This window comes from Streptopelia decaocto, assembly GCF_964273445.1.
Source record: "Streptopelia decaocto genome assembly, chromosome: Z".
Classification (NCBI taxonomy): Eukaryota; Metazoa; Chordata; class Aves; order Columbiformes; family Columbidae; genus Streptopelia; species Streptopelia decaocto.
The window spans coordinates 12,078,582-12,222,760 of record NC_138657.1 but is presented as its reverse complement, the minus strand read 5'-3'; the positions used below and the strand labels follow the sequence as shown (position 1 = coordinate 12,222,760).

Here is a 144,179-nt window from a genome sequence, read left to right as displayed (position 1 = left end):
AGACAGAAATAAACAAACCAGTTCCTGCATTTTCAGTTAGAAGATTCTCATTCTTTTCTGCCACAGGTGTAGCTATAACTTAAGTAAGCAGATCAGCTACAGTGGCAATGGTAAACAGAAGTCACTTCAAGTGCCAGGAGATAGAGCAGAAAGCCTAAGCAATGTCATCTTGGCAGCAAGCCAAGGACAAATTTTATAACTTATTAATATTCACTTTCCAGAGTCCAGAATGAAGGCATGTTTTCAACAAAATCCACACTGGACAATGAAGTCTTTTTTTTTTTTTTTTTTTTTTTTAATGCTGTTAATAAAATAAAACACTGGAGTATTTATTGAACCAATAGATAGCAAGTTAGATCTAAAAATAAATTCACACACATGAACTGAAATGAAAAATATTAGCCATTATCCTAGAGGATATTATGAGAAGAATGTAGCAAATAGATTATATTCTGATGATATTTGCATTGGCTGATTAATATCTGAGGGCATGACATTTACCTAGCAGCTAATGAGAAACTAATTGTTCTTTATTTGTCAGATGTTACGTAAATAAGGTTGACCTAAAAACACAGATTGTGAGAGCATAAAATCTGAAACAGTGAAGACTTATATCCAAACAAGAGATATAGTATAATTAGAAGAAGTTTGTGTTTGAAATGTCTCATAATCTGACATTGTAATGCTAAATAACTGAAATCTTACACCCATATTTCACTCATGATCAGCTACCTGCAGTCAGGTACAAAAGTCACCAGAACAGCAAATAAACAAGAAAAAACTCTAAAAAGAACAAAAAAGCTCTCAGTCTGAAAGTTAAGTGATCCATGGTGATCAGCACAGTGGTATATCGTCTACTCAATTTTTATTCTCAGACACATTTCTCAGTACATCTGTAGGCTAATCAAAGAGAAATATTTACCTTTTACTCTAACATTCTACATTCTTTTTTTTTTTTTTTCTCATTCATTACGTTTTGCAGGGACATGAACCTCATTAGTGTAAAGGACGCCTTTTTTCAAAGATATGATCATCCTGTTCTCCACAAATTCCAGACAATATTGAGGAAATCCACTAATTTTCAAAATTTTTACGTAACCTAAAACTGGGTTAACATAGAAAGCAGGATAAAAATACACAGAAGGCTCTAAAAGCAGACTAAAGAAAATAAGATATATTCAATTCAACACCTATTGCAGGGTATAGTAATCTCTTCTTTGACTTCAATAGCTAACAGGATATGCCATCAATGAAGCAGAGTGCTTGCAAAAGCTGAAGAGGGATTAAAGACATTACGAAATATGCAGAGAAAGACATTGTTTCAAAAAATCGCTTGTCCTTGCAACTACTACAGGACTCTTGACTAGGCAGTCTTTTAGAGCAAAAATATCTAATAAATACTTTCTAAATAGGAAAATAAAAAAAGGAAGTAGTGTTCAATATAATGTCCATTTTTTTCTTACTTTTATAATTTCTTCCATCACAAACTATTCTTTTCTTTCCCACACACCTGTACAAACACTGAACACAACAACTTTGTAACCACCAAATGCTCAGAGATGTTGTTGAGGGCTTTGTTCTTCCTAAAATTTAGCAAACTATCATCCGTTGTCATGGTGCACTGAGTTCCAAAAGGAGCCTCCGTGCATGAGCAGAGCAACATTTCCATGTGGGCTATGGGTGGAATGAGCCCTTGTCCAAATACAAACCTTCACCTCACTGTCCACAGATATGGGTTCCTGCAGAGACTAACGTGATGACTTACCAGAAAAACATTTCAATTAGCTCTCGTTTCCCAGTTTCTCTGACACAACTGGGGTCCAAAACCCAGGTTTCTCAGACATGGTCATCACACAGTCAGCCTATCACATATATTTTTGTGCATGAGAATAGTACTATTTTTAAGTATGCATTTTGTGTATATCATTTTTTGAAACAAAGTATTTGAGGTTTTTTGTGTATTCTGTTCTTTAGCTCAGGCGTGGAGAAATGCAGCTAATATACACAGACTGTCCTTCAATATTTTTCAGTAGGTACAAGCATGTCAGCAATGTTAATAACAACATATTCATGGTTCTTATCATGGGTGGGGAAAAAAAAAAAAAAAAAAGAGAACATAAGCTGGGGCAAATAAAGGACTTTCAAGAATTTTAAAAATTTAAGACTTAAGTATTCCAGGATATGCCTTTGCAGCACAGCAACTGTATGTCTTTGCAGCACAAAACCCAGAGTATGTCCCTAAATAGCACATAGGGAAACATGTTTTGGTAGAGTAATTAAGAAATTAACATTGAACTGTTTTAATCTTATGTGGAAGAACCTCCAAAAATAATCCTAAGATTAGAGACCAAACATGGCTTTTTTCCCGCCTGCCACCAAAGGTATAGTTATGGTCTCTTCTTTCTCAACTTTTTACCCATTAAATCTTTAAGCCCTTAAAACACACTGGCACAGTTTCAACAAAAAGGTAAGCAGCTCCTACTCCCAGAATTTTTTCTAACCATGGTGGGAATTGGGAGATGTACCTCTGAGCAAGTTCTTCTTGGGTTTCAAGATGAAAAATTAATTCCCAAATTCCTGCCATTGCCCACCCAAGTTCTCTGACTGGTGCAGCATCATGTATCAGATGGGCAGCATCAGCAGCATCAGTACCAGCACCACAGCTGCCTGTTGTGAAGGATGAGGTCAAGAAGAGGTTGGATAAAAGCAAGGAGCAAGGTTACAGAGTTGTCTGTTCTCTGCATCAGGACAGATTAAAATGAGTCTCTGGAGTGGCTGAAGCACCTCCACCCTGAGAAGCTGTATGCTGACAGTTTCACACAGCATTTGGACAGCTCAGAAAATGAAATTATCACCTAGGAGGTCTCCACTTCAGACAAGAAGGTGAACCTCCTGGTCACTACAGAGAAAAACAGGTTTTAAATCTCCACAGTTCAGGCATTTATAGTCACTATCCTTTTCACACCTGCTTTTGATTTGATTCATCCAAAGTGGCTCATACAAACTCACACTACAAAGCCAAGGAATGAAGTGCACCCTTGTGCCAGCACAGGAATTGACCATTGGAGAGAAGCTCAGGTCTTCAGTGGTTAGCACAGGAGCATGAAGGCAAGTTGCTGTGTGAAGGAGGAGGCAGCCCAATATTTTCCACCCAAAGATGTCTATGGTCATGGACTCTGCAGCTCCATGGTGTATGAGCTAACAAACTGGTTTTAACAGGAAGGTGATGACAATCTCTGGGAAAAGAAGGAAAAATAGTGTGGTGTGGTGAGTGCCAGAGCAGTACAGTTTGCAGACAGGAGAGTTTTTGAGTGGATGTGTATGTTGACTGCCAGTACTTCATATGGCATTTGACAACATGAAACCCCTGCTTCCCAACATGCACAAGCAGTGTCTTCCTGGAGAAACATTTTGGACAAGATTCACTGAACTGATGGTGCTACACCTCCCACGTCCAGCTGCAGGGGCTGAGGTGGAGGAACAGCACTAGGCAAAGGCAAGAGTGCCAGGAGGGTAATACAGGCTGTCCAGGCTAGGGGAAGCCAGTCCTGCTGGGGCAGCGGTGTGGGAAGCAGTGCCACTAGTTATGCAGTTGCACCAAATCAGCTGTATGAAGGAAAATGAGGAGAGGTGGGGAATATCTCGAGAGGAGCTTGAAATAACCGAGGATGTTCCGATCTGGCGAGGTGAGCCCCAGACCGCCGGCGGGCTGCAGGAGGGCAAGTCCAGCTCAAGCTCACTCTGCATATCGGCAGGTTTTGCGCCTTTTCTTTTTTTTTTAATTATTTTTAAAGCGGGCGTTTCCTACAGTCGGATGAGAGTGTGGACCCCTCCCCTCTACCCACGCCTCTCCACCCACCTCCCTTGCTTTTCCTGAGTGATCTGGAGGGGCGGGGGGGAGTGTTTAGTCCAGGCTGCTCAGCTCGCCTTCTTTTTGTGCGGTGATTTCTAGCTGTGCTTTGCAGCGCCGGCAATTCTTCCCCCGCTTCCCTCTTTGACCCTAGCACTATCGTTTTGAAAACGCATAAATACGTGTGTGTGTGTGTGTGCGTGTGTGTGTGCGTGTGTGTCTGTGTTTTTATCCTAAGCCAATGACAAAGCAGTGTGAGGTCAGAATGGTAAGTATACATATATATATATATTTATTTCTTTATATATTATGGTAATTTCTTTTTGAATCGGGTTTAAAAAAAAAAAAAAGGAAAAGAAATAAAAAGCAGCAAGCACCGTTGGTGGGGGCAAGTGAAGGAGAAAATCCTTGCACATAAACCTCACGTCTACCCCAGGTGCAAGGCGGGGCAGAGCGTGCTTTGATGCACGGAGGAAGCGCCACCACTGCCCGTCGCGCCGGGCCGGGCCGGGCACCCCCGCAGCGGGGGCGGCCCCGTGGGCGGCCCTGGGACGACGAGGCTGCGGGGAGGGGAGGAGGCGGCGGGACGTGTCCGTGACTGCGGGTGGCAGCGGGTCACAGCTCTCTCCGCGCCTTGAGGCTGCCACTAAATACCGGGAGGGCTCCCCGGTTCCCGAGGGCACGTCGGGGTCCGCTCCGCCGCCCTCCCGCCACACCCGCGGTTTTGCAGAGCAGGTCGGGGCTGATGCAGTTTGCAAGCGTCCTTCACACCGGTCGTCTGTCCTTTACAGACCGCTGCCGCGGTGGGTGGGTTTAAAAATAGCGCCTTTGCACACTGAAACATGTATTTGTACAGCAAAGAACCCCATCTCGCTCCTCGGGAGCACTAGTTTGCAAAACAAGATAAGCAGTGAAATTTGCTGTTTTATTTTATTTTATTTTATTTTATTCTATTTTATTTAACTTTATTTTATTATATCTTTTTGATATTTTATTATTATTTTTTAAATTATGGATACTTACAGCAGATTGAGCCAAGTAAAGTTTCCTCAATTCATTATAAGCTGAGATAACTTTCCAAGTCTTGTAACATTTAGCAATAAGTTAGATTTTATGTCGTGTGGTAGACAGTAAAAATTAACTTCCACTAACTTCTTCCTCTGGAGTCCTTTCTATATCAGAATCATTTCTACAGAAAGTAGCTGCGAGTCCGTTTTATTTAACTTCACCATTACTTAAAGCAATACGGATAATTGTCAGCAGTGGTAAATCTAGTCATTGTTCTGATAACTCTTTTAGGTTATTGTCTGTTATTGAAAGTGACCAGAACTTGCACATAGTCTAAAGTGTATAAATGGGGTGGGGAGAAAAAAAAAATAAAAGGGAAAAAATAATTGGAGTCTGCAATGTGTAAGAAGAAGTTACAGAATTCTAGCTGTAAATACAGACAAGATTTTTTTTTTTTTCCTGCAACCATTTCATCTTTAATAAACAGGTTTTTGGTCCTTTTTTTCTTTAATACTGTCTATCCAGAGCCAGTAACGTTTAGTTAACCTTTCTCACAAACACAGCTAGATGAGCATGTAGGTATTCCAGCATTAGCTTGCCTCGAACTGTCTTATTTTCTTCTCAAAAATATTATTCTTCCTCTGATGAGGTCAGCGATCCATGAAATATAAGTATGTGAGTACATTCAGTTTAATATTCGTTAAGGAGAGTAAGCAGAGTTTGAACCTGTGCTGTCTGCCGTTCGCTGAACCATTCTAATAGGCTGCAGGTGGTAAATTGTACACATATTTCAGTAGCCAGTTTCTTTTTTTTTCTTTCAGAAAGGCTTTTCTCCAATGAAACTGGATCCACCACACATATTAATATTTTCCTTTTGTTGCAACCACACAGAATACAATGTTAATTGTATTTATAATTGTGAAGTCTCTTTCACTAATGGCTCACCCTTTATTTAAATGATATTTTAAGCAGTATGCAGAAGATAAGCAGTGAGCAAAACATGTTGAATTTGTCAGGAAATTCCCCTAACTAGAAGTGAACTAATTTTTCCTGCAGATACTGTCCACAGATGCCATGAACTTCACAGGTAGGGAATATAAAGATTTGCCTGTGCCCATTAGCCTGTTTTCTCACAACCCTCAAACAGATGCACTCAGCCTCAGTGGCAGCATCCACCCACCAAATTCACAGCCCTTTCATGGTCTGCACGCAAAGCCCAACTGTTCTGCTGCTGTGTGATGGTGCAGGGGGTACCTTGATTTACCCTCACCTGCATCCGGGGATATCACAGGTTGTGCAATAGTGACACTGGACATTTAAAAAAAAGCAAACAAAAAAACTACTAAGAATGCAATAAATAAAATTTAACCCAAACTGCTGATGAGAGGCTTTCAAAACTAAGAAAACTGGAACATTTGGGATTGCAAGACTTTATATAATTATTTTGCTTGATAGTGGTTAGATAGTTGATAATTTGCTAGTCTGGGTAGACGATAGTAGAGGAAAGGATTTGTGTTTCTCTATGATAAGAAATACATAGAAAAATGTCTGTGTGCTCATGAAAACACATTTGGTATGTTACCTTCCCAAAGAATATATGGATGGATGGATGTTCTGATGGAAGTATTACTGAAAATCTGAGCATTGACTGTGAGCAAAATACACAGAGAGAGGGGTGGGGTGGATTGGGAAAACAGACAAGTAGAAAATAAGTTGAAATTTTTCCCATCCATGTGAATATAACATTTTCTTATTTCAAAGTCCAGCCTTAGTGTGAAAAATGAGAATTCAGATTGAAGGGCAACAGCAAAAGTACCAGAACCCCATCAAAGAGTAAAGAATTTCTTGAAAATTTAAAGTAAAGTCAAACGCTATTGTCTGAGCTTCCTGGGAACATTTTTCTGCTTACTCATGAATTTTGGAAAGATGGTTTGAGATTATTTCCCTATAAAACCACCTAAAAGGTGAGAAAGTCCCTGTCAGTTGCTAGATACCAAGTGTTAAAAATGTACAGAAGGCATGGGATATTTATTGTTAGAAGAAAGAAGTTAATTAAATCGATAGCTTCGTACTTGAGACACAGAACAAGGTAACAACTACCACTTGTTTTACCAAGCTAATGTAATTGCTCATTTGTTTTATCTTGGAGGATTTTGACTGTGAAACGATTATATAGAAAGATATATAAATCAAATAAGCAAAATTCAAATGTTTTCCTATCTGTCAAAGTATTCATATGACATTATTAGGTTTTGATTTTTGATAATTTTCAAGTTTATGTTTTGCAGACTCATATATAATCAAAGTATGATTTAATCTTGAACTATTTAATGGTTCAACTAGTAATTTTCTGTAATGATTCTTCTCCTCAGAAAGAGTTTAAAATGTTTGGAATCAAAATTCTAAACTATAATCTTTTGCTTATTTTTACAGAACAGATTGGAAGTCATGGGAAAATAGGACTGGAGTTGTTACAGGGTTTTCATCTTCAAATAGTGCAGAAGATGTGTATTACTCAGAAGTGTGAGAAACATTTAAGAATTCATCTCAGCCTAATTCAGGAAACCACTGCAGCACCTTGTAAACTTTAAGCTTAGTTAATTGCATGCTTAAGTCTTACACCTTCTAAGATTTTTTCATGCAGAAAAATAAAAGACAAAAAAATAACAATGCTCTGTTTTAGAAGCTATCTGGGTCTTTTTGCACAAGTACTATTAAAGCCGCTTAACTTTCCTAACTTGAATGTTTGGTAATACATGTAAGGAAAGATGTTGACTCAAATCTTGCAAGTAATTCTGCATACCTGTAAAGTCAACAACACTTCAGAAGTGCTCTTAGAGAAATGCATAAATCTTTGATGTTCCAAACAATACTGTTAGTTTTCCCAAATCTGCTTCCATTCTATACTTAGAGCAGTGGCAGGTATACCTGCATGGATATACATCCCTCATATTTATTACAGAGTATAAAATGTTTGTAATTTTACTTCGTCCTGGGAGTTAAATTTCTTTAAGCATCATAGAACTGCAAAACGCATTAGAAGCTACACTTCAGGAACTATACTTTAAGTCACTAAATCCTTTAAAACCTCTATGCTTGAAAGAAACTTCTGCTTTTTATGTATTGGTGATAGTAGGATCGGTACTTCAGTTTTCAACCATTCAGAGACCTCTAGCATTAGAAGAAAATGTACATAAGTATCTGCAAAGAAGAATCTGTATTGAAACTGAACCATTTAGGCAGCAGAGAGTGCCATTCATCAAAACCGCATTTTCCTTGAAATTTGGCTTTACGAGTTGTTTTTCTTGCCCTGGGTGTCGCTCGGTGACCCAGTGACAAAAATGCCAGACTTAGCAGGAATAGAACTATAGTTGTTAGAAATTACTGGTATAAAAAATAGGGTAGACATGACCAAAGTGTTATTCTACTGATCAGCCAGCGAGTCATTTTTATGACCAAACAAGTTGTTTCTGTGCAATGCACAAGGTACTGCTCAGGTTTTTTGGTAGTGTTGTGATGCTGGTGACCCCTATGCTCTTCTGAGGGTTATGAGGAGAAGACTCCCTTCCCCCATGCACCTGAGGCTTATGTTATATCTGGGAGTTAAGATTTATTTCTCTTCCAGGAATGAAATCTACACAGTCATTGTCTATGCTCAAGAAATGAAAAATTGACACATTTCTGATAACTTTTTTTTTAAGTATGAGGTCTAAATACTTAATATCATTAACAATCTCAGGATGTATGGCTATATACAGCCCCTGCATAGGGACAAATCTATGAATACTCCCATTTCAAACACTTTTTTTTCCTCCAGCAGCAAAATGTTTCTGGCTTCAGTGACTACTTTTTCTACATTGTGTGTTAGCTACCTGGATCAGCATGGTCTGAAATAAAGCTGATTATTCCCTATAGGCATAATTTCACACTTTTTTTGTACCTATAGCCCCTCCAACCATTCAGACAACTTGAAGAACTGATAATTTATAAACAGAAGTGGGCATTGAGGCCCAGGGGGTATAGGATGCTTAGTTTTAACCAATATTTACCAGTAAATCAAGGTTTCAATTCTTCCGAGCTATATGAAGATCTTAATGCCTCTTGAGTTCATTTTGTCTCTCTAGTTATGAAGTGTTCATTATAGCAGTCTGGGATACTAAATCCAGATGCTCTAAAGTGTGTTAATATATGTATAGAAATATAACATTTAGCAAAATGGATATAAACCAAGACAAAATATTAAATAACAAATTAAAAAAATTAGAAGGCTGATTTTTTTGGGGGGGAGGGGCACGGGTGGGCGAGGAGAAACAAGAACAAAGCTAATTCCCTGGCTCATGGCCCACTTTTAGTTATGATTTCTCTAAAAAGGAGTGACCATTGAATTCCTCATTAAACTGAATGTGCTGTGATGGATTTTTACATCCCATGGTACACTCTGTTGTTCAAAGCATGCAGAATATGAAACAGATGGCTTGGGAAGACTGTCAAAAAGACCTGCTGGGCCTTCTCTGGTTTTACCTTAAAACAAGAGAGAGGATGAGTAAGTGTGCTGTAATTTTTGGCCTTAACACAGCATTCAGGAAGTTCAGGCTTCTGAAGGAATGCTTACTTAATCACAGTAAGATATATAAAAACAAGCATCTATTTGAGGATAATAGAACAGTAAAAACTATTTCAAATTCTGACTGATAACGAAAAAAATGGAAAATTGCAACAGAGGAGGGTGGAAAGGCAGGCATTTTCTTGAAGAGGCCTTTCATAGGCACTGAACAATACAGAAGAATAAATTTATTCTGGAATTTCACAGGCCATCTTTAAATGTTTTTATGTACAATGGATTAGAAGCTAAATCCTGCAATCTTTAATTTTGATTTTTAAAATTATGATTTCAGAGGTGTCCTTACAGAAATAACAGCTGTGCCTTCAGGACCTGCTTGGCTTTGTTACCAAAAACTCTAAACACACAGTATCTTCTAAACAAAGCCAAACAATGTTTTATACTAGAAAATTTTAGGCATGAAAATCAGACCCTGCAGTATAAACTCGAGTTTTCAAGACAGTGTATTTTTAGGAAGTATTTAATATACTGAGATTATATTTCTGTGCTTTGCTGATGTTATAAACAGTAAGCAATCCAAATACCTCATTGTCTTGTCCACAAAATTTTTTTAAAATAAGACTTTTTTTTGACATCTCATTTCTGGAGCTCCATACTGTCATATTTAACCTTAACTGAGAATAAGTAGACTTAATATTTCAAGTCAAAATTAGTAAAAGCACTACTTACTTAGTAGAATTAACAAAGTTAATCCATCTTTGAGTTCACAGCTTACTGAAATGAAAATTTATTTCCAGAAGCTCAAATTAACAGTTCAAAATGTTGACTCTGTATCATAAGCAAAACAATTTTCTTTACTCATTGCTGAATTTGTGTTAATTATACAAGTCACCATCTAAAATAATCACTGAAAGCTTCAATTTTTTAATGCTACATAGCTAGTGTAGTTGTTTGTAGCTTATTTTATTGTCTTATTAGTTTCCTTTAGGTATTATCACTGTTCTGTTGTCTGATAGAGCTGAAATATGTACCTATCTGTCTCAGCAATATTTTTATTTTTCAGCCTTGGAGTACAGCACATGGCTTTCCAATGCAGTTATCTCAGAGCTTTGTGAGATTAATACCTGCTAAAAATGGTGTTACAATACCTAAGTTTATCTGTTATTTTGAAAATAGACCTTCAGCCAGTTTTTTGCTTAGTCTCCTTGGCATTGGATTTTCATTTCCATGTTGTGGGAAAATCCTATAAATGTTGTTATGTTACTACTTTGTAAAGAAAAAGAAAGGAAAAAACATGTAAAATACTCTTGAACTCATTTTGCTTGTGATTTTGAATAGCTTTCAAATTAGAATGATTTTCCCAGATTTTTATAGGCTTGCCCAATCCAGCTGTATATTTTATATGCTAATCTAAGTTCTATTTTTGTTCCCCTTGGGATTTTAAGTGATTATAATTGTTGCTCTTCAAAAGCCAAACAGATGATGATTGCTGCTTCAGGAATATACCAAAAGAAACTGGCTTTCATTAGACCTGTTCATCCACTTCATAATTATCTCTATTTTATCTCACTAAGAAGCAGTAAAATGGCAACTACAGTTCACTGAAGCCAGTTCAGTTATTTAAACATCACTTTACTGAGACAACAGGAGGTGTTAAGGCAGGGAGGCTTTCTCCTTTCAAACACTAAAATGTAGCCAGTACTATAATATCTTGCCAACTAAGAGACTAGACCCTTCATGCCAGCTTGAAATACAATGCTAGAAGCCAGAGATCGCAAAAGATACTGTAATCTCTAGTGTGGTTTGGGCCAGTACTGGAGGACAAAACATCAAGTAGATTGGCAGCTATTTTGGAAGGCATCTGACGGTTTGTCCTCTCTGCAATAAATGAGAAATTGGAGAAAGCAGAAACATGGGAAAGGAGGAAAGGAGGTTAAAGCAGGCACGAGTGTAGAGACTAAAGAAGATAATAAATAGGCAAATAATGCAAGCTTTTATCATAGGTTCATGCTTCATATCTATCAGACATATTGATGTTTGCAATGAGCTGGACTAGACCAGAAGTTATCTCCAGAATTTGTTTCAGTGATAATTGTCAGTGTAATTACATTTTTAGAACATGAATGGAGAAATTTTGCAGTAAAGCTCGGTGTCAGAGAGGAAGAGGTCCCTCTGAATTGCAGCAAGACGCTGCAATATCAGGCAGCCCATGAAGACTGGCACAAGCGGTAGTAAAAAGGCACAGAGGTTTCTCAAGACCTACAAATATGTAACCAGTTCTTTAGTTCACATAATTGGTTAAAAGTTTCACATGTTCAAATTTTTGCACACATCTTGTAATTTTTTTTTATCTTACAAATGTAAATATTTTTTTCTACCTGTTCTCTGAAGAGAGGCTCCTGCATTTTACAGGAAGAAGTCTGACCATACGTGTTGCCATTTGTCCTCTGCTGCTTTCTTTATGCTAGCAATCAGTGCAGTGTTTTTGTACAAATCACAGCCTACCACTCAAGGGGACCTGTAAAAAAACAGTACCATCAACAGTTTCTTCTTCAAAGACAGACTGAAGCAGCTGTCTGAAAAGCTGTTTCTTTGATCAAAGAAATCAAGAATCTTTCACAGCTTTAGTTTCCTACATAACACATTTTTGCCAAGGAGATGACCATGAAAAGGTACAAATTTATGAAGGGATAAATGTGGATTTTTGTTTCTTGAATTTAAACACCTATATGAGAGCAGAGGCTAAACTTGACCAACCATCAGAAATTCCCCTCCATTAATAAGAGAAGCAAAACTCCTGTCAACTTGGGTCTTTCTAGCTTGTCCAGAATGTCACTGAGTTTTGGCTATAGCAAATTCATACAGACTGGAGGGAAAAAAAAAATAAAATAAAATAAAAGTCTGTTTCAAATAGAGAGAACGGAGCTGAAACTTCCACTGATCGCAGTTTTGTCAGTACAGCATTAAGAGTCAGGCGATTACTCTTGCAAATTAACAAGGTCTTGCAAGCACTATGCTCAACACCTCCTTGAGACCAAAAGGCAGAGAGTGCAAATCCCAAAGCACAGGTAGCAGCCTGCCAGGAACACCACTTGGTCAGTTCCCAAGCAGCCATATAGCCAGAGTGTCCCTCAGTACCAGGCCAAGTCTCTGTAAAAATGCAGAAGCCACAGCAGCAAGATCTTCCCCTGGGAGGAAAGAATTGTGCCCCTATCACATGCAGACCTAAAGGTCTGACTGTAGCAGTATGGCTGAGCGATAGCAGGGTGCTTTTCCTTTAGAAAGCTGATTTCAGATAAAAACAACATTTACTTCCTCCAAAGGTCTGATTCTGCATCTGCATTCTTCTCCATTTCCCTTGTTTCAGCACAAATTCCTCACTTTTGTCCAAACCCAGCCATGTTTTCCTCCCTGCCTCGCCCCACTGGGGCAGGAGGATTCCAGAGGCTGCAGCAGTGCCCTTCCTCAAGCAGTTGCTCAGGAAAATGAAATTGCTTACCAAAAGAAAAATAGCGACACTGAGATCAGTCCTATCCATAGTAAAGAACAGGTGATTGATGATAAAAGCAGCTAATGTAAGAGTTTATCAGAGCTATCACCTACTTTTCATTCACTATCAAAAAACAACTGATCATGCCACTACTGCCTAAAAATCAGAGCTCAACCCAAAGCAACAGAGATCAGGAAATCCTGATCTGTGAATCCTGTCTCAAAGTTTTACTTTTTTGTTTTGCTTTCCATCCTCTCTCATCGAATATGAATTCATAATAAATCAAACTCTAACTATATTTAGGATTCAGTTTTCCAATTGCTGGGATTGCGAATTTGTATTTGCAAAATGTCATGCACTTAACAAGGAAGGGAGCGGGAGGTAGCTTTATGAAAGCAGACCATAGAAAGAGAATTTTGTATTAATTCTTTTTACAAATGGTTTATTAAATGAATCACTATACCTAAGTTTTAAATTTATTACCTTTTCTAAGACACCTTATTGGATATCTGCTTCCTAAACTATTCAAGATGTGTTTCTACACTAATGAGTTTATAGCATAAGGATGTGCATTCTGCCATATCACCCTCAGACCAAACCCTTTGTAGACAGTGCATTTTCAGAGTGGCAAATGGTACTTCACAGTGTTCACTACAAACTAGCCACACTACAAACTTTCAGCAGCAAAGTGTTTTTAGATTCTACAGCTGGAGAAGTATTTATGCCGCTTCTGTAATTACTTGCTTACATATACTTCTTGTTACATTATCATTCAGATTAAGTGCTTGAGCCAAATTGACATGAAAGGTATTGAAAACATACGCAAAATAAGTATTGAAAAAAAAAACTGTGCAAAAGTAAAATATTTCATAATGAATTGCAAAATGTAATTTTCCACTTTAGGACTACCTCATTGAAATGGAAAGCAACTGTGGCTTTTATTTGGCTGTGATTCTGTGATTCTTTTTATTAGCTTTCGGGTTTTGCTTTATTCATGGAAGACGCCTGATCTTAACTCTACATCGTCTGCTTTTGGTGTGATTGCCTTGTTTAATTTAGAACTGAAACTTCCAGAATTAGAAAATTTTTGTACAGAACCAGTAAACTCTAATCAATTAGCTGTGGTGTTATAAAGAAATTGATGAAGATGGTGCCTCAGTATTTATAGCTATGAATATAAATTTACTAGACACTTTGTTCAGGAGGGTTTGTTTTAAAAATACAGTATCTTTATTCTCAAGGTTTTTTTCTTGTTTTTTTTTTTTTTTGTAGAGTTCTATGGATTGTTTTTTTTAAAAAAAAAAAGTGGCACAGATTATTGAAATCTAGTGTAGATAATGGTAACAAAACAAAAGCAAGAAAAAAGAAAAGGCTTAACTGGAAATTACCAGCACAATCGGAGTTAAACAGTGTAAGACTTGAAAGGATTTTCTTTCCTCTGAAACCTAAGGGAAGCATAGTAAGAATAAAAACAGATGTTTCACAGTACCTATGTCAGAATAATTCATTAATATCTCTGTTCCTACTCAAACATTTTTTAAAAGTCTTTATTAAAATTTACATTGAGGCTTTTGACTTTTGATTACTAAACCCATTCCTAAAGCAACTATATTTTTTTTTTCTCGTATTAAACTGCAAATGAGGGAGGTGTTGCTTTTGGTGTGCACTGATATTCCATTTGAGAACAGCTCCTACATACAGTACAAAAATTATGTGTAGTGTTAAGTAATACAAGCTCTTGGTAGCTAAACCGATGAGAAGTGTTTTGCACATTTGACTTCACACACTACAAATATCTCTATTTATCTCAGTAATATTACCATAAAAGAAGGGCAAAGTGTTCTTTGAAGTTTCTACAGTTTTAATGACTCTCTAACACCACTCCAAAACCTTAACCAAATACAAATGACAAAAGTCATTTTCCACAAATGCAGCAAAACTTGTAAGCATGGAAGGAAACATTCTATCCACTCATTGGGACTACTTTTTAAGGAAACTAAAAAAAAAAAAAAAAAAAAAGCATAAAATCCTGCGGTTATCTCTTCTTTCTGTCCAAAGCATTTTGTCACCCAGGACAATACTAGGATATGGATGACTCAGCACTTTACAGTGCAGAGCTGGGGGTGGAAAAGTCAGAGCAGAAATTCTAAAAAGAGTAACCCCAGTTTTGTTACTTCAAACTTCCCTGTTTCTCCTTCTCTCAACATCATAAAGAACCAGGAAAGCCATTGCCCCACGGACTGACAGGAGATGTTCGAAGATATCTGCAAACAGCAGAACCTGATCAATCATTCTCATGTGGTCTGGAGATGCAAGAAAAGCTGAGCCTCCTCTCCCTCTCTTATTAGCTTGAGGATGAAGTTCCAGTGGAAAATTTGAGTTCTGGAGAATGAAAAATATGTATTCTGAATTCAATCTACACTTCTTCCCCTCCCCAGTGTAAATCTCTCCTGTTCCAAGCTTAACCAGGATAACAGCTCTCTTTTTTTCAATTCGCTATGTGTTCCTTACATACCCACGGTCCCTGCTGCTTGCTGATTTCTCTCTTGCCTGTAAATGAGGCAGTCTCTCCCAACTCAAATACTTACAGCCTAAAGTACTTTCTTTGCTCATTTATTTTCCTGTTCTTGAATGCCTCAGTTTTCTCTCTGTAGAGAAGAATTGCATGCTCACAGTTGATATATCCAGTTGGTGATGTTTCTTGTTTTCTACCCACACCTTCCAGACATCGTCTGATGCAGCATTGCCACAAGTTAGCACCAAGTTATGGCAGACTAGGTGCTGATGCTGTATAACAGGCTGTAATGAGAAACTCTTTTGCTTGTGACTTTAATAGCCTTTTTATCCCATGTTGTGGAAATGCACAGCATGTTAATAAACCATCTTGATCAAACTATGCATTTAAACATCAATTCTTTTAAGATGTGCACTATATTGAAACTATGGTGACTTCACAGGAACTATTTGTGAATAGTTCACCTATGTCTTATTCTTCCAACAAAAACACAATTATTCCTAACAGAAAATGCCACAGAATAAGTGACTGCCTGTACATCATATTAGACAATGCATTTGCATGACACAAAATGCTCATTTGCATATTGAGTAGTAAGATTTTCAGACCTGAACCACCCAGTCAAAATAGAAAAATACAAGAAAGTGTTAGACTGTTTCAACACACTAAATCTGAATACATAAAAGAAAAACTGGGAGAACAAACAAGATCGCATTTGAAGGCAAATAGCACACATCTGAGTGGTATAAAGTGAGAAGATAGATGTAAATTTCATAGTTCAATTATTATGCTCTTGTTCTGAATACTCAATGACAGTAACAGGGATGTTTTACAAGCACTAAGGAGGAACTGTAGCCAACAAGTATTAAATAATTATTTGAAGTGTAACCTGATATTTACCTTTTGTCTTACTGTAGCAGCTAGGAGCACTGATTAAGTGCTAGCTAGAATACATACATCCGGTACAAATCTTGACAATTTCAAGATGTGTCATGTGGAGAAAAAGAGGAAAAGATCTGTGGATGCAAGGATTAAGTAAGCCTTTTTACAAGATTCTAAACAATTGTGGCCTAATTATTTTTGTTGCTTTCATCGTTTCTCACAGACATTGAAAATGTAGAACTTATGTCTTTGGGAAAGAACAATATGTTTTCAGAATCTAAAAGACAACATACAATCATCCTATAATGCTAATTCTCTCCTTTTTTTTTTTTTAATCCTTTTTAACATATTAAAAAAAAAAAAAGAAAAAAGGTTTTCTATGGTTAAAGGTGACTTGAAAGAAGAAGGTAGGTCTTAGGTTCAGAACACAAATTTGAGTAGCAAGAAAACATATTACAGCTTCTTGCAACATTATGTGACTTCACTTTCTGTGTTGTGTTAAATATTACATGACTTAAATCAGATCTAAGTCTCATAATGTGTCTTCCATTTCCTGTAAAGCATGAAGAAAATAACCAAAGTGTGATTGTGGAAACGTTTGGAAAGAAAATTTAGTAGAATTTTTCATTATCAATATATTACTGTGAAAAACCAATTCCCATCATTAGAGACCTGTTTCTAGACCATGAAAATTGAATCCTGGCCCTTAATCACATATATTTCAGGGTTTTGTTATTTGAAGGTTAAAAGGATATTTCTCATCGCAGTTTCACTTTCTACAGATTACAGATTATAGGTGAATCCCTAGTATTGTTGATCATATCTGATAATGATTTTTTCCTTCTCATTGAGGTGGAATTTGTTAAGTTTGTGCATTTATGCTGCTGATCCAGTGGTTTTTATCCCAAAGTGAGTTAATACGTCACCATTTTTAAGTGCCCAAATGGGAATTATGAAAGGATGCATGATTTTTCAGAATGTAGGTAGTCTGCAGCTAGCTTAATTCTGGATTCCCATGTCTCAAGTGGACAAAAAAAAAGGCAAATTAAAAATCAACAGCAAAACACTGAAAGGCACTTTGAAGATAGAGGTCTAGGAGATCAAAAAAAACAATCAGTCTTTGAATTCATCTGGAAAAAAAGCTAGAATGCAAATAGCTTTGTTCATTGGACTCATATTTGCTTGGTTTCAATGCCTATTGACAAAAGAGGAAAAAAGTGTAGAGAACTTGTTTAGCACTTTATGGCTTTTTTTTTCCATAGTCTATCAGATTTTTTTTTTTTTTCCTCAGACTTTCAGTTGATTATAAAAGACAAAAAGGGAAAAGCACTATTTAGGACTTTAGTCATTTTGGCGGTGGGAAATAATATCAATCAGAAGTGTAAAATCCCTAAGGAGCTTGAAGAGATCAAATAATCTGTCCTAATTCTCTGAGGAAAAATAAAGTATATATCTAACTTTGAACCTTAGTAACTTTCTTTAGTAATGTGGTCCAGTACTTTAACTACTTCTAAATAATGTTTTCTACTTATTAATCTAGATTTTATGTGTTATGAATTAAGCCATCTTCTTTTTTTTTTTCTAAACTTACAGTGCACTTGAAGGCTCTTTGATCATAATCTTCCAATAATGATTACTTCTATAAGTTATTTCATATATCTTTTGTAACTGTTCCTACTTCTAAACTACTTCTCTCTTAAAATGTATTAATAGGTCATGTTTTCTAAAATTTGTACTTTTAAACATCCTTTTATGAGCTTTCCTCATTTTCTTGAACATGGAAAGGCTCGATCATCAGTGTCAAATAAGAAGTGCATTCATGTATGTCTTTTCAAATCATGCCCTTGTTTATACATCTCAGGTGAAATATTTCTTTCTTGTGACATCATATTCCCATGCCTCTTTTAGTACAATACTGTAGCATCCTACAACTTCTTCTTCTGTACTGCTGCTATTTTCTGTTTTTTGTTGGCTCATTTGATTATGATCTTACTTTTCTAAAAATAATAATCACTTGTCACTTATCCTTATTAAGCTTTATCTTGCTGGTAAGTCTCTGTTCTGAAAAGATAATCTTGTATTCAGCACTTAACCATCAAAAGTTTGTAACCATTCTGCTTGTTGCAGTCCACAGTTTTCATAAGCATTCACTATATTCTATCCCAAAACATGAACAGAAATACGATCTTGACCTTAAAATATATAGTCCAGTAGGTCCTTATTTGATACAGACATTCATTTGGCAATGAACTATCACTAAGTACTCTCCAGATACATTTTTGTACACCATTTTTACAGTAATGTTATTAACGCTATGCTTCCTTTTTATCCCATGAGAATGCAATGCAGGTTGGCAACTTGTAAAAATCAACATATACTACTTCTCTGCCATATGCAACATGCTGTGATTGTAGAAGGAACCAGGATTTGCTCAACAATTTGTTCTTGGAAGATATATGTTTCTTAGTGCTGTAATTATGGGACCTTATTTTGAATTAACAATCGGAACTACGACTGAGTAGTCTCTCTTTTCCTGAATCTATGTTTAAATAAAAGGAAATAATATAATATGTTTAAAACCATTCTGCAATGTATATATATAATACCTAATGACCAGATGTACAGGAGAACTTCCAGCAATTAGTAAATTTTCATGACATTATCTGAATAGTTTGCTGTAATTTTATCACATATTTTATTCCAAAAAACCATATTACAGTTCAGTATGTTATTGTTAGTTTGAATAGCCTTTTAGATATTTGCAGAAACATGATCATTTATGGTCTGGGTTTTGCTGATGACTCATCTTGAGCAGAATCAAAGTAGTACAGAGCTGTGCATAATACTTCTGATGCAAAAAAAAAAAAAAAAAATTAGTTGTATAAGCAGAAGAAACAAAACCTCCAGCATTTAAAGACAAGAAAACCAGGCCAGTATCAGTGAAAAACCATGAAATCACCCACAAGTAAGTAATTTTGACATTAAAAAGAAGAAAATGTAGTTATTTAGACAATTTTTAGCCTGATCCTCCAACATAAAATCTTGATGATCAGTGTAAGTAAGATAAGGGAAGGAGTTTTGGGAACTGATATTTGATCTTCATAATTGCAAGGAGTAATAAGCAAAGTCTAATTCTACTGCCTTTGAATATTGAGCCACTTCCTTATAAATGAATTTTAACATATGTAACATACAAAACTAAAAGTGTGAAGAATGGGGTGAAGTTATGTGACAAGCATGAAGGGGGACATATGGAAAAAGGAGATAACTACTTTTAATGTAATGCTTAGAAAAAGCATTTTTAATATGCCTTCTCATCCACTCCCCATCACTGAGCAATTAGAGTAGGTGCATGTTAAAAAAGATTACCTGTATCTGGAGGAGAAGGAAAATATACTGCTTTCATACACTGTCTAAACTCCTACCCTTATATGTTAGAGAAAACACCATGTGTACCTGTACTGAATCACAATTGCCAGCTGGATTATCTGAATTGAATAAAACAAAATGTTCAAGTCGATGCTTAAAATTATGTGGAATGTATTTAAATAATTACTTTACAAGGTCAAAAGAAATTCCACCTACAACACACATGATCTAATTATTTGAAAATTATCTAATTACATATTATATAAACAGTCTGGAATTTGTAAGGACTTTTTCAATAAAATAATAGTAGCAACAGCCACTATTTTACTCTGCTATGCTGTCAGCGGGAAATATACTGCCACACTAAAAAGCTATCTTTGTGTAATATGTGCTTTACCTTCCACAAATGAAAATAAATACATGCTTTTGAAAAAGTAAAATCCATCTTTTAAGTCAATATTCTTCTAGCTTTAGTACCAGGTGAGGATATACTAATTACAGTAAGTTTATAACCATACATCTCTTTCCTGAAGAAACTCATTGTTACTGAATTGACAGTATTTGGGATGATTCACTGGAGAACTTAAAAGGACTTGTTATTTTTGGGTAACAAAGAACATTAAAAATATTGATTACGTTTTTGCTTTGGATTGTCTCTTTTACATAAAGTTATTTTTCCTCACATCTGCACAGTGCTCCACTGGGAAGGGTGTTGATCACTTCAGGCTCTGGTTACATATTCCCCACAAGGACAAATTGTTAGAGTTGAGTTCTCCAGTTTGTGACCTTCATAAAACTACCTACCTACTTGTGAACTTCTGGCATGCATCTTGAACACCAGTGTTTTTCTGCTTTTGGAATAGCCACTTGGCAATACTTCACGTGGGTTTAAAACTGCACAGTCCACCCAAGTCGCTGAACAAGTTTGATCTTATCCACATCTGTCTTCTGCACTCTCATGGCCACCGTGTGGTTTTAGTCTCTGCCACACCATTAGAAACACCCCCAAACTTCAGGGACAAGAAAAGAGGTATTTCCAACAAAGTGCATATGCCAAGGACGCCTCCCTTCCCACCCCACCTGATTCTGCCTTTCCTCTTGACTCTGAGAAAACTTACTGTCTATGAACATGAAATAAATTACTCATCTTCTGGGTCCTTATTACTTCTCTTCCTCTTCTTCCTTGCTACCTTCAACTGTCAGATATGTTTAAGTGACAGGTCAAGGCCAAATACATGTAGTTAGATTATCAGAAGGATAGAACTGGTCTCACCTCTCTGCCCTTCATTTGATAAGTCTGAGTGGTAAGTCTTTATGTTTCTGTTCATGTTTCAAGTTCCTCTTGGCATAAAGATGCTGCAACTTGCCTTTTTATAAGAAATAAAGTTAACCTTGTCTTAAATTATTATCCAGAGAAGATGGAAAGTTAGCCTTAATGGCGAAAATTAGATAACATAATGGCTTGCAAAACCATGGAGTTACTCTGGCTCTTCAAGAATCAATCACAAGGAGTTAAGTGAATGTAGCCATCCTTTCTTTACAAAATAATGCTCTGTGACCTCGGGTTACATGCTCTATCTACATTCCTTTTAATTGCATTTTCCACAAAGCTTTCTTCAAAAAAAAACCCAGATCAAAGGTAAATTGAACTGAGTCTAAACTAAGTATAAAGTTGGACCTACAGTATTCTAATTTGATGCCATTAGTCAATCAAAGAACACAGGTTGAAACAGCATTTTCTGTTCCTATAAAATGTCTTAGCATGTACTATGGCTTATATTTTGTCAAGTGAATAATTCTAAAGGTCATTATACATCCTTTCACATCAGCATTTTTTTTATCTGTGCTTACAAACACATGCTTCTATTGTCTGCTACAGAATTGAGTTTGTGTGCTTTAATGTGAGCTTGACTGTTGTTTATTAAAAATCACAGTGCAGTTTCTTCTCCTGCAGAGGAAATGGGAAATTAAAAATAAGCTACTGCAGTTTAAAAGTGGAAGTGTTTTGTCCTTTGTAAGCAACTTGTCAATCAAATGGACAGATTTTTCTGTGACCTAAAGACATGTCACAACAGGGAGGGAACACCACTCTAGTTCGGGTACTGCTGAGATAGTGATTTGGGATGGAGATGTTAAAGGGTTTTTATTAAAGCAGCAACAAATAAAAGAAATCTATTTCTCTTTGCTAAAAACAACCTAATGACAGTTTACTTCACTGGTTTATCAGCAGCATGCTGGCTGTGCTACCTGAATTTCAATTTCTTAATTTATGGCACAGATAAAGTAGAATGGAGCTGAATCTCTGCTGCTCTCTACACTGGGCTGGTCTTATCAAGCGTGAAGTTTGGCGCATTGCAAACCTATTCAAGTCATTATCTGTGGAGGACCTCTTGAGCCATCTCCATCTCTGCAATGTGCTGATAAGACAGCTGTTTCTGTAGCTGCACTGTCTCTCTGGGCCCTGGTGCAAACTACAGCTTTGTCACTGTGCCCTGGTGCTGTCACTTTCTCTGTTGTGCAAGCATTTGATCCAAACACAAAAGAGGCTGATGGCTGCAATTGACTGGCGGGTGACACAGTCTTATTATTTTTCAATTAAACATGTATTACACAGCACTGGAAATATAAATTGTCAATAAAAGAGGCTACCTAAACTGTAGTGTGGCAGAAATCTGCCTTTCCCTGGTCACAGTAGGAAACAAGGAAAGATACAATAATCTGAATAAACAGACAGTTTCTTTCAGGTATTGTATTTATCTGGATTAAGGTTCCACAGATGTCTGTAGAAAATTTGAGCAGTTGTGGCTACCTTGTGTGGAACTGAGTTTTAAGGTGCCTTTTTTGAAAAGGGTGAAACACCCCCCTTTCCTCTCCCCATCCAAATGCTAACATCTTTCAGAAAAAAAACAGTTTTAATTAATATGTAGACATTGCTGGGTAATAGAATACAGAAGAATATAGCAGCCCCTGTTGTAGTCTTACTACTACTGTAACTTTATACAGTATGCATATCTTATGACCACAGACAGGCTCAGAGAAGGAAGAGGTAAAACAATGACGCACCTACACTGAAGTGCAGAGTACACACAGGTATGTTTTGTACTTGTTCTGAAGCTTTCATGCCTATGACTTTATTTATCAAAGTAACAGGAACAAACACAACCTTGCACGCAAAAAATGACCCGTGGAGTCTCCCGGGGTGCAGTAACACACACGCACCCGTGTGAGCACACAGTTCCATACACCAACACCAGCAGGCAGGAACCGTTTATCTGAAGTGCCTTCGGGAGAGATCCAAAGCCCGCCGCCATACCACGTAGACCTTACCGGGGTTCTCCTGGTGGCAGGGAGGAGGCGGGAATTCCCGTTTGGTGCCATGCTCTCGGTCGCTGCAGAGGCAGCGGGCCCGGGGCAGTCCCGGCCCCGCGGTAACACCCGCCGCCGCCGGCAGCCGCGGGCCGGGCCGCGCCGTCGGGCCGCGTCGCTGTCCGTGGTGCTGACGGGCCGCGCCGTCGGGCCGCGCCGCTGTCCGTGGTGCTGACGCGGCGGCCGCGCGGTTCGCTGCCGGCTCGGCCCTCCCCGCAGGGAACCGCGGCAGGCAGCGTGCGGCGGAGCGCTGCTCTGATCTGCTTCCCTGCTTGCTTGATTTATCCTTTTTTTTTTTTTTTTTTTTTTTTTTTCCCCTTTATGCTAGTTGTTAAACCTCTTTCCGCCAGCGTGTTGCGATTGCCGCTGTCACTGCTGTTCCCTGACCTCCCAGACCCGGTCAGAGGGTTCATCACACCTAAAGAAGCGGTGCCCTTCCCTCCTCCCATAGCTTTCCCACGTCCAAAGACGATTTAATAAGCCATGCATGTTTTAGCTTAAGGCTATGTCCAGAGAGCCAGCTACCGCTAATCACAAAGACTCCTTTCCAGACATATTACCTAAGCAAAGGGGAACTTCGCAGAAAAACATATTGTTTTGTTTTTGTTTTTTCTGGGAAAGGAGAGAATTAAGGTTTGCTTCTTCTGCCATTGCTGGCACCAAGGGCCTCTGAAAATGCACCGGAGATGGGAAGGGCTGATGACAAGGCAATTCACTTTAACAGCTATTTTCTGCCTAATTTCACTTTAGCATCGTGTATTGACAAACATGACAGATGTGAGCGCATTATTGGTAGAGATATCAAGCTTCTAAAGAAAATGCATAAAGTTTGGCTTTTGTTGCTAAAAGCTGATCACTAATTACAGATGGAGGATGCGGGGATATGAAACCAGAATCCTGAGTACCAGACCTGACAGGGAAGCTGCTGAGATCAGAGCCCTTTAATTTCCTGAAAGTTCAGAAGGACATACTTCTGGTTTCTAATAACATAGATTTTGGCTTCTTCTTTAAGCCAAGTTTCTTTAGTTATGAGAACAACTGTGTAATCATATGATTTTTTAAAAACAATTGGGGAGGTCAATGCATTGACCTGCTTAGATTTTTCAGACAGCTTATTTATTTTATTCCTTTTTTCCTTTTCTTTTTTTTTTTTTTTTTTTTTTTCCCTCATCTTATACATGGCTGACATTCTCTCAAGGAACATTGTTACTTGCTGAAACACATTCAATACAAACTGGATGTGGTGAGAAAGTAGACAGCAACTAAATCTAATAATTGCAATTATGGCAACAGAGTGCACAGGTCTTATGGATGTTTCCTACTTAGTCTCTGCTCTAACTCATGCTTTAAAATTCAGCCCAGAAAAAAATAATCTTTTTTTCTTTTTTTCCCCAAAGATGCACACAAAAGTCCTTGATATTGCACCCACAGCCTTAGGAACATGAGTAAGTTTTTTGTTAATTGTGGTATCATCAGAATTCTTTGAAAAGCAGTTTTTCTACATCAAAGGGTAAAAATGTTAACAATAAGACAAGAGTGAGCATCAGACATAAGATGAACAACAGCATAACTCGGAGAACCTTCTTGAATACTAACAGGCACTGCTGAGAGCAAAATTTACATGTGCAATTCCACAAACTGCATGTGAATAGACATCACTTCATGTAGGGGTTTTGTATAAGCAACTTTGAGGGAGTAGCCACCCCCACTTCATTCTTATTCAGTCCCTAGAGTGGCTAGCTTGGCATTTGTTCACTAGAGAGTTATTCCCTTTTTCAGAGTGCTGCTGATTCAAAACTTTGATGATAACATTGTAAATAATCAGCTAAAGACTGTGTGTTCTAGAAAAAACATCAGATGAATTTAGCATATAACTAATTACATAGAATGTAAAATCAGGCCCTGTGTAATATTTGGTTATTGTTACAGTGCTAGGACAGCGGAGATTATAAAAAACAGATGATACATAAACAAGCACGTTTCCTCTTTCATTGTATTAATCATTTATAAACACTCAAGGTCACTCTCAAGGAACACTGCTTTACGTGTCTATTTGAAATTGCACACCTCTTTATTTTTGCACTTTGCTATATGCAAATAACCAGAATATTCTAAATAAGCATTTCCTTTCTCCAGGGTGTAAGTGCTTTGCTATTGGAAATACATTATATACACTTGTGTGTTCTGTGTCAGAAAAGACACAAAAGCAAAGCCATGTCTCAGAAGGACTTGGGCTTCTGGAAAGAAATTACGATCATGTGCAATGAAGGACAAGCAGTATAAGGAATAAAAGACGTGTTTCTGAATACCATGCCATTTTTTTTCTTCCATACACTTTTTCTCTGTGAACGCTTATCTGTGTAAGACATAGGAATCCATCGCATAATGAATAAAAGCTTCCTTCCTTCCTTCCTTCCTTCCTCCCTTCCTCCCTCCCTTCCTCCCTTCCTTCCTCCCTTCCTCCCTCCCTTCCTCCCTCCTTCCCTCCCTTCCTCCCTCCCTCCCTTCCTTCCTCCCTCCCTTCCTTCCTCCCTTCCTCCCTCCCTCCTTCCTTCTTCCCTTCCTTCCTTCCTTCCTTCCTTCCTTCCTTCCTTCCTTCCTTCCTTCCTTCCTTCCTTCCTTCCTTCCTTCCTTCCTTCCTTCCTTCCTTCCTTCCTTCCTTCCTTCCTTCCTTCCTTCCTTCCTTCCTTCCTTCCTTCCTTCCTTCCTTCCTTCTTCCCTCCCTCCCTCCCTTCCTCCCTTCCTCCCTCCCTTCCCTCCTTTCCTTCCCTTCCTTCCCTTCCTTCCCTCCCCTCCCCTCCCTCCTTCCCTTCCTTCCTTCCCTTCCTTCCCTCCTTCCCTTCCTTCCCTCCTTCCTTCCCTCCTTCCTCCCTCCCTTTCATCCCCCTCACAATGTTTACTACAAGAAATAGCACTCATTAATACGTCCACTCTCCGAAGGGCAAATCACATGAGCAGTCCCTGGGCAGCCATATAAACTTCACACGCACAGTGCCGACACAGGTATGGCCAGATTTGTGTGAAGCCGAGAATAAAAGGAAGGGAAAAAAAAGGGGTGGGAGGGGCGGGGGAGGGAAAAAAAAAAAAAAAAAGAAAAAAAAAGAAAAAAAGGAATGAAAAATAAGCTGCTTTCCTGGCAGCTCTTCCTGCAGGGAGCGGTGCACCGGCAGCCGCCCGGGCCGTGCCGTGATGCACCGCCCTGCTCCCACGTGGCTGACCGGGAAGACACGAGTCGCCGTTTCCCCACGCAGCTGTCCGCGCTGCCAAGGCGGCGCCCCGCCCGCGGCGCGGCGTCTGCAGGGAGACGCGGGGCGGCCGCGCTGTGCTGCAGAGACACGCGTGCCCGCCGGCCCCGCCCGGCCGCGGGACCCCCGCGGGGCCCACCCGCAACCGCGGAGGCGGCCCTGCGCGCCGCAACGCAGCCTGGAACGCGGCGCCACGGGGCTTGCCAGAGTGGCGGCGAGCGCGGCCAATGGGCGAGCAGCGTCTCGCCGGGGGCGGGGCGAGTGGGCGGCGGCCGGGCCAATGGGGGCGCGCGCGGCGCGGCCAGCACGCTCCGTTGCGCTGGGTTGCGGAGACGCTGCCGCGCGTGGCGCTGGGGTAGGCGCTGGGCGGCCGCCGGGCGGGGAGTGGGGGGCGCAGCCTCCCGCCGACACACACCCCCCGCGCGCACCCCCACGGCCGCGCCGCCGGGCGCGACACGCAGACGCACGCACCCCGGCGCGGCGGCAGGCAGGGAGCCGGGCGGCAGGGCTGCTATAAATCTGCGGAGCGGTCCGCCTCCCTGCACGGCACGGCGCGGCAGTGCACCGCACGGCGTCCTCCCCCCCCGCGGCCTTGCGCGCACTCCGCGATGCAGCAGCTGGCTCCGGCGGCGAGCCGCTAGGAAGGAACCGGCAGGCAGGCAGGGAGGGAGAGAGAGAGACTGTCTTTTAAATCGCCCTTCCATCCCTCTTCCCTTTGTTCCTTTATTTCTTCCTCTCTCCCCTCTTTTTGTTCGATTGGGTTGCGAAAGGAGGGTAGTCCTGTCACTCTCTCTCTGAGTTCTCCCCTTTTAAAATTTTTAATTTTCCTTTTATTTTTATTTTTTTCCCCAGTGTTGGAGTGTTAGGGAAGGGGGGAGAGGATTTTTTTTTTTTTTTTTTTTGGGGGGGGGTGTGTCTTGTGTTTGGTTTTGAGGTTTTTTAGTGTGGTTTTTTTTTTTTTTCCCTTTCCTTTTACAACCGTCCCCAATTTAGCTCCTGTGTGTTGTCTTGAGAGAACTACCCATCTGCCTCTTACTCCTCTTTATTGGGAGAACTGCACTCTTTTTTTTTTTTTTTTTTTTTTTTTTTTTTAGCCGAGGAGCGGAAGGTAAGTTGTGGCTTGATTCTTTTCCGTGATTGTACGTGTGCGATGGGGCCCACGCAAACGCCTGAGGTGCATGCCGTGTAGAATTGCGTTGATTTACCTATGTTTGCTCCGTACTAACAACGTTCGTGCCGACGGCGCTGAGTAAGGCAGTTCGTGCATATCGCAGTGTGCCTGCGGAGTTGAGTTGCTGGAAATCTTCGCAGCGTGGGGAGGACAGCTGCTGAAGCTGGGGGACTACACCGCGCCCACGCAGGAGGCCGTGCGCATCCCCACCTGTCCTGGTTGCAAAGTTCCCAACACCCCGCCGCACGTCGAGCTCCAGATACGTCCCCTTGCGTGGAGCGTCCGAAGGGACGGATCTGCCCCGGGCGGGTGAAGGGAGGCGTATCGCTTTGAGGAGATAAACCTGCATTTTCAGATTAGCCGAGATAAGACTCCCCGCGCCTAATTGCATTAGCCGCACAGCGTTTTGTGTTTTCCTCTGGGGCTGGAAGGCGGTTCCGTGTCGCGGCGCACAAAGACGTGGCCGGCCGAAGCAAGGGCGCGTATTGTCAGCGGGTGCGGAGAGCGGGCAGTGGGCTGCGAAGAGACGGTGGGTTCTCCCTAGGAGAGGTTGGTTACCGTCCGGGGTGTCCGTGTCTTTTCGTGGAGATGATTAACCCGCCGCGGGAGGGGGCGCGTCCCTTTGTTTAGGGCGTCGGGGCGCTGCTCGGTGCTGCGCGGGCGGGGTAGGCATGGCGGTGTGCGCGGTGTTTGTGCGGCGGCGGCCCCGATCTCTGTCCGTGGTCCTACCGGAGCGGCGGGTGGAGGGGGAAGGGGCGGGGAGCGGTCCGCGGAGTGCTCGGGGGAAGTTTGCATCCGGCCGCCGCGGCGGGGATGCGAGCGGGGCTCCGGGCAAAGGGACGCACGGAGTGTCGTCCTGTCCTCGGGCGCGTCTCTCCTCCTCTCGCCCCCCGTCCCCGCGGTGGTGGGTGGGTCCGGGCAGGAGGAGGAGGCGATCTAGACACTGTCGCTGCGGAGTTTGCTCCCGGCAAGGACCGGTCTAGGGCACTGCCATTATTGTTTAATTTATGCCCAGCACGTTGCTCCATACCCACCTATATCACATACGAAAATAACACATGTGAGAGCTATACAAGCGGGGCAAATTGATAGTCGAACGTGTTCCGTCAACTCGTTTCCCAGCACCGGCGTTGACTCGTCCTTGCGCCTTGCAGCGCTGAGAAGGCCGAGGGCGAACGAAGCCATGCGCCCCCCCTGGGGGCGGTACCCCCTTTGCCAGAGACACCGTTCGGGCACTTGTTCGGGCGCTCCCCGCGGAACGGGCAGCGGCGGGCCCGATGGAGCAGAAAGCTTCGTGGGGCTGCCGCGGCGCTCGGCAGCCGCGCTTTCCCGGCGGCTGAGGGCGGGGGTGGCGGGAGGTGTCCCCGAGCAGTCGGGCACCGTTGGGAAGCAGGACGGTGCTGTCGCAGCGGCTGGTGCCCGCCGCGGGGGCTCCGAGCCATCGGACGGGTGACTTTGGGGGTTCGACCGCCCCGCCGGGCCGCTTCCGGAGAGGAGGCAGCGCGGGACCTCTAGGGCTCGGTGTTTAGCAAGGAAAGGTGGCAAGCCGGGGAACGCCAGGGCGACAAATAAGCACTGTGGGGGCCATGCGCGTGACCCCACCTGGGACCCGACGCCTGAATACGCACGGGCACGGGAAGGGCAATCTCCCGCCCCATCCCGCTCAGCACAGCCCACTGCCGCGTTCTCCCTGCCGCCCGCAGGTGCTCGGGGGCGCTTAGCGCTGCGGCCGTGTCCGCTGGGCCCGGGGGCGCGGCCCCGCCAGAGCGGGGCTTCTTGAGTGGCCGCCGGAGGCGTCACTCAGGCGGTGGCCGCGGGGGCGGGCGGTGGGCGCCTTTTATCAGCCCGCCACCGCCTAGCTCCCCCTGCTTTGAGGCGGGGCGGTTCCGGCGTTCTGGGGTAGCGGCCACACCGGCGGCACCGGCACTTCAGATCAAGCGGGTGAGGCGAGAGCGGGGCGCCGCGCAGCCCCCTCGGGGCACCGCCCCCACCCCCGGGCGGCGGCAGCCACGTTCCACTGGGGCGGCGGGCAGGGGCAGCGCGGGGTCCCGGGTTACTAAAAGGAGGGTGGGGGGTGGCTGGAAAGGGGCGCTGGGGAGGTTGTGAGGAGCTATCGGTGCGGCCTCGGGGGGGGGAAGCGGTGGAACGTTGGGACTCCCCACGGGGTACGCGGGAAGGAGAAGCAGATCCGGAGCGGGGCCGCAGCCCGCGCGGGGGCTTCGGTGGGAAGAGGGGCGGCCAGGGTGGGGGGAGGCTGGGTCGGGGGCTGCTGGTGCCTCACCCGGCCCTCCCTGGAAAAAGGGTTCAAAACCCGATGTGTGCAGAGACCTTCATTGTCCCCTGTTGTAGGTGACCCGCGGCTTTCAGCTGGTATCGGCTTGTTCCACGCCTAGTTGCAAACTCTAAGGTATTTGCAGCGTTACATCAAGGGGGGATTTTTGTTGCTGTCAGCGATTTTTCTTACTCCGAACGGCTTTTCTCTCTTCCCCTTGTTTCTCGTGCTAGCTTGCCGCTTTTTGTTTTACCCTCTAGGATTTTCTCAATGTCTTTTCCCCCCTCCCCCATTTCGCATGTGGTGCTAATTGGGCGAGTTTAGCACCTGTTCTTCAGACAAAACAGTGGTCAAAACCGCTTTTGTTTTGTCTGCAACATCCCTCTGAATGACTTTCTCCCCCACCTATTTCCTTAGCGTGGCCCTACAGCTTGAGAGTAGCTCCCATTCTTCGTGCAAGCTGCACCTCTCTCTCCCTCTTGTTTAGGACTGACCTTGCTCTAACCGGATTGCTTATGTCTACAATAGTGCATCTGCCGTTTTCTGCTCGCGCCGTCTTGTCTGGCGGTGGAGCTGCCGCCGCCTGAGCCCCGGGGCAGCAGTCGGGCGCGGGTAAAACGGGGTGGGGGTTGTCGCTTGCTGCAAGGAAGCTGCGAAGGGGTGCTGCGCTGCAGCCGCAGGGGTGTTGCGGCTGCCCGCGGTTCCCGGCGCACCTGTGCGGCTGCAGAGCGCCGGGGGGGGCAGAGCCGCACGGCGTGTGGGGGCCTGTCGGCGGAGCAGCGCACGCAGGTGGGGCAGGCGGCCGGGGGCCTCTGTGGCGTGGGGCTCCGTGGCCGGTGCCAGGACTCCGAGGGAGGAAGGCGCGGAAGCCTCGGGCCGGTGAGCGGGTCCCGGCGGGGAGAGAAGGTGCTGCTGCTGGGGCGGCGACTCGACGCGCTGGAGGAGGGAGCCCGGGGCGGTGAGGGTCTCACGTGTAGGTGCACGGCTCTGTTGCCATTTGGTTTATTTTATTTCGGGGCTTGTTTCTTGCTTAAGGTGCAGGGCTTTCCACCGACTGTGGCACGGCCGCCCTCCTTTAGGCTGAGGCCTCTCCCGGTTACCTCCCCTCTGCAGGGGCTTTAGCCCACGTTGTGTGTATTGCCCGCCTTTTCGGTTTGACCTGCCCTGGAAGAATTAAATTACTCGTTCTTGCGTTGTGTACGGGGTGGGGGGGAAGAGTGAGGTGGCGTTGTTTCTTGTGCATAGCGGTAATGGTAACTAGTCTGAGCAGCGAGTCATCTTGGTATCCCGTTCACCTCTATAATTATATGCATCAGTTTAAATATAGGTATTATTTGTTAGAGCAGTGAAACTGATCTTTATTTTAAAAAAAAATCCCACACACTACCCAATAAAAAATTAATTAAAGTAGTCTTATTGTAGTTGATTTAATTGAAGTTATTAGGCTAAAATGTGTTGCTGTATTTATGGAGTTTGGAAGACAACTTTGGTAATATGGTTTAGTAGCTACATAGGACCCTCGGTGTCTGGTTTTCTTACAAGTGATACTTGTTGAAGTAGTAATGCATTATGAAGTCAGTGTTTCACAATATGGGTGTATTTTCTTGAAAGTTAGAAGTTCCTGGGGGTTACTTCTGTACTACAAAAACTCCATGGCATTTGACTTTGTTATTTATGTCAAGGCCTTGATGGCCAGTGTTAAATTAAACTGAGGGAGTTCAGGAAATATTCCAGGAAATGGGACCCTGTTCTGCTGAGGAAACAGGCACCAGGGTATTAGCTAGCACTTAAGTTATGTATTTTTCCTTTTCATCCTCTGGATGTGGAATCCTGAAATCTCATTGTTTTCCTTCTCCCTTGCTTACCTGTCCTTCTGGAAATGTTCTTTTGGGGGGTGATAGTTTTGAGAGTGGCTTTTGAATCAGTTTTATAGTTGTTATTCATAAACGTTTGCAAATGTAGAATTGGTTATTCTACATATTATTTAAAATGAGGCATTCCTCAGAAATGTAGATATTTGAAGTTTTTGCTGTGATATATTGAGAGCATTTGCAACTACAGAGACTTACAAATGACCTTGAAACTGTGAAGGAATTTTATCACACTTATTGAAATTTGACAAAGCACATCTTTCAAATGTCTTATGACTGTATTTGCACTGATATTTCCGCTCAGCAATAGCTGTCTTAATTTGTATGTATTTATTCTGGTATAGTGATTGATCCTTACTGTATGCAGTAAAGATTTCTAATTACTTTAGTCTTTGCAAAGGATCTATCTTCAATAGATTCATATTTGCATAAATCTCTTCCTATTACTTGCTTAATCATACTAGTGTAATATTTCAGCAAGTACATTTTTGCAACTTTCCCATACTAATGTGAATATCAGTTTTCAGTCTTCTCCCTGGATTTTTTTTTTAAAGGCTGTTTTTCAGTGAGAGGAGAAGATCTTTTTATCTGCGTGGTTTTTGTTGTTATTGATTTGTTTATTGCCTCTTCAAAAATAGTGGACTACCACATTTCAGATTAAATTGTGTGATTCAGGTGTAGTGAGTTAAAATTTTTCTGAACAGCTGCTAGATCTGGAGTATCTACTTTAAAGAAAAAAAAGCTTTCAAATTATTTCCCAGCTTTCTGGCTGGCCGTGTTCAAGCTATAGTGAAGCCCCAGGCTGAATTCTGTTAAAGCACCTGTAATGCTAAACTAGATTTTTTTTTTTTGAGGGGGTGGGGGACACAAAGCTAAGCTTGCTTTATTTGGGGACTAAGTAGGAAATGTATGACATGTGATCTAGTGTTCTAAAAGCCCAAGGAATACTTCAGCTTTCCTGTGCTTCCTAAAATAAGTCAATGCCATTGCAGAAGTGGACTTTGCAGGTAAAAATAGTACAAGGATGCAAGCACAAGCTCCTTCCTAGTAACAGTGAAGCTGAAATACTGTTTTTTTAGGTAAAACTCTGTCTTACAATGTAATGGCTTTTGATTATATTTGTTGATGTTCTTCATAGCAGTAGAACTGATTGTTAGCTAATGCATAAACTCAATTTGTGACAAATACACGTTTCAGTCTTCATTTAAAGCCATCTTGGCTTTTTTTGGTAAGGTTTTTCTAATGAATGCTAGCATGGGCAGAGGGCAGTGAGTGTTACCAGGTCTTGCTAAGACTTTAGAAGTGAAAGGATGCTGCCTTCATGCTCAGTTTTCTTTCCTGACAGCTCTCAAATCAATTGAAAAATGACAATACTATCCAGGAGGATTAGCTGATGGAGCTGTGGGTTTTGACATCTCTAGTACTAATTCTGAAGGCAGCCACTACATATTTTTTGATCTGTTGCCTGTATAAATCTACCTAATTTGACTTACTTGGAAGGATTAGTTCTGGAGAAGCTGGTATAACAGAGTTAGAATTCATAGCTTTTAGCTACTACAACTGTTGAGCCAGATCAAGATGTTTTGTTGCCTAATCCTTGTTGTTGAAATGTAAAATGTCATCCTGAGTTTCTGGTGGCAAAATAACACAAAGAGGCAGGCTCCTTGATTGATTCCCACTGAAGCTTGGAGAAGCTGCCAATATTGAGCAAGCTGCTTTTGCCCGGTAGGCATTGCTGTTGGATTTGTAGGAACTCCTAGCATCTAATGTTTTGCCACTGAGCAACTACTTATCATGCTAAGTCTGACAGAAGCTGTGGTTAAGAGAACAATTGTTGGTCTTCCCTGTATTTGGTAGTGCTTGGTGTTTTACATAGACTTTCTGGCATATAGCTCTGCAGAAATACACCTTGGAAAAATGGCCTCAGTGAAACACTTGGCTTTAGTGGTCAGTGTTTTCGTAGGGAGTGCAGTTTTTCAGATTTAAAACTAAATGAAATAGTTAAAAATCACCCCATGGCAGAAATCTTAAGAAAAGCTTGCTTTCTCAGAAACTTATTTAAAAATTCTAAGCCCACATTAAGTTTTTGAAATGACTCGCAGTCTAAATCTGTCTCCATTGGCAAAATATCTGGAATTTCAGGAGCAGTAATTATATGAAAACAAAAATTGTAATATGAAGATCTTACATGCATTTGAAAAATGCAAATTGGGAACAAGATAAAGTTTTCCAGATGGAGCTTAAACTAGTGTCACACTGTTTTCTATTCTGTTTGAGCCACTGTGTCTTATGGTACTTCAGTACTTAAGCAACAGGGGTTCTCATTTGTTTTGATAGACCTAGTAAGCCTGGACATGATGTGGTCTTTGAAAAGGATGTAGTTTTCTAATAGAAAGCCGAGATGAGTGTTAAGTGTTTAAATGTCTTAGCAGCGCTTCACTATTGTGGGTACACCAGCCAAGGATCAGAATGGGAATCATTTTAGGCAGTTCTAGGCTTCTGTTCATAAAACATTTATGTACTAATTCTCCATTCCCTCATATGGTCCAGACATTGCTGGTGACTCAAATGCTGCTGCTGCTGACCAGAAACTGTGCAAACAAGATGCTTAGAGTAGATAAGGCTGTAAGATGTTGCAAAAATGAGTGTCTTTCTTTGCTGTGTTTAGAGAAAAAAAAACAGATATATCCCAGTAAACCTACAGTGACCTGAAAGCTAGAAAACACCAAACTATTGAGGACACTGCAGAATGGTCCTGAGAACTCCAGACACTTTCTTTGGCCTTCAGCTAAGTGAGGAGTGGACTTAGAAAATGTTATCAGTTACCAAATTGCTAGAATATAATGTAAAGCGTGTGTATGCCGTTCCTTGAATACTTTATATCTGAGTACTGGTAAAATAGGGGAAAATGTAAACATTCAAATGCTTTGTAAAAGAATCTACAGAGAGGTAAGAAAGGCTGTTCAAAGTGTCCTGGAATGTTCACTGTCATGTATTGAGCAGCCTTTCTGTGGGTCTGTGCTATAGCTGCATTTGCTTTTGAATTCCTCAGCGTGAGTTGATTTAACCATGTACTGTATCAAATTTAACTGAATAAGCTTTATGTATTTTTGTGGAATGAAATGGAGTACTGATGGTCTTCTTTACTTCAAATCTTAATAACAGAAAAAAGTTATTAGGATTTGTTGTACAGAGTGGATGAACAAAGCTGATTTCTGGGAAACCAAAATAAATACTTGTAGACAGTTGTCTTAGTCACTTTAAGTTATAAAGGTTGAGAGGAGGAGATTTGGTATGGAAAGGGAAAAGTAATGTAAATTCAACTTCTCTACTGCTAGTGTCCTTGCTTTCTATGCTGATGATAATATTTTTTATACTGTTCTTGTGTATTTTTTCAGATGTAGAGTTATGATCAGAAGGGGTACATGGAACCAGCTTCCCTGTGGCTTTTCTTTAGTTGCCTGTTGTTGCTTATTAAGTCGATTTGCTGAAGATTTCTGCCATATTACTTGGAGTGAGGTAGGGGAGGAGACAGGACAGAATAAAACAGTCGGGTACTCTTTATGCCATTTACACCTGAATGAATTGCCAGGATGAGGTAGTGGTTCCCATGGGTTTTGCAGATGTTCACACTGTACCCACATGCTATGGGGCATGAACATTTGGAAGGGGGACCCTTAGACTGGCCTTGCCTTTAATTTCAAGGTGAATAGTGGATACATTCCAAGCAATAGCATTCATGGTATCTAAATTGAGCTTGGTAGGGAAAAATGTGTCGTTTTGAATCTGTAGCTGTGTCTCGCCATATACAGACTTTTACAGTCAACCTGTATGTGCAGGGGGCTGCAGGGTTTTTTTTTAATGTAATAATATGGGAAGCTTATGGTTGATATACCTTAATGTAGATAAAATCAGCTAAGAATTCAATAGTTATGTCTGTTAATAATGGAACTGTAAAGTTCCTTCAAGAAATGGAGCTACCCGTTTTAGTCTGTCCACAATAGATTTCAAAAGTAAGAAATTAAATATCCAAGCACCAGAAAGAGGGCAAGGTTTTGTCTGCCTGGTGAGCTGCCCGGCCTTGTGAGCTTGGCATTTTCTGTTTTCTAAATGTTTGCAGCATGTGATTTTACCTTCAATGCCAAAGTGGGTCACTCTTGCACTTCTTAGGTGTCATGAACTTCAATATTTTCAGGGTATCGCTGAATGCATTCTTGAAATTGTTGTCTTTTCCCTTATGTGCTGCAGAAACAGCTGTGCCTGGACTTAAACAGAGCCTTTGGAGAAGAGTGTGCTGAATGTCCAAATAGCTTTTGATAGCTCATGAAGCCAGCGGGGCACAAACACTCTTGTTTAGCTACAGAAATAGTTAAGGTTCCTACAACACTGCTCCAGCTGACCCTGTGAGAAGTGCATGCAAGGTGGGGAGGAGGAGGCAAGTCTCTTGGAGCTCTCGCCTTGTAGAGGGGTGTTTCTGATGAGGAAGGAGGGAGCAGGTATTGTGACCATCATTGCAGAGGAAAAGATTGTTAAGGAGAGGGTATTTAGGCTTCTGAAGTTGTTTTGAGCATATACATGCATAGCTGTTTCACTGAAATGGATAATATATCACAAGAATGCTGGCAGCAAGCATGCCTTCATTATGTTCCCATTTTATTTTTGTAATGGTGTCCTTGTTTTTGATGTCATCCATTTTGTTCGTCCTCTTGTTCGTCTTTCTTGAAATACCAGAAAACTTAAGTAGTGAGCTTTTTTTTTTTTTTTCAGCCATTAGCATTAAATTTCATATGGATCAACCTAGTTTAAAGGCAGAACACGATCTTAGGATTTATTTACTTTTTCTGTATCTAATTTAGTCTCCAGTCTTGATCCAGCAAACATAACTAGTTAAAGGTAAGAGTTGTGCAGTATTGCTTCTGTATCACAGTCGATTTAAGAAGGGTTTTTAAGTCTTCTAAATTTAAATTTTAAAATCTTAATACCTGATATAATTGTAATTAGGGTATTATTTTTATCTCTAGTAACATGCTTAGAAATCTCAGACTTCCTGCTGTGGCTCCTTTCTACCCAAATATGCATTAGAAGCTGCTTTCAGTTTCCAAAAGAGGGACAACTAAAGTCATAACTCTAAAACACCATATGCTTCTTGTAACAAACTATGCATGTACTGCATATGTACAGTTAGTGAAGAAATTGGTTTACTATTGAGTTTAAATTTTCATTTTTATGTGCTTATACCTTGAGCTATAACCTGAAATTGAGTTCCTGACCTAAAACTGCTGTTGCTAATCTGTCCAGAGCACCCATTCAGAAGGGGACTGGAAAATTGCTGACGAAGTGAACTGCATGAAGTGAGGAAGACTTTAGAAGCTGCTTTTGCATTCAGATAGCTAAACTGTGAAACTTGGCATAGCAATAGCACTTGCCTTGGACTGCATCCATGTTTGAGATGTTGGTAGGCAAGATAAGAGTTACAGCCTCATTAACCAACTGAGTAGCTGATGTTTTTTTTCTATAATAATTGAACAAACTGAAAGAAAACTAAATGGAGTCAGGGTTGTCTTTTGATAAAGGCTATTTTTATATGGCGATTAGTTCTTGTAGTGAAATTCCTCTGAGCCACTGTAGCTGAAGGATATATAACTAGCCATCCTGCTGGAGACTTTTTTTTGCATATAGTTCTGATAATCAAGAATATCTTATCTGCTGAACTTAACTGGGCTGTAGGGTTACTTTTGTGTGGAAGGTTTCTTGCACAGCTCAGTGTTTGAGGTGGTGACTGCTTCCACATTGAGTAGTGGAACAGAGACAACGTATGCAAAGGTTTGAGTAACCTAATACTAGTGGAAGATGTCCCTGCCATGATGGCAGGAGCACTGGAACTAAATGATGCTTAAAGGTCACTTCAAACCCAAACTTTGGGTTTGGACTTTCTGTCCAAATTGGGTAACATTAGGGAAAATGTAGACTCCATTATTAATTTTCAGGTTTGATAATAAAATTTTTCAGAAGTATTTTTTACAAAAGGAATAGATACTGTAGACTTTCGCTGTGGCAATGTACAGCCTGTTTTTTGTGGATATGTCCTTTCATCTTTACAAATACTGCATGTGTGTGATGAGGTGGGGTAAGGATTACCAGTTCTGAAATACATGTAGGTGTTGTGAAACAATGAATGTCCATGTTCCTGAAGAAATGCTAAGTCATATTGCTGGTCTTTGGTGTGAATTGCATAGAATGATGAAATGTGCCAAGTTTCCTGTTCAAAGCAATGCATGAGAACAGAAAATGATTTGGTAGTTTCTATAAGAACATTTTCCTCTTTTGACTAAACTGTGCAATATCAGGTTTAACTTACACTTTTGCATATCAGTCTCACATAATCTTGGTTTGTGCTGTCAGAATACCCAAGACTGGGGATCTGATTTTAGTGGTGGTTGGTAGTACTTGCTTAGATATTCTGGTACTGAAAATTAATGACCATGTAACTATAAATGGTCATTGTAAAGTGGATTGACTTGCCCTTTTAAAAAAAGTTGATTTATAGATCTTCTAATGACTTGCTTACCTAAGAAGGTTGTACTGCTTTTATCTGTATACTTCTGAAAAATCTGGTTATTAGGCTATTAGGAAGAGCTGTAGGCATGTGACTTTAATCACGTTTAGTCCAAATTAAGATAACTATTATATGAGTAAATTCCCATGAAACGCAGTATATATATGCAGGAGTTTCCACTGACCTACATGAATGGATATGAAGTGATACACTGAGGTACGTACATGCTGTAGACAACATTTAAAACTACCTGGGCAGCTTTGAACACATGAATTTGGGTAGTAGGTGTTTTTCATGTGTATGGACTAAAGGGTTATTTAATTCTCAGTGGAAAAATATAGAAGTTTTACAACAAGATTAAATGGGAACAGGAACATCAATTTCTTGAAACATAAAAGTATTTGCAGTATTATGGATATAGCAAAGAGGTAAAGGTGCCTTTCAGATTCAAGTGCAAGTTGAGTAGTTTTGAGCCGTGTCTATTACGCAAATTTCTGAACTTGCAAAGTGCATCAGTGTCTTGGGACATTTGTTGAGGTATGCCTGACTCCATGTCATGCTCTTTGAAAACTCAGCAGACAGTTTGTATAGCTCATGTGTCATCAGCTCCCAGATGTGCTCTTCCCTCTGGCTTGCGTCAATACTGTGTTTTCTTTCCTTACATGAGGAAGATGAGCTTACCTGCACACTTAAAACACTACAGACAGAGTCAGTGACAACCTCCAAATCAAAACTTTGGTGGCATCATCATGCTGTCATGTTAAACATCTTTAAAAGCTTGCTTGAAGGCTTCTGCTACTTGATGCTTTACTTACTATAGAAGTTCTGCCCTGCTTTGACTTAGAGATGAATGGGAAAACATTGAAGACTTTTTTTCTTAGTTGTTGATGTTACTCTCTTCCTAGGTCTTAGGTTTGGCCAGGGAAGCTAAGCACTAAATCTGCTAACATGAAGAGTCATTTTCCACACCTCCTTGAACTAAAAAAAAAAAAGTTGGACCAGGCTTTTAGCTGCTGGGTCAAGAAAAATGCTCCTTTAGGAGTGATTTACCACTGGTGGCTCCTCTGTACTAGGTGACCTTAATTGAGAGCCTAAACCTTTCTTACTGCTGTTCAAAAATGAATGTTTTGTGTGTAGCACAAAACTAGATGTGACTAAATAGTGAGAAGCTTTTAGCATAGCAGAGATGATTTGTGAAGCAGGCTGCTTTCTTGCTTATTCTTCTGTGGGGATTTCTAAAAGTAGCTTTTTCCTCCCCGTACTCTTCACTGACTCCAGTGAAACAAGTCCCTCATGTTCTCACCTGGAGCTTGGGAGGTGGAGTTGATTTAGGTCATTGTGGATATGCTCTTCACCAGCTGGTGTTGGTTCCCATAGAGACCATCTGGTGAGGCTGGTGTTTTGCAGGAGTGGAGGCAGATGCAGGTGCCTCAGAACCTGCTGTGATAGCTTGGGGGATGAAGTGACAGGGCTACCAGCAGGAAGCTCACTGGGCTTGTCTAGGCTTGAGGAGGAAACCCTGTAGCAAGGGTGAATTATCTCATTTCCCTGAGGGGATGAGGGCAAAATGACCTATTTTAGTCTCTGTTATTGGGAGTTTGTAACTTGGAGCCAAACTTGGGGAAAATGAGTGTTTTCCAGTAGGTTCTCCTGCTGCATGTCAGTGGAAGATTTCACATGTTGGTCAGCACCCAGCTGGGGTGCTTCTCCCCAGGAAAATACTTCAGTTACAACTTACGTAGCTCTGTGCTGGCTGAGGAATAGGAGCTTCATCTGAAGTCTCAGCACTTTTCATAAATTGCTGCGGTTCTCCTGAACTCCACACATTTCGCCAGGAAAGCAGTGACCAAGGGAACTTGAAGGAAGACTTTGAGGAGGGCTGTGTCCTCTTTTTCCACCTAGGAACTTTGTAGTTGGGTAATGCTGATCTTTGTCTGGACTTGGGCAAGAGCTGGCTGCCTAACTTGCCCTCTGCAGAGTGTTAGCTTGGGTGTCCAAGGCAGGGTATTGTGGCAGGCCCAGTTCACTGGGAAGAGGTATGAGGCTACCTGTACCAGACACAGCTGGATCCGCAGTGGCCTCATGGCTGTGGGGCCCGGCCATGGCTGTCAGGGAAGTCTGTGGTGCCTCTGTGAAAACCTGCTTGAGAAAGGACAAAATAAGGCACAGATGGAGAAGAATGTGGGGGAAGAAGCACAAGGAAGCTGTCCTGCAAGCATGGAGGCTGGAGAAGGTGAGGAGGTAGTGCTGCTGGCTGGGGCAGGCATGGCCCTGCAGTATGGAGATGACCGTGCTGGAGCAGATACACGCGTGGCAGCCTGCAGAGGACCTGGTGCCATGGCAGGTGGATGTTTTCTGAAGGAGCTGCTGGCTGTGGAGGGCCCTTGCTGGAGCAGGGGAAGAGTGTGTCTGTAAACCCCCATCCTTCTTAAACTGCTGTGGGTGATAGGGAGGAGACAGAGGAGTTGGGAATGAAAGACTAAAATTGAGCCAGAGAAATGGGTGTGCAGGTGAGGGGAAGGTGGCTTAGTTTGGTTTTGTTTCTCACTAGCTAAATCCAATTGGCAGTACATTAAATTTATTCTCCTCAAATCTAGTCCACTTAGCCCATGACAGTAACTGGCAAGTGATTCCATGTCTCTTTTTGCCTTCTCATCCTGTTTTCTCCTGTCCTTTTGAAGGCTGTGTGGGAGTCTGGCAAGCCTACCATGCAGATCCCTGTTCAGTGGCTTAGTCTGTGTCATAGGGTGGTGAATCTCTGAAAAATGGGCAGTGTACTGCTGGCCAGACATAGTTGGCTAAGCAGAATTGTGTGTAAGGGGGAAGATGGCTGTGTTGTTTGTTTAAAAGCTGCTGAGTTTAGGTATGTCCTTGTGCCTGTGATATGTCTTCTCCAAACTCTGTCACCTAGTTAATAAGGAACAACCAGGCTTTAAAGTGGCCCAGAAATGTGCATCCAGTATGTTAGTAGTGAAAGGCTTTGTATTTTTTTCTGTGCTTCAGGTTGTGCTTGCAGGAAGAGGTGCTTGCAGTGTGTTAAGTATTGTAGATCCCCAGGCAGGATAGCTGCTAGATGCATTTCTGTGTGAAAACCTGACAATGGATTTTTATCTTCATTCATACTGGAATTTGATGCAGTTTTTAAGAGTGTGGAACAAGTATTCCTGTCAGAACAGGTATTCCTGCCAACCACAGATTCTGTTCTTCCTAAGGAGGAGTTGGAAGTGGGAGGTTTTCTTAATTTTTAGGTAGGGAATAGTTTCATGGCATATGACTTGCTCCATTCTTTTGTTTTTGCTGAACAAAGAAATCAGCTGTTGAAGTTGGTCCTGTGGCCTGTCTGTGGTCTACATGACTGTTGTTAATGTCTTGTGTTCACTACCATGATTAAAGATATGCAGTCTTTCTTCCCCAGCAGTAAGACCTTAAGTTTTCTCTCTCTGCTAGGTCTTTGTTCCTTCTTTTGAGTACTGAAATAGTTAGGGTATTTGTGTTGGTAGTAGGTGGTATACTCAGATGCCTAGTAACTGCAACTTGAGTTTGCAGTCCCCCATAATAGGTGACTGGGTGTTAAAACATGCCTACTCAATTGTCTTTGGTTTTTAACCAGGAATAAACTGATGGTCAGTCTCTATTGCTATTGTGTCCTGTTTTTCAGTATCCATAGAAGTGAATGAACAATGATCTGAATCTACAGTGTCGGTGCAGAGCCATAATAACTATGAGTGTGTAGAAGTAGGGGCTCATGGTAATGGTCAGAGATTGACTTGACTGAGGTGCAGGGGCATCTGCCCTACAGACGTGCCTTTGGGAAGGTCGTTGGTGTCACATCTGTGATTCAGGATGCTCTAGTGAGCTTGGTGAAGTTTGTCCAGCTTCGGAACAATTAGCCACTATTTGCAGCCTATCCCTGTGGGCAAGTGGCAGCCAAGGGAATACAGAAGTAAATCAAGTGACCCACAGAGCTCTGGCAGTGCAAGCAAAGCACATGGGAGCTCTGGAGGAGGTCTTTTCAATCCTGCAGCCAAAGGGCAAGAGTTGGTAGAAGCAAACAGTTCTACAGTTAATCTTTGTGGCTAGTGTTGCGTATAGTATTTTGCCTCTTATGACACCGTGTCCCTCTTTAAAGAACGAGGAACCCTAAAGGAACTCCTGAAAGGAACTCATGAAATGGAGGAGAACTGGGAGAGACTTAATGAGCCAGAAAACCTAACTCTTATTAAGTAGAAAGCATGATGGTGATGGTATGGAATATTCTTATTGATCAATTTGGATGTCAGTTAAGGTGTGCCCTACCCATGTCCCCCTTTCCTTGCTGCCTCATACCTGGAGATAAAAAGCCCAGCAAGACCTTGACTCCCAGAGAACAGCTAAAATAACAGTAAGTTCTTACACTATTTACATTCCAAATCAAAAACATTGGAAAGTTACTTGAAGAAAAACATCAATTTTGTCCTCAGGTGCTATCTTAAACCACATCTAAACAATGACTGCTCTAGCTACAAAAAAGAAGTTTCTAACTGCATGGATAAAGTTGACTCTATCTCGGTCAAACCAGCAGTCATCTTTCAAGTCATTTGTGTGCAAATTAAAATGAAGTTGATTGAAAGTAAGCAGCACTGATTTACCAAGGGTGAATTGTGGTGGAAGAGACTATCTTTGAAATAGGTCTGTGAGTGAGAAGAGTGATAGACTTGATCTACATAGAGTTGAGCATGACTCTTTATATGGCTTCCCACAATCTCTGTAACAGCTGTGGGATATGAAGGTTTAGGTGGGTGGACAAATAGATGAAAAACTTGTGGTATTCTGGAGCTTGAGGTTCAGTGATTAAAACTTTGTTATTTTCCGGAGAGTTGTTACAAGTGTGGGGGTCTTGGTGACTCTGTGCCACCTGTTGTATTTACTGTTTTCTTTGGTGACCTGGGGAAAGGGGGAAATTTGACCCTCATCAAGTCTGCAGACAGCAACTGATGGGTGTAGCTGATGGTTTCAAGGGCAGAGCTGCTGCCCAGAGGGACCCAGGACCAGTGAGAGACAAGGACCTTGCAGGGACCTTGTGCAGTTCAGGCTGGTCCTGGGTGGGCAGAGACCTGGCAGTGATACCATCAGGACTAGGGCAAGAAGCCTGCAGGCCCTGATGGCAATGAACTGAGTAGGTCCAGAGAGGCTGGAGGTAAGGGAAAGCTTTTCTCCCACAAGAACATCTGGGCCTAGGGCCCATGGTGCTGCTGCTGTCCTTGGGGAGCTTCTAGCCCACACAGGATAAATGCCTGACCATCCTGGTCTGAGCACTTGGCTGAGCCTGTTTGTGTGGGGAGTCACAGTGGAGACTGCCTGAAGTTCCTGCTGGCCTGAATGACTCTCGTCTAGCCACCTCTTTTTGCCTACAAAATGCTTTTATTGGACAGAGAACTGAGGCATAGCCAGATCCTTTGGTTTGAGTCTTACAGAAAGAAGAAGCAAAGTCAACTCTGGTAATCAAAGCCCTTTTTTCATAGTGTGATGGAAAGATATTTTTTATGGTCATAGTTTTGATTTGCTCTCTCTGACCTAAAAAAACTAGAATTCTATTGAAGGATCAGGCCAGTAGAGGTAGAATGTCAAGATCAAGGTTCTGCTTTTGTTATCTGTCCTCTCTAAGAGGTCACTGATTTGGAAGATGTGCTGTAGCTTTCCGTTTCAGGTGGCGTAAGCTTTATATAAAGGAGCTGACAAACCCAAGCTGAAATATTTTTAATTACCGGAAATGCCAGCACAGTGTGACACTACTAGCTGTTATTATATAAGTACCTTTCAAAGTGAAATTCAGTCCTTTGCATTATTCAGCAGTTTTAATATTACTTTGACACTCTCTCCCTGTCGTTTCCTCAGGTTGTAAGTATTTGGGATAGCAATTGCACATCTAGTATTGTTACTCGCTATGTGGGCAGCTGCCCTTATGAGTCTACTTTACACTTAACGTGTATCATCTTTTAACTGTTTTTCCCCAAGCTTTTTCATAAATAGTAGTAGAGCCAAATGTTTACTGATTCTGTGGGGCTGTATGATATCATCCTTTTGAGAAGAGAATTAAGTTGTCTATTCCTCTGTGTTAGGTGACCTGTTCAAACAGTAGTGATCAGCCTGAACTTACTTGCTTGTTAGGGACCAGTCTAGAGGCAAACAGGCTCTGTATTTTTAAGTAGTCTTTGGAGCTTTCTTGGAGCTAGAAGGATACACCTGTACATGAATGACTCTTGAAAGCAGTGGCCTTGTGACAGAAGGCTTTTCTGGAAAACCTGGAGGGCAGTTCTGGGCCAAATGAGGACCCTTTGACAGCTGTGATGTTCAGTGTGAGGATGTTAGTGATGCTTTCTCTGGATAAGAGGTGAGCTATGAGAGTGCTAATAGGCCAACATGGACCCAATCAGTCTGCCAAGTAGAAGCCATTTGGAGTTGTTGCTTGTGTATCAGTTGAAGTGTGGAGTTGGGTTTTTGGAGAATATTAATACTGGTTCAGATGGAAAATGTGGTCTTGGGTGCACTTCTAGGAGAACATGTCTGTGGTTAGGCCAGGCTTAGGCTTTTTCAGAGGCTGGTTGTCCAGTGTCCTGTGGATCAGGGTAAGTTGGCATGGACAATGTCCATCTTTGTTAGTTGGTACAATAAGAGAGGAAAGTAAGAATGGAATGATGTGGCTAGTGAGCCTGAAGACTGAACATGACTGTAGTGATCAGAGTAAACCTGTTTATGGAGCAACATAATCTAAGTTGGGTCTATTTTATGATGTGTTAGACTTGGATATCTCTGTTCTTCCAGAGGTAACTTCTGCTTTTCTGCTGTCCTGACTTGTGAGAGAGACACGGGCATCGTGTAGTTAAGTGGTAATTTAAATAGGAGAGGCAAAGGGCTATCTACTCTTCTGTGCTTTTATGTAATAGGGTAACTTATGTATAGCAAATAAAAAATGTAGAAGTTTGTAGCCACTTACTTTTGACAATAATGCCTCTGGCATGTACTGCTTCCAGTTGTGAGCTGGTAGTGTTTCAGAAGAGGCATGTGTAAAAGGTGTGCCTCTCCTGTGGTTAACAGTGTGTGGCCAACTGGTCACTTGTTTGTATTAACAGTACCCTACTTGCTGTCCATTTTTCTGAGTTATGTGATACTGGGTGATATCAAGAGATGCAGAGATACCGTGAAGAACTTCACTGAGCATGAAAGCCAGGGTGGCAGTGAGGGAGAGATCATAAGTAGTTGAGATACTGCCTCTGTCTCAGATAAATTAACAACAGCTAGCTGTCCTTGTTCTGTGTTTACTTAACTTTGCTGCAAAAAGTATTTAACTTGCAACATAGTGTGGACAATTTTTTTAGGGCTTCAAGGTATGAAGGAACAGGATACATGTATACACAGCCTTTCCTGGTATCTTGTGTAGGACAAACAGTAGTTATGAAAACCAGGTAACTACCTGGATGATTATGGAGAATTGGAAAACATTACCCATTCTCTTTACAAGACTCATGGTTGTGCTTAAGCTTCTTTGCATTGGTAGTGATATGTTCTTCACTGCCTGCAGTCCTCCTGTGAGTGGCTTCTAAAGGCACTTAAAAATAAGGAGCCTAAACTACACTTCTAGTGCATTCCAGCTCATGGCCATTCATTCTAATTAACAGATCAAAGCCAAAATTATTTGTCTTCTACAGTTGTGTTACATCTTCAAACCCAAAAAATAGCTCTTAAAAGATGAGCAATAAATTGTTCTTCTTAAATTGAAGAGATAAGTAGATCTAAAACTGCTCATGTGGGACTGCTGGTAACTAGCCATTGTGGTGTTGAAATATAGTACTTATTGTCTTGGGCTTTATAGAACTAGGACATTAACCAAAGTTAATGTTTCAGTCTAATAAAATAGTGATAAAGTCTTGTTCTGTTTTCCTGATTCCCACTTTTTTCAGGAGAAGTGTGTTGCTTAGGATTTAATCCTGAAAATAGTTTTGATGCATTGTAGTTGTCTGAGGTAGACTTAACAGATTGTGGTGGGGCTAGCAAAGGTCTAGCCACACAACCAAAATGTCAGTGATTATGTGGGGAAGCTTGCTCTGTCTGAACTGCTGAATCCAATCATGTAAATGTGTACAAGGGAAGCTTGAGAAGCCTGGAAGTAGACTGATATCATAGGGAGGGAGAAAACCTCCAGAGCTCCAGGCAGATGAAACTCTTGGATATCCTTATTTAGTTGTTGTTGTATGACTATAGATGTTCATAGGTTGTTCTGCCACTATAGCTGCTCTTAATATCTAGGCAAGGCCTTCAAATGCATGCTTTCCAAGTGATGTCAAAAAGGAATAATATAAAAGGAATGCTTGATCACCCTCTTCTTTAGAAACCTTCCTGAATTTTCATACCTCTTTTCAGTCCAATGAATTGTAACAACCTTTCAACTTAATGATAAAAAAAATCACCTTTCCTCAAGGTCAGGTTCTGGTGTGAACCAAGGTGATGTCATCAGCTTATTAAGGAGAGTGGCATTTGGAATGTTCTTTTAACAGTGAGCAGCTGGCAATCTCTGTGGCTCTTTCTCTAAATGCACACTTCAACAGTTGTGTGCAATATAGTTTCCTTGAACTGCTTTGCTGTTCCTTGATTAGGAAGTGCTTATGACTTATTGTGGTTTGTGGGTGTAGCCAGAGCACAGCTTCTTGCTGGCTAATCAACATTTTCCTGCTTTTTATTTCATTATGAAACTAATCTTGCTCAAGCTAAATATAGCCACCCTTAAAACGTGCAGCACTGCCAGTGTATATCAGTAAAACATCCTTGGAAATGGTATAAGAACACAGAACTGTGCTTGTCTTCTTCTCTCCATCTTCCACCCCACAAATATTTGGGTAAGGAAAGGATTGTATTTACATATGGTTTGTAAGTGGCCTGGGGCTTACTTATTTTCCAGTCTTTCATGAGAAGCAAGGTGTAATACTGTATGAAGTTGTCTGCTTTGCATGTAATATTGTCTGATTTGGAGAAGCTGAATGGAACCTGTGAGGACTTCATGTAGCCATGTTTGTTGTGGGATCTCCTGCCAGTGAGCATACAGTTCCTACTGTAGTTGTGTAACTTTCAGTCCAGTAGCAATAACCTGTTGTTCCTATTAATGTATTAGCTATTTTCTGCTTTTTTTCATGCAAGTCTTATGCTAAGTTTACTTAAGTTAAGCCAAGAAGTGAAATATGCAGCTGTGCTGGGGTTCTTACCTGTCTTACCTTATAATGAGCCAAGATATTTAGTAAGACTAAGAAAGCCAGGACCACTGATTGTGACACCAGGATTGTTCATCAGTTTGTTTCTACTCTGCTCTTAATGGCTCCATGTGCATAATGTGCATAGAGTTTGAAAACCCTATTCTATGTGAAAAAAGTGAGTATAATGAATAACAAGCAGAGTTAAGAATAGTGTGTGGTTTTTGTTTGACTTCAGTTAATTGTTTCTAGTTTTGATTCTGTTGAATAGGAAGAGTCTTGGGGTAGGTATCTGGTGAAAGTCTGGTAGACTGTAGATGTTAAGCTAGAAGTAATGAGGAAGTGGCTGACTTGAGTGGTATCACTGAACTGTTGTCCAGTCACCTTGTACTTCAACAGTTTGAAACAGTGTCATAATGTCTCACCATGGCATCTATCAGGATAGATAGTGATGGGTGGGAAGCAAAACCACTGTCATCAGTTAACTAAAGGTGGAGGTGCTTGGTAGCTACTGCAAGCAAACCGGATTGTAACAGGAGAACACAGGTGTAGTTGATAATCTAACAAGTACTTCAGGCAAGAAAAGATCAAACAGATGGGGAAGGCAGAATTATTTCAGTATAACACAGCGGTAAAACTTAGTGTTTTCAGGAGATGTCAGTGGAGAGTCTGCTTGGTGAAGAATTCCATAGACAAGATTTGATATGTGGAAGGAAGAAAAAAATCCCCAAAAAACAGAACAGTGATGATGAACTTGCACAATAGATTAAGCAACAGTTGCTGTTCAAGGCAGTTTCCTTCTGCTTCAATTCATTCCCAAGTGTGTTTTTTTTTTCTTTTTATAGCTTACATACCACTGTTCCTTAACATTGAAGAATTCAGCTCTGAAGTGTCTGTAAAGGCATGACACATCTTGTCTGTTTCCAGCTGATAAGGAAGCTGTCACAAACAGCCTTGAGGAGGTAGACTGTGCAGTGGAAATGTCAGAACAGAATTGTGGAGATACATAAATTCGATATATCAGAAGTATCTATCAAAATTTGAAGCATAAAGCTTTATTTCTCAAACTTTTTCTTGAATCTTTTAATTCATTGAGTGCATTGACTTGTGTAGAAGGTAAGGGTAGTGTTGGCAGGACTCTTGAAAGAAACAGTCTTGACACAGGTGTTGTTCTTACTTACCTACTCATGCTGTGACAGTGGCAGGGCTGTAAGCTTAGCTAAGACAAATTAGGCTATTCTCCTGAGCATAGGTGGAATGCTTTAATGTACTCTTCAGAGCACTGTCCTAGGCCATGTTCTAGAATGTGCATTATCTGATAAACTGGAGAATGGGATTATATGGTAAGTGGAGGACTGCATAAAGAGTTGTAGTCTAATGAGTGTGTAAAAACAGTATTGAGCTGGTATTTTAGAAGCTGAATGGTACTTGCTCAACAATTTTTCTGGAGTGCCATGTGTTGAATTCTTTCTCCATTTATGCTGGTTGAGTAACACAAGTATATCCTTTGCTTTACTGTTGGTACTTTCCATAATTAAAGATAACAGCCTATACACCATAATTTTTCCCCAACTTTTGTGTGTATTATAACACAGTAATAGTTTGATACTTTAGTAATATCATGACCTTTGGCTGAGAATTTAGGTCTTGGGTACTCCATAAATCTCTTCCCTCTTTCTCATTGCCTTATCTTACCTGTTAAGTGTTGTTGCTGTTGACATAGTTGTGGAAGGTAGAAGTTGATCTGAAGAATTATTGTAGTGTATTGCTTACTTGAAAGTACATTTGAATGTTATGAAATATAGTGTGAATGAACTCTATTTGCCATTGCAGATAGAATAATAGGATGACAGCATGATGGATCCATAAGTTTCCATCACTGAAGGTTCATGGAAATTTCTCAGTAACTGTTTCCAGTTGTGGGAAACAAGCAAGACACAGACCTAATGTATTCTGTTTGGTTCAGTGCTGTTTTAATCACTAGAACTGGTGTTAGGGGTTAATAGCCTTTTTGTGCATTCATTACCTTTTCTTCTCCAAAAAAACTATCAAAAGTATATTAATGAATTTGTTACATTAATGACAAGTAATTTAGAGTTGCAGAGGTTGGCAGGTACCTCAGGAAATTTTATGGTTCAACCCTCAGTTTAAAGCAGGGTCAACCTAGAGCAGGTTGCCCAGGACAATGTTCAGTTAGGTTTTGGATGTCTCCTGCTCTGCCCAGAGAAAATCTGCATCCTCTCTGAGCTGTTTGATGCTTATCCATGTTTACTGTGGGAAAAAGCTGTTGTATATTTAAACATAATATACTGTCCTGATACTGGATACCTCTGAAAAAGTTTGGCTTAGTCTTCTTTACTCCCCTCCAGCTGGTATTTGTACTCGTCTTTGCCTTCTTCACCTTGATCTTTACTGGAGAGACTGTCCCAGTCTCTGCTGTGTGCATTGTTACCAGGTTCTGTGCCCCATTCAGCAGCACACCCACATTATCTGTGGTCTTCCTTCTGCCTTTTTTACATGTCTGTCTCTAGCAGTGCTGGTAATTAACTTCCACAGCTTTAAAGTACACATTGTGTAATCAGCCAGCTTGCTAGCACTTTACAAAAAATGCTCAGAATGCTTTTTCCTCCCTCCATATTAAGATACAAGTGTTTGATTTTTAAGAGATTGTTTTCACTGTCTGTTTTTAGTTCTGCTTTTAATACTTCTTACCATCATTAACAAAAAGAGCTATGAAGTGAAGATCTGCAAACTAAATTTTTCTGACTTAACAGAGAAGTTACCATGCAGTTACCATACAGTTAATATCACAGTATCACAGTATGTTTGGGATTAGAAGTGGCCTCAAAAGATCATCTAGTCCAATCCCCCTGCTGGAGCATGAACGCCTAGGTGAGGTCGCACAGGAACATGTCCAGGCGGGTTTTGAATGTCTCCAGCGAAGGAGACTCCACAACCCCCCTGGGCAGCCTGTTCCAGTGTCTATCACCCTCACTGAGAAGAAGTTTCTTCTCAAATTTAAGTGGAACCTCTTGTGTTCCAGCTTGATCCCATTACCCCTTGTGCTATCATTGTTTGCCACCGAGAAGAGCCTGGCTCCATCCTTGTGGCACTCACCCTTTATATATTTATAAACATTAATAAGGTCACCCCTCAGTCTCCTCTTCTCCGAGCTAAAGAGACCCAGCTCCCTCAGCCTTTCTTCATAAGGGAGATGCTCCACTCCCTTAATTATCTTTGTTGCCTGATGCTGCACCCTCTCCAGCAGTTCCCTGTCCTTCTGGAACTGAGGGGCCCAGAACTGGACACAAAATCTCTGAATGCAATCCAGCTATCTTGGGCCCCTTTTCCTTCAAGCAGTCTTGCCCATGGGATTTCCCCCAGCAATTGCTTGAAAAGGCCAAAGTTCGCCCTGCTAAAGTTCAGGGTTGAAATTCTACTTGCTATTCTGTCCCTGCCACGCAAGATGCTGAACTCCACCATTTCATGGTCACTGCAACCCAGGCAGCCCTCAACCTTTACTGCTTTGACCAGACCCTCCTTGTTAGTGAGGATGAGATCCAGCAGTGCACCTCTCCTAGTCGGCTCCTCCACCATCTGCATGAGGAAGTTATCATCAATGCACTGGAGGTATAGAGTGCATGATTGTCTTTTTTTGAAATAACTGTTTTGTGATTGCATGAGAACGAAGCAGTAAGTTACTGGACATCTGGTTTTGGGAAAGCTCTAAATGTGCAATACCAGTCCTTGTTCTGAGAACTTGCCTAAAATATGTCCAGTAGGAGGTCAAGATAAAGGTCTTTATGACCTAGTCAAAATGCCAGGAACAATCACGCATGTCTGGAGTTGGCTTTTTGTCTGTAACACTTAGGGGAGGAAGCTTCCACTGTCTGAACAATAGCTTACATTAATGTTACATGGGGAAAACATATGAACTCTGGTGTTGCAGGAAAGGAGTAAAGAGTTTAGCAGCAGCGGCATCTATTGAAACAGTGAACACTGAAAATGATGGCTGAGTAAGTGTGTACTAAGCTTGTTGCCTTTGAGTCTATAAAAGCTATTGCAAAATCCTAAGAGAGAACTTTGGCAAAGCTCAACATAATTTCTGCAACCTTGTACTGAAAATGTTTTGGGTGTAGGACATCTTTAATCTGCATGGTCTTTTACAGACTTGTTAGAGGAACTTGTTTCCTCTGTGCTTGGGCTTTACTCCTAAGAATAATCCCCTAGTTCTAGTCTGCATACAGGATGACTTGGATTCTAGTGTAACCTGAAATTATTGTAGACACTTCTTATTTAGAAAGATATCTGCTTTTGGTGTGTGTCTTACTTGAGAGCAATTGAAAAAATTCTCATTTGTAATGTTCTTTGAAAACTTCCTTTGCATATTGGCATTTAGTTTTTCTGTTTGGTGTTTGCTCTTCTTTGTGTAATGCATCAAGGGTGCTACATGATGACTTTCTGTCTTTAAACTGATGTACCAACAAAAATCACGCATGATACTAAAGGTAAAAATAATGTTCTTGTTATAGAAATAGCTAAATATCTCTTACTTTTCTAAGCCAGTCCTCTAGCATCACTATTTTTTGACAGACTCAAGCATTTCCTCATCTTAATTTGAATGATGTCTAAATAAAGGACAAAAATACTAATGATGGAACTGGAAATAAACTATCATATGTCTTTGAGCTCAGCAGTAAGGTTTTGTAGTACTTTTCAATGTCATTTCTGTAAAAAGGCTCCATTTTTACACATTTAGCTATCTGCAAGATATGTAGGAATAAATGTTACAGCATACCAAAGGCATGATGGCTAGAAGTCTCTTTGTATCTCTGAGAAGACTTTAAAGGGTGTTTCAAAAGGATGGCCCTAATTGAAATCACTGTCTTTGAAATTTGGTCCATCTTTTTGAAACACTGTGTATAGAAAATACCATAGATTCTGGACCACTTCCATGTGAGAAAAATCCCAAGAGTTAAAAGCCCTTTCAATTATCTTTGTCCTTAGTGAACCAAAGTTTGAACTGGAGTGACTGTTTGTTTGCTTTGAGCAAAACTGAAGTACCTTGGACAGAAACTCCTGTGTTGTCTGGCTTGATGGATGTCAGCCAGCTTAGCTTTGGTAGCACAAGTAGGAACTCCTGTGCTTTAACAGGTTTTGACTCACATTGTTTCTTTTAAATAGAAGAAACAGCAGATGTCCAGCATTTATTTATGTAGTAGAAGGTGGTGATGAAAAGGTAAGTGGGCAGAACCTGTGTAGGGTAGTCTTTCTGAGTAGCTTCAGAGCAGAAACTGCAGTTGTCAGGTTCAATAAGTTCCCTGACTTATCAGAAAATCAGGCCTAGTGAGCACATGCGGGCTTGCATGGCTGTTTCTCTTAAGCCTTAAACTCACAGGAGAACTGGCCATCTGTTTTAGGTTGTGTATAACTGTCAGTGTTTAAATAACTTCGTTCTGTGCCAAAACTTTGTCCTGTGTGCCAGTTGAGCTGAGCTGGTGCAAAGAATAGAAAATTGAATTAAAAGCACTTGGGCAATCTGTACAAAAATAGTGCGTTATGAGCTAAGGAAAAGTTACTATTTTGTGTCTCCTGCCCATTAACACTTCCAGTAAGCTTGAATCATTCATTATGTGATATTTCCGTATTGTGAGACAGTGTTATCCCTGTATGACAGATTGTGCTGAGGAGGAAGGTAAGGATTCAATTCACTGAGTTAATGGATTGAAAGAAATTCAGTATAAACAAATTTGAATGGCAGTGGAACACTTGATGCATAAAATTTACTCTAAAAACTGATAGGAGATTGGGTAGTGTGGTAATTTGGGAAAAGTGAAATTGATGTAGCATGTTGACACAGCCTTGCAGTGTTTCTTTTTTTTCTGAGGTCAAGTTTCTCTTCAGAGGCCAGGTGGTATGGTGTACAGTGTGCTGGCTAAGTATCAGGTGTGTCAAAACTTCACATGGAATGCACACAACTTGTGAAGAGAAACAGTCTGAAAATACTTGTTTTAAAAGCTAGAATGAAGATGGGGCTGGACTCATTTTTGAACTCCATTTGTCTCCTGTTGAAAGCAACTGTTTATAAAGTCAGTGTGGTTTGTGTGTTGTGGTTGTTTGTGTTTTTTTTTTCCCCACAGAATATAAAGGGATACTTTTATAAGCCTCTTACCTGACAATTTGTCTGCTAGAATTGGGTGAGATCATTGGTACTGGTATATGGAAGATTAAGGGAAACCTACCTCCAAAAACAGCTTGTCTGTTGCATCATTTCTTGTGCCACAGGTTTATTGGAGCACTGCCAAGAATAAATGGTTTGCCTTAGATTTGAGGAATAAGCTGACGATGCTAGTAATTATCATTAACTTTTGATGCCTATAAATGGCTACTGCTTATCACTGTCAAATTTGGGTTTCCCCGCTTTTGTGCAAACACTACATGGTGTGGGCTTAAGGAAACTTCAGGTGTCAAGAAAGTTGCCTTCTGAGTGTGTTTAGAGTTGCAAGTGGAACTTCAGGGGTTATTGGTATGAAAAAGCAGAAAAGAGGACTGCAGGTTGGTTGGGTGTTTCACCTGATAGTACCAAGGGCAATTAACCATAGGTTTATGGGTTTTTTCTGTATTCCTGTTTTGTATCTTTTTGTGTATGTGTACTGTTTGTCAAGATGCAAGGGGTCATTGCCAAGCTCTGAGACTTAACACAGTGCCCTAGGTACAGATGGATCTCTTGAGTGCCATCAGTGAAAGAAGTACTTTCACAGCATCCCAGAATTGGGAGAAATGGGATTTTTGGATGAATGCCTTGCCAGATTTGAACATAACCTCCTGGGTCAAGGTGTCCAGAGTTTGCATCATTAACAACTGAAGTTGGATGTGTCTGTATTCTGCCCATCTTTTAAGGAAACCCTTTGCAGATATGTGATGTGGACTGCTGTTTCCTTGATTTGGGTCTCCTGAATTTTTGCTTCCTTGTCAAGTCACTGAAATGCAAAATACTTTAGTCTGTGAACAAAAGTCATTTGAAGCATCTCCCTGTCATGACAACTAAAGTTAGAAAATTACTTACTTAACTTCAGGAGACTGTCCCTGTTTTTAATAATTCTTCAGAACTTGACCAAAATGCTCTGATCATGAAATTGCTGAGGAGTTGTAGTGAAAGATTGAGTCTGCATCACATTCCTGCAATGGCGTAGATTTTACTGAAGTACTAAGCAGGCAGTGGTAGGAATTCACATCCATTTATACTTTAAACTATTTTTGCTTTTGTTCAAATTCTTGAGGTAGGTTTAGAAATGAAACAAATCTAGCTTACTATTTAACAAAGCCTCTGCCTGGCTTATGCCTAGAGGTGGACACTGGATAGAGTCCAGTAAAGGATGATTAAGACAATGAAGGGACTGGAGCATGTGTCCTATGAGGAAAAGCTGAGAGACCAGGGGCTGTTTAGCCTAGAGAAGAGAAGGCTAACGGGGGTCTCAATGTACATAAGTATCTTCAGGGTGGATGTCTAGAGGATGGAGCCAGGCTCTTTCTGGTGGTGCCCAGTGATGGGACCAGAGGCAGTGGGTACAAACGGAAATGCAGGAGGCTCTGTCTGAAATCAGAAAACACTCTTCATTGTGAGGGTGACCAGGCATGGACACAGGTTCCCCAGAGAGATGGAGTATCCCACCTTGGAGATGCTCAAAAGCTGTCAGTACATGGTCCTGAGCAACTGGCTGTAGGTAGCCCTGCTTGGGCAGGGGAGTTGGACCAGGTGACCTCCAGAAGTCACTTCCAGCCTCAAACACTGTGATTTAGTTGGTCAAGTATATTAAGAACAGTGTACATGGTGCTTCATTGAGCTGAATTTCAACTTTGGAAACCTTTAGGAAAGAGATGTTACTGTCAGAACAGCTGTGGGAATTAAAATGTGGCAGGGTCTGTGAAGTCAGGCTTGCAAGTGGAAGGTCTCTTGTCTGTGTTCTGTGTGTAGATTATGAAATCTGCTCTAATAATTCAAACACTGTTAATAAGTTTGTGGGTTTTTTGTTGAATTCTGCTTTTTGCAGGTGGCTCTACATGTAATAGACACTGGGGTTAAGCATTAATATCCCTTATTAGGATTTTAGTCTTTTTTCAATTAGTAACAAAACAAAGTTGATGTGTTAAGTTTAGAAAGTCCCCCTCAAGCTCTCTAGCTAGAGAAGATGTATGATGTGGATGGTTTAGGTTCCTAGACAGGGTGGAGTCAGGCTCTTTCTATGAGCAATGATTTGACTGACCACTCAATACCACTGACAGTCTTGATCTTCAGCATATGTCTGAAAGCCACTTCCTAAAGGGTGTTGAGACACATGAGTTTAGAGTTGCCACTATAGTGGGCTGTAAGGATTGATAACAGGTAGCTTTTTGAAGGGGTCATGAAACATTCAAATCTGCAAGGTTTGAAAATAAGATTCTATGTGATGGAGGGATCACAGCATCTTAGAACTCACTTGATGAAGATTCTCTTTATTTCTCATTGTCGTCACACTTCTTGCACTGATATGGTTTAACACCCTGTGTCAGTTTTGACTTGGGATATCCTCCTCTTCTTGAAGCTTCTTGTAAATATTAAAAGTAAAATGCTGCGGTGGTGAGTCTTCAGTTAATATTTTCAAAGCTTTAAGAAGCACTTGTTTTTACATAGGAAAACCTGGGTAATGCTTTTTTTGTTTTGCAGTCTTGTGTAGCATCTGTGTTTGAAGGACGCAGCTTTTTGGGGTGAAGGAGTTTGTTCATGGAGGTGGCAGTAAGAGCGTTTCCATCCATGATGGACTCCCTAGATCCCATGGTTACGTGCTGTTGCATCTCCGAATCACAAACACTTTGCTGGAAGCCAGAAAGAACAAGCAGTCCCAGGAGCAGATTGCTCCCTGAGGTGAACAGATTCTGCTGGGTCAATTTACACTGGTGCAGTTTATTCTGGGTCAGGTAATCCAATTGTGATAGGCTTGCAAAACAATTGGTGCCACTTTTTTCCACTTGCTTGTCAAGTGGGTGCTCTCAGCCAGCTGAATCACTTCCACCACTTACTCCTTTCTGAGGTCTGTTGAAAGATTCCTGCTGCTTCTTTTCTGCCACCTGTCTCAATAAATGTAAAAATCCACCCCCGGAGTTATACCTCTTAGTGCTTCAGAGAAGAGTCTTGCTAATAATGTTACTCTGTGTAGCTAATCCACTTACTTTAGTGGTTTCTGTAAAGAAATATAACAATCTGTACTTTGCATAAGCAAATTAGAATGTAACAGACTGGTGTGACAGTTGGAAGACTGCACCACTTACTGTTTTTTTGCAAATATTGGAACTAAGGATAGTTTTGAGGTTTTGTTTTTCTCTACCATTTTATTAGTTTCTGGTTTACTGTTTAAAGACTGTTTCTCATCCAACACTGTTTCTGTGGGTTTTGGGGGCCTTTGGGGCATGGTAGAAGGAGAAATTCTTGCTACCTGTGTAAGTTGACTATGAGGAAGCACATCACTGAACAGATAGTGCTCACAGATTATTTATTGAAATTGTGGAGCACAAAAGGTTTTTGGTGCTGTGTGAAAAATCAAAAGAGAAGAGACATACAAGAGCAATTCTGTGGGAGTCAATTTTAGGCTGTAGTACTTGAGCTTATTAACCTACTTCTGAAATACCTGTTAGTGTCTCTTCAGCTGGAAGACTGTTTAAAGGCACTGATGCTCATCTTGGTGTGTGGTTGATCTACATTTCTTCCTTGAGGTTTGCCTGATGTCCTTCCAAAGGGTTTATTTAAGAATGCTGACTTAATTGTGTATTTTCTTTGACTAGTGAAGTCAAAAGCTCAAAGCTTTTCATAGCATGAACAAGAAAAAAGTAGTTTATTGTTAAACATCCTGGACAGAATACTTCTTGTCCCTCCCTCATTCTGTGTCTCCCAGTGAATTTGTGAATCTCTCCATGTGTTCAATAGAACTGTGAAATGAGGAGTAGAGCTTCAAGAGTAAATAGGTGAAGTTTTTTTATTTGGTGGGTTACTTTATTGTTACTGGAGATGGAAGGGAAACCATTGAATCTTACTGATTTTTCCATATAGACAGTGCTTTTTGAAGCACCTGGTGTGAATCAGTGTTTGTCAAAGCAGAAAACACTTCAGGAGCTTCTGAAGTTTCTCCTGCACAACATCTGTCCTTTTGCTCTCCCCCGTATGACACAGAAGATGAAGTGAATACATTGAATTCAATCTCAAATGCTGTGGATTGCTTAGTATGTTTAGATTCATGTATTTTGTGTACTATTCTGTTTGGGACTGGATAACTTGTAGTCAAATGACTGAAGTCAAGAGACACTTGGGAGGTCAGAAGTGTTTTGTAATACTGGAAAAATGCTTGTAAAATTTTGGAGGAGGACATGGAGAACTTCTGATGCAAACCTGGTCCTAGACAATAACCATAAAAACATTAATATATCAAAGGCCAGTTGTTGACTCCCAGTTGTTACCAGTAAACTACTCAAGCTCAAGTTTGCAAGTCCCTGGTGGAGAGAACTGACAATATTCCAGAGTCTTGAGTTTAAATTTAGTAATCTGTCCAGTGCACCTTAAGTCTCAAAGACATTTCTGTCTATTTTAAATAAAACTAACATAGTTCTGTGTGGGAATCCCTAAGTAATTTTTTCATTGTTTGGAACTAATTAATGAGTCTGTTTTTAAACAATATTTGTCCAAGTTGCATCAAGACATCTGATAGTTTTAGGTCATATGTAGTCATGGGCTTGAAAGATGAGTTTAAAAATCCCGCAGGCAGCTTGGGTTGTTTACCTTATCTCAGTGTGGCTGATCACAAGTTCTTATGGTGAAGTCTGTGTATGGGTTATCTTTACAGGAAGGACTTCTGTTGTTCAGTGTTCAAAAGCAGGTGAGTATTTCGGGCACTGAGAAATGCAGACATTTTCTGCCAGCAACTATCTAAACATAACAGGTAGCATATGGTTCTGATTCCCCCTTGATAAGAGATAATAAATAGGGCTGGGGGGTGTTTCTTTTGGGTTTGCATGCCTTGGTACAGTACGGAGATCACACAGTAGCTGGTGCTGAGTACAACCAGCTGAAGGATGCTGGAGATTTGAAGAGTGTTCAGCCACTGAGCTTTGAACTGTGTCACTTCCATTGTAGTAATAATAAGCTTTTGTGGCTCGTTAGATGCAGCTGCAGTGAATTAGAACCAGCTTAAATATAACTTGGCTGATCTACTTTGAATGCTCTAGGTACTCTGTCAGAAGTTAAGGCTAGCTTTTCCTTACTAGAAAGAGTGTTTAGTTGTGGAAGCTAAATGTGCTTTAGGGACACAGTTCTTGAGTTTCAGCTATGTTGGTTCTAAAAGTTATTGCAACTTGCCTTTTCTTTATGCAAAGGGGAAAAAAATCAGCTGAGGAATCCATAGCTTGGAGATACCCATGTGATTTCTCTAACCTATGATACTCAACAGTCTAAAAATAGTTACCATATGGGACATTTTTTTTTTTATGAGGACAGCCTCTGCTACTTGAGAACCTTTCTGTGTTTAAGCACTTTCTGTGCCTAAACATTTTTAGCTATTTCTTCAACTAGATGAAGTTGTCATATGGCTTTGAATGAGAGCTGCTGTCATTGTCCACAGATCTAGGAGGAAAGGGAGTTATTTTCTCTGAATTTAATAGAGGTGGATACAGCACCGTTCTGTGTTCGATCTTTTTTTCTACTGGGTGTGTTTTTGTTCTCATTTAAAAGAAAAATGTAGAAAATGTAGATCTTACTTACACCAGTGAAAAATACAACAAATTTTAATCTTAACACCTGACTTGAATCTTTTTCAAGCCTATCTGTTACAGTTTAACCTTCTAGGAACCTACTGAGAATTCATAGCTTCTGTGGAGGTTATTCAGAGATGTGCCTGCCTTCAGCTGTTTTTCTTGCTGCTGTGGGGAGCTCACAAACTGCTGAGAGAAGTAAGAGAACATTTGATGCTTGCCAGTGCTCAGTCCTTTTTCCACTAAACTTTTGTATACAAACAAAATAATTCTTCCAAGAGCAGTTGCATGTCCTTTAAAGATGCACATTTAAGAAAGAAAAATCTAAACTTGCACACACTTGTGTGGCACATGTTATAATTAGCATATGTGATCTATCCAGTACTTTTCTGATGGCATCTTGTCGTAGGTTTGGGAGATAAGTTACCAGTCTACTTTTTGCGAGTTGGAAATAATTACTGTACTACAAGCTCTTATCAGTTAATTGATGCTTGATGGCAGGGTCTCAGTGTCAGGGTGCTACTCTTCATTTTACTTGTGTGGTGTCCTGATTTCACCTTTCTTTTGTCCCTGTCTTTCCTGATGGCCATGGACTTTATCTAAAGTGACTTGCAGGTTAATGACCTTAGTTTTATGACATAACTTTTCCAGCCTTCTCATGCCCTGGCTTTTAAAAAGTCTCTGCAACATCAGGCTCTAGCTTTGATATGGTTAAATGAACTTCTGTAGTCATAAGTCTCCTGCCAATGTTCTTTTAATAGTTTTTTTTCCAGTACATTGGTAAGCTTACTGCAGATGCAGCAACTGATAGCCTTGGGCAAATACTCCTGTTGTGCTCTCTCTGCCTGAGTAAAAGAGCTGTAAAGCTTTTGGTTTAACCATTATGCATAGGCTGAGGACTCAGCTGCAAGAACTATTATCATGCAAAACTGACTCACAGGTAACTTGTAATGACCCTGCATTTTGTACAGTAGTTATGCACGATTTGCAGTAAGAAAGGTTTAAATTATTTTTTCTTGCTGCTGCTGCTAAGAAGGATACTTGAATGTATTTTTCTAATACTTTCCCCAAAAAACTTTACAGATCAATGAATTAACTTCCAAAGGCTAAAAGTTGATCATTGGCTGAAAGGTCCATGTAATGTAGAAGGGTATAATATTCCTACAGAGTGAAATAAATAGTTAACCATCCCTTTTGACTTGAGTTGGTTTTAAAATAACCTAACAAAGTTATTATTGTTCTTCACTGTTCTTTATACAACGGGGCAATTAAATAGTTTTGATCTTTGAGGCAGAGATGTGTGAGTCATTGATATCAGGGCTTCAGGATTTAGGGGTGCTGGTCTGTGTATTAGGAAATAGGTGGAAGATATAGTTCAAATATATTTTGACTTTTTGGTAGCAGGAGAGGAGGTGGAATGATGGCACTAAATGCAGGAAAATGTAATGTCTTTAACTAGTTACCTACAGTGCAAAAAATGAAAAATACCTTTTTTGACTGTGAGACTGTGTAGCACTTTGTATAAACAAATGCCTTTCAAATTCTGGCCATGCTGACTATGAGTTCATTTCCAGAGCTAAATGATTGTTTGATTGTTATGCCTATGTCCTTATGTTCTTAGTTATGCTGTTCTTTTAAATGCCTACTTATAAAATGTGGGCAGCAGAGCTTAAATGAACACCCTGTCCAAATAAGTAGTGTGGAGTAAATAGCTTTCTTCCTGGTTGGCTTTATTTTTTTTTTTAAGCTAGACTGTGCTGACATGTAATGAAACAACTTTTTTGAACTCATAGCTGCTTCTGTTATTTGTTAAAGAATCTGTTCTGATGTAAGCTGGGTGGCACTTTGAAAATTGTATCTATGGAAATTAATCTCCTACAAACTGTAAGTAATGTAGCTTCTACCTTTTTGACTGTTTGGGAGTACTGTGTATGTTTATTAGGAATGTATGGTCATATAGGACAGTGAGAATCCATATCTGATACCAGCAAGGTCTCTAATACTGATAATAGCAGTTTGTTCAGACTTCTCTCTAGCATTGATGCCTTCTGACCTGTTGTCAGCATGTGTCCAATGCTTGTTTGTTTTATTTTCCCCCATGCTGTAGTGAAGACATTCTTAACTTGACACTGGTAAAGTGTGTTTGTAAGTACCCTGCACTTTGGGAGATCCAGTATAAATCACTGTCATCTTTTTTGCAAGAAAGAAGTGCCAGGAGGAAAGATGCATATTGTTTCTGAGCAGCCGTTATTAATTTACTGATGCCTTTGCTTTGTAAGTTATCCCTTTCCTTCCCCAAGCATAGAGTTGGCTCCATGAAAGTGGACTTCTTGCTGTTTTGGAAGTAATTAATTATGAAACAAAGACAAAAGTTTCCAAACTCTGATTCTTTGCTCCATGTCAGATGGGTGTCAAAGCATAAAATCTACCATCTGTTTTATTTTGAGGTATTCTTCTGCACTTGAAGTCAGCCTTTGAGTACCATGGCAAATAATGTGATTTGTCAGGTCTGCTATAAAGGGTACTAGAGATAAGCAAAGTCTTAACTTCCTGATCTCAAACTTGAGTGCTGGGTAAAAGCAGTTGCTATTCTCCTGTGCCTCAGAGTTGGTCCATTGGTGTAGTAAAATGGGAACAAAAATATGCAGTTAACCATATAGCAAATAAGGGCATCTTAAGTCATAGATAGTGTGAGCATCATATTTTCCGTATTTCCCAAAGTCAAGTCTGGTTGCTCCTGCACGTCTGATTTCTCTGTCCGGGGTCTTTTTTTGTCCTGTAGTGTGTGTTACAGAGGTTTTTGGGGCCTAGGGGACTTCGTTGTGCTTGATGTGCATTGCTACAGGCAGGAAAGTGTAAGTTAATTCAGAGGTATGTGCTGTTGGACTGACTTCATTCTCTCTATCGTGATACTTGAGACTTCTCACCAACCTTTTTGGAAAAGTCTTTTTTTTTTTCTTTTGATAGTGAAGTTTGAAGATGTGCACAGGAGAATAAAATAAATTAGGAAAGAGGTGATTCTGAGTATTTGGGAGCTCTTGCAGTAGTGTACTTCTGTGACTACTGTTTCTCTTGCTATTGAATTAGGCATGTATTTGGTTTCAGCATGAAATGAGGTATTATTTCAGTTTTTCAATACAATGATAAACCTCCTAGTGCAGTGAAGTCAGCTTTCCAAAATTAATTTGAAAGAAAATTACCTAATCTAGAACTTGTTGTTACAAGGTCTAGATTTGAGTAATATGTATATACAATGTTTAGTGAGTTAGACATAGAATCATAGGATAGTTTGGGTGGAAATGACCTTCAAATGTCATGGTGTGCATTTCCTTCTTGCCCTTCAGTTCGACCAGCAGGTCTTGACTCAGCTGTATCAGTCTCTTGCTCTCCTTACCCAGTTTCTTACACCTGGGGATCATGAGCTCTTGAGCTCTGTGGAAAGCCTCCTTACAGATCTGCCAGCTCTGCTCTGCTCCCAGGTTCTCAGGGGTCCCATTGACTAATTCCCTGAAGAGCTGGAAGGTGGCTTTCCTAAAATCCAAGGTCCTGACTTTACTCTTTGCTGTCCCACGGCCCTCAGGACTGCAAACTCCATATGCGTGTGATCACTGCAGCCCAAGCTGCCTCCAATCTTGACATCACTGATTAGCTCACTTGCATTGGTGACCATCAGGTCCAGTGTTGCATCCCCCTGCTATGGCTGTCCATTACCTGGCTGGGGAAGTTATCCTCAATGCACTCCAGGAGTCTCTTGCATTGCTTACAGGTCTCTGTGGTACTTTTCCAGTGGATGTCAGGGTGGATGAAGTCCCTGAGCAGGACAAGAGCCTGCGAATGCAATGCCTCCTGTAGCTGGAGTAAGCAGCTTCATCAATAGTTTCCTGCTGATTGGGCAGCCTGTAGTAGACACCTACCGCAAGGTTTCTTTTGTTACCTTGGTCTCTGATTTTTACCCATATTCTTTTAACCTGTCTGTTCTTCAGAAATGTCTCTTCAGTCTGTCTCCTGATGTAGGGGTAACCCCTCCACCCTTCCTTCCTTCCTTACCTGTCACTCCTGAACAGCCTGTAGTCATCAGTCACTGCACTCAGGTCCTGGGATCTGTCCCACCAAGTTTCAGTAATGGCCACTGGGTCATAGCTTTCTAGCAGCATGGTGACTTCCTCCTGTTTGCCCATGCTGTGTGCATTGGTGTAGAGGCAATTCAGCTGGGCTCTTGACTGCGTCACCTTCTTAGAAGAACACCCCTTCATTTGTTTGAAGCATTTCACTGGTGTTTTTCTGTTGGCCTCTTACCTCAGGAGTCCCTGGCTCATCTCCATAAGACTTCAAGTGGGCTCCAGTGAGGCCAGCATGTCTGAGGGCTGAGGGTTCTTGCTAGCACCCTACCCCTCTATTCTTGCTGTCTCATCCCACAGCTTGTCACGTGTGAGCCTGATACCATCCCCCTTCCCCATCATGTCTAGTTTAAAGTTCTGTCAATGAGCCCTGGTGGCTTACATCCGAAGATCCTCTTCCCCCTTTGAGATGGGTGTGAATTCCATCTGACACCAGTGAACCTGGTGCCATGTAGCTCATCACATTATCAAAAACCTCTGACACCATCCACAGAGCCATGTAATAATAGACTATGTCTTTCTGTTTCTTCTAATGTCACTGCCCACAACTGGAAGGAGAGCCTTCTTCCTTTTCCTGGCTATTGGTAAAACTTCAGCTTTTGAATTGCCAGTGAGGTGGAAGGATGTAGAAGAAAAAGTTTTATGCAGCCCAACTGGAATAGTGAGGTAAATGCTGAAAAAGTTGAAGTAGGCATCCTGGTCAGTTCAAGTGGAGCAGGCACTATATGTCTAAAAGTGGATGTTGACTTGGAAACTGTTCAAGCTATCAAGATGCTGTATTTGAAGAGTCCTCAAGTTGTATCATTTCACCCTGTTGTATCTGTTTTCTTCTGTTATTGTATGCTCAAGAGGACTGTAGATGTGTAATGCTGAAGGGAAATGTCTGCACTGTTACTTGCAGGATACATCTGCATTTTGACAGAATTGTATTGCCTTGGAGAGCACTTTGCTAGAAGGCTGGGAGCTAGCACATGAGACTGGGACAGCATGCACAAGTGTTAGAGTGAATTAGAGCAAAAACAATAGGTGGCAGGATTTTGTGCATAGAAGGATGCAGATGAAAAGTTTGAGCATATCCTTTCCTTTAAACAACAGTTGCACTTAAAGTATTGATCAAGTCTGGAATTGCTCACAACTTGTTCGAGGCTCTTTGTTTGAGGCCTGAATGGCTGGCTGTGTTATCAGTGGAGGCTTTGGTGGAACTCTTGCTGAACATCAGCAATATTATCTGGCTCAGTCTCAACTTGACATTTAGTTAGGGTTTCAAATATAGAAAAAGTAATTATTTCCCCTCAGCTGGTTTTAAACATTTTTAAATGCAAGAGGGCAACAAAAAGGAAGAATGTAATTTTGTGTTGAGTTCTTTAATCTTGTGAATAAGCTAACTGATGCTGTATGTTGATGCTGTCTTGCTCAGGGAATAAGTTATGTTGGTAGAAGTGATGTGTCTAAGTTGACCTGAATAATTAGGAACATAAAAAATGGTTTTGCTTTATTGGAGTCTCACTTGAACTGATCACTTAAAGGGATGCAGGTGTCTGTTTTCTTTACAGGACTATTATAGTTAATATTTCTAATATGGTTTCTAAGATAACTTAAATTACCCTGTATATTTCCCTCTGTTTACCCCAGCCTACAAGGTAGTTAGTAATTGCAGTCAGGCAGAAGAGCTCCTGCATGTTCTGTGTGTTACTCCTTTGTCAAGCAATTTCCTCACCTTGTTGTTTGTGCATTATTTTTTCAGAACTGCTTGCAAGTCTTTATGCTGGCTTCTTTCCTAATACATTAGTATCATTAATGCAGCATTATTTAGAGCATCTCATATGTTCTTAGGTGTTTTGCAGGAATGCCAAGAGTTTCCAAAAGCATTGTGAACTGTGTGGAGACATTTTCTTAATCTGTGTATACACTCTTAGTGTTCCCTATGAATTTTTACATTGTGTAGATAACTTTCCCTTTCTTCCTTCTGTCCTTTTAGTGCAGTCACCAGGACTATCAAGCTCTTTTCCTGGTAGCAGAATTCATGCCTGTATTGTTGGCTTTCTTGTTCAGCTGTCTGCAGCTGTCTACTTGTGTTCTCATTGCCTACCTGGAATGGACAAGTCTGTCTAGCTGCCTCTTCACCCTTGCTGAAAGCTTCTGCAGATCAGCTTTTGCAGCACCAATCAAAATGATGAATTAAAATCCTTTTACTTCTGTCTCGTATGACTTTTTTTTCATATCAGTCTTCCATCTCTCGAATCACTTTCCACCATGCCTTTGAGGCCAAGGTGTAGAAGTGTTAAGTGGTATTACTTGTTTAGTGATTTGTACAAGAGTCAGTGTGAAAGAGTTTCCCTTCTAACCTGTCACCTTAAAGAGGCTATGTAGTTGGGTTTGATTATTGCATAGGGTTCCTCTGCTTTTCGGTCATACAGTTGCCTGTGTTCTTTACATCTGTAACTTTATAAGTTACTTTGAAAATTTTGAGACCACCTTGTTATCAGAAGTTAATTCTAAGTTTTCTGTGACTGTGTGGTGATGTGGTTTTTTTAATTGATGTTGTAACTTTGCATGGGATACTCTATTGGTTGGATCTCTTGGGCTGAGAGAGTTCTCTCTTGGATCAGTACCCTGATCTGGTTTGTGCTACAGATTTTATTCAATAATGTAGTGAAGGGAATCACACAAGTGAATGAGCATCCAAGTGGGGAGGGCTGATGATGGAGTAATACTTGTTTATGCTGTTTTAAAATAACAGTGAAAACAGACTTAAGAAATTAGCATGGTTTAGCCTGTTTGTATACATCAAGCAGTATGTGCTGTTAATGCGTGGACATCAGAATAACTGTCAAGTCAAGTTCTCATTGACAACTCTCCTTCCTACAGAGAAACTGAAAGAATGAGTAGTGTTTTGTTCTGACAAACAGGCTGTTGACTGAAAAAAATGCCCTCTGGTCTGTATGTCCCTTTAACCATAAAGAAGCTTGGTATGTTCTAGGAGCCTATGTAATAGTTTTTATATATGCTGTATTTAACAGCCTCCATTATCTCTTATTGTACAGCCTTTTTTGAGTATACTTGAATTAATACTGTGCTTTCATGCAGGCTCTTAAGATATTTGACTTCTTGAAGATAATAAATGAGCTCTTCAAAGTTAACAATCCAGTAAAGATAGAAATCAGTAAAGAGGAAGCATTAAGAATTGCAGCTATTCACAGTACAAATAACTGCACTTAAATATAGTTTTTAGATGTGTTAAACTTTTTTGCTGAGCACTGTTTTTGAAAGCAAAATTCAGCATCTAAGCAGCATTTGAGGCATATTTAGGATCTCTTAGGATTTTATCAAGAGAGTTTTATCAACTGTGACCCTTGAGACTAGAAGCATCTCATGATACATCTTCAGTTGCCTCTGAACAGTGGTCATCTGTTGGAGGAGGTATATTAGTTTACTGTCTGGTGTCTGGCCACTTAGCTTCAGGGTACTGATTTTTCTGTAACCACCTTTATGTAACAATGCTGTTTAGAAGTATATAGCATAACTAGGGCAGGCATCTGTGTGATTTTAGTGTGTTGTCTGTAGATAGAAGTAAATTCTATATATAAAAGCTATGTGAAATAACTTTTTGTCAGTACACAGGTACAAATTAAAACAAGTTGTAGAAAGGCTTTGGGCAGAAGTGTGATGCACTAAAGGTTTTTTCACTAGCATGTATGCACCTGAGATGGTTTAAGGCTCTTCTGCTTTCTCACCTTAGTTCTGTCTCAGTGCTGCCAGGATACAGCCCCAGCTTTTCTTTTCACCTGAACACAAGCAGTTGAGTGTGTTACATACCAAAATACATGGTTTGCAGAGAAAATTAGTAGACCACTGTGACTTGTTTTGCCACTCTTCATCTTGCTAGCTCTGCTTTGTTTTCTAAAGCTCTTATATAAAAATGTACTGTTGATATAATTGGAACTGTTCTATGGCAACCAGAACTAGCTGCATAAACCATATGGCTTTTTAACTCTTGGTGTCTTTCGTCTTAAAAAGCCTTGTTGCTTCTCTGCTAGGCAAACCTTACTCATAACTTACTTTAACTGCAGCTAATTAGAAAGTGGGATTCAGTTAATGCCACAAGCAGTGTTTAAGAGTGTTTGGATTTAAAGTCTTAACTGTGCTTAGTTAATTAAAAGTAAGTTTATTGAAAGCTGGATGACTCCTGCGCACTATATGTTAACAAAGGGAACCACTCAGAGTTTGCTGAACTGAACAACTTTGTCTTCAGTTCTCCTTTCTTTCAGGACTGTATAGAAAGAGCAGGTTTACCTTTCCAGCTTCACTTAATTGGTCTCTTAATCTTGAATGTGTTTGAAGATGAACTTATTTCTTTAATAGACATAGAGCCCTGTTTCCTGACCTTACTGATTTGTTAGATTTTGAATGCAGTAATTGCTGAGCTGTTTTAGTAATCCAAAGTGTAATACAGTATCTGAGGCTAGTAGTCAAACTGTATTAGCTTTTGTAATGCTACTAGTGATCCCTCAGTAGTTCCATTTTAAAACTTTTTGGAGACTATTCACAGGTTGAATTCTGTGTAAATGTGCCATTTCAATCTCAAAGTACAATGTTTAGGCTGGAAACTTTTTTTAATTACAAGTTTTTTTTGGGTGCAATTAGCTAGATCTTCTATTTTCAGTCAAGTAGAAATATAAATAAAAGGGTGAGAACTTTAGTTTTTCAAACTACATGTAAAAGAGCATTCTGTGCAGCTTTGAGAATAGTAACAAAAAATGGTCAAAGAATTGGTAGAGCAAAGCTCAGCTTTGAGGCATAATGGTGTCATAGTTAGAGAACTGACTGACTAGTACATTGACAGGAGTACCCTGTGGAACAATTCAGTGAAGATAAATGTGTTAAGCAAACTGAAAGTACTTCAGGTAGGAGGTGCTCTTTAGAGAACTGTTGTGATGCTGAAGGACACAGTGCAGTCTGTGTAGCGGATATGCCAAAGTCCTGTGCATACAAGTAATCTGTCCTCTTGGATTTTTCCATCTGCAGCCTAGGGCTCACAGGAAGCTAATAATAAATAATAATAAATCCATCAGGTCACACTGCTTTGCTGAGGGCCATAGAGATACAAATATATTGTGCACATCACCACAGTTTCTGTAGGACAGAAGTTTGTAGACTGCTACTTTAATGCAGTCTCTTTAATAAAGCTTGTCTGGACTTAAAAGATGTCATTTGAGACTTTCAGTTTTTCTTCATGTAATAAGCAGTTCATCAGACATACTTGCCCTGTATACAATGGAGAGCTTCAGAAGTGCAGTTGTTGGCATTGCTGAGACCAGAGGGAATGGCTTGCAAACTTGAGATCAATATCAAATCCTCAATATTTTTCATAAAAGAAGATTATTAAAGGTCTTTATCAACATAATTTAGAAGTAAAGACCAGACATGAAGTCAGCTAACCATATGGTATTCAGTAGCAAACTGAAATGAAGAGTAATTTATACTGTTTTAAACCAGGATAAGTTGTTAGGTAGTATATGTTTATAAACTCTGGATGCAGCCATCTTCCACAATCACAGGATGTTAGGGACTAGAAGGGACCTCAAAAGATCATCTAGTCTGATCCCCCTGCCAGAGCAGGAACACCCAGATGAGGTTACACAGGAAGGTGTCCAGGCGGGGTTTGAATGTCTTCAGAGAAGGAGACTCCACAACCCCCTGGGCAGCCTGTTCCAGTGTTCTGTCACCCTCACTGAGAAGTTTCCTCTCATATTTAAGTGAAACCTCCTGTGTTCCAGTTTGTATCCGTTGCCCCTTGTCCTATTATTTGTTGTCACTTAGAAGAGCCCGGCTCCACCCTTGTGACACTCACCCTTTACATATTTATAAACATTAATGAGGTCACCCCTCAGTCTCCTCTTCTCCAAGCTAAAGAGCCCCAGCTCCCTCAGCCTTTAATCTGAGTCCTTGTGGGTTTTTTTCTGTGTGGTGTGGTTTGGTTTTATTTTAGGTTTGTTTGTTTGTTTTGTGTGGTATTTTTTCTTTTTTATCAAGTTTAAACTTCTCATCTGTTAACCAGGGGCAAGAAAGTTTTCTTGTATTTATACCAGCTGTGGCAACTGCTATTTGTGCCATGTTGTGGTTATATTTAACATTTGGACTACTTGTAATTGTCTGCAAATGACCCACTTGTTTTTGTGGTATCCTCCTAGCACTGTTCAATTCAAATCCATCTGGGATTGCAATGATGTTTTATTTAAATACAATGTGCTTGGGGACAAAAATACCCTTATGAAGAACTATGTCTTGCATGTTTTGCTCCAATAATTACACTTGAGAAATCCTTGAATCTACTGCGATTTGTGCATCCAGTAGTATTCTCGAACAGCTAATGCAACAGAACTTACTGAATGCTATCTCTGCAAGATTTTAAGTTATTTAAAATGTAGGATTTCAGGAACAGACTGGATTCTAGCAAAGCAGTTTGTAGTCTTGTGTTATTTTTTGTGGGCTGGGAAAAGCATGTAAGGGGCACTGTTTTTCAGTGGTGTGTGGTCATTTTTCATACTAATGGAAAATGGGCTTTCTGTGTTTTCTTTCTTTCCTCTTCCTTCGGTCTTGAAGATCTAAAAATTCATTTTGTGATATAGTTCTTTTTAGGCATGACGTGGTTCCAGAGATAGTTTCCAGTGTAGATACAGGGGTAACTAGACTGCATTATTGTTCGAAACTTCTTAAAGATAAGCATCTTATTTCGTGTAAGAAAAAACTTCAAAGCTGAATTTGGCAAGATTAGATTGGAATTGCCTCAAATCCAATTAAGCCACACTGCATAGACGTGCTGGGAATATAAATGCAATTACTGTAAATTTGTACAAACTGATTTGTTGCATTATCTTGCTAATCTAACATACAGTACTTTTTGTGTCCATATTGCAGACGGCAACTCCAAACTAACATGGCAGTCAGACTGTGTGATGTGGCTTCTCTGCTTAGAAGTGGTTCGTGGGCAGCAGAGCCTTGGACTGGGGTCTGTGGGATTTTTCTTAAATTCTGTAGGCTACGTTTTTACATGTTAATAGTGCTGAGGCCATACCAAACTCTTTAGTCTGCCATTTGGAACATTAACTCTTTTTTACGTCTTGTTATAGGCTATAGGTTGTGTCCCTATTCTGTGAGAGCCTAGAGCACACTGGCATACCATGACAACTTTTTCTATAATATGGTGATCTTCTGTAGAAATTATACTGCAGTGGCTTGCCTTTCTTTTAATGTCAATTAGATTTTAGTACTAATTCAAAACACCTGGTGGATAATTGAAGAGTAGTATTGTACTAAAATGGTTTTGGTATGGTCTGAATACTAAATTGCAGTAACTTTAAAAACCTGTATGCTGTGTATTTATGATTACTATTTTAAAAATATACCTACAAGTCTTATTCTAAGCAATTGTTTGAAAACTGTAAACTTATCTCTTAAACTAATTTTCTGGGTGGAAAATATTAGTAACTATTGAAGATGTGCTTTGTGTTTTATGAACAGTTGTATTCAACCTATCAATAGAACATGCATTATTTGTAAAACATATTAGTATCACTTTATTCAGAACAGATGGTTCTATAGCTCAGAAGTGCTGTAATTTCTGCACACACAGGCTACTGCAGCTGTTCATTTGAATGTTGGCTTAGAACCTCATTCTTACCACCTGAACATGAAAATAAATGTGCAATTAAGAGCGCATTGTTTGTCCTTGCTATTTTTGATGAGGGAACACTTAAAATTTGAGGAGGGGAAAAAAACTAAAGGAGTAGGGGAAGGCAATTCTACAGAGCCTCAGCATAGCATTTGTGGCTACTTCCTCTGCCAGATAGACTATGTTTTGAAAAGTAATTTGTCTTAATTGGGATAATCTACTTTCTCATCTTTTCAGCTGACTTGTTTCATCGCAGTGTCAGGAGCAGGTTACTCCTTGGAGGTTGTCTCAAGAGAGGAAAATGTTGTAGCTGCTCAAGAAAACTAGATCACATTTTTATATTAAGTATTCTTATTAAGTGAATCTTCCCTTTTGTGTTGTACTGAAGTAACCTCTTGGAAAATATTTCTGTATGCAGAACATAGAAGTGTGTTCCCAGGAATGTCTGAATTGTAGTTTGAGACACTTGACTTACTGCCCCTCTCCTATTTTGGGATAATTCAAATTTGCACTCCCTGAGTGCAGTTGACCTAGTCAGCTGTTCAGATATGCACTGAATGCATACAGTGCTCTGAGCAGGACAGTTAGGACAACCTCCAGAGGTCCTGGCATTACACTGTGATTTTTACAATAGGATTTTTTTGTGAGAACTCCTAGAAATTGAAGTATGAGGTTGGATTTCAGTGACTGCTGGATTTTTTTTAAGGAAACTTCTTGATGAGTCTTGATTCTGTGCTGAAATGTTTATTACTGGATAATTAATGTATAGAATTTTCTGTTGGATGCTGTCCTGTATAGTTGGTCTCAAGCAGGGTAGGCTGACCAACTCTTGGATATTAGACCGCCATTAAAAATCCACTGTACTTACCAACTGCTACCGTTCAGTGACTGACTGAGATGGCAGAGAGCCTTTTGTACATGTCGTAGCTTGTGGGCAAGCACTGGCACATCTCCAAGTGTTTGCAGTATCTACCAGTAATACAGTCAGTTACTTTGGGGTGAAACAGTGTAATTCCTGGAGTGATAACTCCCTTGTTTTGATGTCTGTAAGTTAATCAAGTTAAAGTATCCAATTTAACAGGGTACAGGGAAGGGAAGAAATGAGAACCAGGAATTGTACTGGTTATATAAAAAATAACCAAATGCTATCACTTTAAAAGCTATGCTTCATATCATTTCAGTTATCCATTGTAAGTTAATAGAATTGATTACCCTTGCAATGAGCCAATTCTACCTGGCGACTTCTATATTTATAAGGCCATGATGGCCCTAAATAAAGGGAGTGGGGGAGGATGGAAACTAAGTTGAGTGTTAACTTCATTGGGAGAGCTTGTAGAAGATTTTAGTGACAACTTTATTTGCCTGTAAGTTTTTATGAAGTATTGCCATGACTGACAATTAAAATAATTCTGTATGGGTGGATCTATTTGCATATAGAAGCAGTATATGGCTCTGGCAATACCACTTCTACATAGTGACAAGTATTTTAGATTCTTGTTTGAACTCTCCTAATAGGTGGTGAAATATGAATTTTGATGGCTTGTTTTTTCTGTGCTTTTCAGCAGGTAATTGCTGCCATGGAAACACAACTGTCTAATGGACCAACTTGCAATAACACAGCCCATGGTTCGAACACTATAAACAATTGCTCATCACCAGTTGATTCTGGGAACACAGAAGACAGCAAGACCAATTTAATAGTCAACTACCTTCCACAGAACATGACACAAGAGGAACTGAAGAGTCTGTTTGGCAGCATTGGTGAGATAGAATCCTGCAAGCTTGTCAGGGACAAAATAACAGGTATGTTGGTTTGGGGTTTTTTCTGCTGGTTTTTTTTTTTTTTTCAGTTTCCAAGCAATGAGCTGTCAGATGGTGTTTTGCAGTTCCATTAAATCTTTGAATAAAGGCAGAAGAAGCCAATGCTTGTGCTGCTAGTCAGAAGGAGCTTTGGTTCAGTGTTACCTAGATTCTACACCCCAAAATTAAGTGTCTCTATTTGAACTTTATCCAGGTTTCTATGAGTGCTATAAATGCTAACAGGACACTTAAGTCTCTTGAGCTTTAGAGTCCTTGGAAAGAAGATTCACATGTGGAAAATGAGATATTTGTACATGGTTTACTTTTTTTGAGCTCCCTTGGAGTCACGGCTTCATTAGCCCTACTTGATGCAAAGCTTCCTTTTTCAGGGATTGCAGGTATCTAAACTTGTACCTTGCTTTGGAAAAAGGTGGACTTCATAGTCAGCTTTGTATGTGAAGCTGCATTTGTATTGCAGCACTTGAGCAGTTTCTTTAGGATGCAACACTCAAGTATGAGTAGCAGTGTGCATTCTGTTAGAACTTTAAATTAGAGAGAGCTGGTGTGCAGGTTGCATGTATTTAGACCAGTTGTTTAACTTTGGAAGAACTAACTACCAGATGGATGCATGCACTTTAAAACAAGACTGAAAGGATGGTTGGCAAAGTTGAGTTTGTCTCATCTCTTTTCTGACTGTAAACTCTCTCAAATTAAAAAAAGCATTCATGTATCGCCTGTGTTGACATTTCGTTAGTTTTATTCGGCAGTGTTGACTTTAATACTCTTATTTCCTGGATTTTTTGCGGACTTCTCAAATATCCATCTTTTAAGAACCTATCCTTATGTTCTTGGTGGCAACTCTTAGATGTTCAGGTTAGCTTCTGACTGTTTAAAAATGCACCTCTTTGAGGCTGCATGTTCTGTATGCTTTGGTTGAAGGTATGGAAGCCCATACTTTCCTATTAACAAGAGGTAGTGGCAGAAGATGGACATTCTTCTCACACTAAATAAAAACTTCTTTGTGACTTGGTGTTCCTGAGCAGCAAAAGTAGGAAGACAAAAACTTTAGTTGTTGCAGATTGTTTGTGGCTTCAAGCCTCACTTACATGTGTTTGTGTTAATGGTTTGGGTATACTTGAGGGATGTGTTCCCCAACTGTCAAAATGAATAATGGAAGACAAGGCCTAAAAACCTTCAGGCAGCTCTGACACCAAACCCAGGACTTGTCTTTGGCAAGCAGCGCATGCTTTCTTCTTTTGTCCTGCTGACATACTTGTTCCTCTAGCATGGCAGAAAAAGTAATGCCACCTCTCCCACATTGATGCAGACACTACTGTATCAGCACTACAAGTACAATGCTTATGAGTCTGGCAGCAAAAAGATGCTGAAGGGAATATTTGCGTGGTATTCATCTACATCTGTACCGACTGAGGGTGATCAGAGTGACCCAAAGTTAGAGATCCCATCTCCTAAATTTGATCATCTAGTCTGCTGCACAGTGATACTGACTTCAGCAAGAGCATGTACCTTTTTTGGGTAATACAAAGTAGTTTAATTGCCAGAGTAATTCCATTACTGATAAGATGCTGAATAATTACCAACTTTGAGGATACTTTTTTGTTGTCATTTTCTGCATGCTGAAGACAGCAGTTGACTGTTTTTGTATGTTGTGTGAGAATAACTGTTACATATAGAGGGATGGTTTTGGTGTTGGTTTCTCTTGATTATAGGTCTTGGCTACTGTCCTCTAAACAGTGTTCTTACCAACTGCACTTCTGTGCCTCCAGTCACAAGGTGGATTCTCAAGCCTGACTTCTTGCAACTCAGCTCTATAAAGCATCAGTCAATTGTATGCTTGACTTCAGGTACATTACAAACTAGAAACTAAAGAAGAAATGTACAGACAGTTGTACTGTACTCAGGCCTAGAGAGGTAATGCTGTACTTCTGAGACTACAAGAATGGGATCTTTTCAGTCTTGATCTTTTCTGAGTATTCTACATACAGTTTGTTGATTTGAAAGCAATTTCCCCCAAAGCAAGGGAATCCTGCCTGAAAAGTATGACTTCTGGAAGACAGCTGCCAGAGTGCATGCCCTCTGTCTTGGTGAATTCACTAAGCCATACTTCATGGCTGTTCCTCATTTCAATTAGTGATTACTGGCAGTTTACTCTCCCTGAAGTAGGGACTATTTAGTGGCACAAGATGAGTCAAGCTCAGGGGCTGTGTAAAGGCCAACACTGGTCCTTTGATCTCCTTTTTATTGAATAATCTCTGGCTGACTTCTGTGCCTCTCAGTGAAGGGGAGGCAAAGCTGCCTTTGGATCTGAATGACCAATTCTTCTTCCTGTAGGAGGGGGCTTGCTTATAAGACATTAGGTAGTATAACAGTTAAATCTGTAAAGTACCCTGCTTCAACATGGCAGCCTTTCCTACTGAAACCACTTCTTTTAGTCCTTCTGGGTTGACCAAACCTCCAAGCAATTTCTGGTCTTCACTGTGAAGAATATCAAATGTCCCTGGGGATGCCCAAGAAATTAGACTGGGCTGGTGGCATATCGTGGTGTCTTCAGCTGAAGACTGGTGGTTGCAGAAAACAAGCCTGTCTTCTCTATAGGTAATGACTTCAGTACTTTGAAACAAAAGGTATTCTACTTGTCTGTTTTCTGATCTTTTGTTCTAGAAATGGAAAGATTTAACTGGTACTTCATGAGTTAGATGGCTCTTCAAAGTGTTTTATCCCAGTCTCACAGACCGAAGTTCATATGTTTAGCATTCCTTATTAAAGTTGTTGAAGGATTACATGGTTTTTCCAATTAAGAGACTGCTGCGGGCACACAGAATTGAGCCTGAAGGTATTAATGATGGATGTGCAAATTGCTTGTATCCTTACAAGATGGTTTTGATGTTTTATATGCTAGAAGCTCACATTGCTGCTACTTAGTGTCAAAAGACTCCTTGCTTGGGAGTAGAATGGAGTGAGTCTTAACTGCAGACCTCTTGTATGATATCTTCTGTATAGCATGAAGTGATACCTAGGAAGGATCCTGAATTTAAATTACATTCCCAGTAGGTGAGAACTCCAGAGTTTGATCTATTGGAGAACAGAGTTGGTTTTTCTCCTTTATCTGAGAGCAGCTCCTCAACTTTAAGGTGTACATTCAGCTGCCAGCAGAAAATTGCATGTTTTATTCCAATAGGCTTTAGTGTAAAAGAGATCGAGAAATGTGGTGTCTGACCTTATAACTGCATTGGGAGCAATACTTCAGATTTAAATAGCTTGGAGCAAGATAGCCTTGTTTGTGGATGCTGAGGAAAGAATTCTCTAGTTGCAGTCCTGTTCTTACTCATTTTCAGGTTTTCTATAGAGTTCTTGAAAAGCAAATTAGAAAAAAAAAATTAGAACAGGGATTGTTACTGAATTCTGTGAAGAAATAATTTGGCATAAATTTCAGAATTATATTGGTTTAATTCCTGTGTTAAAACAGTCACCGGTACTAGATATTTCATGAATAACTATAAATGATGAGAAGTTTAGGCAAGTGTCAAACGAAACATTTTCATACAGGCTAAACTGCAAATATGAATTGTTAAGGGGCAAAACTCTGGTCTGCCCTTGACTGTCTAGTTCAGGTTGGTCCATATCAGTATTGGATATAAGCTCTGGCTACTTCATGAGTTGAAACTTTGTGACATACTGGAACTGAGAGCTGTTTGCCAAGCAAATGAAAGTTCCAGTATAGGAATGCTAAGAAATGTGTTATTGTGGGTGGATGAAATGAAATGTGCTGGTGAGCTGTTTCTCTGCAGTGAAACTTTACTTGATGAAGAAAACAATAAATTTTAGCCTATCTGTCTATTTTAGCAAGCAGTGTCAGAGTCCCAGACCATACCCCACTGATGTGATCTACATTAGATCTTAAGACATGAAGCCTGCTGCTTTCCAGGTCACCGATGCCATGCATTGAAATTCAGAGGGATCAAGGATGGCTACTGCCATCTTCACCCAAATACTTGTCAGAGTATCCTGTTGATTTGAACCAAATTATTTCCTGTTCTATTTAATGTTCAGTTTGGTCACATCTGCAACACTGGAGTGCATTTAAGGCTGCATTATAGCAGTGCCCAAGTTCCCTGAAGCTGTCTACACACTTCAGGATTGAGTTGAGTTGAGCTTTAGGGCCTTTCTGCCTCTGGAAAACCTGTTGGAGTGAAGTCCTCTTCTTAATTTCCTGTGAGCAGCTTGAAGCCCTTTTTCTAAAGGGCTGTTCTAGTCATTCCAGTAATGCATTTTACATAGAATAGAAATTGTTAAAACCTCTTAATTGCTTCAGCCAATGATTATAGCTCCTTGCAGTTTACTGTCAACATAAAGTTTGTGTCCCTTACTGATTTTTTTTTTCTTTTTTTCCCCTAAGGATTTGGTTCTGAAAGAGGTAGTTGAGAAAGCTGAACTGCAGAAGGCTCCTGCCATTCATCTCCACACATGCTCTTTGTGAGCACAACTTGCTGTTGGGGCAACGTTAGTAGCTGAAGGGAGTTTGTGTGCTCAGCTCATGGAAAAACACTGAAAGTGTTCTCAGCAAGAATTTAAAATAGCAGATTGTTATTCTGTTTTACTGAGATAGAGATTAAAATCTTCATTAGTATCAAGGTTTAAAGTGGTGCTGAATTAGTCTCTTCATGTGAGAATCCCAGTGACAAGAGCAGTATCTGAGAATTGGGGCATGAATGTCACTTATCTTCACTTGCTAACCAGAGAATCTGTCTGGAATGAGTCATTGTGCCTAGATATTCTGAAGTCTGTATTAACTCTTACATGCTCTTGGCTAATGTGGATGTATGTAAATACAAGGTACAGAACTACCACGTGAACTAATTATAGTTGCACAGTAGTTGGGAGACCCTGGTTTCAACCAAGCATCATAACTGAATTCTTACCAGTTGCTCTAGATAGTTTGAGTGTAAGTGCTTTTACATATTGAAAAGCAGCAGACAACATTTTACTTTATTGTTAAGCATGCATAATTATAGAAATTAAGCCAAAATACTTTAAATGTAAGGCAAGAGGGTAAAATGAGATTAAGTCTGATAATCAAACTGCCCTTCTTCAGGCACTTAAAAGCACAGGCTTTCTGCTTATGCAAGACAGATGGTTTAGCAGCTTTTCATAAAATGCAAGGGACAGTAATACCTACCACTTATAAAGGAACACTTACCTGAATGTGGGAAACTGCATCTTCTAGGTCTACTTTTCTGAAACTTGAGTAAAGGTAAAAATAGCAATTAATGCGGTGTCCTTACAAAAAAAAGACTAGACTTAGCAACCACTGTTTTTAGTGCAGAGTCAGTTGTACCTGTGGAAGATAGATGCTTAGTTTTCACATTGTGGAATAGTCTCCATGATTTGAGGCCTTTTGTTTTTTTGTCATTTACCCAGGAGTGTTTGTGGAGTTGTTAGCCAAATTGAAACTTTGTGGAATTCAGACTTATTTCAGAGAGCAGCTGAAGTCAAGTGTCACAAATAGGGGAGAATTTATTAGCTTGCTTGCCATCAAAGCTCCTATACTGTTTTCCTATTAGAATAATCATATGATCACAAAATTCACAACTTATGTTCTCTAAAAGAGAACCTGTTTGTTGATAGGTCAGCTTTTCTTGTCATTCCAGGAGTGTGCTTTAATTAATAATAATTCATACATGTAGACACTTTGCATTTTGGCATGCCTGTTTTTACTACCTAGTAAACAAGGCAGGATATGTTGAGGGTTCTAGTGTGGAACAGTATCTCACACCTGTAGACTTGTGTAACTGTGAACTCCTGGTAAAGGACTGTTCCATTTAGTACAAGGAGCTGGGTGCTCCCCACCTGAAGGTTTCTTTTTGCATAATTTTCTGCTGTCAGACTTCCTGCTTTCTAAATGTGAAGACAAAGTCTTTCAGGACATTCTTGCTGATCACTGTTACATGGGCCTGTTTTTCAGACATCATCTGCCTTACTGTGGAGCTTACATGTTAGTTTAAAGCCTGATCCTCTTGCACACTCTTCCGGAAGTCTGGGTTCCCATTTGGCCTATGACCAATGACTATTTGTCACACTGTGGTAGCATTTCTTTATGGTCAAAATGATAGGCTCTTGGAATAAAATTATGTAGATTTTATTATGTGATGCTTAAACATTTTGTAGACTCTTACAGCTAGAAATCACACAGTGTAATGGACAGGCACACAGAAGGGTCATATTACTTTTTCTTTCTGTCCTGTCAACCTTAGTCTTATGTAAGTAGGCATATCTATCTTGTGTATATTTCATATTGTCCTCTGCAGCTAATGATTTTTGCAGATACTTCCCAGAAGTTGAACACTTCCAGAAAATCTTTTATGCAGTCATAGGCAGTATGTTTGCAATTCAAGTTTCTACAGAAATAGTTTTTAGTTGTTAATACTAAAATTTCTCATGCATGGTATCTGCTTTTGTTGAAGAGCTGTGACAATAAATGCAGTGGATTCTGGGTTGGTCACAGAAGAAAATAGGAGATGTGTGGTGTTGGACATGATGTCATCAGAGTTGAGCTTATGTTGTTGATAGCAGTAATTGTTCTGGTAATGTTGGTTATAATGCAGTATGTGCAGTGTATGTGCATACAGTCAGTGCAGTGTTAGGAGAGACTCTGTACTGTCAGGTCCTTGGTTACAGAATACTCTCCTCTAGAGCAGAGTCTGAGGAAAGACCTGATGACCATGTTCAGTTGTTTTCTGCCCAAATGACTGAGGCTGTGAGATGGAGAGGATTTTTCTGTGGAGTAGGAGCTCTGTGATCATGGGTGAAACAATGGTATCTTACTGGGAGCTTTTATGTTTGCTATGACTTCTACAGCAGTCTTCTGGTAATCAAGGGAAAGATACCATGTGTTCTCACTGGAAGCAGTAGGAACTGCATTGTCTGACTGGCTGCTTGAATCTAAAACACTTGAAACTTGTTAACCTCTGTAGTTTTCTCTACTTCTATCATACTAGTGCAAAGACTCATAGTGCATGTTTAGTGTCTGGCAACAGCAGAGCTGTTGGAAACCTTATCCCCTGTCAGTGCTGCTGCAGAGCTCCTGACTTGATGGGAATTTTAGGCTTCAGAGTGATGTCATTGTTCAGTTGAGCCTGGGCTGGCAGTTTTTCATCTCTTGTCACTGTCGCTTTGAACAGTGTTAGCGTACTCTTCAACTCTGAAACTTTAATGTGCCTTAATGTAAGACTAATTCTGCAGCATCCAAACTAGCCTTACAGGCTTATGGGAAGTATGGTCATATACTTATGCCTTAATTTCAGATTCTAGTTTTGTTGCTGCCTTGAAGTGCTGTAAGAGATAAACTAGACAAGTTGCCTTCATGTTGTAGAGGAAGCAAAAGACAAATATTATGGCATAAGTGGAGTGGCTTAATCTGCAAAGTGACTACTTATCTACAGTGTAGAAAGTTTCAAAAACATTCTCATGGGAAGAAAAAATGAAAATATTAACAGCAGGATAGTGAGTAGCTGGAATTCTGGTTATTTGCTTATATTGTAAAAGTGCCTGATACAGGGAGGATCATGTGAACGAACAGACAACTACAACTTTGGCACTTTGCAAAAGAGGTTTGCTATTTTTATAGAACTCCCCAGCTCTTCCTTCTCTGCTTTTATTCCCAATGTGCATGATGTTTGCAATCCTGCACTAATCTAATCCATTAGTTGTTCCTGCAAGTTTTTGAGTGCACTTAGGGTGGAACAGTAGAGTAACTTGGCAGCTAAAGGAGGGGGTGGCTGAAGCTGGATGCTCTTTTCTGGTGTGCAGAGTCTGAGAGGCAGGGGTTCTCTCTAGCTGCTGCTTAGTGGTGTATTGAGATAGGGAATGAGTTCTGGCAGCCTGACAGTTTCTGATTTGGGGAGGGATGTGTACAAAGGTATCGACTAACAAACTGTATTTTCCCAGCAGGGTGCCTTTTGCAGACCTTGACTAAAACATGAAATCAAGAAGAAAAACCCAATGGGATTAGAGGCAAATATATATTTCTATATGGTGGCTGTTTAATTTCTGCTCTGGAAAAACTTGCTGAAGACCTTAAAACATAGATTTTTCTGGGGGTGGATGTGAAGAGGAGGGTTGTGTTTAACATCAGCCTTTTTAATTTTCAACATAGTCCATGTTTTAACTCTACAGCTGTTAAAATGCAGTCTCTGTGGCCTAGGGACTCAGTGTATTGTAACAGCACAAAGGTAATAAAGTAATTTTGAACTTTGTGTGCTTGTTGGATGAAAGTGCAACAGCAGAGTTGGCCTCCTTAGCTGGTGGTTGGAATACTGTCCTACTGTCTGGACTGCATGAATAATCCTGAAGGAGTTGTTTGCAAACAAGCCTTAGGTGTGGACCCATATTATTACTATTAATAGAAACTTGTCTTAGGCCTATAATATTGTATCATATAGTAAATCTTCTCTGATTCTGCATATTACTATTTAATGTTATTGGAAGGGATTTAGCAGTATTTACTGCGCTTTTTCATAGTATAATGCATAATTTATAGCACTTTAGCATGACTCCTGGAAGTGAGTCATCCAAGCAGGTGGAGATGAAGGAACTTGTTTCATCTGATGTTACTCAAGATAGCACTTGATTGTCTTTGTACTTCCACTTGCTTTTCTCTCCTTTGCAGGCACAATACTGGTTTGACCTTTCAGGAGTTTATGGGCTTTGTTTTTACAAATAAAAAGGCAGCAAAAAGCTGTTTGACTAAACCTTCATAGTCTGCAGAGAGATTCATTTAAGTTGCCTAGTTATTCAGTTCTTACTACTGACATTGTGGAAACAAGCTATTTTTAAAATGGATAAATGTTTATTCATCCATATATTAACGTGAATTACTGAGCTGATCTCAATATGCAGCATAATCAAGGACTTGATGTTTTAAAACTGGAACTCTGTTTATAAGGCTAAATATGATTAGGGACCTCTCTGAGCATAGTGAATCAGAACATGATCTTCATTAAATAGCTTGGCTTTTCAGCAAGCGCTGTGCTTTTTGGTGGGGATTAACGCAATATAGTTCTCTTGCACTTCTGCAGGCAAATTAAAACTCTTGTCAGCAGTTGCAGTAACAAGAAGCCTGTGTAACTGTTGTCTTACAAGTTGTCACTGGTCCTCTAGTGATACAGGATATCTCTTGTGTTTTTGGTAGAGGAAGTGCTCTTTGCTTCCACTGTGGGAAGGCTGCTGTTTGGCATGTCTTAACACTGCTTACTCTTTCACAGGTGCTTGTAGGTATGTATTGCTGTTATTTCCTAGTGATTCTAGCCCAGCTGTTTTAATAAATATTAATTCTAGTGGAAACTACTGTATGTTAACAGATCTCAAGTAATCTCAAGTTTTTAGAAGCATTACTGCCTTTCAGGGTAACTGTGCTGTGAAATTAGTGCGAGGTATTTATAAAATCAGGTGTGTTTTGCTGACGTCTGCCTCAGGTTGGGTAGCAGTGTTGCTGACCTGCACACCCTGAAGCCATTTCACTCCAAGGATGTTATCTTGGTTACAAGGATGTGGTTACCACTGCAGAAAGTGGTAACACAGTGATAGGTAATAGACTTCAAGCTGCAGATGGTCCTAACTGATTAATGGCTGGTCCATTATGTATCCAAGCAGCTAGTATATAGCATTATAGAAGCAAGACCTTAAATATGTGCAAGGAACTTTGTTTGACTTCACATATTTATACTTATTTTGCTATATGGAAGCACTGTATTTTTGTATTTTTTCTTTTGTCATGGTACACTTCGACTGACAGTTCTTACAGTACAAATTTACCAAACAGGCATCATATGGTTTTCTTTGCATAACTGCAGAAAAGGATCTACTACACTATTCTCTTTGGACTTCTTGTCTTCCTGGAGTATGCCAAGTATGAGAAGTTAAGCCTCTTTACTTTTGCTTGTGTGGAAGCATACACTTTCCTATGCAGTCCCTGCTTCCAGCTGCTCTTTGCGGTTGGGATTACCTATTTGGACATGGAGTATCTGTAAATAAGACATTAACCCTCAGTTAATGTCTTTTCTGGTTCACTGAAGATTTTTGATTGAGTTTGTGTATATCTTAGCATCCACAATACCCCTTATCCTCGACTTTCTCTGCCTGATGTGGGGAAGAACCAGAGCTACACCCTCATTTTTGTATCTGATATCAAAAAGTATGTTGATGAAGCAGCAGCTGATGTTCCTCACACGTTAAGAACCATGACAGATACAATGCAAGAGGGTGGCACTGAGTTAATAGAAGGGTAGAGCTGAACATGGCTGAGGTTAGACATCAGGTTCTCTTCCTGAAAAATTACAATTTTTAAGATAACTTAAAACTCCACTAATAGTTGTTTAATTACAGATTTAATGTTACTGCATAGCAGGATAAACTGTCAAGTACTTTGATCAGTGTTTAGCCCTTTTCGTCCAGTCTTTGATTTCTGTTTTTCCAGGTTCAGAGCAATAGCAGGGAAAAACTGGGTTTGGGAGAAAGAGGCATCAACGTATCAAATATTGAAATCTAGTAGCAATCATGATTCACAGGTGTTGCAAGCTTGTGAGCTCAGTGGTGTATGAGCCTTCAGTAAATAGAATCCATTTACTGGAACTATGATCAAACTGCAGTTAAATTAGGGATTGCTCTGTGACTCATGCAGTTTCCCTCATTTTGCTGAAGCTGCTTTTAAAATGCAGTTCAAGCCTAAATGCAGACTTCAAAGGACCATGAAACTTGAACGATAATTTATGCTAAAAGTAAATGGAAGGAAAGCAACAGTGATGGTATCTGTGTGCTTATTCCTTTAGCCTTTCTTGTTAGAGAGACCGTAAATATATAGGTAGTTTAAAGGTACAATTCTGCAGTTAAGTGAACTGCATGTCTATGTGTGTGCTTCTAGCCTTATTCAGTGCAAAATAAGTGGTCATCTTGGTGGCTTAAATTAGATGCAGTTGACAATGGTGATTTATGAAGATGCAGTAACTTTTTTGAAAAAGAGCTGGTGCCAGCTGAATGATCTCCCTGTTCTGGCACAGAGTGCTCTGTGGGCTTGTCTCTCAGGAGGATCACCCTGGCACATTGTGGGGGATTCTGATGTCTTAAATTGCAAATCCAAACAAACAGAAGGTTTGAGGTTTTCTTACTCCTATATCTGAAACTCTTTATCAAACTTTTCATGCTCCTGTGGTTGGGCTACAGGCCAGAAGTGCTGTTGATCTTTCCCATGGCCACACGGCCTTGCCTTGAGGACATCGTAGGCTGTGACTGCTTGGAGTGTTTAATGCTGTGTCTTTCAAGCAATGCCACTTTTGCTTTTTTGTGCTGGTCAGGGAACACATCTCCACTCTGAAATTTTAGGAGACTTGTGAAAAATTACATGGGTCTGTGAGATGAATTCAGATGACGGTGTTTGCATATAGGCTTGTAACATTGTCATGTATTGTTTCTTTGAATGACAATCTTCCATCAGTGTGTGCAACTTTGGGAGTGATGAAAGACAGAATAAAGCCTGAAGTCAAGCTGGTGTGAGCTTGATTTGATCATGTTTGTAATGACACGAAGCTGACTTATTCTTACAGTACTTCAGTGGATCTTTATCAATTAACTTCACACACAGAGACAGAAATTTAGTTCTAAACAAAGTTATGCTTAGTTTATTGAAAATAGTGTTTGATGCAAATGAGCACTTGTGTGGCTGGTGGCAGAAGATGTATTAATATTCACCAGAAAATAGACTGTTCTCTTTCAGTCAAGGGCTGGCAGACAGGTCTTCAAGCAGTAAAGCACTGAAGGCACCATCTGTAGCTGAATAAAGTCTTCAGTCTGCTGGGATTTTTTTTCTGTAGACTTAGACATTGAGTTTCGGCTCCTAGACTTTATTACTTAACCTCAGAAGTATGTTCTTCACTGTCATATATCGAAGCAAATAGTGTAATTTTTTTGGAAGATAGGCTTTTTTAGCTTTCCTTTTTCTGATATTGTGGTTCTTGCTGATTATGTTACTTTAATTCATTATTTTGCAATAGGATCTGTTTTACAAGTGTTGAAATAGCTTGAAATGTCTGAAATGCCACTATACTGAAATTTATGACTATTATTTGCTATTGAGATTTTCTGTTTTTCAGAATGTGCTTAGAGTGTACTTGTGGTCAGTTTTTTATATCAGACCATGAAACTAGTTTTATAGCTTAGTGGTCTGTATGAGTTTTCAGGTTTATTTCTAAGCAAATGTAAGTGTTCTTTGGAGGTTTTTTTCTTTTTATTTAATGTGTATATCAGGATGATCATTTGAAATTGAATGATAGTTTGGGGTTCTTCTTGTAAGACAGCATTGCTGGCACTGAATTAGTGGGGCTACTTTTCTCACATTACTTTTACCTGTTAAGGAAATCAGGTGGACCTTACAAACCCAGCTCTGCTTGCTCCTTGAAGTGAGCCATTCTTTTTCATGGAAATCATTTATTTATACCTTATTAGAAGTCAAGTACATAATGAAAAAGTTTTGAAAGTTCAGCTGATTGTAGTATTCATCTTGGCTTTTCTTTTTGGTGAAAAAAGTGATCACTTGAATTTGTTATTCTGTTTGGTCTGCAGACCTTACAGGAATGCTTAAGAATTCAGACAATTTAATCAGCACCTGCTCCCAGCAGGTACCTCGCTCAGCCCTTGTGCTGGGTGTTGGGCAGCTCTGATGGGAAACGGCAGCCAAGGACTCCCTCGTGTGGTGGGTCTGCCAAGGTTCCAAAGGCATCTTGCTGCATTAAGTGCTATGGTTCATATGAATAGGGAGAGTGTGATGAAATAAGGCAAGTAGTTGACCCTGGGAATAGCAGCAGTAGAAATCCTTCTTTTATTGAAGTTGCTGTTTTTTTTCAGCACCTGTTAGTCATCTGGTAATAATACCATTGTATACTAATTGAGCAGTGCTGAAAAAAATACCAGCTGTGTGCTCAAGCACAGATCAAGTTCTACAGCATTGGCTCTGGATTTTGTCAGGGATGACAGGCTTCTTGCAGGCATGCATGTAGGATCATTTTCTTCAGCGGTAGCTATTTAGAGGGGAGAATCACAAGGACATAGATTCAGTAGAAAACCAGAGAGCAGGAGACTTGAAAAGCAGAAGACAAGTGAACTTGATATTGGCCAGAATTTTCTGGGGTCAGACTTCATGTATGTGCCCAAAAAAACATTCAGAGAAGACCTAGTGATTTACTGAGATGCTTTAGTCAGTCATGAAATAAAACTACCATACCAATCAGCTGTTCTTTAATCATGATGTTATGCAGGAAACAATATGCATTATTTTTCAGGAGTGACAGAATGTTGCAAGACAACTGAAAATGCGAGTTCACTGTGCATGTGTAACCTCACAGGGACTTTTCCTGTGTGATACAGCTCTCCCAGTGTTTCAGAAGTAGCTTTTGAAAGGACTTACTTAACATCTGTTAAATTAAACCTCATACTTGTCTACCTGTCAAGCTTTCTTTTAGTTGTAACAGATTGTAAATGACACTTGAGCACTTTCAGGCAACCTCTTGTTAAGCAGACTGCATCGTTCAGATGACTGAGCTCTCTCTTACTATGCATCCAGCCTGGTAGCATTGAGTGAAGAGCTGATAAAGATGTTGCCTTTGGCACTTATGTCTGAAATAGTATTTCTTCTTGGTTCTGAGGTACCTACAGGCTTTACAGAATATTCCTCCTGAAGCTGAGTGGTAGCTTGTAGGTTGAAAATGTAACAGAAGCATTTTACAGCCACTCTGCACTCCAGGGTCTGCTATTATATAAAACAGACTATCATCCTTTGGCCAGTGCAGAAGAGGGCAGCTACACAGAGACATTCTTGCCTGTCTGTCTAGTTATAGAAGTTTTCTGTTGTTACATGCTGTAGTCCCACTTTTTATTTACTTTTACCTGTTTTCTGGGTTTACAGGTATAGTCATAAAAATGAGAGGATCTCTTTAACTTGACCTTCAAGGGAGTTGTCTGATCTGAAGACTCGTGTCCTTTTTGGAAGTACAGCATGGAAGGATTTAGCTGTTGTGTGCCACATATATTAAATCTCTAGAAGAGAAGCCACTGTCTGTGGCTGCTGCAGCTGCTTTCAAAGAGAAAAGGGAAGGAAATTAAGATTGGCCAATATATTTTTCCTGCAAGAAAAGCTGTCAGGCAGACCACTTCCCAGGGAGGTTGAGAGGAGAGGCTGTAAAACATCTTAATTGCTGGTCTGGTGTGGTTGGGTTACATGGCCTGGTTCAGCTGTTTGTGTAACTCCTTAACAGTAAAATATTAATGCAGGTTTGTTGGAAAAAAGAAAACAGGCTTTGTAGGGGTATATAATTCAGTTTGGAATGTTTGGGTTTTTTTGGTTTTTCTTACTTCCAGTATAGTTGAATTACGATCAGGAAGTTAACTTCTGGATTTCCCAGAGAAAAAGGAAGCTTAGATGCAGTAAAAACTATTCGAGAAGAGCAAACTCCTCTAAGAGGTGGTAATTATGTACAGAGCATCTAGGGGAAGTTAAACCTTTGTCATGTTACCCTGCACTTGTCTAACTGTTCCTTACTATTTGTTGGTGCTGCCCGCAGTCCAGTTGAGGCATAAATTGCTGCCTTGTACAGGTGATCAGCACTAGCAGTCTGGCCCTTAAAACTGCCTGGTAATAGACAGATGATAGCAAAGAGACACCACCAGCTGTTAGAATGCAAGCACTTCATTTGAATGTAGAAAAATCATTGTGCCTCACTTATAATCAGAATATATGATCTCTAAATTGATAATGAAGTAGAGATGGGTGTGTATGCAACTAAGAATGGCAGGAAAAAACTGCAAGAAACATGTGGTATCAGGTCTCCCCTTCAAATGGAGATGACCTGTATTTAACTGTGGAAGTGGACTTCAAGGGAAACCTTCGGACTATAGCAGCCATCAGGAAAACAGGTGACATGTTGCTCCACACTCTTACTTGATAATGTCCTATTAATTGTCCTGTCTAGAGTAATCTCTGGGCTTGTGTGACAGGTCTCACCAGCTAGTCTCCTGACACTGAACTGGGGGATGCATTGGGACACCGAAGCTGTTTCATGTGTGAACACTTACCCAGCAGACGACTTTTCTGGGTAGGAAGATGCATCAGTACTCAGACAGCTTCAGTACTTATGTTTTCTTTCATGTCACCAACTCTTGCTTATTTCTCTGTTATGAATAATTTGGGTAGTAACAGGGCAATAGGAAAGAATTGCCTTGTCTCTAGATCTCCTATTGCTTCCCAAGTTTGAAAGAGAGAGCTTTGCATAAGTAGTTACTGGTAATCAGGTGATATGAGCTGGTTTTTAATTGATTTTGGGTATTCAGTAATTCAGCAGTAATCTCTTTTAGATGGTGTAAATACCTGTGCCTGATGGAAATGGGTGGTGCATTGTAGTGATGCATTTTTTTTATTCTACAATCCTTCTGTGTTACCTTAAAGAAAAATTAGACTTGGCTTGGATTTTGTTAAACAACCAGTTAAGTTTCTAGATCTTTTTGTAATTTCTTCACTTCTGTCATGTCTCCAGTAGTGCAACCTAAATTTTCATCATGATTTTTACTTCTAAAATTAAATTATTGCAGCAGGACTCTACTATAATCTGTTTCCTTAAAAATGTTCAAGCAGTTGCTGGAAATAGCCAAGAAGTCCTTTCATGTAAGTAGAGTTCTAGAGTGAGATAATGTCAATTCAGGAAGCTGAATGTTTTTGTTACCTGAAGGAGAAAAATGGTGTTGTTTTAAGAATTATATTTAAAGGATTCTATTCTGCTTTTGAGGAATATTGCTGCTACTTTTAAAAGCAAGAATGGACAACAGGTGTCACTCTGTCACATCCACTTTTTGTGGCCATTTCCCCTGTGGATAGGATCCACTTGAGACTTTCTCTAAATGTTGTATGGCAGAGAGTTTTCTTTGGGCTTTTATAGTTGCGTGCAGTATTTAAACTTGCTTCATTATAGTACACAAGTAAACACCTTGTGAAACAACTTGGGCAGGGTAGAACTAGTTATTTGTGATTCTTTCTCTAGTAAGTATTATGAATTAGAGCCTGTGGCTTTTTAAAACAAAGTGACATTTTTCAAGGCACAGTAGTAAATTGAGGATCACTGTGACAATGGCTATACCTTACTATTTGTTTATTTCCCCTTTCCTACTTGAAACTTTTTTGGTTTGCTGACTAATCTCTGAAGTCTGCCTACTTTTTTTTTCTTAAATACTGAGTCACTGTGTTCTCTACTTGCTTCTTATTTAATGTTAAACTACTTCATCTACTCTTTTTAGTGTGCATGTGGATCATCAGTCTTGTAGTTCTTTTGCAGACTGATCAAATTGTTTGAAATTACTTTTCTGCTCCTCTCCTTTCAAAATCTGTTCCATGTATTGGCTGTAATGCCAAAAAGTAATTTGGCATCATCTAATAAATTGTATGCAGTGGTCTCATAAGGATGAAACATAAACGAAGGAGTTTCCCCTATTAAAGTGAGTAACGCAGTGCTTTCCAGTTCACATTTCGTTGTAGACCAGGTGCTTGGAGGCTGATAATTTTTAGTGACCTCCTTTAGTGGTGGATGTAGCATGCCTGGGTTCACAGAGAAGCCCGACTGAAAGGATTTGTTGCCACTTATGATTGAATTTTTCTGATACAAGAGTCGGTTAATAAAACAAAAAGTAATTAATTAATATGAACTTCCAGATCATAACTTTTGCTTTAAGTTCTTTGTGCTTCTGCTGTGTTTTGAATTTTTTTCCTTTCAGATTGAGGCAAAACTCAAGTCCAGCTGCTTTTCCTCTTTCATTCCCTTATTCCTTCCAGATCATTTAGTAATTCTGGCTTTTCCTACTCCAGATGATTTTTTTCTTTCAGCAATCATTTAGATAACTTGTTTTATTCTATACCACACTGTCTAATATTCATAGTATCTAGTAGAAAGTGTACCGAAACAGCTTTAAACAGTGCTGTGAAACAGCCACAAGAACTATTGAGAAGCTCAAATGGCAGTTTGAGCATGTAAATTCTGAAGTATTGCTCACTTCTGCAAATGAGCAGAGTATTTCCCTTGAAGCTGGTGAATGTTTTTTCTTACTGACAGTAGTAATTACAAAAATAAAAGATGCATCATCACTCTTTCCTTAGGATAAGCTAAATTTCATTCTGTTTATAGGTCCAAGTTATGGAATAAATAGCAGGTGTACATAGTCTGTGTTGAGGTTGAATAGGCCAAAGTTTTTAAGATCTAGGAAAGGCTGAACTGGGTATTCAAAGTACCTAAACACATTGTAGTAGACAGAGTACCAGGACAGCAAACCTCGTTAAGCACAACTTGGAAAAAACAAAGCTGAGCCAAGAGCTGACCCTGTCTTAAAACAGTAGGAGACTGAGCAGTTTTTTTATATGCATTTAAAACTGAGGATTACTTAACTTGTGTACAACCTTAGTTTTTCCAACATCTTCTTGTGGACTCAGACACACAATCTACTTTAAGTGTGTTACAAGACTTGGAAACAAGTGTGTGCTCTGCAGGAGATTTGTCTTGGTCAATGGAGTTTGGTGCAGAAGAGGCATAAATGGAAGACTCCAGAGCTGTTTTGTCAGTATTCAGTTTAATCTTTGGCTTCAGGCAATACAAATTAGTCAGTACAATTATTAAATAATGAAGTTATTCTTTTTATATATAGAGTGGTGGCTCATTTAGTTTAACTCTGTCTTCTGCAGTGGTTTGTCTTAAAAACAAATGGTTTATACATTGAGGAGGGATGAAAAGCTACACAGAAGGGGAACTTGTTTGAATTTTACTGGCCAAGTATCTCTAATTTTATTTGAGTAAAATTTGTGTGCAGTGGGTATGTTGCTCTTTCTCCATCTGAAATCCACAATTGGATGGGACTTGTACAGCCACAGTGGTACTGTAATAAATTTGGACTTAAGTTCTGTACATCAGTGAAGTGCTTAGGCAGAACTGAGCATCTAAGTTCTTATAACACAGTTTGCACTGTCCCACCAAGTGAGAAATAACCACCAGCAGTCAGACATACTTTGCAATAATTTTGGTATCTGATGGGTCATTTGAAATAGCTGCTTTGCACTGTATGTAGTGAAATGCTTTTCTGGATTTTTCTAAAGCTCAGCTATCTGTACATGAACTGGAAAACCTCTTAAATAAGCATCCTACCTTAATGTAAACAGGAAGACTTCAGAGTGGTCCCTCAAGGATCTGATTCTGGAAATGAGTTTCAATTTCCAATTATTAGTATTGTTTGTTCAGAGCTGAGATTTATCTTATGTGTGTCTATGAAGAAGGTTGTTTTTGCATCTGAATTATTGACAATCTGTAATTGAACCACTAATCTTCAGGCAAAATTTTTAATTATTTATGAAGATTTACCTTTCTTATTCTTTTCAAATATATAAGACCTTCAGAATGGTAGACCTGGACACCATTGAATTTTAGATGATAGTCCAAATTACGCAAAACAGAATTAAATAAAATCATTCAGAATCATTGGGGGTGGAAGGAACTTCTGGAGATAATATCATCAACTCCCCCTTGTCAAGCAGGTTCTCCCTGAGCAGGTTGCCCAGCATGTCGTCCAGTCAGACTTTGAGTATCTCCAGGAATGGAGGCTTCACAGCTCCCCTGGATAGCGTGTTTCAGTGTTTCACTACCCTCACAGTGAAACCTTTATTTTAACTGCAAAAATTGCAGAATAAACCTGCAGAAATGAGTTCAGGCTTGTCCTGAATAAATTACTGAAATTTTTTTTGGCACTGCTTTCTAGGTTAGTCTACTAATATTCATCAAGCTTAACTAATGGAAGGTCTGCAGAAGAACTGGTCATGAATTATATCCTTTGTAACAGCTGGGTATGCTCTTTGCCTGCAGTGGTCTGGGTGTTTTTAATGTGAAAAATAGATCACGTGAGCAAGAGGGGTAGTAGAAATCATTTCTGCACATCTTTTTCTGTTCACCCTGGAGTTAATAAGAAGCGTATGGGGAATATCTTACATGAAATTGAGTTCTCTTAGAGATCTTAACGTATTTGTTGTTTAAATGGACTCCTTCCTAGGACATTAATTATAACACAAACCTCAGAATTTCTGTACTGGAATATAAGACTAAACTAAAAACCATGCACAAAAAGAGACGTTGCTTTAAGTTGCTCATTTTTGGAGATGCTGCTGGACGGTTTCTGCAGACAGTGGGAGTGATGGAGGTGACGGGGATAGAAATTTCTCTACTGTAATTAAACTAATAATGAAAAAGGCCTTTCTAACATAAGGTACTTACCTGTATCTAGGTAGAACTGTAAACAAATACAGAAATGCCTCTGCATATTTCCAGTTTGTTACAGAAACACAGACTTGCTGAGGGTGGAGGTACTTTTGGAGATTGTGTAGTCCAACTTTCTGCTCAGTGCAGAGTCATCTAGAGCAGGTTGCTCAGGACTTTGTCCAGTTGGGTTCTAGATGTTTTTTTTGTTAACGCTTTTGCATACATTAACTTGTTGATGGCTTCATCTAGCAGATTTGTTTCTGTCCTGTTTCAGGGAGGGGATTGGGAAGAATGGGGGTTGCTGGTGCAGGGAGGGTATGTCCTCTAACTTTTGGTGCTGTGGTAGACTAATTTGTACAAAGTTATGAAAGCCAGCAGTGGTGGGGTTGTTATTAAACCCACTGTCGTAATCAATTACAAACTTACCATCTGTTTGCTTTATATACTATTTAATACATGCTGTATAGGTACCATACAAGAATTTCATACAGCATATGTTCCTTTCTTTGCTGGTAAAAAATGAACTTGCAATTTGTGCTTTATGTAGTTTTTTTTAATAATTTTGTATTGTTTGTCTCCAAGCTAATCATTCAAACTAGCATCTTGTGAATTTGGATGATTCCCTCTGGCTTGTTAACTGTTTGGGGTTTTTTTGGGCCTCGTTTCAGTTTATGAAATAAAATGGTCAAGGAGTATGGGAGCATATCTGGAAAGGTCTGTGCTAATGAAGGATAGTAATCTTGCTAAGTGGTATTCTTTTGCTATGTTACATTTTTCTACCTGTTTGCATTTTTATGCATTAAAAATATTTTTGAAGGGGTATGCTGAAGGCAGTAAGTTCAGGATGGGATACTTTAGGTTTTGAAGTTGTCAAGAGATGACTACTGCTGAACTCAAGTGTTTAATAAGAAGTTCTTAGAATACACTGTTAGAACTGAGCTGTGCTTCAGTGATTAAGTGCTAAATAAAAGTGCTTTGTATGTCCATCTATCATCTGAATTACCAAGACTAAAAGAACCTGAAACTGTTGAATCTTTGGATGACATTTAGCTCATTACCAGTTACTTGTGCCAGTGTTTTGAACACAGGAATAAAATGAGCCTTTAAACTCCTTGTTACTGAGAGGCCCCATTTAGAGTGTGAAAAACATCTGTAGAAATGTTCAGCTTCAAATTTGGCTCAAGTTATTACATTGAAATATATTTGAAACACTCATATTCAAGCATTAGTCCAGAATTTTGCCACTATGCTTTGTATGTTCAACTAATGTTCAAAAGTGAGTAGTGGATTTTTGATGTTGTCTTAACCTTGAAGCTGCTGCACTTTCTCTGTTATCTAACAGATCACAAGCAGCTCCTGAATCTATTTTGCTTAGCTGTTTTTAAGTCTTGCATTAAACTCACTATATTTCTGAATTAAATTTAGGGCAGTCCATGGGAACAGAGGAAGCAAGTTAAAAATGACTAACCTTACTGGAAAAAATTAGGTGTTGTGAGCCTTTGAAACTTTGTTATCTGGGGCAGATACTGTTCTTCAATATAAGAATTTTTTGCTTAGTATGTCTATATAAGTTTTAAACACTGTTAGTTATCTGTTGCATAGTGCTTCACTACTAATGATCACTCTTCTTTTTAACCAGGACAGAGCTTGGGATATGGTTTTGTGAACTATGTTGACCCCAAGGATGCTGAAAAAGCTATCAACACACTGAATGGACTGAGACTTCAAACTAAAACCATAAAAGTATGTAGTGCTAATTATGATTTAAAGATGCTGAAGTGTTTTGACTCGTTGATCATGTGCATGGTTTATTTTCCCCTTCATGTAACTTAAGTATTCTGCTAATGTCAATAGAATAGACTAGGACTTCACCATACAGCATATGGTTAGTCCTCTGTAGTCTGTTTAAATCTAGAGGTAGATCATGACTATCAAGTATAGAAACTTTCATTTTTTAATGCATTTTATAACATTTTAGATATGAGCTTGAATTGTTTTAACTGAGAAATTGCTTCAATTGCAGAAATGTGATATTGCATGTAGTCAGAGTGCTACAATTTGTGCTTCCGCTTTACTTTCTGAAAGATGATGGTATAACTTGTTTGAGATTCCTGCTCTTTTGTTTTGTTCTAACTCCTGCACCTCTTGTTTACTAAATTCAGTTTCTTGAATTTCTAGAAGTAGAAATCTTAGTTACTTTTTCTCATTTACAGTCTTATTCAATTATCAGAAGGGTGAGGATAGTCATTTGAACGGTTGCTTGGGCTCTGAAATTTGAAGACAGTGGAGATGAAATGAAATTTATCAGGGAATAGAGACTTTTGAGCATGTTTTACAGGTGGTGTTGCCTGAAGGCACCTGTGTTCCAACCATCCCATTATTTCTCATTAAACAGGAGGGTATGCTAGCTGATCACTTGGATGGTGACTGCCCTTTAACCAGGGTCGTGTTTGAGCCATAATAAAAAGCTCTCCTCTAAAGGTTTGAATGTAAAAAGCAATGCGAAGCCACTTAAAGGTGACTGATACAAAAATAAGATGTCAGTAATTACGGTTAGTGTAATTAATTATGGTTAGTTAGTACCTGTTCTGGATTCATAAAATTTAATAAAGTGAATTACTCTGTTTGAAACTTAAATACTGCTTTTTAACAAACCAGTGAATTATTGCTAACAATAACAATAGATGAAAGACATGGATAGGTGCTTTGCTGCAGAAAGCTCCCTGTGTGTTTTTGGCAGACTTCTTGCCCACAGGCAGTCTGTCCCATTTTCTGCTTTGGGGGAAAATAGAGGAAAGTGACTTCGTGCTCCCAGTTCTTTGAAGCTGTCTTGTGGTGGTGGTGAGAGAGGGAATGGGTGTTTGTTCTGGTAGTATTGCTGGTATGCTGTATCTTTGCATGTGATGTCTTGGGTTGGAAAAATAAAGTGCAGTTGTCCAGGGTGATAAGTTTAAAGTTCTGTTGACTATATAGCCAGGCAAAAAGGATGTTGTTACAGGGAATAAAGCCAGGTCTACCAAACCAAAATGATCCCTTAAAGGGGTTTCCAGTGACTTACCTTGTGCTGCCAGTACTGGAATTCTTAAGCCTCTTTCACCTTGCTAAGTGATTAAAGCAGTTATGTATTTCTGCAACAGAAATTAATAGTAAGAAAGGTCTGGAAGAAAAAAGTGAAAATGGAGTACACAGATGTAGGCACTGTTGCTTTTCCTTTCTTGCTTGCCTGGGACATGAAAGTAGAATTGTAGGTTCTAAACAATACCAGACAGTGACTCTTGCAGTGAAACTAAAGATTACATGTAAATTCAGCTAAAAAAGGTGGCATTTGAATTGTCACAAGCTGAATTTATAACACCTTCACCAAAATAAATACCTGTTTAGAAAGAAAAAGTATCCATAAATGTTGCTTGTTCACATTACAGGTTAAATTCTGACTTGCATTCAGCCCTGTTTAACTTAAGTAGCATCTTCCAATATTAGAGTGTACAGGACCTGAAGGGAAAAACTGCTTTATTCCCTTCTCCTTTACTCTTCTTTGGTTTTGCACACAAGCTGGGTGTAAGGCCAAGTTTTCATGACTGGATTCTCCCAAGATGCTGTGAAAGAGAATGGGTTTACCTCCTTCCACACTGCAGAGGGAGCAGAGGATGGGGGGAATCCCTGATATGTTTTAAGACTGAGACATTTGAACATCGGACAGTTGCTTCTCCTCTTAAAAGATCTAAGATCTCTCTGTGGCAGTGACTTTAAAAGGAGACTTACCAAGAGCATCTGCCTTTATGCACAAACTAATAGAAGTGCCCAGCCTACTGTGAATCACTTTGTAACTTATGTATTCCTCAGATCAGCCTGGAGGCAAAACTGAGCAGAGGAAAAGTTGATGCCTGAGGCCTTTACTGCATCTATAGGCAACATATGGGGCAAAGAGTTGCTTATGAACTCTCAGTGCCAGGACCTTTGCTACTACAGTTTATAGACCACAGTGTTCCTGTTTGTCCAAAGTTGGTACTTCAATTAAAAAAACCAAACTGTTTGGCAAACTCAGAATCCAACCTCTAGATTTACTTTCAGCTTTAGAAAATAGATGTAGTTGAGGTTTTTTGTATATACCTTCATATGAAAAATGATGGAATTGCATAGTCTTAGTGAATATTTTGACTTCAAAAGAAAAAAAAATGTTTGTTCTCAATATATATTTTTGGAACCTCTGTAGAAGTGTTTAGTAGCTCACCAATGTTTGTGGTTGAAAGTGTTTGTTTCCTGTTAGTCTATAAAACTGGAAGGAACCTTGTTGGTTAGGTGATAGACTCTCACATTGTAGCTGAACTGAGACCATTCCCACTTACAGGGAACTGTCTTGATCCTGATGTGTGATGTTCCAGATTGGGGCCATGATGCATACCTCTGATCCACTACTTCTATACTAGCCTCTTAGTAACTGGTTGTGTTTCTCCAATACCCTAGAAGGGGATGCCACCTACAGTTTTCTTGAAATGAAATACATGGGAAAGGTGAATCTGCAAAATAACTTTTTTTTTTCTGTGTAACTAGTGATACTAAAACCTGTTGCTTGATACCCTTTTAAAAAGAACATCCTGTGGAATGCTTTATGGCATACTTTATTGAACCATTATCAAAGTATCTTAAACAAATTTTGTATCTAAACCTCCAAAGCCAATTATAGTAGCCTTCTCAAACCTGGTACAAGTTGTGTTGCCTTCTGATTTGACATGTGAGGTGAATATGCATTAATGTTGAAGGCACATCTGTGTTATACCTGAACCTATTCTGCTGGGTGGTATAAGTGCTCATATTAGATGGTGCCCTCTGTGGTGTAGTTTATGGCTTTTTTGATATGTAAACAGGTTTATTGCAGGTATACTGTGAAGTTTGGGCTTCATTTAATTATGCAACTTTAGGGCAAAAAACAGTTGTATCTTAGAGACAGAACATTTTCTGTGGCTTCTATTCTGGAAGAAGCTGCTGCTGGGAAGCACTTCAGCTCTGTTCTGTTTAAAAGCCATTGAAAATATGGGTTTCTGTGCCTGGAGTGATTTTTTTTTTTCAGCTTATCTACTTGCTTGTCCATGACTCTCTCATTTGAGTTGTCCTGGAAAGATCAGTTCTTCCCAAGTGTGGAGAACTCAGAGAAAGCAGTGTATAAGAATCACTGACTTGCACATAATGGTAAGAAGAGCAGTGCATGTTTTGTTGGCTTAGCTTCTCCTTGGGAGAGGGGAGATCCTCTGTGTCTTCCCTCATCTGTGCTCCTGGGAAAACTCATCTAAAAAAGAAAAAAAGGTGCAGGTGAATTTATCGTGATATCATCTAGATCAGAATACCTTTCAGTGTGGTGTAAAAGACTTCTACGTTAACAAGAAAGAAAGTGTAATGAGATTCTCTATCTAGAGAGTGGGCAAACAAATGGCCTGTCCTTGAATGGGCACAGAGCTGTGTAAGATGCTGATCAGAAGGCAGCTTTTTACCTATATTATTAGGGTAGCAGAAGAATACAGGAAAATCTCTTTGGCTTTTCTGTGGATGTTGGACTGCTAGAATGATGGACATGGTCTTTCGTGGACCTCAGCTGCCAAGGAAATGTTGCAGATGTCATCAATGCCATGCTCATTCCTCCTTCTCCAGGTGAACTGGGGCTGGGAAGTATCCTGCTGCCCTGTCCCCAGCTCTCCAGGGAGGGAGGGCCTGAAGTGGCGGAGTCTTGGTGTGCAGGAGCTGGTAGATGGATTTCTTGTTAGTGCTGGTGATACATGTATAGACACATATGCAAATACACACGGGAAAGAAAATAGTTTGTCCAAGCTAGAGGCCTAGGAGTTGTCCATTTTTATAAGGTAGCATTGATTATTTAACTGTATTTTACCTACCCTAGTAAGAATTAGTAAGGTATCAGAGTAGTTTGTGTTGAAAGGGACCTTGAAAGGTCATCTAGTCCACCCTCCTGCCATGAGCAGGGACATCTTCACCCAGATCAGGTTGCTTAGAGCCCTGTCCAGCCTGGTCTGGAAGTTCCCAAGGATGGAGCATCTACCAAGCCTCTGAACAACTTGTTCCAGTATTTTTCCACCCTCATTGTAAAACATTTCTTCCATGTCCGTAGCCTGAATCTCCCCTCTATTAGTTTAAAACCATCACCCCTTGTCCTATCACAACAGGCCCTGCTACAAAGTCTGTCCCCATCTTTCTTATAGATTCCATTTAGGTAATAGAAGATCCTCCTCTTAAATTCTTTGGGCTATTAGGATGTTTACATGAGTAATTATCACCTGTCAGGGGAATAGAGATTTAAGAAATATTTTATCTGAAGTATTAGATCTGTAGGTTTTCTTCCCACTCTTGTACAGCTTTGCATACATTAAAAAAAAAAAATCAGGCTTAGCATGTAACATTCTGCCAGCTTGCTGTTAGAATGGAGTTCAACAAATCCTTTGGCTACAAGCACAGACATACTATTTTACCATCACCTGGTTAACTACCCTACTGTAGAAAGCTGTGTGATGAGAAGAGCTAGTTACAGCTTCAGTAGAAGAGTGAATACTGAACTATCAGCTTATGAAATGCCCAAAGAAGTACAGTACAGCAAGGGAAGACATGCAGTGAGGGATATGCCACAACTTCATTAGTGTCTTCTGAGGCAGCATGTCCTTAAAACTTGGCATTGTGCAATGAAATGTCACTTGCTGACTTGAACCACTACTTAAATTTAAAGTAAGATTAATTTTAAAGGAATTATCCTCTAACTTAACTGCTCAAGATCTCTACCCTTATGAACTTCTATCTATGATAGTACTTTTGAAAACACTGTGTACACTTAATGGAAAGTAACAATGCTGAAAAAAATAAACATGCTAATTTAATTTCTAAGTTAGTGCAGCAGGTAAAACATTGAGATTGTTCCTGTCTTCACTGATACTTGCAGAGGGGAATTTTGGTTGTGTCATTTTTTGTAGTAATTTTTTCATTAACTGATGTCCCTGGGGAACAATGAAATATTTATGAGTTGTGTAAAAAGTCTATTAAAATACCAGAGGCAATTGAGCTGTGAAGGTGAGAGAAACCTTCTTTTCCTTCCTGAGATTTTTTTTTTTCCCCCCTCTCTTCTGTAGCACTAAAGAACATTGATCTAGGGAGTAGCAAAAGGGGATCCTATTTAGAGGTTTAATTAAAGCTACTGGGTTTTACTGGTGCTATCAATCAGCAAAGATTGAGAGAGGGGGCATAGTGCCAGATCATTTAGTGGTCTTGGCAGGGTAATTAAATACCTCGGGACTGTGTTCTTAAGGTAAAATTGAAGTGTTCTAGCAGATCCGACACAGAAGAACCAATTTGTCTTGGAACAAAGGTAAAGGTGTTTTTTTCCCTTAAATTTCTGCAGGAGTTACATAAATGGTAATTATACAGTCTTTTAGCTATGTTACCGTTAAAGCTTTGACAGCATTTCCATTTTAAACCCCCTCCTCACCCCACACATGCCTCTTCACCCCCAGGTAAAATTTGTTCTTCACTGAAATTCAAATCCCCTCAGATTTTGTATGTTACTTAACCAGCTTAAGCTGGATGCTTGTTTTTCATGTTGCTGAATAATATTTAGAGGAGGATTCACTTCTGAATGCATATTGCTGTCACTTTCTGTAAACCAATTTTTAGCCATGCAGTTGTTCATTAATGCCTAATGACTCTGAGGAAAATAATATAGCATATCAGACTTAAACTACAAAATGTGTTAATCTCACCTTCAGCATGCCTTGTTTTCCATTTGGACCACAAATGTGCTGTGTGGCAGCTGATGAGAGAGCTTCTTGCAGGAGTCTGTCCCTGTGTTCCCTGGTGCACAGGGTCCTTAGACCAATGCAGGAGACCCTAAGGCTGCTGAGCAGCTTTGCAGCCAAAAACCTCAGTGGTGTAGTGAGGTCCTTTCTGAGCCTTCATAGCAGGTTTCTGATGCAGTAATGGAGATGTTAGAAGGGGCCAAAGGTACTGTATGGGGCTGAAGGAAGACAGCAAGCATTTCTCAACAGCCAAGCTCTAAGCAAGCAAAAAAGCCAACAAAAGTGACAAACCAATTGTTACTGCTGAAGCTCGTCATGGATCTTCTTGTCCTCTGCTCTCCCCATGCTATGTAAAATCCTTTAAGTAGGATGTGGCTTTCTGCATGGTTCCAAAATACTGCAAATTCCAGGCATGGAGATCTGAGTTGCTGAAGTTTTTCTGTGTGTGTGTGGTGTTTTTTAATGCAAATAGTTATTTTGTCCGTCAGAATGCTTTTGCTACTGTAAACTGTGGCTCTGCTTATTTTTTGAAATTATGGAAGTCTTGAGACAAATTCACCTCTTAAGCTAGTGGCTTTCAAGGTTTTCAATGTATTAATTAAATATTGATCCTGGGTGTCTTTCATCCATGCAGTAATAGTTTTTCCTGAAAGGTCATAAGATATTCCAGTGAAGCGATAACTGTAAGTGGCAAAGGAGATGTGTTTCGTGCATTTCTGCAAGGTGTGTCTGTGGAATGAATAATGCAAGAGAGACCCAAGGGATGTGCTTGCCAGTTTCTGTTAGCAGCAGCTGCTCCCTAGACAAAAATGTGGAAGAGCTGAGGTATACTTGTTTCCTTCAGAAGAAGAGAAAACTTGTGGAGATATTCACCTCAACTCTAAAAACAGAAGGAGAATTGGGATCTGCTGTTTTGAAATTTTGTTCTGCAAGAGACTACGTCTGTAAGGAGACTTCACTTTATTTCAGTGGAACTTACCTGCAGAGATGTTATTCCATTATTTCGAAAAACTCATGCCTATGTTATTTTTTTTCCCCAGCTCAAATGTGTAGATTGTGTTTGTGAGTCTCAGGTGTGGTGTACTTAGCCTACAGCTCTTTGGCAGTTCATATTTTCTAGATAAAATTATTCTATTTCAAAGAAAGAATTTTGTAGATTACAGACACTGTTACATTGGCTAGTCATACTCATGTGAACTACTATATCCATCAGTAATCTACTTGGAACATGGTGTTTTCTCTGAAGTATAGCTCATGATCTCCCACCAGTTACTACTTTGTGGCCAGATCAGGTTCTGATTGTGGAGGAAGAACCTGCCAGGTTGTTTTGTTCATGCCCTTGGTCACAGGGCAGATGCAGATACCATGACTGACCTCAGGCCTGCAGCTCTGGTGGTAGCTGTCAGAGCTGGTGTGCCAAACGTGGTCTGAAATAGCAGAACCTCCTCTTGTGGTGGTGCTGAAAGGCTGTTACTTCCATGTCCTTTTTTTGAACGTGTTACCTATTGCAGGGCAGGCTGTAGAAGAAAAGCCTATATGGGATACACTTATATATTTGTTAAGTTAATATACATGCGTAGTAAAGCTGTGTTGAGTACCATGTTATTGTAGTTCCATGGAGTTGAGTCTAAATTGCCTTTATAGGGAGAAGTCTATAGTATTTCTGATTTGCTTTGCCTTCAGAAACAAATGCTGCTGCAGGCTTTACAGCACAGACTTAAACTGGGCACAGCATGTACATGTTTACTGAGGCAGCCTTCTGTATGCTGGGAAAAGCAGCTTTCAGGCTTTGTTTGGAATGGAACTATCTTTCATTTGAGGGAACACAAACTTGATAAATATACAGCAGTGTACTCTCCTGTTTCAGACAACAACCTGTCACTGGCTAGTGACAGCTGAGACCTGGATTCTGCTGTGTGCTGCAGCATCTTGTTACTGGAAATCAAATTAAGAAGAGTTCTTGAGTCAAGGCATCTCATATACTAATTTAAGTGCAAGTTAAGAATGCTTGCCTGACACAATGGTCTCTGAGAACATTGCTAAAACAAAAACAAAGAATTAATGTCCTTGTTTTTATTGTGCTTGCTGAGGGGGCTTTTACATTTCTAATGTGTTCTTCCCACTATAAATCTGTCTGTGGGAAGGCTTAAGCCACTTTCATGTGCACAGACTGGGTAGTAACTTATTTTGATTTTTTTTGTTTGATTTTTTTTTTCCACTAAAACATTTTTAAAAGAACTGGATACTATCCATAAGGCAAACAATGTTTGTTCTAAGCTGTTTACCCTGGAAGTTATTGGATGTAAATACCTATTGAAACACTGATTTTAACATTTATAGATTTCAGAATTAGAGATTTGCAAGAATACTTTAAGTAAAGGTGTTTAGAATTTAATACCACTTCTTTCCTAAAGTTCTTGCTGGTAATACAAGCATTGTGTTTGCCCTTTATACTAGCAGTAAGCTATAAGATTAAAAAAGATGAACATATGGTGCCGAGTTGTCTAAAGCTAGTAGCAAACAGTAAGAAACTCAAATGTTAATTTGTAGGGACTAGATCTCTATTCTTTTTGGCAAATTCTTTGTTTAAACTGTTAACTTTCACAGTTTTGACTTAAATTGTAAATCAGTTCATCTTGATGCTAAGAACTGAAATATTAAAGCAGTGAAAATACTTGGACTTGGTGTTGCAATGTTTGCATTTCTAGAAACAAATGTCTTTCCTACTTACTGCAGTGGAAAATTCCAGTGAAATAATTTTAAATTGGTGTCTCCAGAGTAGCTGTGTTCAGTATTGTACGGTGTGTGTTGTTATTAAATATTTAAAACTGTAGGCTTTCTGGCTAATTCTTGGCTTACATTGTGTTCAGGGGTTTTGACATTGCATAACCTTAAAGTTTATCTATTAAATACTCATCTGTTGAAGTAGCTGTAGAAGTAAAATTTTAGTACAGCTATTAATTCAGTGCATATATATATTGTTTGAAGAGACTCAATCTAGAACTAATGGCAAGTAATTACTGAATGATCTAACTGATCAGATACAGGTAAGGAGATGCATCTGGAGAGTCTCTGCTTTAAATCTGTATCATAACTGAAATATGTGGACTTTGACATTAATTAACAGAAACTGTATATCCCATACTCCATGCGAGCTTTTGTGTGGGTATTAGTTCCCTTACACCAGTAACATTTTGTGGCGTCCTTGTTTTTCCTCTAGTAATTCTGACTTGCAGTAATTACAGATCTTGCCAAATGAAGTCAAACTTCAATCACATTGGTTTTATGAAGTTCTGCATTTCCTTACCTATTTCCTTCCTATTTCTACCTAGCACTTAGCAAGGTGGCTAGAGATAGTGTTTGGATATTGGGAACAAAGTACTGATTTCAGTTTGTTTTTCCTGTGACTAATCTCCCCAGATTCCAGTATACTGGAGTAGTCAGTGGGATACTATTCATGTAGGATAATCTGTGATCAGCATATGTTCTTAGATGTAAAAAATACCTTGTAAAGATACTTCAAGCTGAACTTGCAATGGTAGCATTTACTGGTTAGAGCTTATTGCTTTCATTTACTTGTTTTTGTTAAATTGTGTTCAGTGTAGGCCTTGACTGCTGTGTCAGACTCTCTTCCAAATAACATTTACCAGCTAAGGCATGGGCAGTAAACATCACTGGGCCAGCTGTCACCATGAAAGAATTCATACTTATTTGATAGCTGAAAAGTTAAAGGAATTTTACAGATAGTGTTTTGACAGGTACCACTTCTGTAGCAAAAGGTAAACTTGCAGTAAGCTATCAAATTTTTGGTGGATTTTCACTCTTCTAAGGAGTTTAAAGTGAGTTTATATCCTTGATATGTGATAGCATGTGTCCAGCAGTGTGAAATCCCCTTTGGAAGATAGTGTGTTTATTTTTAATTCTTCTAGGAAGCAGTAGGGGGAAAATGACTGTATATGACTGACTTTATACAAAAAGCTGAGTGGGAATCCTTTGTCTTGGCTTTGTTACCTTCACTTGATTCTGTTCTCAGTAGAAGCCCATTTCAAAGAATTTCCTTAGATTTGTGTTGATGCAGAATCACAGAATGGCTGAGGTTGGTGGCAGCTCTGGAAGGCTCTAGTCCAACCTTCTGCTCAGAACAGGTTCACTATAAGCACATTATTCAATTCCGTGTCCAGCTGGGTTCTGAATATTTCCAGGGTTAGCCTCTATATTGAGTGACTTCTTCCAATGCTTGAGCACCCTGTACCATGAAAAGGTGTGGAGTTTTTATGAAATGAAATCTATATGGAATTTCCAGATGAACTTTTCTGTGTTTCAGTGTGTGCCTGTTGCCTCTTAACCTGTCACTTGTTAATGCAGTGTTTGGCTCCATCTCCTTTACTTCCTTAATCAGATTTTTATGGCTAAGATCCTGCTGAGTGATTCCTGTGCCATCAGCCTTTTTTTGCAAAAGAGATGCTCTAGTCCCTTATTCACTTTTGTGGCCCTTTACTAGAATCACTCTGGTTGTGAATGTCTGTTTTGCATTTGGGAGCCCAGACCTGGAAACAGCATCCCGGAAGAGTCTTGCCAGTGCTGAGTGGAGGGGAAGGATCCTTGACCTGCTCTTAATTTTTCTACTAATTCAGCCAAGGTAGCTGTTTGTCGTCTTTTTTTACAAGGGTACATTCTGCTGGCTCATGATCAGCTTGGTGTCTACCAGGACTCCACAGTTCTCTGCTAAGCTGCTTTTCAGCCAGTTAGCTTCCAGCATATACTGGTACCTGGGGTTTTAATTCCCTGAGGGGAAGACTCTGCTTTTCCTGTTGAAATTCTTTGAGGTTCCTATTTGCCCAGTTACCCAGCTTGCTGAGATACCTCTGGCTGGTGGCACAGCCCTCTGGCCTGTCAACCGCTCCTCAAAGTTTGGTATCATCTGTGAAGTTTGAGGGTACAGTCTTCCCTGTTATCCAGGTCACTAGTGAAGGTGTTAAGCAATGTTGGATTCAGTATCAGAGGCCAGTGGCTAGCCTTAAGCTGGACTTGATGCCACTGATAGTGAGGCACTGAACCTGGCAGTTAAGCCAGTTTTCAGTCTATATCACTATCCCATTTCTTTAGTGTTTATGTGGTACATACTTGAGTACATGTTGGTGTATGTAATGTGAACTTTGTGAGGATACTATGGGAGAGAATGTCAAGTCTTACTAAAGTTGAGATAAACAATATCCACTGTTTTCTGCTCATGTCATTGCAGAAGACTTAAAAGTTGGTCAGATGTGATTTCCCCTTTATAAATCCATGCTGACTGCTTCCATTTACCTTCTTGTCATTCATGTGACAGGAGGCGATTTTAATGATTAGTTGCTCAGTTGCCTTCCCAGGGATTCAGTTGAGGCTGACTGGCCTATAATTGCCAGGAAGCAGGGGAGTTTCTTGCTGCTCTTGAAGATGGATGGTACTTGCTTTCACTCTTCAGAAACCTCCCATGTTCACCCATGGCTTTTTGAAGACAACCAGGAGTTACCTTGCAAGGCATCCATCAGCTCCCTCAGCACTTATGGGTGCAGCCTTTCAGGCCCCATGGACATTTTTCTGTCCGGTTTAAATATTCCTTAGTGTGAATACCCCTCCACTGAGGGTGAGTATTCTTTTTTCCAGATTTCCTGATGTCTTGTGGGCCTGGGATCCCTGAAAATCAATTCTACTGGTAAAGACTGAGGCAAGGAAAATTCTAAGTATCGTCCTTTTCTGTGTCCCTATTCAGCAGCTTCTGTGCCCTGTTCAGCAGTGGTACCATGTTCCCCCCAGTCTTACTTTTGCTGCCAATATATTTGTACAGATCTTTTTTGTTGCCCTTCAGATCTCTTGCCAAGTTCAAATCCAGGTGAGCTTTACCTTTCCTAACCTCATCTGTGCAGGGTTGGGCACCATTTATATATTCCTGCTTTCACATCCTGTACACTTGGTTTCCATGTTGGAGTTTAATCCCTTGTTCATCCAGGCATGCCCCCAGATGCCTTTGCTTGATTTATTGCTTGCTAGGATGGACCTTTGGCTTCAAGGTGATCCTTCAGTCACTGGAGGTGCTGAGCAGGGACATCAGCATGGTTTTTAGATCTATAAAGCTGTTCTATTAGCTTGCTTTGTAAGAACTGTGGTATCCATGCCTACGCTCCTGGGCTGTGCTAATAACCAGGGATGTCCATCAAGGTGACATAGTGGTAAGGGAGAATTTTAATCTTATTCTGCTAAACTTCAGTGTGAATCAGGCAGACCCTGTCAACTAGTTATTTGGTTCTATCCTACCTTAGTTTCACCAGCCAGGAGGGAAAGAAGTTTCAGGCATTAAGCATTGCCTCGCAGATCACTTATTTGACTTAAGGTTTTTCTCTGCTATTTGTGTGTGTCCTCCCTTTATAAGAACGAAATTATCTTATTTTGGCTTACATTGTACTTCCTCAGTTTTATTCTACCTAGTGTGTCAAATCAGAATTACTTTGACTGTTAGCAGTGGGTAGCTGGGTGGAAAATCCAGTTACTGCATTAGGTTGCTTAGAAAATTGAACTGCTTTATTGATCAACACCTACAGAAGTACTTCTGGAGCAGTCTGGATAGTTTGGAGGTTTTGGGAAACAGTAGTTCTATAAAGTATGACTTGGGGTTTTGGGAGGCCTTTGGTATCTTCTATTTACACAGACTTATCCTCTTTGAAAGGAGTTTGTGAGGCTTACTTTCTGCAATCTCTGTTCTGAGTGCTTCCAAGCATGCAGGTGTAGAAAACAGCTTGGTAACAGGTATTTATGTGAGTTCAAAGATGACATGAAGTCCACAATAACTCAATCCTCAGCAGACCATGAGGGTTTTTTGTAGTTTCTCAGTGAAATGTTGTTTGACTAGCAGTTGCATAGCTTTATCATTAAATATAAAGATAAGTTGCTGCCTTTTTCCTTCCCTAGCTGATGGTCATTCCCAGGAATTCTGACTTCTCTTCAGAGGACCTGACCACATATATACAGAAAAAACTCATCTTAAATAGGACTGGATAGAACAGTTTTTGGTGTATCTTAATGCTGTAGAGAATTAAAAACCAACAGATAAAACTGAGATGGGCCAGTGATGTATGCTGTTATATATCAGTCTTCTAGTTTATTGACAAGTAGTGCCTGCCCTCCCCTGCTTTCATTGGTGTCAGACTTTACATTAGTAACAGTCCACACAATGAACTTCGTTGCTATGCTCCCCTACCATGTAGAGTTCCATTTGGGAGGTATAAGGACTCTTTCTTTTTGGAGGAGGGAAGAAAAAGAAGAAAAAAACCCCACACTACCTTAGCTGTTCAGAACTACTTGTTTTTGATAAATCAGGATTTTGTGTCTAGTCCTTTCCCTCAGGCAGTCTGTCTCAGGCCTTGGGTTGTCTTAAGGTCATCCTGCCAAGTATGACAAGAGACTTTTTTTCTTAAAGAAGTTTGTAGCCAAGTGGGCACAATAGGCAAGTTCTTTCATTTCTTAGATGTATTTTTGTACCTTTTAGGTAGCCATCATTGTCCTTGCTTCTTTTTTGGCTGAATGCAGGCAAGATTTACTGTTTTCCTGCTTCTGATGTAGCCTTGCTCTCAGACTTTCTCTCCACCTGGGAATATCGTAGGTATATACTTTTGCCTGTAGAAGAGTAGGAAAATGACTCAAGATCTAGAAGCTCTTCTTTCAAATATGCATGTATGTATCGTGAGGATTGACTGCACAGAATAAAAATTTGGTTTCAGACAAAGTTGCAAGTTTAGGGCTTTGTCTTCACAGCTCTATAATGGTAGCAGATTGACTACTTAAAGAAAACATTTTTATAAAAGCTTTCATGTTAAACCCTTCAGCACAGAACTGGTGAAATCAGTCACTTGAGCCAGCTGAGTCTGAATCTGCCATATAGCTGGTAGTTGAAGTCAGATTCCTCTTTCTTTGTCTGACTTGCAAGACTGTACTCTGCCCTTATCATTTTTTTAGTTCTGCTGGTACTTGTCCTTGATGTTGCAAATATTCATCCTAAGAAAATGCATGGTTAAATAAAAACAGCAAAATAAGAGTAGTCTCTTTTCCTGTCTTTCTCTGGAAGAACTAATGTTGCTGATGTGATTTGGACTTCAGTATTGAATGTACTCTAGTAAGTTTTAAGAAATCAGAATTATATATTTGCCTTTCCTGGAAGACATGTTAAATTCCTCATCTAACTTGTGGAAGTCTTTTGGGAATTAAGTAATCTGTCATGTGCATGAACACAACTGCTGTTCTTGTAACATCTGGTATCCTGTTTCAAGTAGTTTACAATATTCCATCATTGCTGTAATTTAAAGTGGTACTGCATAGTATATTGATAAATTAATTACTTATGCTGCAAAATGGCTATGTCCTTGTTAGGAAAGACAGGCCAGCAAAGTGAGGTGGTGGAGTTGCCCTTTACATGAAAAAGTAATTACAGTGTATTGGGTACTGTCCAGGCACAGATGAGGAGCGAGTTGAGTCTGTGGGTGAGAATTAAGGGGCAGGCTGTCAGGGGTGATGCTGTTGTAGGTGTCTATTACAGGCCACCAGATCAGGGTGAGGAAGTTGAGGCCTTCTACAGGCAGTTGAGAGCAGCCTCACAGTCACAGGCCCTGGTTGTTGTAGGGATTTTAACTTCCCTGATGTTTGCTGGGACTGCTCAGCCAGCCAGCCACAGTCTAGGAGGTTCCTCCAGTGCATTGATGGTAATTTTCTGATGCAAAAGGTGGAGGAGCTGACTAGGAGAGGTGCATTGTTGGACCTCATCCTCTCTAAGAAGGAGGGTCTGGTTGAAGTGGTAAATGCTGAGGGCTGCCTTGGCTGCAGTGACCATGAGATGGTGGAGTTCAGGATCTCATGTGGCAGGAACAGAATGCCAAGCAGAATCGCAACCCTGGACTTCAGCAGGGCAAACTTTGGCCTTTTCAAGCAATTGCTAGGGGAAATCCTGTGGGAAAGGGTACTTGAAGGTAAAGGGGCCCAAGATAGTTGGTTAGCATTCAGGGACTGCTGCTTCCAAGCTCAAGATCAGAGCATCCCGACATGTAGAAAGTCAAGGAAGGGAGCCAGGAGACCTGTGTGGTTAAACAGGGAACTGGTGGGCAAACTCAAGAGGAAGAAGAGAGTTTATAGATCATGAAAGGAGGGGCTGGCCACTTGGGAAGAATATAAGGTTGTTGTCAGAGGGTGTAGGGAGGCAACTAGGAAAGCTAAGGCATCCTTAGAATTAAACCTTGCGAGAGGGGTCAGAAAGAGAGCTGGGGAACAACCTGTTAGAGAGCAGTGTAGGGGAAAAGGACCTGGGGATTCTGGTGGACAGCAGGATGACCATGAGCCAGTACTGTGCCCTTGTGGCCAGGAAGGCCAATGGCATCCTGGGGTGTATTACAAGGAGGGTGGTTAGTAGGTCAGAGAGGTTCTCCTTCTCCTCTGCCCTGGTGAGACCACACCTGGAATATTGTGTCCAGTTCTGGGCCCCTCAGTTCCAGAAGGACAGGGAACTGCTGGAGAGAGTCCAGCGCAGGGCAACAAAGATGATTAAGGGAGTGGAGCATCTCCCTTATGAGGAAAGGCTGAAGGAGCTGTGTCTCTTTAGCTTGGAGGAGACTGAGGGGTGACTTCATTAATGTTCATAAATATGTTAGGAGTGAATGTCACAAGGGTGGAACAGGCTCTTCTCAGTGACAACCAATGGTAGGACAAGGGGCAGTGGGTTCAAACTGGAACACAGGAGGTTCCACTTAAATATAAGGAACTTCTTCACAGTGAGGATGACAGAGCTTGGAACAGGCTGTCCAGGGAGGTTGTGGAGTCTCCTACTCTGCAGACATTCAAAACCCGCCTGGACACATTACCGTGTAACCTCATCTGGGTGTTCCTGCTCTGGTGGGGGGATTGGACTGGATGATCTTTGGAGATCTCTTCCAATCCATAACATCCTGTGATTCTGTCAATTCCCAACTAGGCTACAAAGTGAACTACTACTTTCTGTTCACACTGTATCTTGGGAAAAATTACGGATGTAAAAAAAAAAATTGCAATTTATTGAAAAAAAACTTATTGTCAGCATATGTGACTGGATTATAGAAGAGGTCCCTGTGACATGTGAATCTGAGGTGGAAGGATTTGTCCAGACTCTCACAGTAGACTCCAGCTGTGACAGCTCTGTTTCAGTTCTTGTTTTGCTTCCAGAGGAGTCTTAAGGGTCTGCTGATCTCCCTGGAAATGAGGCAGGCGGAGGATTTGAAAATAAATGTCAAAGGATTAGGCAAAAGATACATTTACGGAGTTCAGTTCCAACTGCCCAGAGTTGCTTGAGGGAGGGTTGCAGGGAGGGAAGGAAAGGAGATAAACCTGACCACTTCTTGAAGCTTCTTTTACCTTTACATTTTGTACAGTAAAAACCCCAAATAAAGTATTTTGTCCTGTTCCAGGATAAGCCACTTGCACAGCCTTCAGTGGAAGGTACTGAACTTTTCAATATGCTGGTTCTGTAGCATGTGTCTAAGGACTGAAGAGTCTAATTGACAGTTTTAATAAAATATTTGTGACTGATACTTTGAGGCAGCAGGTAAAAACCTCTGCCTAGAAGGACCCAAGAAGCTCACTCTTAGTTGCGATTTGGATGTATGGCCTCTGTGTTGCAGAAATTGGCAAGCTGCTGAATGGTGGCAATGCAAGTTAAGTTGCATTCCTACTTCTGCTGCTCATTTGTAGACTTATAAAAGTAATGTAGCAGTGTTTATCTTGACTTCATGAAGGGTTGTGTGCCATTTGATGGCCAGCTCAACACATATACAAAGTGCATGGTGCTTGAAAAACACTTGTGGACCTCTGCAGTGCTTTGACTGTCTGTGTTTGACCTAGATATCAAAGTGAAATCTTTATCCCTTGTATTTTTTTAATGATAATTAAAAGGAAGACATTCTTGGATCTTAAATTTACCTTTAATCTTACAGTAAGCTGAGAACGCTTTCTCCACCGAGGTTCACTAGAGTGTGTACCTAGCCTTTTCTCCTTTATCTGAAAGTAATCCTTAACTTACCATGTATGAGTTCATGCAGTCAGCTTCTCCTGCATGGTCTGTTTTGCATTCCTTCAGCATTTTCACAGGAGCTAGCACCAAAAAAACACACACAGAAAAGTTTTTTGGTTTTGTTTAACTGGCTCTTAAGGTAACTTTGCTAACTGCCTTTAAAAATATTTTAATATGTCAAAACAAATGACAGTCTTGTTTGAACTGGTTTTAGTGTTTGATTTCTAGGGGGCTTTTTTGCTTTGTTTTTCTTAAGGTTTCCTATGCGAGACCAAGTTCAGCTTCTATCAGAGATGCAAATTTGTATGTTAGTGGACTTCCAAAAACAATGACACAGAAGGAACTGGAACAGCTCTTTTCCCAGTATGGGCGCATTATTACTTCTCGTATTCTGGTTGACCAAGTCACTGGTAAGTAGCCAGTTTTGCATTTCCTTGCATTTTTTAGACTAAGAGTTTAAGAAATATTTCACTGTTCAATACAATAGTCTTGTCATTAGAATGTATGAAAGGTGAATGTAGGCCAGAAATTTTCTGCTGGAATTGTTCATAAATATGCATGGACAAAAATAGATTGTGGAGTGTACTGAGCCAGCTTGAGTCATTTTCACCCTGAAGGTGCAGGTTTGAAGCCTGTTTCATGGCTTGTAGTAAATTTACAGCTGCTATAATCTTCCTTTCCAAGCTGCTGCATGAAAGTAGTCTCTATGCTCCTTATGAAATGTTATTAAACACTTTTCTTTATAAAAATAAAATCTTATGCAGAAAGGCACAACTGGTTGTCTGAGGCTAGGATTACAAAAGGCTTGGACTAGGAATTGCTGTTAAGACTGTTTTCAGGGTTACCTCCCTAACTTTGCACACACTGAAGAACGTGAGCTTTCAGTTCATTGGGAACAGATGAGTTCTGTGCTTGTCAGTAACTTAAAGAACTGAGCTGTAGCAGGTTAGTTGGGTTGTTACACCATGTGTCTAACCAGTGAGTGGGTGTGAGTGTCACTCTGTGGTTACTCTTCAGACTTTGACAGTAATGTGTGGGATTTTTTTTTTTAACTTCTTTTTTTGCTGGCTCAAATAGCTGATCTTGAAGAGCTTTGTAATTTGCTGCCTTACCTGCTTCCAGCAGGTGTGTTTTAAAAAATAAGCAATCAAGTAAAATGTTAAGTATGTGACAGAAGTATTGACTCTGCAAAGCAAAATACAAAGGAGCAGGGCTCTCTAAATTCTCATCTTTCCAAAACACCTAGGGGTGTAGAGCAGAAGAATTCATTTACTCACCTAATTATTCCCTGAATAATAAGGTAGCTTGCACTTTTTTTTATAGTTGTATCTTCTTAAAGTCACATGTTGTCATAGGTGACAAAACAGCTTTTAGCTGTAGGAGGTCATGAAGTTTCAAATTGTCTGACTTTGAAATGGTTGTGCATGCCAGTGTTTGAGACTTGGCTGACATGTAGAGAGCTTTGTATGTACTCCTTTACAGTTCCATCATGTTAACAGAAGTCTCACCATTGATGCATAATACCCATGGAGTGTGTCTGAATAGTGAGTTGGTGAGAGTGTACAGAGGCAAGGAAAGGAGAGCTAAAGGCCAAATAATGACTTGTAGTAGAAGCAGCAGATTTGCAGGTCAGAGTTAGTCTTTTGTGCAATAAATAGCTGTTTACAGTATATTCATGGATAGAAATGGTGGGATATGACAAATAGATCAAAGTAGTAAATATAATTAAACTTTCAAATGTGTACTGTAATTCTGAGTACTCATAAATCCTAGTATGTGCACAGTCACTCTCTGGTGTAGACTGTTGTTTGGGTTTAACCTTTCTTTCTTCCTTCTTAGTAATTTGGAAGAGGTAGACTCAAAATGGTATGAATAATAAGGTTGTGATACAAACTGACAGATGAAAAATGCGAAGTTGAAGTTGTGACATTTGCCTCTTTAAACCTTTCTTGCACCTGCTTGTTGTCATTGTGGTGGTTTAAATCATCACTGTGTATGAACCTTTACTGTTATTTGTCTTTCACAAGTGAGGGCAAGCATCTAACTTGTCTTTTCATTCATGAACCAAAATATGAGGGGCCTTTAATTGGATTTGGGAATGATACAAAAAAGCAAGCAGCAAATCTGTGTTGGCTTTAGTAGCTATAATGTTAACTGGTTAGAGTACTGACATCTCAGTGTGTTTATATTTAAGCCATAATATAAATTTTTGAGATGTGATGTACCTAAGACATTCCATAAACACTTGTTGATCCCCTTGTGGTGTTGTTTCCGACTTTTCTATATCAAGAAAGAATCTCTGGCCCAAGAAAATAGTTTCCTTCCAAAACACACCTACTACAGTATGGTGATATGCCAGAACTGAATCTTTTACTTACAAGTCACCACAGATGATTAAAATAGGGCCATAATTACCATTACTGCAATCTAAACCTGCACTCCATTTTTTGTCTTCCCAGAGTATTTGTTCCAACGGGGAACCTCAAAGGGTACTGCAGGAGAACATAAGTAATTTCTTGCTGCTAAGGAGCAGATGACTAAGCTATTTATTGAATTTCAGTAAATTTAGATTAGTAGTGCAAACTGAACAGAGGTTACAGTGCAGCTGGTTCAGGATTCACCTCTGTCCCCACAAAATTGCTTTGTTTCAGAAATACCCTCTGGCACAACTGTCTCCACTGTGTTTTTCCTCAAGCTTCCAAGCATTTTGCACAATGTATCTTGTGTCAGTTAAAGATTTAGAGTAGAAAAGTCGTCTTTGAGGAAAAGCTGAGTTCTAACAAGCTCAATAATCATGTGTTCACAGCAATTGGCCATTAACGAAGCAATTGACTATGGAAGTCAAGTGTTAACATCTCATCTTCCAGAGTCTCTGAATTAATCACTATATGCTTCCTTCACCCTATGCAGGGATATCAAGGGGTGTGGGATTTATCCGGTTTGACAAGAGAATTGAAGCAGAAGAAGCTATCAAAGGCTTGAATGGCCAGAAACCTCCAAGTGCTACAGAGCCCATCACTGTAAAGTTTGCTAACAATCCAAGCCAAAAAACCAATCAGGCCATCCTTTCCCAACTGTACCATTCTCCAAGCAGAAGGTACCCGGCACCTCTAGCTCAGCAGGCTCAACGTTTTAGGTAAGTCAAATACTTGTGTGCAACTGTGCTAGAAGCCACATGTCTTGTGGGCCTCTTGGTTTCCCTCCATTCTTTCCTTTCCTTGTTTATCTGACTTCTGTTGGTGAAGGAAACACATGAAAGTGTTGGACTTCAGCTATGTTCCTACAATACAGCTAAAAGTAAAAATGCATTCCATCCTATTAATAGCATTTTAATATCTAATAAAACTACCTATTTAAACAGAGATGACATCTATTTTTTCTGCACAGTCACTAAAAAAAGAATCCCTTTTAAAATGTTATTTTTAATTTCCTAGATTGTTGATTAATGTGCAAGTTGATTCAGTTAATGTCGACATAGGCAATTCAGTTTTCTCCTTTGCTGTGTCACAGCCAGATTCCTCTTCCCCAGTCCCCTCTTCAGTTCCATCTTCCATCCCTCTTCTGAATTTCCTCTTTTTGTAGTTAGTTACATAAATCCTGCATGCCACACATTTGTGATGAAGTTGATTCAGTATTTTTGGTGGATCTATGTTCCTGTTGTGTTGAAACTGCATCCATATAGTTCCCTGAGATATTTAGTGTATTGAAAATGAGAGATGGTAAGAACAAAGTAAAACAAATATTGTATTATCTACATTCATGAGTACTCAGATTTCTTCCAGTGATTTTGATTGTTTCTGTCCATCCTCTGGCCCAGGCTATCTGACTGGAATGTGTTAAATAATAATATACTGTTTTCTTTTTCAAGAAATAAAATAAGCTGGCAGTTTGCTTCTAGGAGAATATACCATACTATACTGCAAACGCTCTGCATTGTTTGTCCTTGCTTTTAGGCCAAACATTTAGGGTTTGTGGACTGCTTTTGGCAGAACTTCTGAATTCTTCAGCTTTTCAGCCTTACGTGCTAGAAGAGTCTCACAGGTGTGAAGGCCAACACTAGAGAAGGCTTTCTGCCCTAGGGGAAGTGATCACCAAATAATGAATGAAATTTGGTGATTTTTCTTACCATTTCTTAAGGAATAAAAGGGTTAATTTAGACAGTGTGCTGAGTATTGATGAAAGTAGGCTTCCCATTGTTCCACAGGCAGAGAGTATGGGGCAGAAGTTGTACTTGCAGGGTGAACCCAAGTGTGTTATATGAAATAAGATCATGAGGGAGCTGTTGTACAGCCTTTGTTATAGTACTCAATATTTTTTGGCCAAACTGGCCTACCGACTCCTTGAGTTCTTCTGAGTGCACTTGTTCCCAGATACTTGGCGGTGTTTGATATTACTGTGATACTGGCTGTGTTTAACTGATACACCAGGAAGATCTACCAGGATTTGTAAAAATTCTCAAACTTGGAATTTTTTTTACCTGGGACCTAAAGTTCTTTGTATTTAAGTAATGTCAGTAGACTACACCTGTCCTTCAACACGATGCTCTGAACCTTAATCTTATTTGACTGCTTGTTTGGGTTTTTTTAGTTGCTGTGGTTTGGGGTGTGGGTGGTTTTGTGTTTCAGGTTTTTTTTTTTAAGTGTATTTTTATGAATGCTCATTTAAATTTCATAGAACACCAGACTGGAAGGGACCACAAGGATCATCTGGTCCAACCTTTCTTGGCAAAAGCATGGCCCAGCACCTTGTCCAGATGAAACAGTCACGCACATTGAGCATGTTGTCCACCAGGACCTGCAGGTCCCTTTCCACAGAGCTGTTCTCCAGATGGGTAGATCCCAGCCTGTGCTGCACTGCTGGGTTGTTTTCCCAGGTGCAAGACCTTACAATTGTCGTCGTTGAACTTCATGAGGTTCTTGTTAGTGCACTCTTCCAGCCTGTCCAGTTTATCCTGCACGGTGATTCTTCTGTCAGGAAGTGTTCACTTACCCAGTTTGGTGTCATTGGCAAACCTTATCAGGGTGTGCTTGATTCCATCATCCAGATGACCTCCGAAAGATGTTAAAGTGTTGGGCTCAGCATTGATCCCTGGGGGTCCCCACTTATGACATGTTGCCAGTTTGAAAAGGAGCCATTTATCACCACCCTCTGGGTGTGGCCTGTCAGCTAGTTCCCCATGAACCACAGAGACCACTTGTCTAGAACATAAGGTGTCCATGTCCTGAGGTGGGAGGCCATGGGAGACCATATTGAAAGCCTTGGAGAAATCCTGGTAGACAATGTCCACTGTTCACCCCATGTCAAACAAGCATGTTACTTGTCATCTGTGATCAGGTTTGTCAAGCAGAGTTTACACCTGGTGAATCTGTGCAGGCTATTCCCAGTCATGTGCTTCAGCTGAATTGTGAAGAGCCCCAGGAGGATTTGTTCCATAACTTTATTGGAGTTGAAGACAGACTGAGCCTGTAATTTCCTGGATCCTCCTTTAAGCCCTTTTTATAGATGGGGGGTGACATCAGCTTTCTTCAGTCTTCTGGGACATCACCCAGTCTCCACGACTTCTGAAATATTGTGGAGAATGGCCTCACAATGACATCAGCCAGCTCTCTTAATGTTCTTGGGTGGATATTGCCAGGGCCCGTTGATTTGCAGGAGTCAAGCTCCTGTAATATTAAATCTCCTTACTGACTCTTCCTACACTAATGGTGGATCTGCATTAACATCAGCCTGGATTTATGTTTCCAAGGCCTGGGGCCCAACAGTGCTGGTAAAGACAGAGATGAAGAAAGTGAGAACCTCTGTCTTTTTGGTATTGTTGTTGACTACTTCACCTCTCCTGTTTAACAGTGGGCCAATATTTCCCTTCTGTTTGTTTTGGTTTTTTTTTTCTTGTGGTTTTTGACATCTCTGGCCAATTTCAATTTGAGCTGAGCTTTTGCTTTTTGAACTACATCTCTGTATACCTTGGCAATGCCCTTGAAGTTCTCAGTTATTTATATGCTTTTCTACCACTGGTACACTTCTCTTTTGCCTGTGAGCAGACTCAGAAGCTTTGCAGTTAAGCCAGAGGGGTCTCTTGCTCTGTCTAATTCCCTTGATGAACTGGTTTTGTGCTTCCAATTCACAGCATTCAGTTTATTACCATTACTCTCTGTAGAAGTTTCCCACAGGACCTCTCCTAACTGAGCTGTGAGCAAGCTGAAGCTTGATCTTCTAAAATCTAAAACTTCTGTTTTAGTAGTAACCTTCAGCATGCTCAGCAGGATCCCAGACTCCAGAATATTGTGATCACTGCAGTCAAGGCCATCATAAACTGAGACACTACCAAGCAGGTTTTCTTGGTTTGTGAGTAGCAAGTGCAGCAGTGCCTTATTTCTGGTTGGGACATCTATTGGCAGTCCTCTGCGAATTCCAGGAATTTGATGGATGACATCTGAGCTGCTGTATTTTTCTTCCAGAAAGTGTCTGTGTAGCTGAATTCACCCATCAGAACCAAGTCCCGTTGCCCCAAAGCTTGCTTAAGTGACTCAAATATTGTGTCCTCAGCCTTACCTTGACTTGGAGGCTGGTAGATGCCTACTGTAAGATTCCTCTTTGACTGGGAAGTGTTGTTTCGTTTTTTTTTTCTTTCGAGGTGTTAAGTGTAAAGTGATGCCTAAAACAACCATATTGTGATTTGTTCCACTTAAAAGTATAATGGTAAAAAACGCACTGAGTGCCAAGTCTGTAATGAATAGGAAGGAGAGTAAAATCTTATTTTTATCGATGGGAAAGGAAGAACAAGGTTGAACTGACTGGTGAAAAGGTAAACTACAGTTGCAGATAAAATTAGATAATTTTTTGGGGAAGGCCTTCAGGCTTATATTTTTTCTCTAAAAGAGACAGCCTTGCCAAATTTTAAATTTTCGCTGTAAAGGGAAATCTGTTTGGTTTTTTTTTTTTGGTTTGGGTTTTTTGTTTGGTTGCTGAGGTTTTGTTTAGGTTCAGTGTTCTGGTGGTGGGTTTTTTTAGTTTGTTTTTGGGATTTTGTTTGTTTGGTTTTTGTTTAATTTTTAGGTCTTTCCTGTTGCTGCAGCAGTCCAGCTTCATTACTGACTATGTAGTTCAGATTGCACCAGTGCTTCAGGATCGTTCATGTCTTTCACATGCAAGACATCTTAGCTCTTCACATTTCAGACATGATTACCTGGTGTGGTTGCCCTGTCTCTGTTAATGATGGACAGAGGCCTGAAAGCGGAGTCAGCATATGCTTTAGTAGTGAAGAACAACAGGATCATTACAATGCTGCCTTTCCTGTTAAGAATTTTGGACTTTCAAAAGCAGCTATATATAATTGCTCCTCAGTTTCTATAGGATGTATAACTTAAAGCATCTTTAAAAATTGTCCAGTGAATATCCTGAAAAAAATTCCAGAATATGTAACAGATGAAATCTGTTAACTGTGATACTGTTACTGTAAGTTCTTCGCTGACTGCTCTACATCAAGGGCCTGCCAGGTTTCTGGAACTCTCTACCTTTTTCTCCACCCCCAAATGTAAATTACAGTAGACCTCTGTCATCCACACTAAATATATGGGTAGTAGTCAGGGATTTTTAAGTTTTTTCTTCTCAGCTCTTCTAGGGCTTCAGTAGCTCCCCTTCTGGTCAGTGCGTCCTGCAGACCCTGCTCACTGCAGAATCATAATGCTCTGTAGTTTGAGACCTTTACTTAGCTGCAAACAAGAACAAATATTACTTGTTCAAGTTTTTTTTTGTGCACAAGTATAGGTACACTACGTCAGTTTGGATTCTGTGTACCGGTAGTGGTTCTTAAATACTATAGCTTATTACTGGAGAGAAATCACAGCGAGGTACAGATCTGTAAGGGAGCTGTAAGCTAAAAAACCTAAATCAAGTGCACCTTTTACCTAAGCTCATATTTTGTGGAGTCTTGAAGAGAACCTTTAACAAGACTTTCTCTTCACATGCGTGGGCTTTGACAGGAAGGAACCAGAGCTGCTTTATGGCAGAAATTTTCTTAGAAAAGCACTTCTAAGGGGCTTCAGGAATAAGATGAGTAGGATTGGTAGGCACTGCATATTCCAGGTATTGGCTTGGTAATTCCAAAGTGTTTAGAATTGTGGTTTCATACTACAGTTTAGTATCTTGAGGGAAGGTGAGGGAGGAAGTACGTGGAGAAAGCTTACAGTCTAATATGTGTGTATACATTCTAAAAACGCTTTATTCTAGAAAAGACTAGGAAAATAAAAAAACTTGTGTGCAGTTGCTGTTGCAACTTTTGTGACTGCTCCAAAACCTTGCATCTGTCTGGGTGTTCATGTCAGTGCACTGTCAGAAGCCTCAGCAAAGTCTTCACCCAAAACAAGTCGGTAACCTGGAAAATTTAAGGTGGTCACTGACTAACTTTATGCTAACAGTAATGCTAAACTTGTGGTAGTGGTGCACTTTCTGAACTGAAATTTATGGTTGCGGATACTACACAAGAACATCTATCTTGTATTCACTAACTGTATCAAGTGTAATTAAGATGCCACAGCTCTTTTGGTAGTGATACTTTAACTTTGCATGAGGTTCTGTACAGTGCAAGTGACATGGCAGTAATGTACCAAATTTCCTTAAGATGGAAAAGTCTGAAGACTGAACACTTTGCTAAATGTTTTGCAGGTTGGACAATCTGCTCAACATGGCTTATGGAGTAAAGAGGTAATAAAGGACTATTAGGTTCATAATCACTGAATTATTTTTAAGTATTCTGCATACTCTTTTTCAGTAAGACTTGCGTTGGACTTTTGCATGTTGAGATGTCAGCTGAAATGGTTCATTTTGGTGCATTGTACATGAAAGAGACAAACATTTTGTAGCAATTCCATGGAATTCCCGTTTCATGTGACTTGAGTAATCCTTACTGGTTTTATCGCATGCTTTTTTGTTTTTCTGCATTACATCATTTCAGATAGACCTAGCACTGTTCCCCCTACTTGTGTGTAGTATTGTAAATAGTATATGTGTAGTAGGGGGGGAAAAAACCATGTGTGATGTTACCTTACTAGTCTGGCCAACATGTTCATGATGTGAAAAGTCTTGTATCATTTTTTTTACTTTGTAATTTCTTAGATGGGATTTTCTGTGAACAGCCACTTTATGATTCTGTTTTATTTCCATCATTCTTCAGTAGGTTTCCACCAATGACCATTGATGGAATGACCAGTTTGGCTGGAATTAATATCCCTGGACATGCAGGAACTGGATGGTGCATTTTTGTGTACAACTTGGCCCCTGATGCTGATGAGAGTATCCTCTGGCAAATGTTTGGACCCTTTGGAGCAGTAACCAATGTGAAGGTCATCCGTGACTTTAATACCAATAAGTGCAAAGGTTTTGGATTTGTGACTATGACAAACTATGATGAGGCAGCTATGGCAATAGCCAGCCTGAATGGATACCGCCTGGGGGACAGAGTATTGCAGGTCTCCTTCAAAACAAACAAAACGCACAAAGCCTAACAAGTTATTCTCAGTGCATTAACACATGAAAACTATACAACAAAGGCAATTTACAGAAGCTTTATGCATTAGTAAATGCCTTTGTTGTATGTCAGTGTGGATATGGGGATAAAACGACTACTTAGCATCCTAAGAATATGTGAGAATTTTTTTATTGCTAAAGTTTGAATTAAAACTTCTTAAATATCTTTTGTTTGAATATTGACAAGAGGTACAGGGTTTTTACCTGTCACAATGCATATTCTATTGCCTTCTTTGGAGAAGGTGGACCTTTTAAAATGTTTCAGCTAAGGGAAGAAGTTTTTTCTTTTTATGTGACTGCCTTTAAAATTAGTAAATACTGAGGCTTTGTGTTATATTTCTTCAGTTGATTTTTTTAATTTGCCTTGTGTTTTGTTTACATCTTAATGCATTGTTGTTTTGTTGTTCAAGAAAAGTATTTGAAGTTTACATTTTATTTATAAAGTTATAAGCAGTATTTATTTTATAATTATCATTTGGGTTGGGGAATGGGAGGGAACACATAAAAGCTTATTGTAAGAATACTGGAGAACTTTTCGTAAAGCAGTACCTTGCCAAAGAGATAAGAGCCTCTTTGATGTGGGTTTGAAAAAAGCATCTATTTTTTTATAAAAAAAATAAAAAAAAAATTTGGAGAAACTTTTTACTGGTCCTGGAACAAATATTTTGACTTGAATACTTTGAGAAATCTCTTCATATGACACCTAGTGAGCTTTTAAAACTTACCAGGAAATTTGCAGTTGTTGGGGAAAATTTAGAAAGATTTATGATGTAGAAATACTTTTGAGACCTTTGTATTAAGAAGTAGGGTCAATGGGATGCACTGTTGGTTTCATTTTTGTGATCATCAGTGGAGTCTTTGATCATCCTGGTTATTAAGTGATTGTTGGCTCACATGAATATGTGATTTTGGAACAAATGAAAACTAAAAAAAAATAAAAGAATATAAGAGCAAGCAGGAAACTTAAAATACTGAGATGGGGGAAAAAAATCTGTTCTTCCTAAAGATTTCCCTTCAGATAGAGCTCATGGTGTTTAGTGATGTACTTGCTATTGTTTGAAGAATTGTTTTGTCTTAAGAAAAAGACATTGAGCATGGTTTGTGCAGTAGCAAATCAGCAGAAGTGGCCTGAGTTGGGTATGTTTGGAGGTATTTTGAAAGTTATATTCAAGGCTAACACCTGAGCTTTGTGTAATGTAAATAAGACCTTGACTTATGAACCTTTCAGCTAATTTGAGTTTAGTTTATTTTTTAAGTTACATGCCAAGTGATGTTCAATTTTGAATGTTTTTGTATAAGTTTTTTCTTTGTAAATGGCATTAACACTGTTAGTTGAGGTCTGCTTATTCATTTTTGTTGTCCTGAGGACTTGAATTTACAGTGCATCAGATCTGTTGCTATTTTTGTCTGTAGATAGTCTAGCTTCAGCTGTTTATGGTGATGCTACATTTTCGTTTATAAATATGTTTGTGGTAAAAACGAGTTAATCATAGGTTTTGAACAAATTTCCTTACATTTTTCATACAAAAACCATAAGTACCTGTATGCTATTGAAATTTAACTTTGTATGATGCTTAAATCACTATTTGGGGAAATAGAAAAAGTCTTTACCATGTATTGAAGAAATTTAAGAAAAAAAGTACAGAATATTTTCTGATTAGCATCTAGCTTATAATTAAATTTTTTTAAAAAAAGCTGAGGGTTTGATGCCTTCACCAGGATGCACTGACAACTATGTAGTTACGTCCTGCTTTTTGTATAAACTGAGATGCTCATATGCTTCCCCTTAGAAAAAGCAATGTTCTATGCATAACATAGTTGTACACTATATTTGCAGTTGCTTTTGGTTCTTATTCTTTTAAATTGTAGTTATAAAGTTTTCAGTATAGTACGGTACATATACTGTGAAGCGCGTGCTAAAGTGAAAAAGCAAGTTTTCATGCTGACCCACTCAATGCTATTCAAAACTCAATTGGCTTCCTGAGCACTTCCTCATTCTTAGGAGCATTTAGATTGTTAAAGCTAATCCTCTGCATTAAAAATTGTATATACTATAGAAATCACAGACTATCCAATGTGGGGAAAACAGTAGCTACATGCTTCTTTCCTATACTACTGTAGCAACTAACGGCATTGATGAGAAGGCATGTAAATTGGGCTTCACTTTACAGTGTTTATCCAAGCACTTAGTAAAATATAAGGCTGGTATTTATTTGAAGTTGTATAGTGAGAGTTAATTCACACCTGTTGGAATAGAAAATATATTCTGTTGAGTATTTAAGAGGTTGTACATGTTTTCTTTTGTGTTTGGATCCTTTGTACTTTTTCATGTTCGGTACATCAATAAACAAAGTTGAAGGGAAAACAGTGTCACGGGAAGGTCTTTTACCACATTGTCCTCTGCTTTCATGCGTAACCAATCTGAACAAAAGGTTCTGCAAAACTCTTCAGTTCCTTTTAACCTATTGGAAGGTCTTACTTGCCATCCAGGAGGTAAGACAAGCGGAGCTGTGTACCTGTTCAGTTATGTCAGAATTAGCATTAAATATTTTCATTTTGATTTTATATGAACTGCTCAGTACTTAGTCTGATATAATAAATGAGGGGTCATTAAACACATTCAGTAAAAATTAATCTGCCTGTCTAGCAGACTACTATTCAGTGTAGCTAAGTTAATGCCTTGTGTGTTAGGATAAATAAAGAGGAGATGGAAGGATTTACTGTTTATTGCAATGTCCATTTGCTGTTTAATTACTGCGTGAATTTCTGGGCTCCATTAATTGAGTGTATATTAAGTTAACCTTAGTTTGCTGTTCCTTTCCCTTCTCATCTCTTGAAAAAATTCTTTAAAATTTAGTCAACCGTCTCTTGCACTTCTAAAATTTTCCTCCTAAGTTCATCTACTTTGCTCAATTGAATGAGAGTGTGAATTTCCTCCAGTGAGAATACAATTCTGAAATTGGCTTATGCCACTCTTCCACAGAAGGGGTAGTTTTAGTTGTCAGCTTATACCAGTTTGAGTACAGTGTAACTAGCCATGGTTGAATTATTTTGTCATATGGAAGTGAGGACCAAAATATGTATTTGCTTTCAGTTTAAAATCAAAACTGCTTATTTTTGAGGGCTAGCTGCAGATAAGCAGGCAGCCAGTGACCAACACAAAAATTTATCAATTGTAAGTGCAGTTGCCCAGAGGAAGGGTCAGTGCTCAAAAGTACAAATTTCATGACATGTAGCTGAGCACCTCTGAGTGGTTGGAGCTCATGAGTAAGGGAACCTTATACGCGTTTATACAAAAGGACTACTTTTCTTACTATATTAAAGTTTTGTGAAAAAGCTAAGGAAGAAAACACAAAATTGCTGGTTACTTTTATATTATTAATGCCTAAGTAATAAGTTCCAGCAACATCTGTAAATATCTCTTTGTGACTGGTGTTAGGTAAGACAATCCAGCAGCATGACCCTGGCGGAGGGTGAGCTGTAACTGGGACGTGAGTGTCAGCTGGGGTGCTTGTGGAAGGGCTTCATTACTGCAGAAATGTGCTTCAGGCTTGTGTGGCCTCTTCAGCAAAAGATGCGTGTGATTAAATGAACCGCAACAGGTGGACTTCCCACCTGTGCCTCGGAGAGAGCATTTTCCCAGTGTGAATGAAAAATGTGCACTTTTTAAAGCGGATGGCTGTCAGCTGGGGTTGTACATGGTTGTATTCATTGTGTAATAGCCTGGGGTCATCCAGTGCTAGTAAATCTGGGACACTCTTGCCTGCACTGCTGGGCAGGCCTCACTGATGTTTAAAATCTGTTTCCCTTTGGATTGTTGCTTTAAATGCACTGCATGAAGGTGACTATATGTATAGGAATTGTGACTCAAATCACGCAAAGCAGCAACAAGTTAGTAGTTTGCTACCAAAAAAAAAGTATAGTTTCATTACATGACTTGCAGAGGGTATCTTGGTGGTTGGGCTTTTTTTGTTGGTTTGTTGTGGTTTGGGGGTTTTTGGTTTTTGTTTTTGTGGTTTTTTTTTTGGTTGTGTGTGGGGTTTTTTTTTTTCACAATTTGAGAAAAGAACACAGTTTTAGAGGTGCTTCATCATGAGTAAAATAATAGCCTGGGATTGTGTTACTTCATCCCTGTCAGCACTATTGATGCAATTGTGCTTCCACCTTCTTTTACATTGCACTTTGTCTGCCCAGTTATGGCATTGGGATTTCAAAATTTCCATGTGTGCATCTCAAAACCAAGAAGAATGCTCTTCTTTTTAGGCTTACATTTTCCTAATTAAACCTCACTGTAGAGGCACATGTCTACAAAACTACTGCAGCGATGACTGGTGCTTTGGGCCAGCAGATGGATGTACTGGCGCATCAGAGGTCATCTGAGCCAAGCAGCTTAAAACAAACCTGGAGGGGAGGTTGCGCCTTTTGGTAGGAAAAGATGGAACAGGGACACTGTGATAAGTTGTGGGAAGTCTCCTGTTGGGGTGAAGTCAGTTTTAATTTTAAAAGTTGGCTTGTTACCTGCGCTTTCAGTAGCTGTGACAAAAATAGAGGAAGCAATGTGAAGTTTCAGGTACCTTCAAAGCAACATGAGTCACCACAGAGTTAAAAGGTTGCCTAGTTGTGTCATCAGACTGCTGTATTACTGTCTTGTCTTGTAAGTACTCTCCTATTTCCTTTTCTTAACCAAAATTCTGCTCTGAGACATAAATGGGAACAAGGAAGACTTACTTTTTTTTCATACTTGTATGGCCCCTCTAAAAAACAAGCATAACTGCAGAAAGTTAATAAAACATTGCATTTCTTATGTACTATAATATCATGTGACTCTTACAAGTGAGTTTAAGTCAACAGAACACTTTCAGTGACCCTGTAATGTTGTAAGGAAATCCACTACAACTACTGCCACAGTATTGATTATAAACACTGCATACACAAGAGCTGAATTTTAATTTGAAGAAATTGTCATTAAATTGTTCTCACTTATGCAATAGGGCCTTTGTTTAGTACAGCATATGCATTTCTCTTGCTTTGAGTGCAAGGATGTTCTTACTGTCAAGTGTTCATGTGAATGTTCTGCTGATATAAGCTGCCGGTCACCCAGCTGCTGATACAACAGGGCTATTTGCCTACACTTACAAAAGATTATATTCTCTACTACAAAATTAAACAGCCCTGAAAGCTAGTCCACCACTTCCTGTTGTCTGCCTGTCTCAAAAGTCTGGTACTAACTTTTAGAAATGCAAGGTGTTCTGTAGCAGCCTCCTCTTTCAGAAGGACGTTGGAATTGGTCTAAGTGAAACACTTCTTTCCTCCTACTACTTGTGCTTTGTGCCAGTCATACAAAATACAACAAGCAAAAGTGTGGTTGCAGACTTCTTTTTCTGTCCTTGATTAAATTAGCGCTATTCTGGTAGATCTAAACCAGCTTATTCGTACCCTTCACTTCAAACTACAGGTATTCCCTGTTCAATAGTTCATGTTCTTTGAGTTATGACTCCGGAGGCTTTCTGGTTCAATTGCTACTTCCTTGAAATGGTGTTGCATATTCATTGCAAATGACTGCAGCATCCATTTTTATTGCCAGAAACTCAGTTATGTCACAAATCTGAATTTTGAAAATCACTATACTGCTTGCTATAAATGATAACCACTGATGGTGGGGTTTTCTTTATAGATAAAATAGTTAGCAAAGTGTGTTTAGGCTTCCTCAGGTCCCTGTTCATTGTGCTAACACTCAACAGCCACATATAATGTGGGTTGGGCTCTGTCCCACCTCTCTGATCTGTTATTAACCAACCCTGTTCATTGTGCATCCAAGTTGTGCAAATAGCAACATAAAAGCTTAAGAACAAGAATGTAGGCCATGTGTTTTACAGACTTCAGGGAAGACCAGAAAGGGCTAAATGAATCCTCAAATTAGTTCAATTAGGTTGCTGATACAGGACTTACATAAACTGATCCATAGCTGATGAACAATTTCATAGTGAGAAGACATTTCTGGATGCTACTATTATACTTTCCTGATTGAAAACAGGGTCTTCCATGTTCTAGATAGCTTAACAACATTTGCCATGATCTTAGGTCTGGTGCCTTAGGAATTTATATGGCCATCCCGCAGAACAGCTGGAGGAAGAGAGGAGGGAACCCCAAAAGGATCAAGTTTGGACCAAAAAGGAAAGCTGAAAATTCAAGTTATGTCTGAAACTCATCAAGACTAATCTTGTTTCAAAAATTGCCTTGTTTAGTCCTCTGTCCTGTTCTTATTTTATCTGGGGAAAATGGTATTTCCTGCTACCAGGATAACTTCTCCAGAAAAGCTGAAGCAAAGTAAAAAAGAATGTAAAAAAAAAACCTAAAAGCAAAGGCAGCAGAAGCCTGAAAATGAGCTTTCAAATTGTGATACCAAATTTCAGCAGTTCTGTCAGTTGATAGTGGGATTCTTTGAAATCTATGCAAAGCATGGAGAACAGGAAAAAAGTAAACAAAAAAATTAAAGTGAACTTCCTCTTCGGTTGACTGACTTGCCACGTGTAAAGTGTTGCATGTTTCTTGAGGACTTCACCTGATCATGGTAAATCTTTGAGACTTTCAGAGCCCCTGCTTTAAATACCTGTTCACAATAAAATTCTGTAGCCATTAACTGGAAAAGGAAGAGTTGATTCAATTTCCTTCCTTATGATGGAATTTGAAGTAATGATTAGATGTGTCAAAATAACTTTGTTCTCTGTTTCAAACAAATATATTTCCTCAGCAGCAGCTCTAGATGAGGATTTCTATAGCACAATAAAGGAACTGATCCATACGAGATGCTTAAAGGCAAATTTGGTTTTCTTGGGAAAATGTTGATACTTCTCCAACTATGTAAAGTTCCTGAAGATGCTGCCCCAAAGCCTTTCTTTTGCCTCTTGTCTCTAAGAACTAGCAGGTACTTTCTTCCATTTATGAAGATCAATTCATCAACATGCCAGGCAAGAATGTTTTTGCTTTACTTCAGGGTAGTAAGGCTGAGCTCATCTTACAGTGTTATCTTGTTCTTCACAGAACTGCAGAATGGTTGGGGTTGGAAGGGACCTCTGGAGATGATGTACTCAAACCCACCTGCTAAAGCAGGTTCACCAGAGCAGATCACACAGAAATGTGTCCAGAAGTGTTTTGAATGTCTCCAGAGAAGGAGACTCCACAACCCAGGGCTCTGTCATCCTCAAAGTAAAGAAGTTTCTTCTCACATTCAGATGGAACATCCTGTGCCTCAGTCTGTGCCTTTTGCCTCTCATCCTATCATTGGGCACCACTGAATGAGTCTGGTCCCATCCTCTTGACACCCACCCTGAAGATATTTAGAAGCATAATAAGGTCTCCTCTCAGCCTTCTCCAGGCTGAAACCTTAATCTTGTATAAGCTTTAAACTGTAAACAAGCTTTACAAGGTCTAATCCAGGGAATACAAGGTATGTGGTTTCAGGGAGTCTTGTCAAGGCATTTCACCATGTCAGCTGCTGTTTGATAACATTTTCTCCTTAAATGATTCCTAAACACGAAACGTTCTTCAGTAGTGTGGAAGTATTGTGAAAGTTTTCACAAATTGTGATCTTTAGCTTTTTCCAAATACCCTATTTAGAAAGTGACCCTGTAACCTGGTGACTTTACCCCATGCCAAGTGTCCCTTCAGCAGAAGCAGCTTTGAAGAGTTGGGAAAACTTGAAAAGTCAATGCTATTTGACAGAATCCAGCAGTAGTCAGTGACAGGTACCAGCAGGTTTTGGAGTTGGAAGCTCTTGTGGGTTTTTGCGTGATTTTGGGCAAAAAAGTCTTCTCCCCTACACATTGTGGGGAAAAGCAGTGTCAGGCTCTGTGAGAGGCACAGTCGCTGTCACCGTCTGGTTTCATTTAGCCACCAATGCAGGTGGAAAGTTAATAGCTGGGATTTTAGGTTCAGAAAGTTGCTTTGAACTTCTTCAGTGTGTCTCCAGGATTGCATACACTATGCAGTGGGAGTCACCAAAATGACAGTAACAACTGGGATGAGATTCACTTCAGCTTCTTAAACAGCTCAGCCTGGCTGTGGAGGAGAGGAGACGGAGCCTGTTGGAGGCACCCAATGTGAATCTTCCATCAGACATGCTGACATGCTGTCCTTTACCTGAGTAAACCTGCTTGCACACCAGAGCTTTGGGAATATAGCTACATTTTTTTCTTTGTGTTGGTACTGTTACCTCTCCACCTTGAGTAACTCTAGGCTGCCATAGAAATATTATCTGGGATATACCTAGTTTCTAGCTGTGTGTTCAGGCTCCTTTTCCTATAGATGAGCACATGTCATGTTTACAATTAATGGCACTTTACTTTTGAAGGCCATGGAGTTCTTGTTACTCATTAGGTCCCCATAAATGTCTTCAGATATTGGCAAACCTTAGAGATTCTGATTTATTTTTTTTTCTAAATCTAGACAGCTGTTCACCATTTGAGCTATCAACCCTCTTAAGATTCTGATTTTCTTAGTAAATGAAGCAGAGCTGGTTTAGGGGAGGGTTGTTTTTTTGTTTCGGTTTGATTTTCATCTCTCAGCCTTAGCTGCCCATGTATTGTCACTTCCAGCTTCAGCTTGATACTTCATGCATAGTGCTTTATGGAAGAAGTGTTGCTTGACATTCAGATTTACTAATGTTAGTATGTTGGTATTGCCAGGATGATGTTTTCAGACTCTGGAGAAAGGAAGGGAGCAGGTGAGTATCAGAGGGTCATTTCACGTTCAATACTGGTATTTTTTCCCCTCCTTTTGGCTACTAAAGTGAGCTTGCAAGCTAAGTGTTTTTCACCAAGGCTGTGTTTTTTCCTCCTGTGTGGACTGAAATGCAGTATTCAGCTCAGACAAGTCTGTGTTTTTAGTTCCTTTCTGTCCTAAAATTACAGTAGTGCCCTTCTGCATGTCCTACTGATGCAGTCAGAAGATGATAAATTCCCACTACAACGAATTAAGTTATGAAAGAAATCAGGTGCTGTGGAACTACCACAGCTTCAGTAGATATGCGAAATAAAAACAAATCTCCCCAGACATGAGAGAGCAATTCGTTGGGTGAAGTTTTAGGCGAGAATGAGAGTTACCTTGATGTGTAAATAACAACTTTTTTTTCTTCAGATTGTACATGCTTTTTCTATTCCTGCAAGATGTACAGGTACAGTTACAAGATGAATCTGTTCAAGGTGCTGATGGGGAGAAGACCCAGAGAAAGAGAATGCAGCCACCTTGTTGACAAGGGAAGGTGGAAAGACACTTCCTTAAGCAATAGGAAGCTCATTTGGATTTCCCTGCCAGCAGAGGTCTTTACAGGTAAGAAAAGATTGTGTTGTTCTTTACTTCAGTGTAATATCTTTCTTTCTGTATGTTTCAGCACAATCTTTTCACTGCTCCAGAGTTCACAGGAATATTTTGGAGAAGTGCAAGACCAAAACCCCGAGTGGTTTTCAATGTCAGACTTAGCACTGATGCTTCTGCATGTTTAGCTTGCAGAGATCCCTCAATAAGGTAGGCAAATCCACCATGTACTTTTGCACGTGCAAGCGGTGCTTAGACTCCCGTGCAAGCATGGCATTTTTCATGCTGCTTTTCTCCTACAATGTGTTTTTGGCATGCCTGCTCTTGTAAATAACACAGTGAATTTTTAACAGGAATGGGTTCCAAACATGCTAAATTGTTTACAGCTGTAACAGCTCCCTAAAAGCACATGTTAGTAAATCATGAGCCGTAGTACGGTGCTAAGGATATACAAGAATAGCTACATGGGAAGGGTGAAACGGGACTCTTGTTCTTTTGTGTATGAGAGTTAGGATGTTGTGCTGGATGTCTCCAGGGATGGCAGGCTTGGGGAACCTGTCACCCCTTCTCCCTGCCTTTTCTCTGAGCTGGAGACAAGACAAAACCTGACTTCAGATATTGTAGCATTGGAACATGGTTATCTCTAGTTAGTGGTCCAGGATTTGCTTGGTTTCTTCTGCCCAAGACTGTGTGCACAATTTCAGACCAGTGTCAGAGGACACAGTGTATCCTTGTATGGCTTCTCTCTGGTTGTAGGGCTATTGCACTTGTAGTTCACTATCCAGTGCACATCTTGGCAATAAAGCAGGCCTAGCCTTAAATATATCCTTCAGATATCTGTTAAGGACTTTTTTCAGAAGGTAACATTTAAATAGTTAATACAACTTACTGGCATCGTCTGGTGGTGTTCTTTTCTAGGAGCCCTTGTCCTAGGAAATTCCAGAAATTAACTGTAAAAAGCAGAAAACAATGTAATAGTGATGAGTTTAAAAGAGAAAAATGGCACTGAGAAGGAATAGCTTAGTTTCTTCTGGAACAGAAATAATTCTAATAATGGCCATTTTTCACTGTGATCTTGTTAACTTTTTTTTTTTTTTTTTTTCCTGTAGCTATTCATACTCCTTTATATTTCAAATTGAGTTTGCAAGTACATTTACATTTTTGGAAGATTCTAGGTGATTCTTTTTCCTGAAAGCAGGTCACTTACTGTGTTTCAGTAAAGATGTTAGAAATCCTATCTAATCCTATCTGAAGGGTTAAGCTCAGATCTCTGAAACTACTAGCATGTGTGGTGGCATGCTCTATTCACATTCAAGATTTTTCTAAGAGTTTGGTGAAGCACGGAGCCTGTTCTGAAATAAAAAATCTGATTTTCATGAAAAAATGTACGTAGAAGAATGCTTAATGTTAAACTAGTCTTTATAGGCCTGTATCTATGAAAATGCTTTCTCTTTCCTCAGGACCCTAGATAAAGTGGAGTTACATTGGTTTAGTATTGGGTATTTGGAAATACCAGTAATCCATTACCCTTCAGTAAGAATGATTACCAGTTGTTCTGTTTGATAGAGGTAAAAGGATTCCTTTTTTTCCCAACATAGTAAAAGAAAAAACTATTTTGACCCTGTCTACTGCAGGAAAATAAACTGTGCAAAAAGAAATCACTGTTTAGTTGGAATTTTGTAATGTAAATTCCACTGCTAATGATTTCTTTATCGCACATTGTCAATGTGGAGAGAAAAACAAGACTTCACACTGATTTCCCCTGTACCACTGGCAGGTGAATCTATATGCAAGATCAAAAGCAAAATGAGCCTTCCAGTTCTGTGCTGTCAAAACAGTAGTTCTGTGCATAGCAAGAGATGTTATATGATGAGCTGGGTAATCAGCTGAGACAATCAAGTTTGATGCTAAATTCTGTAGTCTGGGAACACTGCAGCAAAATTTCTGTGTAAAACCAACATGAGGGAGAAAAGTAACAAAGGTTAAGAAAATGAAATATTTTTTCAGGTATATGCTATTCCAGATTTGTCCTTTCCAGGATTCACTGGAAAATGGACCTATTGCATGAGCAGAGGCAGATTGGTAAAGGGAACTAGAGGCTTATGTATTACAGGAAATGATGCTTGAAAACAAATGGATTTTCCAGGTTTTTTTTAAACTTTGCTCTCAGGAGGTCATCTGTCTTCATTTCCTGATCAAGGCCAAGAAGACTTCGAGGCTTTGAAGTGGAACACTGGTCAGACATGATAGTTCAGATAATGCCACGGCACAGCAGTGACCCCAGTAGCATCCCATGGATGTGGTCACAAATAAAGGCTCCATGCATGTCATAGTAGATTGGTGCTGCTTTTTTTTGGAGGGGGCAGGGGGAAGGGAGTTTGGCTGTGGGGTCATAAAGCCCTTCTGTGTGTGCAGAACAGGAATGAACCCCTGAAATGCTGAGCCTTGTAACTATTCCTGTCCAGAAGAGATGATTTCCCCTGACCTTCATCTGTTTTAATCACTGGAGGATCTTATTAGAGCCGTTATTTTTAGTACACTGGCCATACCATGACTGTGGCTAGGTCCATCACGTTTCATCATTAAATCAGCTGTGAGTGCTGCTGCTTTGAAACAGTCGTTAAGTGAAGAGTATTTGTTTCAATTGGAACTCAAGAAGTACTATAGTACACGTTGGTCAAAAGGAAAATGCTTTTTAAGAATTTGCTTCCATTAATGGGCATAATCCTTGCTTAAAAATTTCTTCATGCTAGAACTGATTCATTGTAGCAGCATAGTAAAATCTGAAAATACTAGCTTAAACTTGCTTCAGATACTTTGTCCAGTCTATGAGCAAGGCCCTGGCTACCATGATTTCACTTGCTTCACTGATGGGCTACACCCCTGTATTCACTTAGCCGGAGACATACAATAATGTATGATTTTGTGCATAATTTTGTGCTATTGTTCGTGGCTTGGTGCTGCTGAAACTACAGGGAGCATCTCTGCTTGTGCTTTCAGATTGCTGTACTGATTTGTGAGATGCTAGATGCCTTAGTGTTGAAATGCCTAATCAGTGGCTGCTAAAGAGCAAATCTGTGCTGAAGAATGTCTAAAGCAGCTGCATTCATCTGGGATGAGATTCACCATGATGTCGTGGAAAATGTGCTCACAAGCTCAGTGAAGAGCAATCCCTAAGAAGTTATAGTTATGAACAGACTTGTGTAGGAAACAAGAGAATGCAAAGTTTAAGCATGTTTAGGGCATGCTGTAAAATATTCTGTGAACAGGTCTACAAGAGTATGTATAATAGTCTCAGGTAAACAATACTCTTAAACAGGAAAAACATAAAGCTGTTTTCTGTACTCAACTTTGACTTGAAAAGTGCTGAAGTTTTCCTGAAGTCTTTTCTAGGCTGTCCTACCCTTCTTGCTAACCTGTAGAAACCAGTAGAAGAGCAGGAACTTACAGAAGGAGTTTTACCTTTGAGAAGATTTGAACCAAGATTCAGGGCAAGCAGCAGCTGTCTAAAAATGCATTAATATTTCACTGGCAGAGAGCCTTCTTCCTGTAGTGATTGTTTATTCTTTTTGTTGCTGGGAGTAATTAGCTGGAGCAGTCACTTGCAGCTGTTACATTCTCTGAGCTCCAGTGGAGATCATCAAGGCTTTGTGTGCATTTAGGTTCTATTTGGAAACCTGTGAGTCTCCAGAGTAGTTTACATCAGGGAATGCTCTTGGCACTTGATGGGTCCACTGAAAGAAATGAGATAAACCTATGCTTTTAATTTTCAGTTAGGCAGCTGGGGTCTTACCATGTAATCCAATTTGGTATATGGGAAAATAAATACAGATTGATTTGTGTAAATTTTGAGGTTTTGTTGTCTGTACCTCTGGAGGATGTGTGGTTTTGACAGAAAAACACCTAAATGCCCACCAGGCCAGGTGAATGGTTGTATTGCAGCATCTCCTTTTTCCCTGCTGTATGTAGAAAGATGTTTGTATATAAAACTGTTTTCTGCAGTGATAGATGTGGCTATTTCTCACCTGGAATGAGACAAACATGAGCATCAGTTCATGGTGTGTGTTTGCTTTTTCCTTCCTGCAGGGTTGGAAAACAGAGACAGTGGAAAGCTGTAGCTTAGTTCTAGTCTCCTGACCTCTGGTATCAATGTGCATATGTCAGATGCAGAAAACAGGCAAAACTTATTTACTGTTCATGACTTTAGGCTTTGCAGCAGCTAACTGCAACAAGATACCACGTAGGAAACTGAGTTTCCCTTGCACATTATTGGTGCAAGCAACATGCAAGATCTACCTTGTTATTCCATAGTTTGCTCCATATTGAGTTATCTTTGAGGAAATATCGTATTGTGTGAATCCATAATAACCTCCTTAGCTGTTCAGATTTAATGTAACTGCCAACTACTTTCAGAAAGTTGAAGAACGCCAAAGCTGAGATGTTTTTTTCATGCTCTTCGAGTATTTGAAAAGAACTAGTGGCATTGCACTTTTGCTTCTTTTAGTACTGTCATTCTTAGCCCTGTCTAGGAACGGAACCTCATCAAGTCACTAGCAAACCAGGAAAATTTAAACATCTGGTTGAAACATATCTGGTCTCATTTATTTATTTTGAATAGGGTTGTTACAGTAGCTTTCCTATCCTGACACCTCGTCAAAGAACTTAAAATTCTGAAATACTTACCTTGACGAAGATGTGTTCTTTGAAGCATATTTTTTAATTTTGTAAGAGATGGGTTTTCACAGAAAAACTCTCATTTGCATTTCTGTTTACATAATTCTTAGAATAATTTCAAAATGAAAGACAAAGTATGTGGAGTGATCTTGAAGAAAATATTAACCTTTTGAGGTTTGAAACTGAAGAATAATGCAGAGAAAGTACAGAGTTGTTCACAAAAATTTTAACTTCCAATGCCCTGGATTAAAATGCATAATAATTTATATAGAAATGGGAAGCTGGTGGGTGACTTTTCTTGTAGCTTTTTAAAAGTCTTTTGGTTACAAAAACATGCCTATGCTCAATCATTGCATGCACAGTAATGTGCTGTAATTCGTCTCTTTCTGCCTTGAAATTGTTACAGTTTTAGTAGCTAGATGTTTAAAAATTTAGAAGGTGTAGTTTTAATAAGCTTTGGAAATATTTATGTATACTTTAAAAAGATCTGCAGTCTCAGCAAGAAGTGGTTTGTCTTCATTAAAGAAACATTTGGAAGATGATGCATAAAGAACACAAGCTATTTGCTCACTCAGTCTATAATTATTTGTACATGTGTGCTTGCTGTACATAACAAAAATATCTACAGAGATTACGATGAAAAAATGAAAGTAAGTGAAAGTGTGGATTATCCCATAAAGTGGTGTTGCCATATGTATGTGTATTGTGTTATCCTGCAAAATACAAAGCAAGCTTCAAAACAGAGCACTTTATACAGATTCCCATTTTTGGAAGGAGTGACTTTTTCTCATCAAGATGAGGAAAGCAATGTCACTTGTTTGAGGTTTCTACCAGCATTTCACACTATACAAGAAAAAGGTACTACAGCTGATTACTTCAAAATTTATTGCTTTTTAATTTTGGCTGCTATGACTTTTTCTTTCAATGTAAACAGACTGATGATCAGTAGCACTGAAAGAGATCATGATGAGCTTGCAGAGCTTGCGTTTCTCTTCTGATCATAGCAGTTTGCATTCCCAATCACTTAACCAGTGTGTGTGTGTGTAGGAGCTAACGAGCACAGGGGAATAAATGCCAAGAAGTCCTCTCCTGATGAGATGCAGGTGTGGCTTCTATTTCACATCTCATGCACAGTTAGTTACTCAGGACACCACCTATGTGACCACATTCACTAGTAACTAGCAAGTAAGCATCTTGAGTTGATTAAGATTGAAAAAAACTCTGTTTTTGAGAAACAAAGTCCAAAAATTTTGACTTTCTGTTCAGTGAGCATACTTTGGACATGACACAGGCCCAAGCTAAAGATCTAGTTTAGTAGTAGTCTTTGCTGCTGGCAAGTGAGTTACCGGCTAAAGGTGTGTATTTCATATTTAAGGACGCCGGTTCCCATATTTCGCTCATGTAAAATGCTGCATGGATTTTTACTGGGGGATTGATATTTTTTCCTTATTTTGCATCTGTGTTCTGCACTTCCTCTTCTTAAATGTAGCTCAGTCTTTCTGATGTTTATTTTCAATCTTAAATCTTCTAATGAAAATCTATTAGGAGACATTGTTAATTTTATAGAGAATGAAAAAGGGGAGTTTCATTTATCTCAAATTTCCTTTTTGAGACTTTTGTGGCCAAAGTAATTTCATGTCCACCAGTACTGTGTGGTTACTTGAAGTTCCCTACATCTGATATTTTTGCAGCGAATAAGCCGTATTCACACAGTACTAGCACTAATCTTGCTTCATATATTCTGTAGTAGATATTTCTAGAATAGACACACTTAGTGGCTGTGAAATACTTTTCTATTTGTGTGAGAAATAAATAAAAAAATCTAAATCATGTCAATATCAGGCTGGTACATGATAAGCTGTCAGAGATACGTGACCACCACTCACAGCAATGCAGTCTCTCCTACATACACACTGTTGGTCATGATAGAGGTAAGAGAAGGGACCTTTTCAGAAGAATAGCACAAAATCCAGATCCATAGCAAAGTTAAAGTACTTCCTTTTTTTGCCTCCTATGCAGAAGCTTGTCTCCTACAGTACAGCATGAAACTGATAATGTGTTGTGACTGATCCCTATCACAAGCTTGAATGGTGGCTACTTGCCATGAGTAGGCAAGTGAGTCTGTGTTGTTCATGGAGGCAAGAAGTGATGCTGCAATGAGACACAGAGGTGTGACTGCAATTTGCACCTCTACTTCATTTGCAGAAAGGATCCATGTCTTTCTTGTTGGTATTTCAGAAAAGTGACACGGGGCAATTAGCCAAATGCACTGTTAACAGACATAGCAGTGGTACTCAGAGTCAGACACTGAGTCTGTCATCCATGCTTAAACCTTTCTTCTTAAACATATGCCTTGCAGAGGGCCCACTACCAGCAAAAAGTATTTACAAATTCTTAGCCAAATACTGAGTTGTTTCACTTGCTGTAGCACTTTCAAATCAGAGCTGCTGTGTTACGGAGGGAAGGGTTCACATTTGTCCTTCACAGCCTTCTGCCAGAAACCCTGGGTGCCAACATGCACACTTCTAATACAGATAGGGTGATACCATCAGCTTCTGCTGAACAGCAGATCTAATTTTGCTAATGAGTCTCTCTCATTAATACATCAGTCAGCTTTTGTTAAACTGACATCATAGCCTCTGCTTCTATAAGAGCCAATGTTTAACAGAGAGATTTAAGCAGGAGACTATTAATGGCATTGTCATTACTCATCACTGTAACTGTCAATTTTGCTCTACATAAAGACAATTGCAGTTCAAACAGGGAAAATGAGCTGTGGCTAAAGTGAGAGAGAGACCTGTGGCCCCAGTTTGCTGCATTCTGCTATGATGGAGCAGATGCAGAGGGATATTCTGGCTGCCAGCACTCTGTAGTGATCGATGTTGTTAGGGTGTCTCACAGTCCGGGTGCTTTGGCTCTTAAATGCTTCACGAACATCCACATCTGTATAAATGCTGTCTCTGGTCTGCCAGCTGGACGCAAACTGGGACAATCCTCCTGAGTTGTGTAGCTGCCGTGCAGGTGACTGACCTGGGTGGAGGCAGCTCCTGTAAGACATCTGGGTGTCCCTGGCCTGTCTGAGCGCTGGGGCAGAGCAGACCTGCTTCATCTCCAGCTCGGTTTGAGAAAAGAGATTTCTGGTTTGTTTCTTAAAAGGAACATCCAATCTTCTACATAATTCAAAGTTACTCTGGTGTGGATTGTTAAGATTTTTTCAGCTGGTACTGTGTGGTGGGAGAAGTCCTGATGGAAGGAGATAATCTGGTGCAGTGTTCTCTGTTTAAGTAGTATCACAGAAGCTGTAGCCACTTGTCTGCCTAGTGGCCTGTGTGCTGATCAGTATACACGTAAGCTGTACAAAGTGCTGTTTTTCGCACACTTGTTCAGCTGTGGAAAGTGCATACATTATTCAGACTTGCTCCTGGAGTGGGAAAAAATCCTGTGTCTTCATACAGTCCATATATCACACACGTGCTGTTGCAGAAATCGTGGTAACCAAAATACTTTTTTTACAGCTAGTGCATGCACATGTGTGTATGTGAAGTTTTGTGTCACTGAATGTTTTGACCTTGTATTAAATCTAAGTAACCAGCTGGTAACTGAAAATTGCGAGCCCCTATGGCATTTCTCAAATCAGAAGCATATGCTATTCTAAGGGGCAATCCAACCCAGTCCTGTTCATTCTCCTTCAATGTGTCTCTATTGATTTTGTAACCTGTGGAAGTTTGCCCTTGCATGATCATTTGAAGACAGTTTCTGTAATTGTACTGAATACATCTTTAGGTCCATAAGACCAAAGGGTATGTTTTGTTCGGTGTTTTTTTGTTGTGTTGTGTTTTTTTTTTTTTTAAATGATCAACTGAATAAGTTATTGTGCAAACTTTAGCAGTAAACAATGAGAAATTTGCTATGGGATCATATCTGCCCACTGTAATGCAATTGTTTGGTACCATCTTCCAATGCAGTTTTCTTCTAATGTCCTGAAATGCCAGTGCTTCCTTGCACATGCTGCTATTGAAGAAAATACAACACTTAAATCCAGGGCATCTACTTCTCGCATAGTTAATGTGAATGTTTTGTTGAGGTTAGACAAGTGGGAGAAGGAATCCTTACTCCCATAGTTATATGCAAATGAGACCAATATATCATGTCGGAAACACTCCCTTAGACTGAAGTCCATAAATTCATGAAGACGAAGTTTTGCTATATAGAAATAAGGTTGAAAGGAATTCTGTGTACCTACATATGTACTTACATATCCTATTGTAGGTTGTCTGTTTTTTTATTTTTTATAGGGAATCTATTTTATTTTAAAGAAAATATATTTTTTATTACTTTCTATGGAGGTTTTGCAAATATATAATGGGTAAAGTGTCATTTGAATCTACAGAAACTCTCAAGATAATCTCGGTGAAGCCACTCCAAGAATAAGAATGACCAAAAAACCCACTGCTCTGGATAATACAATTTTTATTAGCAATATTAGGTGTAGCCATTGTTGGCATTTTTGGAGGCAATAGGCTTAAATGCAAGTGTTATCCTATGCCTGCCATTGCACTAATAAAAGAGCATAGTATTACTCTTGGCTTGTCAGTCCTTTTGTCAAGGACATACAAAAGCAGGTCGTGATGGGTTTCAGTGTTTAGTACAGGGAACTTCTGATGTGGCTTCTCTGTTAATTGTTTATTCTTACCAATATAAACACAATGGCCCAAGCATGATTCCTATAGATAACCTTTAATCAAAGTTACTTCTGAGGAAAAAAATGCTCAGTGGATGGGTACGAGTTGCCCAGCCCCGGCATTTCATACTCTGACCAGTTTGAGAAAACTTAGCCATATTTTCATAAATCAGAGTGCTGTAATATTGCCCATCCTCTCATTTATACACACTTTGAGCACTTCCTCCATTTTCCATTACTATCTGTGCAGATTAGTGTGCATAGGCCAACTTCCAACAACTTAGATTTATCAAAATATGTTTTCAAACATGAAATGTTGCTTTATTTCAATATTTGAAGAAAGTTGTACTTAAAATGATGCAGAAGCAAAAGCTGATTTTGGTTCAAGAAACAGTTGTGGGTATTTCAGGGAAAGAGCAAATCTGGCACTGTGTTAAAAAAAAATCTTTTTGTAAAAGAGCAATCTAGCTATATTTAAAATAAAACAACTGAAAATATAACATTTGTCTAGAAACAAATCATTTTTTTAACTTGCTGATAAAGAAAAAAGGTATTTTGATGAATACACACTATCTTTTTTGAGGCTTTGGTTTGTTTCAACCATTAAGTTGCTTGAAATGGAATATACATTGATGTTTTTATGTAAGAAATATGTGAATTTATTTAAGTGAAGTATTTCTTGAAGATCAATGCCTTCCAGATACAAGGTTTTTAGAAAGTCATGGGATATGGGCTGTGCTCCAGTTTTCTTACCACAACGTTTACAAAGCAATTGCAATTCTGTTGCCAGGGGCTTTGTTTTCCCTTGTGCAGTCAAAATAAGAAACCTTCCTAGCATTTGTTAAGAGCTCACCTACAAAAAGTGAGTGACAGAAGAAAATTTGTAAATGAATGCCTTAGCCAAGCTCATACTCCTAATGTCTTTCTCTGTGAAAAGTCCATTTTAATGTAGGAATATCTCTGAAAAAACAGTGACTTTAAAAGGTATGGTGAGGGGATAAAAAATAAATAAACACATACACACCAACATCCAAACACCATCAAAAAAACCCTGTATCTGACTTTTTTAGGTATTGTACTTTCTATCTTGGGTGCTGGAACCCCAGAGACATAGCTCATTACCCATTTAGAGACTTGAAACTGTAACTTGTAACTGCAGTGGCCCTTAAATATCCATCTGCAGTGGCTTTTTGCTCTTTCGTTGTCCTGTTGTGAGAGCTGATCCAAAGACAGAGCAGTATTTGCCTGAACATCGCCATCAAGAACTTAGAGAACTGAGGCCCTGACAAAAGAACAGATGGACAATGACTTGGAGAGAGGCCCGAGGAGAAGCATTGTGTTGCACTGGTTTCTCTGATCCGGGGGGGCTGCTACTAACAATGGTTGCTGTGTGGACTTCGCCTGCCGCTTCAGCCAAACCAGCCCCCACCTCCTGAAAGTGATTGTTATGAGGGTCTCTTCGACCCAGGGACAATAGCTGCCGTCCAGAAGATGTGTTCTCACCTGTAGCCTCAGTTACACGTGTCCCTCACCTGCTCCCCCAAACAATGGCCGATGTAAAGGAGCATGCCCAGAAGCTTGCCAAGGGTCTTGAGGTCACCCAATGGACCAGAAAAGGACACCTGGATACTGGAAACATAAGCGTTGGCAAAAGAAAGTGTGAATCTTTCGAGCCTGCGCAGTACAAGCTTAGGCTGCAAAATCAAGGCGGAGACTGGCCTAAAATGGGAGCAAGCGGGGGTGAAGAAGCATAAAAGATGACTCCCAAATGGACACCGTTGAAGATCTTCCCACGAGAGGATCCCGAACCACAACAGAGGACCGGCAGGACTCCACAGGACCAGAGACCAGAGGGACGCTTCTGGAACTGGACCGGTGATAAACGCAACCTCATTTCTCATCTTTACTTTTACTTTTCCCCGTTTCTTTTCCCTTTTTCTCTCTCTCTATCGCATGCCGCTTTATGGACAAATTAATAAAGCAGCACTGCTTGATTGAATTATAACCCCTTGGCATTTTGGTTGCCTTAATTTTGCACTCTGAGATCAAGGTAAAAGAAACATCACAAGTCCATCATCAAATGATCCATGACACCTGTGCAAATAAAAATTGTTAAGGTGGGAATCGTCAGTGTCTGCTTCAGGAATTGCTCCACTCCAGAAAGGCTGATGTTGCTGGGTTTCTACTCCTTCCCTGGACAGGCTGTTTGGGAACAAAGTAAACATGCCAGTGTTAATGACACAGGTTTTTAACTTGGCTGTCAACTAGAAAAGTTGTATTTTCACAGTGTTCCATAACTGGCATCTGTAGACATGTTTTGAGGGTCTCAGGTGTGGTAGGACCCATGAATACCTTGTAGGGAGCAGCTCCATCCACAGAGAGCTGCTGGCAGCATGAGAGCTTTACACCACACCTATTCTTAACATTTAGTCCAGTTGCCAAAATATTTCCATAGGGGAGGAAAAAAAAGTGCCTTTGATCAGTAATATTTGCTGACTTTTCTAAATGAAACCATTACTGCAACTTATTTCACACATTAGTGAAATAAACCTTTTGAAATAGTATAAATAGTTTGTAACTTAATCAAGAACCTTGAGTGATTTTTGTCTTCCTGCACCCCTTGTTGGTCTTTGTATGACTTGAGGTGTAATTTACTCATGTCTCTGAACTCTTGGGTTTCTGATGGCTATCAAATATGAATTCCAAGGGAGGTTGTTTAATTTCTTATGATGGTGATGATCATGTGTGATACAAAGATAAATTATAGTTATATTTAAATACAAGGGAAGGGAAAAGGAGATGGCATCAGCTCTTTTTTCAAGATTTTGTGAAATGACTTTTGACCCCCTTTATCAGCTTATATTAAAGCAGAATTTAGGGCACAGGACCACAGAATTGCTTTATTTTTATCTGAAGTGGAACTTAGTGTTTGCATATGTGCTTCTGTGTTACAACCAATGCAGCCTTTATGGAAAATGAAACTATGAGGCCTAAGTACAAAATCAAATCAACTTTTACTGATTTTATTTTTATTTTTTCCCCTTACTGTATTTGTGCAAGCTAGCTAACCCTTGGGGGTCAAGCATTCAACTTACTAGTTCAAGTCAATGTTTAAAAACAGTATACAGTAGTCAATCATATATGCTGAAATTAGGCATGTGCTTGCTTAGTTTGCATTGACTTAAAGGCTCTCTTTAAGAACAAATAGACAATATAGTATATATTTTGGTGACAGGAGAAGCTGTTTCAGAAAAGGTTGCATATGCAGTTGTTAACTGGCAACAAATCACCAGCAGGAGGTGGGGGAAGGAACTATTATACTCTCCTCTGTACTTAGATCTGACTTCAGGCTTTGGAGGTTGTGAGACGGAAATCAGCATTACTGCTGGAACAGGCTTAGGATACAAATATGAAATGTCTTAGTCTAACAGTGTTTGCAAGGTGCCTCATTTTATCAACATCAGCCAAGGAGGCCATTTGTTTTGTTAAGCACCTAAGGTATCATGGACCTACACTAAGAAAAGGCATAGACCAGAATATTTTACTGCTCTCACTTGTGTTTAAGGGCTACTGTCCATTCAGTATCTCAGCTCAGCTTGTATAATTTTTTGTTCATGCCCTTTTCTCTGTGCAATGAGAAACTGAGGCACAGATGAGGTGAAAACAGTTGCTTTAGGTCATGAGGGAAAACAACCCATCTGAAAATGCTTATACTCCAGTACTTTAGCCATTGGAATGTCTGAGAATCCTCCAAGGAGACAAGTTGTGCTTAAAGTGGCGATTTAAAACCATTTCTGTCTAGTCCATTGCTCTGCTTTACATACCAATTTGTTATTTTTTCACTCTGAGAATGTAAATTGGGAAGAAGTTTGCAGATGGAAATTTCTTCACAGAGACATTTCAGTTGCCTTGTTGTTATAAGGATGTTGATCCTTATGATTTAGTTGGCAAATGTTCCCTGCAAATACGTGAGGTAAACTGGTACATTTGCAGTGTGTAGTATTTTTGCTTTTAATCTCCAGGAAAGTAGCCAAGTTTGTGCTTTTGCTGCAATATCTTTCCTTAAGTGCTTGCTAATTTTCAGCTGCTGCTTTGATTTTATTTTATTATTTTTTTTAAATAAACTGCTATAGAACGCTTCTGTACAGATGATGGACAGCTTTAAATCTGCATTCATAAGACTGATGAAGAGGCTGTACCAGAACTAAAGATCAGAGAGTGAGTGATGCTTTTCATTAATGATGGTGTAGAATTAGTTGCAGGAAATCTTTGAAGCTCCATTGCTGTTCTGTCTTGAAATGGACTTGAAACACTTATGAGGTTTTGTTCATAAATCATGAAGCTCACAGGTTCCATTACTTGTCTTACTGTGCTTTGTAATAGCAGAGGAAGTTCTATAGTTACCTGTAACTATAATTATTTATACACTAGAACATCTGATGCTTTTTTCTTTTTTATTTTTCCCAGTACCTATGAGATAAATGAAAATATTCCCCTTAAAAAGAGATGCATATGGACGCACTTTACTCCAAAGTAAATAAATAGTGTCTCAATTCATTTAATTCTTCAAAATTCTTTGGAGCTGTTTTTGTCCAACTTGGAAAGAGCAACTGGAGGTTGAAGAAGGACTTAGACTTTCACCTAATATATACTTTTTCAGTATTTGGATTGAATGTACTGAAAGAAGATTCCAGCTCAGTACTGGCTAAAAGACCATGAGAATTCAAGTGCAAGTGGTGTGAATATTCTCTTGATTAAGAGGAGGAAGATCATTGCAGATACTGCAGTAATTTAACATATAGTCATTGTATCACATCCTATTGCTGACATTCATGCTCTCAGTCTTGTCCTCCCTGTGCTCTTGAGTATTTGAACCATGTCCTTGGGAAAAATATGGGATAGCATCTTGCATTGTGTGAGATATTTAAATAAATTATTTTCCAACTTATGTTGATGCAGTAGGATATGGAATATGTAAATAATCAAAGCTATCTGGCAGCAATTTGGAGGAAAAAAAAAAAAGTAACATTTACCTCATTGCATCTTGTCCTGTGTAATCCAAACAATA

The 144,179-nt window shown here is 39.9% G+C and overlaps 1 protein-coding gene across 6 annotated transcripts; it reads left to right on the top strand.

Annotated features, from left to right (window-relative positions):
- Positions 1–70,186: 70,186 nt before the first annotated feature.
- Positions 70,187–120,422, top strand: ELAVL2 (ELAV like RNA binding protein 2; the record flags this gene model as incomplete). 6 transcript variants are annotated; one of them, XM_082075217.1, is made up of 7 exons in its annotated part: positions 70,187–70,273; positions 72,499–72,739; positions 93,713–93,816; positions 111,176–111,329; positions 113,830–114,055; positions 119,584–119,622; positions 120,092–120,422. In XM_082075217.1, the coding sequence occupies 7 exons, from the start codon at positions 70,202–70,204 to the stop codon at positions 120,420–120,422; spliced, it is 1,167 nt and encodes a 388-aa protein (XP_081931343.1). The 6 variants fall into 6 exon arrangements, with proteins under 6 accessions (XP_081931343.1, XP_081931344.1, XP_081931340.1 ...); XM_082075218.1 differs by having other exon boundaries at positions 70,190–70,273; positions 120,095–120,422; XM_082075214.1 differs by having other exon boundaries at positions 70,202–70,273; positions 72,502–72,739; positions 120,095–120,422.
- Between the last annotated feature and the right edge of the window lie 23,757 nt (positions 120,423–144,179).